Consider the following 139871-nt stretch of genomic DNA (forward strand, 5'->3'; position numbering starts at 1 on the left):
ACATTTATTTAGACCATTCTGCGATTTTGTGCCATTAGGAACATAAAAAAAAATTGCCGCATAGTGCTGCAATGATGTATCATTGGGGCCATATCAAACATCTATATTTAAAAAATCAAAAGAAACAAAAGTAAACGGAGAAGGTAAAAAAATGAGAGAGAGGCAACATGTTCGATTGATGGTGCAATCATGATCTGGGTGTCGGCACATTGTTTTTTGCCAACAAAATATTAATGCCTTCCTATTACTTTGGCATATCAACTATTTTTCAAAAGAAAATCCGATTAAAAAAAAAGTCAAAATATATCGATTAGAAAAAGAAAATGCTAACTTCGAGATATCACGTGACCATAATTGACATTTCGATGGCCCATCTTCAATTGATCTCTCAATCCGAGAAAATATTGGGTACGCCTCATGTATCAACGTGGCAAACAAAAAGGCCCTAGCAGCGCGACACGTGTCGTGCGGGACCCACGATTTCAGGCGCCATTTTGAAAATGTTTCTGCACTGTAGATAGGGTTTTCAGTTCTTTCTCTTTCGTCTCTCTCTACACTCGCTCTCTCTCCCCGAACGAACTCCCGACGAACTCTCTCTCTGTGCCCTAGCTTTTTCCGACCGGCGAACCACCGCTAGCAACCGATAAACCAGGAGTATACCGGCGAGACGACCACGAGCGACCGACCGGCGTGCGACCTTCCTCTCTGCCCTCCCTCTTTCCGGCTGGCGAACCACTCATGAGCAATCGACGAACGAGGAGGATACCGGCGAGACGACCGCGAGCAACCGATCGGCGTGCAACCTCCCTCTCTCCGCCCTCCTCGCTTTTTCCGACCGGCGAACCACCGCGCCACCCTCCGGCTCCGGATCCGCCCCGACTCGTCCGTCCCCGCTCTTCGCCGTCGCCCTCCTTCTCTTCGCGGCGGACCACCGCGTGACCAGCGAACCACCGCGCCCCCCCCCTCTAGATCCGACACCGGCTTGTCTTGTACGCCGGAACTTGGTGCCCGACCGCCTCACACCCGCCGGCTGTTGATCTCCGGTTCGCTTGCATCACGATCCCGCTCTTCTCTCGTCTGCCCTCCCTCTCTTCGCGGTGAACCACCGCGTGACCGCGAACTACCGCGCCCCCCTCCAGCCCCGCATCCGACACCGGCTTGTCTTGTACGCTGGAACGTTGGTGCCCGACCACCTCACACCCGCCGGCCTGTTGATCTCCGCCCGCTCGCATCACGATCCCGCCCGTGCTTTGGTTCTGGTAAAAGTCTCGTGTAAAAGTCACGGGAAGGAATCGGTGACATATCGATTGCGAGCTGAAGGGAGAGAGGGAGCTCGAAGGGCGCTTTGCCGTCGCGCCGTCCGCCCGAGAGCCGCCGTCCGCCGTAGCGCTCCCGTCCGAACCAGGTAGGTCATTCCCGAGTACGTCTGCCCTTTTTTGGTGGGGCGTCGGGCGGAGCTCGTGGTTGACCAGTTCGCACGATCTTCGGTCTCGGTCCTCGCCCGAAATTCCGTCGTGCTCGTGTTCATTCCTCGCACAGTGTATGTGTGCTTATTGTACTGCGTTTTGCAAATATTCGTTTGTGTTACAAATGCAGTTTGATATGCTCCTTCTCGGTCTCATTGGCCATGTATTGATGCAAAATGCTTAGACGCCTGGTATAATTGCTTTCTTCTCGGTGCATGTGAAACCTATCAACTAATGAACTAGTGGACCCAAATCGAGGTGTCCCAAGACCACTTGACACTTGTTCTGTTCCGTAAGAATGGCCTTCAAGTTAATATTTCCCATTTGATCAAGAGCGATTACCATTCAAATAGTCACTAGTATGTCAATCACTTGTTTTTAGTTTTCACTTAAAAACAGTTAAAGTGAAATCTGTTCCCGTAGAAGGGCGAATGACGTGAAATATGTATAAACCTGATGAATAAGGGATGGCATTATTCTATTTCGCTAGTATAAGCTGTTTCACTTTGAGAAAAGTGGTGAAACATTCATTGATGTCTCTGGCAACAAGAACTTTCATTGGCTGTTGACTTCAAATATGCCACACGTTCAAGGTTCTGCTCATCTCCTTGGATCTGGTGTTACCATTTTCAACGTGACCGTATATAAGTCACACCCATTTGCAGTTGTGTTTTCTGTGTCATCATTCAGGGAATCTGAACTCTCTTGTTTCCCTTGCTTTGAAAGATAAACTTAGGTGCTAGCATGATTTAAACTTGGTCCCTTTAACATGAGGCATTTTGTGTAATTTGTTCTTATATCATGAATTGGTGGGAATTTGAAAACTGAAGCAAGTGTTGTGAGCGCTTCCTTTTGTGAGAATGTACTAATGTTATTTTAAGATAAAATAGTACGGAAGCCTGGTCATTTTCGTTTAGACAGTTCTAGAATCTGCTGTTTATTCATCTGTTATTCATTGATTATTCTGTGGGGGAGGTTATGATTTATTAGCTTGGTGAATTGTTATGACTGGCTGGAAATAATTGTCTTAGTATTTTGTGCTGCATTTCAGTTTCTATGTTAGATATATACGGCGTGTCATAATAATTTTGTCTTGCCTTTGAATATATGCGAACATTAATTTGCTGATATTGTTCTCTTACATTTTTACTTTCGAAGAAAGTAGGTGGGAGATTGTTAATTGACTGATATGCTAACTATTTTTCCAGGTTAACAATGATCGGAGCAGAGACTACACAATCCCCAACACCCTGATGATGAATCCTCAACCTTCAATTCTAGGGCAGCAACCGGCTTTAGCTGTTGGTGCTTCTCCTTATCATGCTATACTACTAATTTCATAAACTAAATATAATTGTCTCTACGCTAGACTATCTAGAGCTACATGTTAGTAATTTCAGCGTAATTAGAGATTGTTTCCTCTTTTCTTTCATTTGATGACTGATCTGATGTTTAAAAAAAAAATTGCAGATAAGCAACTTTGCTAGCATGTGGTTCATTCTCCTTTTCGTCTCAATTTTCGCAACTGGTATTCTTGAGCTCCGTTGGAGTGGTTTCAGCATTGAGGATTCGTGGAGGAATGAGCAATTCTGGGTCATCGGTGGTACATCTGCTCACCTTTTGCTGTGTTCCAAGGGCTTCTTAAAGTGCTTGCGGCATTGATACCAACTTCAGTCACTTCGAAAGTAGCCGATGAGGAAGGAGACTTTGCTGAGCTTTGTGTTCAAATGACATCGCTTCTCATTCCTCCGACCACAGTTTTTATCGTGAACATCATTGGCATTGTAGCAGGTGTCATATGCGATTAACGGTGGGTATCAAATGGGGTCCATCGGTTGGCCCGAACCATTGATTCGTCTGTTGTTATTTATTGTGCAGTATTTTATTGTTTGATCACAAGAATGTAACACTTTCGAACTTAATTCAGCACTTAAAAGGTCGAATACAGAACAAGTTCATTGGTCAAGCTTAAGTCGATGCCTTTATTAATGTTCCCACAATTATCTTGTAAATTATGGCTTTATTAATGTTCCCACAATTCTCTTGTAAATTGTCAACATGTCTCTTATCAATGCAAGGCTCTACGGAAAGCATTTCCCGCACGTCAATTAATTCTCTCTCACACTACTAATAATTGAAACGTGATGTTGTGTTCTTTGTATATTGTCAAATTCAAACTCGACGGTTGAATTATTGCCACTTTTCGATTTCATACTAAGTAGCAATCCCTTGGACTCGCAGGTTTTCCAAGATTAGTAGGGCAGCGAGAGCTTTGCCTTGCAAGGTAACTAGCCACAGTTTGGATCAAAATAAAATCAACATCCGACAAGATCATTTAATACAAAGCTTTGTTCTGTCAAAGAAAGCTGAAGGTACTCAAACGTAAAATTGAAATAGCAAACTCCAAACATAAAACTGTTATTCATTCAAATCGACAATCCAGTAAGCAAAAAAGCTTTCCCTATGTTAGGTACTCCAAGAGATTTATGCACACAAAGTTGCCCTTGTGAAAAACATTGCATCTCAATCAGCATGTTATTGGACAAATTGGCCATCTTTCTTGGTTCGACTCTTGCCAACTCATCTTCTCATGAAAGGCAATACTCACATTATCAAAACATGCCGCACCTTCTTCGAAACACATTGAACCCCAAAAGAAAAGTAAACCCTCGAATATCTTTGTGAGTGCATGTAGAACCAACCTTGGTAACAAGAACTTCCTTGAAGAATTCTTTTGAAGAAATCGTATGAGCAAAAGAAAAAAACATAAACTAAACCATTCAATCACAGTATACATCTGACCAAAATAAAAAATCGTAGTATGCAAAATAGTGATCTTTATCCACTCTTTCTATAGATGACCCATAGCAAAAGACCTCGCATTTCTTCTTGTCAAATATGTGGTTACGCCTCTTCATCATCCTCAACCATAATCCTCTTGCACGCTTCGTAGCACATGAACATCAGGTAGGGAAAACCTTAATGACAATAAGATTCTTCTTCTTGCACATTAATAAGTCCGTAACTCTTTTAAACCTGTCCACATCCAGAAGTCATCGACTTCCCTCAGCAGCTCTTTTAACATGACCAGAAACAGGGGCGTCCACTAATTTTAGATCTTTTCCTTCACCTGCAATGACACATGCAGCACGAAATTTAGAATAAGAATGCTAGCAAATAAATTCTTTAGTTTATCGAATAAAACTTTTAGTTTTCTGTTTTCAACAACAAAAGTGAAACTTTTAGACCCTATTACCCCACATGCTCATTAACATGTAATGCAGCTGCATGTAGATTGTACAAAAAAGGCAAGAAACCAGCCAGGACCATCGGTTGAAATGTGCCCCTGTACCATTGGAGTGACAAGACCTCTCTAGGACACTTTGAGGTCTCGCAAGAAACCTGCCAGGACCATCCAATGCACGCTGAACTGTAGCTCTATGTCCATATTCCTGCCTTCAGCCAACTCCACTACCTCATTAGGGTGCATCAACAAATGAGCCTCTATTATTTGATCCTTATTGAAAAAGATTTCAATTTCGAAATGCTGGTAAAGGAGATATTTGTGCTCTGAAATATTTGTAGGTGATTCTTCCACCTTTCCTATATATCCCCAGATTGGCAAGTCATCACAGTACATCTGAAATATATAAACTTTGATTGTAGCTTGGATTTGAGAGACTTCTTCACTTGTCAACTTCTTTGCACACGCAACCTCTTGATCCTTCCCCTGTAGAAATTTTACTTCATATGGAGCAGTTACTAGGCGATCTCCATTCAATATCTCACCAAGAGTGTCCTGTTTCTTGTCCAAATAATCTTCATTCCTATCATCCTCATCATCAAAGAGCCCAACAGGGCCATAAATTTCTTCCTCTTTCATGCGCTGGATCCCGAACTCAGATGGGTAAACAGCCATGGAAAAAGTTGGACCACCATTGGGAAGGAAAGAGCTTACAAGGACAAATGAATCAACAACTGCAGTGGAGAAAAATCACACAATGTAAAGGCAAACCAGCAAGCCCAGTGCCGCTCCCAACATCAATAAACTATATCCGTGCTTTGGGGAAAAAATCCCAGTTGCTACAGAATAAGCACCAAAAATTCTGGTCATTAAAAGGCTTCAGAATTTTATAAAATAATAAAATACGGGCTAGTCATACAAGTGCAGAGAGAGAGATAAATGCATGCAGTTCGAACATGTTGGTCAATCTTACTTCATCTCTTTATCACACTGGTTTTCAGAATGTTCTTCCTAAACCATCTTGACTATGTAGTTCTTATCGGGAAAAGGAAAAAGAAAAAAGAACAATCAGAAGATGTAGGGGCAAGTGACACAATAGATGGAGTCATTTGGCACCTCGATGTTGACTCGTCACATCCTGGGATAATATAGATCACTTTTTGGGCTCATTATCAACTAAAAGGTCAACCCATTATCCCTCACTGCCTCAGTCTGAATCTAGACCATCAACTGCAATTACAACCTGTCAAGGAAGGCCCTTATCAAAATTAAACCAGCCACCTCGCATCCAGCAATCACTAAACGCTATCATAACGATGTTTTCATGATTTCAATTAACAAGTCAATGACAGGCCAACAGGCTTAGAGCAAGATATAGCCTGCATATCATGTCCTACGAGAGATGCCTTATTCAAATTAAAAAGTCTAAGCGACCCTCGCATGTCCTGGCTGAATAATATTAGAAACAAAGAGAACTCATGAGACATAGTAAAACAAAAAAGAAAACAAACCTCTTGTCTAAAGGAATTTATCAATTCTTCTGAATATTCTTGCATCGAGAATACCTTCACCGCCACATCCCGCAATTGGATTAAATACGAGAAAGTTAAAATCCGACCAAAAAAAAAAAAATCATCATCGGGAGATCACATAGGTCTATACCATAAGCATCGCAAACACACGGAAACAAATATGACCAAATGATCTCGAGGCAATAAAAATCTACACCGCATGACAATAATCAATTGAGACTGGATGCATTTGCCGTGCATCTCAGCAAAGTTATTGATACATATAAACATCAATATGGAAGAACAACAGATCTGGCTTTTCAAGGACTATCCATGATTTGCAACAATAGCACTCATTTTAGAGCCGAGTATGTCCTACTGGCATGATGAATAGCCAAACCCAAGATTAAAGAAAAACTACAGGCGAAAAGCATACTACTAATGACATTTCAGGCATCGAACTCCTATAAAATCCCTTCCGTCACCCCCGTCGTACGAGAGAAAGAGAGAAAAGAGAAAGCGAGGAATTACTGGACAAGCCGGTGCGGATCTGGAGCTAGAGGGGGCGCGGTGGTTCGCCGGTCCCGCGGTGGTTCGCCGTGTCGAAGAGAGGGAGGGCGACAGAGACGCGAGTAGAGAGAAAGAGTAAGGACGGACGAGTTGGGGCCGGAACCGGAGCCGAGGTGCGGCGCGGTGGTTCGCCGGTCGGAAAGAGGGAGGGCGAGAGAGAGGAAGGTCGCACGCCGGTCGGTCGAAAAGAGGGTGGTCGCACGCCGGAAGGCGAGAGAGAGGGGGAGGTCGCACGCCGGTCGGTTGCTCGCGGTCGTCTCGCCGGTATCCTCCCGGTTCGCCGGTTGCTCGCGGTGCTTCTACGGCGGTCGGAAAAAGCGAGGGCGAGAGAGAGGGAGTTCGTCGGGGAGAGAGAGCGAGGGTAGAGAGAGAGGCGCAAAGAAAGAACCCGACGACTGTAAACCCTCTCTCCAGAAGCTACAGTACCGGAAATTTTCAAAATGAGCGCCTGAAATTGTGGGTCCCACGAGGACACGTGTCGCGCTGCGAGGGCCTTTTTGTTTGCCACGTTGATACATGAGGCGTACCCAATATTTTCTCCTCTCAATCCAATGACCATCAACGGAACTTACTCACCAACCCTAGCCTCTCTAATCCCTACTTTCCACGGTTGCAAAATTTGATTTGCCATTATTAAAATAAAACAGAAATCGAGTCAACTTTTATCTTACCTAGATAGAATCCCATGTTCCAAAAGAAACTGGCATACTTGTGAACCCGTCTAGGTGATTTGAAAAAGAGACGCTGTCTTTTTCTAAGGAAAAAAAGTTGTTGCCCCATTGACTTTTAAAATAGCAAAAGGAAAAAGAAAAATTGAAAAATAAAATTTGATGCCAGCATGAAACGATGTATTGTGACTTGTCAATTGGCATCCATCTAACTCAACTGTGCTCGCGCTCGTTGAGAAGCAGAAGGAAAAAGTCAGAGCGCCCACTTACTCCTTTAACATCTTGTGTAATCATCTTCATCTTTTATGATTCCTTTATCTAGGACCCTCTTTTCCTTTTTTTCTTTTTTTATTTACATAATCACGCCAAAAGTTACACGAATATTTATAATTGTAATTTGTATTCTTCTCCCTTAAGAAATCGAAGAGAAAGTTGAAGTGTACCAATTTTAGAAATTTACACCCGTCATCTGACTTCAATGCAAAAAAAAAAAGCTTATTCGGTCGAAATGCCTGTCGCAATGAGCACCCACCTACCGCATGAGAGCACATCACTGAAATTCCAATGAGAACTCGTCAGGTCAACTTCTAAAGGTACAGTTGTGCGAACTTGAAAAGAGAAAAACACACGAGACAAATTGAATCATTTAAAATCTATCCGTGATAATATGAAAATTTGAGGGGCAAAAATGTAATCCCATTCTCAATTTTTTTTTTTTTTTTTTTTTTGGGGATGTCCCTCTCTCAAAATTTCATTTTCAAGAATTAAAAGAGTGGTGGATTCAATGTGGAAGGACTATGACACTATGGCTGATTAATGTTCTAGTAGGTTTTGGCTTGAAAAAGACGCACTAATTATTTATCTCGTGGTATGGAATGAGAAAAGCATAAATCCTAACTGGATTACATAGATTATACAAATTCACCCAACATCATCTACATCATATTCAAAGGAGAGGCAGAGCACCTGACACTTACCTATATACATTACTACATGCTAAGACAATTGAACAAGACACAAATCAAAACATAAAAATACGAAAATAAGATGAAAATATATCATACCATCGATACGCTGAACTCATAGTTGATGATTAGTAATTTCTTCACGACCTGATTGCTTTTCATGTTAACATGACAGCACAAATTATTTAATAATTACAGATGTGATCATGATTTCCCTCGAATAGTCAAACGAGCATCCGGAGATGACAGGCTGACTCTCTTAGGAAGACAAAAACCTGCGAGATCGGCCCACGTTTATAATATCCGGAAAACCCAACGACTTCCGCAGTCTTTTCTGTTCACAAGACCAACTAATCTCATCTGCCTTTCCATCATTTTCTCACCATCTTTTTATGTATTTTTTCTCTTGCAAGTCCAAGGGGTACTGTATCCCATCCGGGCCTTTCCCAAATTCAATTCTTTTTCCCGTTAATATAAGCTTCTCCCTCTCTTTTCTCTGAATCTGGCTCTTGGGTTCAGTGAATATGTATGTGTCTGTGTTGGTGGGTGAGAGAAAGAGAGAGAGAGAGAGAGAGAGGGGGAAGGAGGGGAGTGAGTGGTTGAGCTGAAAGTATAGCATGGAGATCTGCGCCTGGGCAGCGACTTGGAGCTTGCTTCAGGGAGAAGCATGTTGAGCCAGAGCTTGGAGTAATGAGTGTTAGCTCGATCCAACGTTGAAAAACCTTTTCGTGGCTCTCTGCAAGAATCTTTGGAGTTAACAATGAGGTGAACTTTTGAGCCCCCGCGATGGCTTCCAATCTTCTTCTTGAAGATTGAATCTTCCCGTTTCAGTCGCACCAAGAAAAGGCGAAAAGGAGGATGCCCATTTGGTTCCCTCACTCGCATTCCTTCTTCAGCTCGAGATTTCGGCAGCTATTGCTGCTGTAGTTCTGGTGCCAGCTTTCCACATTCTTGAAGGGAAAGAAAAAATTTGAGGTCCTCTCTCTCTCTCTCTCTCTCTCTCTCGCCCCAATTTTGAGAAATTTGTTGGGATTGTGGAAAAGGGTGCTGGATATTCAAGCAAGATTTGGGATTCAAGCTGCATTGGGCTCGCTCATTGAATTGTTTTGGGTCTAATGCAGAGGAGGCTCTTGGGGGAGTGAGGATTGTAAAGACCAAGAATTGGGGGAATGGATCTATTTTTGCACTGATTTCAAAGGTAGCTGCTTGCTTTCTTGATTTCATCTCAGCTTCGCTGTTAGAGAATGACTCCCAGTTTTTCTCAGCGTGTTCAAAGTTAGTTTTGTTAAGCCTGGGCGTAATTTAGAACTGAATTTGTTGTTCTCCTGATAGTTCGTTCATTTGTATGCAGTTTCGTTTTTTCTTGAGATTTTCGCATGCAGAGAAATGAACTTCTTGTCCAGAATGCTGGTTTGTTTTTGGAATTACAAAAGCTTAGTATTTGAGGATTTGATGTATCGAAGATGTGTTGTGTTATTCCCTATTTTTATGGACCTTAAAAATGGGCACTGAACTGAAATCATTATCCTCCAAATAACTCTTACACTGGCCTTGTAGGTGTTAGTTCAAGTACGACTGAACTGCATCATATGTCACTACAAGCCTGTGAAATCGTGAAATTACTGTGTTTGCTTATCCTTCCATATGCTTATAAATGCTTTTGTTCTCGATAATTCAGGCCATTGCTTTGTCTGAAACATATTGAAGATTGTGATTCTTTGGTGTGAAGGTTTAGAGGGCCATTCTCCCCTACTTTTGCAATGCTGCTTTTCTCTATGTATTTTTCAGCGGATCCAAAGTTGAACATGCTTTGAATACTAAAGAGATAATCGCTTCAAGGAGGGATTTTATCCTTAATGTGGTCCTGTATGCTCCAGTGCTTCGGCTTTTCTTTGAAGGAACAGGAATCTTTAAAGTGTCTTCTCTTTTCTTTTGGGTAATGTTGATTGGGTTAGAGACTCTTTAGTCCTATAAGGATATCCCAGAAGACCTTTTTTTCAGGATAAGTCCCTGGGCTAATGTCATGCTGATAAACAACTATACACTAGATGCCTGTGTGATTTTGAGATGACGAACAAAAGAAAACTAACACATTGCTATTAACTAAAGTTAGCCTGAGGATAACGTAGCTTCATTCCCCTCACCTATTCAATTTTATGCTTTTTGGTAAGTGTTTGCAGGGTATCTTTCTCAACCCTTTGCTAGTTCCTGCTCTGTGGGGATTCTGCTTGAAGTGACTAGGTTCTGGATCAACTGATCCCCCACTGTGGGCATTTCTTACGTTTCCCAGTTGTCCACGGACTACTGTTTAGCTATTGTTCATGTGCTTCACTTATGTGTGATTAGGGCAGTTGCTTAGTTAACATCTACTGATTTTCCTCAGTGAATGATACCCTTTTTAACTATTAAAAGACAACCCATTGAATTATAAATCTGAACAAGTACATTCCTTTTGCCTTTTGTTGCTTCCATGCGGGACCTGCTTTATTCATAGTTGTACTTTTTCTAGCTTTTCATCTTAAGAAGTCTCCATTGTTTACAGAGGTTGTTATGACTGGACATATTCCTTAATTATATTTGAGCATTTCTTTGTGTGGGTTTACCATACTCGTCATTTCACTCTTTTCCTAGCAAAAGAAAATTAACCGTCTTCTTTTACTGATGAAGGCTCCATGAAGTTGATTATTCTTAACCTTTACTACTTGGCCAGGGAATAGGAGGCAACTGCTGATATTCCAATTATCACATTGCAATATTTTACTATAGAAGATTATGAAGCAACACTTCTTCAGAGCATTGCCTTTTCTGTTGCTCTTGTTCATACTTCTCCAAGCAAATGCTGATTTGGATTCGGATAAGCAGGCACTCCTGCAATTTGCAAATGCCATCCCTCATGGAAGGAAACTGAACTGGACTGCTAGTTCTCCTATCTGTACTTCTTGGGTAGGTATCACCTGCTCCAAAAATCCAACTCGTGTAATTGCCCTTCGGCTCCCGGGAACCGGACTTTTTGGTCCTATTCCGGCCAACACTTTGGGGAAGCTTGATGCACTCACGGCTCTTAGCCTTAGATCCAATCGCCTAAGTGGAAATTTGCCATCTGATGTGCTCATTCTTCCTTCCCTCCACACCATCAACCTACAAAGTAACAATCTTTCAGGTGACCTACCCTCTTCCCTCTCTCCCCAGCTCAGTGTGGTTGATCTCTCCTTCAATGCCTTCACTGGAGAAATCCCACCTGAAATTACAAACTTGACCCATCTTACCATTTTGAACCTCCAAAATAATTCATTTCTGGGGTCGATCCCCGATCTCAGACAAACTAGGCTGAAGCAGTTAAACTTGAGCTATAACCACCTAAACGGTTCAATTCCATCTGGGATCCAAAATTTCTCAGTCTCTTCCTTTTTAGGGAACCCTTTGCTATGTGGCAAGCCTCTGAATTTGTGTTCTTCGATCAGTCCATCACCTCCTCCCTCACCTTCTATCTTACCACCCTCACCAAGGGAAAAATCCAAGAAGAAACTAAGTCTTGGAATTATAATTGCCATTGCAGTCGGAGGCACTCTAATGCTATCTATTCTCTTGCTGGCATTAATATTATGTTGCTTTAAGAAAAAACAGAGTGAAGATGGCAGTCCCTCGGTGAAAGGTAAAGGAGTCCGGACTGATAAGCCTGAAGACTTTAGCAGTGGGGTCCAATCGGCAGAGAAAAACCGGCTTGTGTACTTTGAAGGTTGTTCTCACAGCTTTGACCTCGAAGATCTACTGAAAGCTTCAGCAGAAGTTCTAGGCAAGGGAAGTTGTGGGACCACATATAAAGCCATCATGGAGGATGGGACCACCGTGGTGGTGAAAAGGCTGAAGGAAGTGGTGGCAGAGAAACGAGAGTTTGAGCAGCAGATGGAGAACGTGCAGAGGGTAGGACAGCATCCGAATGTCATTCCACTTCGTGCATATTACTACTCAAAAGATGAGAAGCTCCTTATACATGACTATATAACAGGAGGCAACTTCTCCTTGCTGCTGCACGGTATGCTTCACCTAGTCAATTTTGTATATTATTTAGACAATTTTCCTGACCAAGGAATCCTAATTTCGCCAATCATTTATGTAGATGTGTACCGTGTTCATATACAATAGAAAGCAATGACCTAAAAATATCATGATTAGGTGATCTCGATTATCTAGTAATTGGTCTTTTGAAAAAGCTCAGTCTTGTGTTGGTAGCCTGTGAGTGGCCTGGAGAGCAGACTATAAAAGTCAATTTTTTTGGCTATGAGGTAGGTAAAAACCAAAGTTATGAAAATTGTAAGAAACAAGCTTTTCCCCATAACCAGTATCATGCTCCAGTATGGCATTGATCAATTGATGACCAAGTAAAGTCCTATCTCGTTATGCTCCAATTAATGTTAATGTCCAAGCACAATTTAGACAATGTCTTTGTTATTATATGAGAGCAATTAGAATGAAGACCAGGCAATTGGTATGCATTCTGCACTGGTGCATGAGACATAGAACTTGAGATAATTGATATAGACGTGTACTATCAGTAGAAAGTGTCTAACTGTGAGGGTCAATGTCTTGTAGGGACAGAAACAATGCTAATGTCCTTGCATGAATATTGTCATGTTACCTAGAAACATCTTTTGTAGGTTGTCTCCTATTTGCTGCATTGTTGACAGTTACCTTCGATAATGATTTGCAGAAGGTGGGAGGCAGGCATTGGACTGGGCATCACGGGTGAAGATTTCTCTAGGAGTGGCTAAAGGCATTGCTCACATCCATTCGGCTGGAGGCGGGAGGTTTATCCATGGCAACATCAAGTCCTCCAACGTCCTCCTCACTCAGGACCTTCAAGGTTGCATCTCGGAGTTTGGCCTGACTCCTCTGATCCGCACTCCTGCAGTGCCTCCTAGAAGTGCAGGTTATCGAGCTCCCGAAGTCATGAAAACTCGGAAACCCACACAAAAATCAGACATCTACAGTTTTGGAGTACTGCTCCTTGAGATGTTAACAGGCAAGTCACCCATCCAATCTCCTAGACGTGAGGATGTCTTCGATCTGCCAAGGTGGGTCCAGTCCGTTGTTAGAGAGGAGTGGACAGCTGAGGTGTTCGACGAAGAGCTACTAAGGGACGGAAACATCGAAGAGGAGTTGGTTGAAATGCTAAAAATAGCATTGGCTTGCGTAGACCGTATGCCTGATGGAAGACCTACGATGGACGAAGTCGTTAGGATGATTGAAGAAGTTCGGCCGTCTGACTCAGAAAATCCTCCATCTTCATAGAATAAGTCAGAAAGCTTGCTTACACCTTAATCCCATTCATTTGGCTTAGCATTCGTGTCATGAATATAGATTCAGATTCTGGGGACTGGAAATGTACAAAATCTGAAACACCGGGAAGATTGCAAGAGTGATTTTTCTTGTTTCATTTTGTCTAGGAACTAATTTGAGAGTCATAGTGTTGTTTGGCTTAGCATTCGTGTCATGAATATAGATTCAGATTCTGGGGACCGGAAATGTACAAAATCCGAAACCCCAGGAAGATTGCTAGAGTGATTCTTCTTGTTTCATTTTGTCTAGGAGCTAATTTGGGAGTTACAGTGTTGTTTGGTTTAGCATTTGTGTCATGAATAAAGATTCAGATTCTGAGGACTGGAAATGTACAATATCTGAAACGGCAGGAAGATTGCAAGAGTGATTTTTTTTTTTTTGTTTGCTTTTTGCCTAGGAACTAATCTGAGAGTTCCAGAGTCACAGTTCTTACGTTATCTTTCAATGAACTGACCAGGATGAAGTGCTTTCCATCCTATCTAGTCGTGCTCCATTCTAAATTTGCCCACTAGTTTCTAAATTTTTTGTCATTTTATCCAGTGAACTTTGTCAGATTAAACTCCTTATCCATTGGCAATTGAATAACAGTATGTTACTGAAAGGAGTGAGAACAAATCAATTCTTATAAATTCTTATAAAGAAAAAAAAATGACACCAAGTCAATGTTAGACCAGATTCAATGACTGTCAACAGTCATCAAAATAGTAGCCTATAACTCTCCTCGCTCATGGCGTAACTACTAATTTAAGGATACAAAATCATGTAGTTGAACCATTTCAAGACACTAACGAATCGCATATACAAAATTGCTGCTTGCTTGCTTGCTTCGACGCAAAAAAATTCTAAACGACCAAGAATGGTTGTAACACTATGCTAATGACTGGATTTCACGTCCTTGTCGACTAGATCGGCTCCGCTCACATAGCTTGCGAAGAATGATATTAATCTCAAAGGAGCACCAATCAGTGGGGCATCCGAGAGTGGTACCACATTCTTTTCTTCACTCTCAAAAGCTTGCGACTCCAGATCCTGGACTTCATTATCATCAAGAGGAATCTGGACTATTTCTCCAGTATCTTCGGGCTTGGCAGAGCTAGATATTAGAAGACTCTGTTCTCCGTTTATTTTATCCTCACTGGTTATGTCATCATGCATCTGAATATCTTTTGAAGACTCTGGTCTCTCATCTAATACAAGTATATCTGCATTTGATGCGGAGCTGCGATCCACAATGCTGGTGCTTTCAGCAATTTCTACAGTAGAACCACTCTGAAAGGGTGACGTAAGCCCAGGTGCTGCCTTTTGTTGATCGAGTTGGAGATATAACTGATTCACCTGATAAAACATGTGATTGACTGAGCATGGAATCCTAATCAAAAGTTAATGGTCTAGGAAATTACAAATGAAGAGTCTTTTCATTGCTCTTCCAATTTAATTGGCCCAATGGTGCGTAAGGCTAGTGGCTCGTACAACAACCTTTGAGAGGTATATTGTTCTTATTACTTTGTGATTCTTTTTGGCGCACGGGGGGTGAGGGCGCAGGGAGTACAGAGAGGCCTCCCCTCAGGACCCAGGCAACGCACTTTCAAATTAGAGTATTGCCTTTGGCCTTCTGGAGCAAGCCTCGCTGATTAAGAAGAACATAAACAATAGCTGAAAAGAACGGAGCTAGCTTACCTTCTCAACAAGGTCTGCATTGTCGGCAATCAATTTCTCTACCAGAGCACATGCTGCTTCCATCTGGGAGTTTAACTCCTCATATTCTGAAAAACGCTACATCATAGAAAAAAGTAGTAAGAATCCCGTAATGCATTCCTTGGGGTACACTGGCAGAAAAGTTCTTTGTCAGTTTAGCATTGCCAAGGCCTGGCTGATCCCTTAAAATAAAAAAAGAAAAAGAAAATCAAAGCACAAACCAAGTAACTTTCCATCCAACATAACAATGCTTTACACAATCAAAATTGCACTACTAAATTGCAACTATTTTGAGGGACATCACTTGAACAAGCCAAAGGCATGATGACATTGCAGAGGAAGCAAACCTTTCTTTTTTCATCTGAGTGATTAACTGAGGAAGCATTCTCCAGGAGATGAATCTGACCTTGCAGCTCCAAAACATTATCTTTTAATCTTCGGTTTTCTTGCAAGTAACCAATCTTGGATTCTTCCAACTTTGACACCTGCCAGACTTTGTTTTTACTTTCCATATCAGGACAAATACAGAGTTTGCAGCTCAATGGTGAAACCCAGATTTCATGATATTGTGGTGGTGAATTAACTTCTCTGGTTAGGAAGACTGGAAATCATGAATAGAAACAAGATAGAGAAGCCAAGTTACTAGATACATGAATGACTGGCATCTAACAGATACTTGATATGGGGAACTCAATTTTAGTCACAGATATGGACTGGTAAACAAGGGAAAAATGGTTTCCCCTTTTGGATCCTAACTATGCTTTCAAGCAATCAATCAGATCATCTATTTAACCAACAGAATGAAAACAGTTGCTTAAATTTAACCATTTGAAGGGGAAAAAAATTTCCTATGTAGCTGCTCCTGAGTGCATACTCACACTGCATTCTTTAGAAGTTATAAACTTTAGAAATCAGTTACGGTCCAGCAGCCGCTCCTATTACCAAAGAACCTAACATAGAACCATGTTGATTGATTCCTCAAATGCAGTCCACTCTCCCTTTCATTTTTTTTATCCATCCCTTTCTTTCTCTCTTCTTTTAGTTTACCTTCTCTAAAGACCTTTGCAGTCCATCCAAAATAATATTTGTCATGAGATCTCATTTTTCAATACATATTTTTTATTTCCTTCATTTCGCTTTTAGAGTATTTTCTTGTTTCTGTCAGTCCATGTTTTTCTTCTCTCTTTTCTTCAACTTTGTGGACAAACCTTCTCAAATATTTTCAACCTCATTTGGACAATGCCAACATTTTAGACATGTATAATCCTTCTTTAAATCTAGGTTCAGAATCTAGTGATTACATATTCCACCTCTTCCTCCTCAAACTCACAAGGCACAAGTCTTAGTCAGATGCACTTATTTTCAGGATTCATGTGTCTGAACTCAGGTATTCTAGAAGAAGAAACATCCCTACCTTTAGAAAAATACAAACATGCTTAGACTACGATAGAAAAACATGCTCCACGAGAAAAAAAGAACAAAATCGCCACATCATGGTGGTCAGAAGCGGCAATCAAACAGAAGCCAATTAATATTTTTCTCTGGTTAAATTCATCGCTATGGTTGGAATTGGGCTAAAAGCTTGATTGATGAATCATGACATTCAGCACTAGTTTCCTCTCTCCAATTAGTGCGGGACCTTATTTTGCCTATCACTTTGCATGCAAAGATGAATGTTAAACTTGTTCCTTAATGGTATTCTTCATTAATGCCACCAAGTAAAGGCCAATGTTTATGACATTAAAAAAGTGACAACGAGATATTCAAACCTTAATGTATTGAAATGTCAATAAAATGAGCTTTCCATCACACAAATGTAGCATAATTTTTATACACATCTCTACTCATTAATTTCCCATAATTTCAAAATTTCAGGTTCTTTTTCAGATTGTATTACTTTTACTTCTACTTTAGCCTAATTTATGTTCGTTATGTCTGCCATCTTTTCCCCTGACAATCTTTGTACAACTTGGAACCAATGGTACCAAGTAGGTGAATAGCTATGGCAATTCAGTCAGTAAAATTAAATATACTTAAGAAGAAAACAGAAATCCCTTGCTTAACAGCCACCCTAGATAGGAGAAGCTGTAGCAATCATCACAACTGCAGTTTTGCAATAATCATGTCCCAGATAAAGGGATGCTACAGCAATCATTGCAACTGTAGTGTTATTAGAATCATGTTGAAAAAGTTTTCCAGGTTCTGTATGGCATAGCATGAACTTGACATCTAAATTTAGTCCCAAAAGGCAACAGTTGATGTCCACCATTTCGATTGAAAAAGTCAGCACAGTATATACCTGTAACTGTAGTCCTGAAATGTTAGTCTCCATTTTGGCAAGGATTTCTTTACTTGAGCTCTGTGAATTAGAGGTATTTATCAGAGTTGAAATTCACAACTTGATTTGAAATGTTTTTAAGATAAAAATACAGAAAAACTAATGGATATCAGGGACGCTACTGGCAACAAACCCACCAGCAAGTCAGACACGGCAGAAAGTTCCCTCATACACATTTAAAATAGAAAAACACAAATCACAAATCACATATCTCATATCTAATATTAAGAGCCAACCATGAACTTCAAACTTTTTATGAAGAACCAAAAGGTGAAAGGTTTTAGTCATTTAAAATTTTAGACTTCCTTTTGTGATGGGCATATGTAGTAGCAGTTTCATTAAATGATAGAATTTTTTCTCATTGAAATTTGACTAACAAGAACAAGGATATCACAGACAGTTTCTCACCTCCTTTAAAAGCCAGGACTCATGATCTTTTTCTAGTTGTCTTATTTTTTCCTCCAAGCTTACCTGTAAATCATTTCCAAAGTCTGTCACCTCTATATGTCATTGGTTGAAAATGCTTCTGACCAAAAGCTCATTGAATCAAAGAACTTTTTCTCAATGAAGTTTAAACAAGAACAAGCTATCAAGCGTAGTACATAAAGTACCTCCTTTAAAACCCAGGAATCATGATCCCTTTCTAGTTCTTGTATTTTTTCCACTAAATGTTCCTGTCAATCATTTTCAAAGTCTGTCAGCTCCACCAGTCATGGCTTATAAAAGTTTGCCCGAAAGAATAGACCAAAATGATAGAACTTTTCCCAGTGAAATTTGACTAGCAAGAATGAGAATGGTACAGAAAGTTGCTTACCTCCTTTGAGACCCAGGAATCATGATCTCTTTCTAGTTGTCTTATTTTTTCCTCTAAACTTTCCTGTGAATCATTTTCGGAAATAGCCACAGTCAACTTCATAAATATGGGTTATAACGAAGACTTAAAGAAAAATGGATCATGCAGAAAGAATGGTGGATCCTTAACACCAACAAAGAGGATATTTGATTTTTCATAATGTGAGGAACTTGAAAGATACCTGTTTCAATTCCAGATTGGCTTTCTCGTCTAAGATCTGGCTAATCTTCTCCTTAAAGCTAGCCTACGAATAGAATGGGATTCGATCAACAAAACATGAAACAAAATTCACAAAGGACTAAAGATTAGGAGATAAACCTGCTTCAGTTCCAAAATAGCTTTCTCATCTGATAACTTAGCTTTCTCGTCTGATAACTGGCCAATCTTCTCCTTAAAGCTAACCTAAATGCAGAGTGGTAAATCAACAACCGACAGCATAAGTTTCAAATGCAGAAAATTTACAACAGCTGCGTATCATTATTCATTCTTATGTGGAGGAGAAGATCCACAGTTCTCAAATAAGCAAACTCAACATTAGACTGAAATGGATGTTACAAGATATCTTAAAGCCTCGTAGAAGCATCCTTAATGATAATTACCTCTTTCTGAAGCCAGATTGCCTTCTCAGATTCCAACTGTGCAAGGTTTGTGGCTAAAACAGCCTGTAACAAGTCCAATGCATTATGTCAGCCAATAAAAGAGAACGGAAGCAACTCTCTGGAGACTGCCAAGCACAAAACAAAAAGAAACAATCTGACAAACTGATCTCTATACCCATTTATCATGTTGGATTACCTCTTTTTCCTTGTGTAAGTCATTCTCATTCCGTAAATGCTTAATATTTTCTTCCAAACTAGCCTGCAAAATTGCATTCTGTTCTCATGACCATAGGCCAGAAATAGCTGTGAAGAATCAAAGATGAAGCAACAACTTATTTGGCAGAAGCTGGGCACAAGTTTCTAAGCCCATTAGCCACACCTTGATTTCCAACCGGTTTTGTTCCACAGCTCCACCTAAACTGGACTGTATGTCAACATGCTGTACAGTACATTAGCAAAGAAAGAAGATATTAGCCTCATTTCTACACAAAGATTCATCATTGTGTCTAAAAAAGTCAACAAAATTAATGAAAGTGGCAACAGTGATGGTTATGGGCAACAGGGGAAAAAACCATAGCAGCAGAGCTGCCCCAAAGAAAGCAACTGAGATTATCAGCTACAGAGTATGATTAAAGGTGTATAATAAAGCACATTCACAAATGTTTTTCCAAGAGGGTCGAGGGAAAAGAAATGAAGATATATTCTAGTTTTTTCACTTATAGTCAAATTATAAACCACATAGATAGTAAAAAGAGGATAAAGAGTCCATTCATAGGTCTACTCGTCTTAAGCTATCGATGTTTCAATTACTGCATATTTCACTTTGGCATAAAATTACCATTAAAAAGTTAAGGTAATCGAGTACATTGCATATATAGAACAACAAAACAAGTTCTTCCCGATAAAACATGATGCTCTCTGAATAAAATTGCAGTATTTTCCAAAAATCTGTCTAAAATTTCTAAATCCAAACCCAGCTACTTTTCAGACATGCTGCAGATAATCAGCTAAAACATTGAATGTAATTAAGAGAAAAGAGAGGCAACATATATCTTCATTCAAGATATCAGGTGTCATTTAAATCATTACTCTTCTCAGCAGCAGAGAGTACAAATTCAGATATAAAAAATCATCGCCATCTCGCATTTCTGGTGCAACATGGAGGAGGAAAAAGTGAAAGGTTTTGACAGATGCATTAGACTGGCAAGTATGTCATTCATTTTTGTGCACCAGATAGCAAAATCACATACTTCTTTCTTGTTCAAATTATGTCGCTTTTCCCAAGATTACATGTGTTGTGGATCGCTCAGTTATATGGAACAAAAATGGGATCGCTAGAGGCCATCCAGAACGAGGTCCTCTTAGGGTAGGCATCCATGGATCTGTGGTAGGAACAAGAACTTTCATTTAAGGAAAACATACACCATAGGCTGTTTGATCCAGACCAGAAGGTCTCTCTTAGAAACTTAAACAACGGATCTTTTTCTAAAGATCTTTTCAAGCAGAGATAACACGCCACACTAACTAGCAACTACATCGATCCTTTCCAAATTGAAATACCGAGTGTGTAATGCTCCTGAATGCAGATGTACAACAACATGTGATTTGAATTGCGGATCGGCCAAATCCTATCATACTATGAAATCCACATCCCATTCTGGGGGGTGATTTGCGGCCCACTCATCGAGTCAAAACAACATCTCATAACATCATTCTCCAGCATTCGAATTTAAAAAGGAGACACCTCTAGCTTCGACGCCATTAGAATTCAAAATCTAAAACACTCACATCTTCGGCGCCATTCGGCAGAGGTTCGACCTGATCCGCCACCTCCGCATCGTCCTGCCCAGCACCGGACTCCTCCTCATTCCCATGAGCGCCCCCATTGCTCAGCCGGCTCCTCTCCTCCACCGCAACAGTCTCCCCATCGCCGGCCGCGACGGCCGCGGCACCGCCGCCTTCCGCCGCCCTGCCGCTCTGCTTGCTCTTCTTCTTCTTGTTCCTCTTCCTCCTCTTCTCCTCGTCCATTCCCCCAGCTCAAACCAGCCAACCCGAATCGAATCACACCGCGCCCCCCAAAATCACCGTCCGCGCCACCAAAACAGAAGGCGAAGACCTCAATCGAGAAACGTCCAAACGAAACGCCCCGATCCGGCGCCGGAAGCCCAATCCTTCCGTCACTGCGAAACCCTAGGCTGCGAATCGAATCGGAACGCGTGAGGAAAGAAGCTCGGAAACGAGATTTGACGGATTGAAAGGCAGATGGGAGAATGAAGAGACGTCACCGAGGGGATCGAATCGGGGGGGAAATCTCGAGGCGAGAGCTTCGTTGTTCTTCGGGGAGACGTCGATGGAGTTCGAGGCGGAAAAGATCGAAGGAAGGGCGTTGAATGTTCGCGGTTTCGCAGCGGCGGATTGAGTCGACGACACGCGTCCGTCGAGGGAATCGGTAACGACGGTGGGGAGAGCCGCTAACGGTTCTTCAGTCGTCGGTTTTTTTTTTTTTTTGTTTTTTTTTTTTTTTTTGGGGGGAGGATCGTGTCCGAAACGACATTTTTTCCGCCTGACAAAAAGAGTTGAGGGCAAAAGAAAATAAGCTAAGTATATTTGAGGTCGTAAAATTTATTAAAGATGTAATTAAATTCTAAAACTTTTAAAAGTATAATCAAGTTCTACAACTTTTAAAAAATATAATAAAGTTATAAAACTTATCGTAAAAGTACAATCAAGTCATAAAATTTTCAAAAATATAATTAAGACTTAGAATATGTCGTAAAAATACAATTAAGTTATAAAATTTTCAAAAGTTGTAGTCAAGAACTTGATTGAACCCATTTAATGAGTTTTGGGATTTGATTTGACATTTTAAAAATCTTAATACAAAATTTTAGAATTTAATGCACCTATACAAAATCCACATGAAGTTTACCTCAATGGCCACTTTTTCAATATGAAAGTGAGAGGTGAATGTTCGGAGGTTCGCATTCTCAAGAGAGTTAGGGTGAGGATGATTTAATTTTCAGGAGTGAGTTTCGACTCTCATGCCCTGCCTCCTTGCAGAGTAATGAATTTGCAATGGAGGAAATCTCGATGGCTGGCTCAATTTGCAATGGAGGAAATCTCGATGGCTAGTCCTAAGGCTACATTTAATCATTTAAATTTTTAATCATGATACATTTAGATATGATAGGATATGAAATTCAGGTTATATTTGATCATCTAAATTTCTAACCAAATTAGGATTGGATGTGATAAAATATAACATCTAAGGATTTTACTATATTATCTTCACTATTAGATAAGTATATTCACATTATATCATATACATAATTTAGTATAAATAGTGCATCAATGTAAATAAAGTTAAAAATTCACAAATAGAGATGGTAAAAGTCACTCAAGATGCTCTTGCTTACTTTAATTTTATTTGATTTTTTAAATTATTTTCTATATTTATATTTGTATATTAAATTTAGGGAAAATTCTAAAAGGAGACTCAGAGTGCTTTCATTTTCTCAAATAAGAGTTTGAAATAGATTTTGTTTCAAATAAAGACTTGAAGTGCCATCACTTTCTTATAAAATGGGGTCTAAAGTGGATATTGTTTCAAAGAAAAGTATGAAGTAATTATGTCTATTTTAAATAAAAGCATGAAGTGACTATATCCATTTAAAATAAAAGCTTGACTTTCCGACGATTAAGGTTATTTTTCTCATTTGCCATTTTCCCTTTTTTCTTTTGTTTTTTTCTTTTTTCTTTCCTTTTTTTCCCTATTTCTTCTTCTTCATGGCTATTAGCAAGGCCCACAAAAGGCTGGGCAAGGATCGCCCTCATCAACGAGGGCCACCCACGTTGGCCATAGGTGAGTGATGGCCTTGCCTAGGCGAGCCTACCCTCACCCTAGGGAAGGCTACCCCCGTGACCATCCACAAGGTTGACCCTCACCAGATCTAATGAGGGTGGCCTTGCCTACGGCCAGTGAGGGCTTACAACCTCTCGCCCGCTGTCGACAAATGCTTGCAGGCCTTTGCCAGCCCTTCTTAGCGGCTAATGAGGGTTGCCGATCCCTTGCCAAGTTTAGCTAGTGGCTACTAGTCGACATCAAAAAAACAAAACAAAAAAAAAAAAAAAAAGTTTTAAAAAATGGACTAAAATGCCCTTGACGATCAAAAAATTTAGCTAGCCCACGATCTACGATGTTGGGCCCTTATTTAAAACAACCAACGCACTACAGGTACTTATTTGAAATATTTAAAGTCATTTCAAATCTTTATTTAAAACAAAATCCACTACGGATCCTTATTTAAGAAAATGAAAGCACTTCCAATCTTTTTTTTTTTGAATTTCCCTTCAATTTATATTAATAGATAGAATTAAATTCAAATATATAAATATAAATAAGATTAAATTGTTATTTTGTAATTTTGAATTTCTTATATTAAAATTCAAATATATTATTATATTGAAATATAGAATTGTTAATTTAAGAAGTTTTTATTCAATAAATATAACTTTCTTATTATAAATATTGAAAATCCCATCTACCTTTATTACACTTCGTACATGGGATAATTTATCTAATGTATATTCTTCTATATCTAACTTTATCTTATTTTGAGTAGGCATTAAACTTAAGATATGATAAATTTTATTCAATCCTGAATTTTATTCAAACTGTCAAACGTAACATAATACCTACCCTAACCCTTAAACTAGGGATGCCACAATTTCTCAAGTCCCAATGCTCCAACTTGTGAAGTGGACCCCGGAGCTCATGATCTGATAGACATATTGAAAGATCGGGATAACATCGGGATAACTCATTTAATAGTACCACCCATAGCGTAAAAACCACGTTGAGCAAAGTTTAGGTCGGGTCACATATAGCGTGGCCTGACTTTTCAGCCTTTCAAGAACAGTTGCTCAGGACGGACATACCGAAAGATCTAGATAACTCATTTCATAATACCACCCATAGCGTAAAAACCACGTTGAGCAAAGTTTAGGTCGGGTCACATATAGCGTGGCCCATAGATCTAGATAACTCATTTCATAGTACCAAAAATCACGTTGAGCAAAGTTTAGGTCGGGTCAAGTATCGCGTGGCCGGACTTTTCAGCCCTTCAAGAACAATTGCTCAGGACACTCCAATTTGTCCTCCGGGCCCTAGTCGAGTGCCTGAAAACTTTTTTTTTTTTTGGGTCGAAAAAGTACCTGAAAACTGAAAACGTCAATCCGCTTCTCTTTTTCCTACCCAACAGCAAGAATTCATCGCCTGCCCCAGGCCCGTTAAGAGCTAAAGCGCCGATTTTTCCGACCGCAGCGTGACAACCACCTCCTCAAATCCTATTTGACCGGTTCTCGAGATCGTTGGGTTGAGTTTGACTCGATGGGTTGATGGGTGATCTTGACGTTCTTGCGAATCCCCCCATCATTCGAACGTTTGCAAATCTAGAATGTCTTTGGTATTGATCTGGCATTGTCACCTCGACACCCGATCATCGTGTCGTTTTAGCGAGGGAGGGAGAGAGAGAGAGGAAGACCAAATTTGAAAATCATCTCGCCCTGCGAAAATTCAAGGCACGCACACATACAGCTAGTGAGGGCTTACAAGCTCTCATTCGTGTCGACAAGTTCTTGCAAGCCCTTGCCAGCCCTTCTTAGCAACCGACGAGGGTCGCCGATCCCTCGCCAGGTTTAGCTAGTGGCTGCTAATAGACATCGAAAAAAAAAAAAGAGAAAAAATGTTTTAAAAAATTGGACTAAATGCCCTTGATGGTCAAAAAATTTAGCCGGCCCGCAATCTGTAATGTTGGGCCCTTATTTGAAACAACCAACCCACTTTAGGTACTTATTTGAAATAATTAAAGTCATTCAGATCCTTATTTAAAATAAAATCCATTCAAGGTCCTTATTTGAGAAAATGAAGACACTTTGGATCTTTTTTTTTTCCTTCAATTTATATTAATAGATAGAATTAAATTAGAATATATAAATATAAATAAGATTAAATTGTTATTTTTGTAATTTTGAATTTCTTATATTAAAATTCAAATATATTATTATATTGAAATATATAATTGTTAATTTAAGAAGTTTGTTATTCAATAAATATAACTTTCTTATTATAGATATTGAAAATCTTATCTATCTTTATCACACCTCTTACATGTGATAATTTATCTGATATATATTCTTTTATATCTGACTTTATCTTATTTTATGTAGGCATTAAACCTAAGATAGAATAAATCTTATTCAATCCTGAATTTTATCAAAACTGTCAAATGTAGCATAATACCTCGGTGACAAGACACATGACCCACTAGAGCTAGGAGACCCTGCCCTAGCCTCAAGATCTCGACCCTAACCCTTAGACTAGGGACGCCACAATTGCTCATGTCCCAACGCTCCAACTTGTGAAGTGGACCCTGGAGCTCATGATCTGGACAAACATACCGATAGATCGGGATAACTCATTTCATAGTACCACCCATAGCATAAAAACCACGTTGAGCAAAGTTTAGGTCGGGTCAAGTATAGCGTGGCCAGACTTTTCAGCCTTTCAAGAGCAATTGCTCAAGACAGACATACCGAAAGATCGAGATAACTCATTTCATAGTACCACCCATAGCGTAAAAACCACGTTGAGCGAAGTTTAGGTCGGGTCAAGTATAGCGTGGCCGGACTTTTCAGCCTTTCAAGAGCAATTGCTCAGGACAGACATACCGAAAGATCGAGATAACTCATTTCATAGTACCACCCATAGCGTAAAAACCACGTTGAGCGAAGTTTAGGCCGGGTCAAGTATAGTGTGGCCGACTTTTCAGCCTTTCAAGAGCAATTGCTCAGGACAGACATACCGAAAGATCGAGATAACTCATTTCATAGTACCACCCATAGCGTAAAAACCACGTTGAGCAAAGTTTAGGTTGGGTCAAGTATGGCGGGCCGGACTTTTCAGCCTTTCAAGAACAATTGCTCAGGACACGGCAATTTGTCCTCCGGGCCCTTGTCGAGTACCTGAAAACTGAAAACGTCGATCTGCTTCTCTTTTTCCTACCCAACAACAAGAATTCATCGCCTGCCCCAGGCCCGTTAAGAGCTAAAGCGCCGATTTTTACGACCGCAGCGTGACAGCCACCTCCTCAAATCCTATTTGACCGGTTCTCGAGATCGTTGGGTTGAGTTTGACTCGATGGGTTGATGGGTGATCTTGACGTTCTTGCGAATCCCCCCATCATTCGAACGTTTGCAAATCTAGAATGTCTTTGGTGTTGATCTGGCATTGTCACCTCGACACCCGGTCATTGTGTCGTTTTCGCGAGGGAGGGAGAGAGAGAGAGGAAGACCAAATTTGGAAATCATCTCGGCCTGCAAAAATTCGAGGCACGCACGCATACGCATACGCATACGCGCACGCCCACAAGAGAAACTTTCAACTGGGTCCTCTCTCTCTCTCTCTCTCTCTCTCTCTCTCTCTTTCTCGAATCGTCTTGATCTCGAGCCAATACTTTTTCTTGGCAAATTTCGCCTCGCGCGGAGACGACCTCGCGTGGAGGGTCAACCGGAATTCGATCGCGGTACGTGTTGCATGGCGTTCTTGGGTTCCTTTTGAATTGATGGTATTGTAGACGCGTGCATTGGGTTTGATGCATGGCCCTTTGGGTTTCCTCTTGTTGTTCTTGATGTTCTTGTTTTCTAGTGAGATGATTCAATTAGAAACTTTTATATCTGCGCGCGCTCAAATTGGTTGGAGGAATGAGGTTCTGGAATTCCGTCGTCTTTTCTCGGTTAGATTGATGTGGGATATAAATTTGGTCGAGAGCATTGGGAAATAACATGATGGCAGCTTCTGGTTGTGGGATTTGATTAGAGGTTTATTGGGTGGCATGAAATGAGAGTTGTTTTAAGCATTACTATTTTGCTAGCGGAGCTACTCATTGGAAATCCTGGAGAAATCCTTGATGTCGGTTGGATTGTCCTTCCATGGCGGCGACACGGACTGAAAAGCTGTATGTGGAGAAAGTTATTTTCTGAATTTTTCTCTGGTGCAACCTGTTGTGGCAGGGAGACGCTGCAGAAGTTCTACATGTTCATCGGATGACATTTGATCTAGTTTATCCATTGGATTGTTGTGTTGTCATCAAGGAATAATTTTTGTTGAAGTGGCACCAATGCGAACCCGACTTGTACCGAAATGATAGACAAGATACGAGCTTGACTATAACTGGCTTATCCCGTGATTCTAGATATAGAAAGAGTTAATGGTGTGGAACCAAGAGTCCTGTATTTTCCAATTTACTCTCTACACACCCTTGGATGCTCTTCATCCGTCCCTCCCATCATTTTGTCCTCCATGCATTTTATGGTTTGCGCATCTGATACCACTCAAGCCAAAAATCATGTTCCAATATGCAAAGACCACACGTTCAGCCCCAGCATATGAACAAATCCCTTGCTGTTTTTGCAGCCACCTTACGTAGAGGGCCCAAGGTTATTCCCCCTTTGCAAATGACTTGCTGTTATAACGTTTGGCCGGGATGCATTCTGCATAAATAAGGAAATCTTGGTAGGAAGAGCCAAGTTCTTGCCAATCCTTAAAGGGTTTTAGTTTTTCTTCTCCTTGTCGTCACAGTTAATGTTGTTTGTGGTACATTTGACTTTGAGACATCCATTCTTGCTATTCTGCTATCTTCCTCATTCCTTTTCAGTATTACCTCCTATAGCACATCATGAAACTTACCACAATATTCCAATACCCAATCATTGAAGTTTCTGACAATATCTGCTGGGACATGTAAAGTTGAAACAGGAAAGATTTTTGTAACACTTGCCCTTTAATTCTTAGCAAGTCTAACTAATTGAACCAATCGACCTTTAAGTGGAGTTGAGCCACACTTTATCCTGCCAGAAGAAAACAGAATCTCCTCTGCCAACAATGTGATCTATGGTAGAGTAGGAGGATCCACCTAACTTTTGTTAGTCCATCTCCAAGGGATCACTCTGAAAGTGCACCAACATTGTTAACCTGGCCAACATGGTTACATTTTTCTTATCGATGAATTCCCTCTGGAGGATTTTTTTTTTTTTTTTTTTGTCATAATTTTCCAAGCCACTTGGCACACAGAGCTTCGTGGAAATGTAATAAAGACCGATACCCAAAGGCAAAGCCACTTTCACATGGGAAGTTTAATGATGCCTCACCTACCAAGGCTGAAATTATAAGCCTTTTGCTTACCTCCTATAGAAACTCTCTCTCAATGTTATCGAGTATTCTAGCTGCCACACTTGAAGAGGGAAAAGCAGGGAAAGGAAAGCTGGCAGAGTTGTATGAGTCTCTCTACTGAAGTTAATCTGCCGCCATAGGAAGAATAACCTCTTTGAACTAATCAATTTTCTCTGTGTCTTGCAAAAAGCCAGGTCCTTCCAGTTTAATTCCTTGAGGTGGGTCCAAATAAGTGATAGGAAGACTACCTAGCTTACAGCCTATTACTCAACTGCAATGTCCTGGATTTTTCTTCAAACAAGAGAACAAAATGCTGTCATCAGCAAATAATAGATTGGAAAGTTTTAGGTTAGAATTACTTCTAGATACACGAAAGGATTATATCAAGTGTTTCGTATTGCTGCTCTGCCAATGGATTTCCTCATGCTTTTCCTGGGCTCCACTTGTTATGTGATCTATGTGCCTATTTAGAATACCCTTTTGACTATACTTCAATATCATGCAGTAATCCTTATCTATATTGACCTTCAGGTTCTTCGTGCTTTCTTCTGCTGAATCTTGGAATTTGCATTCCGACCATCATTATGGGGCAATGCGTAACCAAGGTAATACATCTGGGCCATTTTTTGCCGGAATCTGTTGTGCAGATCTTTTACTTACTATCATGAAGATGTACACATTTTTGTAGTTCTATCATACAATCACTTCTTGACCACTTCTCTCATGATATTTTGCTCTGTTGTTTGGGTAAGATTTCTGTCGTTTATAAAATATATGTATTACTCTCTACATATGGTGACTCTACTAAGTAAACTTCTCCTACTCTATTAAACCATGTGTTCCCTACAACAGTTGTTCTCTGACATTTGAAGGCTGCCTCCATTTATTTGCTGTTCCATGCTGTTCCATGTCTTCTGAGTTTTGGCTTGAAATATTTCAATGAAACACTGTCAATTCTTTTTGTCAAAAGATTCTATGTTGTTCATGGTGCTTCCAGCAAGAAATAAAAGACGATGAGTCCAACCAACACATTGATTTTGCTAGCGGCAACGTGCATCTCATCACCACTAAAGAGAGCTGGGATGAAAAGTTATCACAAGCTATTAAGGACGGAAAGATCGTAAGTTTTCAAAATTAGTTCTTTGCAGTTTAGATTTCTCGCTCTTGCTATGATCCATAACAAGATAGCCTTTTTCTTCTCTCGGTAATGGACTGAGTTTGTGGTTTATGCTTTAAGTATTTGCTTGATATTTGACAAATTGTATCTCCATCTGTTTTCTCTTTTTGCGTATGTATATTCAGCATAGGGATGATTCTTAGAGTTCATTTCAGTTTTTGAGAATCCAGAATAGACAGTTGCATGCACTCTGTATTGTGTCAAGTTCTGGCAAACTGTAATAATTCCAAGGTGTTTATGTGGGGAAGAAGGCTGAGAAAATCCTGTTATGTCAACTCTTATTTTATGTCAATTATAACCTTTTCTTCGCATGAAAATTTGGCTGCCCACTGTGACGTATGAATGCTTAACAGGTTATAGCAAACTTTAGCGCGACTTGGTGTGGTCCTTGTAGAGTGATTGCGCCTTTCTACTCTGAGTTATCTGAGAAGCACCCTTCCCTCATGTTTCTTCTTGTCGATGTGGATGAACTAACTGTAAGTATGACTTTCATCTCTCGGACCTTGCAACCCGCGGCTCGGATGAGAAATTTGCCTAGTTATGTGCCGAATGTACCGACCGTGGCTCTTGTTTATTTCACAGGAGTTCAGCACATCTTGGGACATTAAAGCAACCCCTACCTTCTTCTTTCTTAAAGACGGGAACCAAGTCGACAAGCTCGTGGGCGCCAACAAGCCAGAGCTTCAGAAGAAGATAACCGCGATTCTAGACTCGATCGATCAAAGTCAGAAATGACGACGGGTTGCTAGAGGTGGGGGAGAACAAAGCTAAGCCATTTTGAAATTTTGTCGAACCACGTACATGCAGGTCTCCATGTTGTAAAATGCTTGCACGGCACTCGTTCTTGAATGTAAATAGAGATGCTTGAGGGTGTCGAATAGTGAAAATATTGGAATGGTAATCGCCGTTCTCTTTATCGTGTCCTCGATGCCCATGCCGGGTGTAGAATGTCCATCGGTTTTGATTGGATTTCGAAAGTCTTTCTCACTAATCGGAGCAGCAAAGCTTAGTTTGTTGCAGACCTTGTTAAGTTTCGTGTCTTTTGAACCAATTTGACTCCTGTTCATCTCTTAGGAGATTCAAGGCTGAGCTATGGTGATCCCCATTGAGATATTTGAGTATGAAGGGAAATGTCATCTAGACAACGGGACGGCCGAGAAAGATTGGCGAATGCTAGATGGTCATCTGGAACAATCATATAGTCACATCATATATTGTCAAAAGGTGACGAGAAACGGTGAATGAACTTATTGCCTATTTGATTCGCGGAATATGAATTATTTAAAAGATACTTTCTTGAATATGATCGCTTCTATCGCTTAAAATAACTAATCAATGGAAATTGTAATGGATATAAATGATCTTTTAGAAAAGTTTTTTTTTCAAATAATTTATTTTATTTTTTTGCGAAATAAACAGTCTTCTAATGCATTATCTTTATGAAAACTTGGTAAAGGAAAAAAAGAGGGTTAATACTACGAAATACTTTAAACTGTACACATATAACAAATCTATCTCGAATTAATTTTTTTAGTATAAAAAATTATAAATTTATATATTTATGATAAATTCACTCTCCGTTAGTTTCCATTAAATTGGATTCATATTATGAAAAACTACAAATTGATACACTTGTGACAAATGTAAAGATAAAACCAAAAACCGATATATCCATAAATTATTACATGTCATTCAACTCAACAATTTAATAGTAAAATTTAATGAAAATTAACAAAAAATAAATTTGTTATAAATGTACTTATTCAAAAATTTTAATGATCAAAACATTATTTTAGATTAAAATTACCATAAGTATATTAATTTAGAGTTCCAAAAAAGAGAATTGTAATCTACAGCTCCAATTGTGACCTATTTGTCTGTAATGTGTGTAGGGATGGACAACCATCGAGCCCGAAGACCCTGTCAAAGTTCCACCGCCACAAATCTGATGTGACGAAGAAGTGACAATGTGTCGTTCCTTGTACATTATGACTTCAGGGTCTTTCCCATTTTCACATCATTTTCTGGATCGTCGCTTGTGGGGACTTATTCAGGCGTAATTGAGATCGAGAAACGATCGAGCTAACGCGCAATTCGAGCAACAGCATTATCTTTCGCCTCGACAGCAGTGGGCATCTCATCAGTCTAGTCAATATGCTCGTCCGAACCACCTAAATCCCCCGTGTTATATCTAGGGTGCGTTTGTTTGGATTCTTTTTTTTTATCACGAACATAATTTTTATTTTTTTGTTCTAAAAAATAAAAAAGAATATAAACACATTTATTTACGTTTTTGTTCTGGGACTTATTTCTGTTTTAGAGAATAAATTTAAAAAGAAATAAGAAATAAGAAAAATTTATTTTTTTGTTCTCGGAACACTTCCGAAAAACAATTTTTCTCTCTCCTATTTTTTTTTCTTTTTCTTTTCTTCTTCTTTTTTTCTTTGACCGATCGTCAGCCATGGCCGAGCTCGAATTTGCCCAACCACCGATGAGGCGACGCCGACCTGGTGATGGCCTGGCGAGGCCAAGTGGCTAGGCGAGGCCGCTAACCCTTGTCAGCCGGTCGCTAGCCATGGTCGAGGCCCAGAACCTACCAAAAGGAAGAAAAAATAAAAATAAAATAAAATAATTAAAAATTAAAAAAAAAAAAAAAAAATTATACAAGTTTATCAAACGTGTTTTTACATTTTTTTTTATTCCGAAATAGAAATTTTGTGCAATTACCAAACGCATTCTTATGTAGTCTCCACATTTATTTCTGACTCGAATGGTGTGACTAACATTTTCATGCCGACCCAAACTCGAGAAACGCCACGTGGCGACGTCTCCATCGCTCGGTCATCAAGACACGAGTAGGTGGGACGGACCGTTGGTCTCAAAAAGATGAAAATTTAGGACAGCGAGATGAGGGGGCTATACATGGGCGAGAAAAGCAGTGGGAAAGGGGACCCGGAAGGGGAATCAAATGGGGAGAGAGATCTGGAGACCGAGTCTCTCGCCTGTCGCTGTTGGAAAAGGTCTCCCCCCATTTGGTCCCATCTTTTTACTTTCAGATTTCCGCTCTTGAAAGTTGCTTTTCAACCATCAACCTAACTTACATAGAATACTCGTTTTCGTGTTCTTCGGATCTAAATTGATGACCCAATGGGGAACGTAGTGCAATTCACACGTTGGTTTCACATCATCGATGATTATGATAAACCTGTCAAAATGAGTCTTCTTAATCCATATTTGATTAATCATTACGGATTGCTCTACTGACCACCCTTCTTGGCAAGAATTGAGGTTAGAGACGTTTAATTTCACACACTCTACAAAGAAATAAGTTAAAAGTCTAAAAATAAATTGAGAGTTAAAATAAGACAAAAAAAAATCCATATTTAATGAGCCTAATTATTAAATGAGCTAGTTCTATTTGTTAAATGTGTTATAGACTTACATAATATATATGCTAAATGGATTTAGACCCAACCCATCTCTCTCTAATGGTAGTCTTTTAACAAGTGTCGAGTAAGGTATAAGTTACCAAACAAGTCAAAATAGGTTAAGTGGATCAACTTGGGTTGAACCATTTTCGATCCGGCCCAAACCGATCCGATCCGTCCATTTAACAGGTCTAAATATTCCTGGACGCAAGCAACGATTCCCGACACGAATAGAAGACCGGACGAACTTCACCACTCACCATACAGCTGCGAAAGATGCCGCCCCCACGATATGCCAAGCTGGTCCAGCCCATCTTTCGTCAACTTGGAAGATGGAAACGTCAAAGTCGCTGTCCTACACCCAGAAAAGATAGAAAAGAAAGCGGGCAGCAGATTGTATAATGCGCGAAACGTCGTCAGGACCCACCCATGTGTCCGGAGGCAAGAAATCAATGGGGTTCACGACACCATCCTTACCCACAAAAGTCAACAGGACAGAAACTAAAGAAAGATGGCTGAACTGACAAAAGAATGTTCAAGAAAACAATAACATGCTTTGTTCCAAGGATAGAACTTAAAGGAGATATTTAGCAAAAGTTACATATTATTATCTTACACTCCTCGTGACCATATATAAAATTTACTAAACAAATTACAACTGCCTTGGAGAATATAGGATTATATCAGAAGCCAGAAAAAAGATGGGAAAAAGATGGAATTTTGACAGCAAGTTAAATGAATAAGAAAAGATCGAGGAAAACCCAAAACGTGTCGTGAATGCTCGACAATTTTGCAGTGGCAAGTGTCTCCTTAGAGATTTTGCGGAGGCGGATGGGAGGCAGTGTCCTAGTTTTTTCACCGCCCTTTGGGGTTCATGATCTGAGAGAACACAGCACTCGGGGTCAGCCCATCCGAGTCTTCACTGGCGAGGCTCCGGCCGCCAATGCTCATGCTCATCCCGCTGCTCCTTGAGTCGGACACGTTGCTGTCGAAGCCAGGGGATACGTCGGGATCCTTCTTCCCTTTGCAGGCCGCAGCATCAAAAGCCCCGTCGTCCATGCCCACTCCCCCGAAGCCCTTGCCGCTCTCCTCTGCACTCTCTTGCAGCTGGAGGGCAACTCGAGGTTCCACAGGACGTCGCCCATTGATGGCCTCTCGATGCCCTGATCGTTGACGCACTTCATTGCGGTCTCGGCAAACTTTTTGAAGCACTCCGGCGAGATTTTCCCCTTCAGATGAGGATCCATAATGTGCTCGAGAATGCCTTTCTTGTGGCAATGAGCAGCCCATTCTGCTAGACTGACTTGCTCTTTCGGCAGTGTGGGGTTCAATGCAGGGCGTGCACAGAGGATCTCGAACAGCACAACTCCGAAGGAGTACACATCAGATTTGTCGGTTAATTGCTGGCGTCTGAAGTATTCAGGATCCAGATATCCAAAGCTACCCTTCACAACAGTACTGACATGCGTGTGATCCAACGTTGGACCGGTCTTTGACAAACCAAAATCGGAGACCTTTGCCACCCACTTCTCATCCAAAAGAATGTTGGTAGTTTTCACATCACGGTGAATGATCGTGTGCTTAGCCCCAGTGTGGAGATAGTGCAACCCCCGAGCAGCTCCAATGCAAATCTCAAGTCTTTGCTTCCACGGGAGAGGGGGTCTCTGGGTCTTGTACAAGTGCTCACGGAGAGTTCCGTAGGCCATGTAATCATAGACAAGGATCATCTCACAATTATCTTCACAATACCCGATCAACGAAACAAGATGACGATGGCGTAGCTTTGAAAGCATTTCAATCTCAGTTTGGAATTCATGCACACCTTGCTCAGAGAGGGGATTTCCACGCTTGATTGCCACTTTGGTCGCTCCACCATCGATTTCTCCTTGGTACACTTTGCCAAAGCCTCCCACTCCAAGGACGAGAGACTCATCGAAGTTCTTGGTGGCAGATTTGATCTCAGCAAAAGAGAAATGGCGGCAAAGGTTCGACGGCAGGGATGATGCATAACTACCAGTAGTGTTCGTCTTTGCAGAACCCGCAGAGTGCGAGTTTCCATAAAGAGAGAGAGGAAGCCAGCCGGATGGTCCATCACTTGCGCTTGAATCCTTCCCCTGCCTACGGCGACGTGAAGCAAAAACAGCTACAAGACCGATGATTATGGCTAAAACAACTCCACCACTAACCCCTCCTGCAATAATTGCCGTTTGATTAGTTGATTTACCAGAGCCTGATGGTGGTCTAGCTCGTGAGGGATCGATTACATCCTGCTTCGGCGCAGGAATAGGGTTAGGCCCCGCAAGATTCCCAGACGCATCACTGAGCTTGAAAATCTCCACCCCATTCAATATCGCATCGTAATACTGAGGTTTCAAAGCCGTATTTGGATGAAGGGCAAGCCACAAATCCTGCTGCGAACCTCCATCTGTTACAAGTACCACATAATCCCTATAAGTAGGGATTCCATTGCCTTTTGTCCATCCAGCTACATCAGCCTGATTGTCAGCAGTTTGATTGCCGATGAAGATCTCAAACATTCTCTGATTTAGTTTTGTTATGACATCAGCTACCTCACAGAAATGCAGCCTTATCAGGTAATTGAACCCAGAGTCAACAGAGAAGATCCAAGTGAGGTTGTATTGCAGATTGACGCTTGCATTGGGTCCCATCGATCTAGCAGTGGAGTATACATTAACAGGAGCGACATAAGTAGGCATGGATGAAGGATAATGAATCGTCATATTCGGGCCAGCAGTCTCAGTGACCCCAATACCAGCACCATATATGTAAGCAGTATCATCATACCAGGACCTGAACAGTCCTGTGTCACCAGACGGAGAGATGTCTTGACCTCCCACATTTAATCGATAAGCAGTCTCAAGAGCTGTGGTGTTATCGATGGTGAGGGGAGCATTCAGACCAACAATCATCGTACTTCCATCAGTTGCGCTATAGATGTCAGGCATTGACTGTACCTCGATCCCGTTAACAAAAGCAAATGCACCTGCATAGTTTTTAGACGGACTGAAAGTAATATTCAGTGTCTCCCCCTCGACATTGACCGAGTATTCCTTCAAAACATATGCAAAGTTCAAAGCTTCTGTGGTTTGGGCCACGCTGAAGTTCTTCAGAAGAGTATAACCCTCAGCAGATACAGAGAAGATGGCATTGGACGCGTTATACGTATTGTACACAGATGGATAAAAGTACAGCCGGACAAACTTCCGACCTGATGCCACGGGGAAGCTGTAAGTAAAATTAGACTGGAAAATCCTCGCAGTCATGTACGGGACCTGGGGCACCGAAGGGTCCTGCGTGGCGGCTGTGGCCATGATGGCGTTGGCAGTAGAAGCCGGGATCTTGGAACCAATCTCCGAGGTCCACACCTGGCCATCGGCATCTGTAGTCTGCGAAGCCGCCCCACAATCCAGCAGGATTCGATCGGCGGGCTTATAGTCATCCCCCAAAACCACCAACAAAAACGACGCAGACAAGCACAAGAACACTAGAGCCCTCCCACCGGAGCTAATCGCCGCCGTAATCCTCATCGACTCGAAAAGACCAACAGATTCAGCTCAAATTCGGAACGAACTTACTCTCAGCTCCAAGATCCCGCGATCCTCCGGCCAGGAACGCCCCCAACAGCAAGACGCAAAACCCAACTCGATCTCAGCTCATGACAGAACCTGAACAACAATCAATGGAAGCTTAGAAAAAGAACAAGACCCATCAGCCCCAACCTCCGAAATTTCCGAACTTTCACAAGCGGAGAGACTACAAGCAAGCAAGCAGACAGACCCATCTCAAAAAACCCACCAAAACTCGACGAGCATAGTGACCGGTAGAAAGCCAAATGCGACATCCGGAAGCCAAGAAAAAACCAAGAACAGCTAAAGAAACCAAGGCATCCCGAGCTGAATCTTGAAAATGCTAAAGGATCTACCTACCTGAGGTGGAGCAGCCAACAGTGAAGAGAACTCGGTGAGTCGACCCGGATGGGTTGGCGGAGAACTCGCCCGAGCTCCAAGATCGATCGATCGAGAGAGAGAGAGAGAGAGAGAGCAGGTAGAAGAAGAAGAAGAAGAAGAAGAAGAATAAGCTGAGAGAAAATCGGCGAAAGGCTTTTTCTTCACTTGCTCGGTTAGTCAAAAATCGTCCCTTTCTTTATTTAATTTTTTCCAATTAATATAAAAAAAAAAACCAGGCTTAATTAAATGGAAGCAAGTAAGTGCTGCCTTAAAAATTAGTGGGGGGGCAGTTCGTGGAGGCGGAATGACAGATATGCCCTCGGGATGGCGACGGAATAGCGGATACCGCCACGACTTGATGATTGATTTGAAGCTGGACGCGTCGAACCGCATTTACGCGTCCGCGTCGGGCTGGCAAGACACGCTAACATGAAAACGGCGGATTTTTAATTGTCGTTTTCGTGCCGGTGGCAAAGCTGGTGCCGCGCTGCTCGTCACGAGCTGTCACCGACTCCCGCTCTTTCCTTCCTTTTTTCTTTAAATTTCCCTGCCAACTTCTTCGAAATGTTGTGCCCAGTTCGCAGTGCGTTTGATTGATTGGTTGATGCGGTTTGATGGGTTGTCCGGGGGTAATGTCGTGTGTGGAAACGATGGTTTTCGCACTTCAAATTGGCGTGGTGGCTTGCGCGGGTGTCATCGCGACCAAAGCCGACTAGGTGCCGTGAGCTTGACACGGGTTGATCGAGAGCCGCCCATGCGTGGCCCAGTCGAGCTGGACTCATAGGCACCTATGTATGATCAAAGTGCATTGCCCAGGCTAGACGTGGAAGATCAGAGTGCAAGTAAAACCCAAGTGCATTTATCTTGAAGGATGTGATCGGCTCGTGTGGTGCAGCCGGTAGGAAATTTTCCCAGTCGAGTCTTGAATTTATCATATATATATCAATTGAATATTAAATTTTTCAATTTTATCCATTTAATTATAAACTCGAAAACTATTGATGTAGTGATTCCATTGTCGCCAATCTTTATATGTGACATATTACCACATCATCAATTTCCAACAAAAATTGGGCGGGGATTATATTGACAAAATTGAAAAATCTAAAATCGAACTAGTATTTGTATAATAGGTTTATGATTTATGGCATAATTTCTCCAAAAATAATCCAATATGTATTCAAGGGAGGGGATGGACCTTGATGAATGTAAGACTTTCGTGTTAGGAAGCATCCAGTGGGGCGAGTACCTAGTTCTGACATTGGTTTATTTATTAGGAGTAGCATTGACATTATATAAATAGGTGCAGTAGTGGAGTCATTTGTAATCATCCTTTGAATTCTTTTTATTATCGGCGTTGGTATATTCCTCTGAAACGCGAGCGAGAGGGTGCGCAACATGACAAGAAAGCATAAACACGCCAAAGATCTCGTTGACGTGCGAATCTGAACGTTGTGTTCGTAACAAGTGATATCAAAATGTGTTTTTTTTTACCAAAAAAAGAAACTTGTGTGTCAAGAGAGGCTGTTGATACGAGAGACGAGGCCGAGCAATCGGTGCCAATGGATTGGCTCTTCCTTTTTCTTACGATGCACGTTGTAAACTTTGGGTTAAAATTAGCATATCTCGAAAGGTCGAATGTGGAGTTGATCAGTTGCAGCACACGGGGGGTGATCGGGGGCCAAGCTCCGGGATGAATCGGCTCGATCGACGCGGATGACCTCATGAATTCCGATTGATTAAGGGATCTCGTTAGCAACGGAGGAGCGGCGGGGCTAGGAGTTTGGGCCGCGGCAAATGATGGCGTCACAGCCGGTGTCGGACGAGATCCCTGACGACATAAGGCATGCGAACCTACACCATACGAGGGTGCTCGCCCCCGACCATAGAGGCGGTTCCTTTTCATTTGGCCTGTGGAGGAGTATTTTTCGAGCAATTGGTGTCTCGGAGGAGATGCTCGAAGTTGATTAAATGAACTACTTTTCATAATAAGGGATATTCGAACCATGTAGCTAGATTAATCCATATAAATACACACAAACTACTATGTCCACGTGTATCAAATAAGACTTTAGGTGTGGCCTCAAAGATTAATATGATTGAGTGGTCCTGTAATTTGAATACGAATTCAAGCTTTCATGACAAGATCGACTCATTGAATGAACTACTCATTCATTTTCAATAAAGGCTATATACCACATCAAACACATGAATTAATTGTGCGACAAAATTTATTTCCCTTTTGTGGATTCTTGTTGATATGATCTACGTCAGATAAGCTTTTGAACTCCTACTTGAAGTATTGCTTACCTCCTGTATCAAATCAAATGCTAAGGATGGTAAGTCTCATTTGAGATAGGGTTTACTTGGTGCATAAAAATTGTTAAATTAATTTTTAAAATTTTATATCCATATCGACTTTCCATCCTTATCTTTATGTCAGATGCGTCTGAATTTATATGGTGCGGAGAACGTCAGCAAGCACCGGATAGGAGATATGAGAAGCCAATCCAGACCATTTTAGGCTTGAGCTTCTCAAGCCTGAAGGCTGCAGGCCTCGGATTGGCCCAACCAAAAAAAAAAAAAAGATCGAGAGCCCTGCCCAGATTTATCCATGCCCAAAACAGCTTATCCAAACTGGACGGGCGGAATTGGGCTCTCGAGCTAGTTGGTCCATGTATCTAAACCCTAATTTCTAATCCATTATGCTGTAAGTGACTTTTGCCCATTGGATGCATCATATTTTAGGGGCAAATGACCTAGGAGATCGCTTAACCTTTTTCAATTCATACGATGTCGTCTGCAAACTTTTTTGTTTTTATGCATAATTTGGGCAGCATTAGTCCTTTCGTCAAATGCTTGGATAGATATTGTTGATGTGACATCTATATTGATCACGTCAATGTGTCACCTCATATAATTATCGTTGTAAACAAAAAGAACATGAAGAAAATATCACAAATTTTTTTTTAAGACAATTAGAGCGCATTGCCATGGTCTTTCTATTACATGGAATTATAGTTATAACTGCATTTAGATGAGTACCTAGGTAACATGTTTACAGAAAATATCTACTTTTGTAACTACATTTAGATTATGTGGAGAGAAAATTTGATCTTGCCACTTACAATAGAATGCATGACAGAGAGTGGAATTACTATGATTCCAACCAATACAACACGAAGTAAAACACCATGATAGAGTCAATGTTACTGGAAAAGGACAACAATTACTCAAAAAGAGATGATCGAAAGATTGAGTGGGCAAATTCAGATTTTACGAAATATGACTTTTTGATGTTTTGTAATTATACATAAGATGAATGAATGTATCATATTGTGACCATTATAATTATGAAAATTATTATTTTCATACATGCACGCAAGTTTAATAAACACAATTTTTTCAAAAATAATTATGTATAAATATAAATATATTTGTCAAGAAGCTAAGAGTACATGATGAAATTTGTAAAAAAATAAAATAAAAAATACAACACAAAAAATAAAATTAAAAAAATAAAGAAGAAGAAAAAGAGAGAAAAAAAAAAAAAAACTCTTAATGCGTCCGCGGTTGGGCAAGCCCAGCCCATTTTCACGACGTCAAAACCCTAGCAACCTCCTCCTTCCTTAACCCTCCTCCGACTGCTCGCTCCAGCCTCCCTCCCGTCCCCTCCTCCGCGCGACGATCCGCAGCCTCTTCCTTCCTCCTCCTCCGCCGCCGCCGGCGACCTCCTCCGTCAGTAAGTCCCGCCTCCTCCTTAGTTCCGTCTCGCTGCAGTCGCTGCTCGCTCGGCGCTTGAGCCCCGGCGGCTGCGGTGGCTCCGAAACCCTTCGGTCCTGATCCCCGCCGCATCGCTCGTTATAGAATCGAGAAGTCGAGACGCTCCGACGCGGCGCTAGACCGCGTCGTCAGCGTTCGAGCGGCGACGCGATCGAGCGTCCGAATCCGGAATCGGCGTTCTCGCGGAGCTGCTCATGCTTCTTTTTTACTGCGTTACGTGCTTTGATTACGCGTCGTGTCGGCTTAGTATCTTGTGTTTGTCTGATCTGGTTGGCTAAGGGCGAGACGAAAGCTTCGTCTTTCGACGTTGTTAGTTTTTCGAAGTTCGTGAATTGAGGTTTAGCGTTTGGGTTAATGAAGTGTACGTGTGTCAAATGACGGCCTTAGCACATGTTTCGACTCCTAGATACAGAAGCGTAACTCTTTCGTTTTCATGCTGCTTCTTTGCGATTGAAGTGTCGATGCAATGTGATGACTGCTGAAAGGCGATATCGCTTTGCGTGGGGCTTTTGCAATTTGGAATTGGAGTGAAGTTGCTTGACTTTTGCGGTTATGAACGGGGAAAGATATTAGTTGAAAGGTTGATGCTTGTGTGGATTTATGTGTGTTATCGACTGTGATTGATGGGTTTAGTTCAATCGATGTTACATCCATAAGGATACGGTTTTGTACTTCGTGTTCTGTTTTCACTCTGTTCCAGGACGCGCAGAGTTGTTGAGGGAACTGTCGTTTGGGATTCATATTTTTCCTGTAGTGGCAAAATCTGTGTAACTATATTCTGATATGTAATGTCCTTTTTGCATCAGGAAGGCAATATCTCGCCTAAGCACCAAGTGGAAGAATGTCAGGGTATGTAAATTTGAGCTGTTTTTCTCTTTTTCTTCTCCGTGATTTTTTTTTTTCTTTTTCAGAGTAATGTAATGTTTCATTGCGAACAGTGAGATGGGGAAGATTTATGTACCTCATAATGTTTCAGATCATCCAATGGGGCCTTATTTAGTAGTTTCTTTTTTCCCTCAAAGAGAGAAATTAATCAAGAATTAGGCTAACCTACTCTCATTTTGCAACTTTTCTTGCTATAATTAAGTACTTAACTCAGTTGTTAAGATTTTTTTTTGGTCCATTGCATGAATCTTTGCTTACTTTTGACTGTATTGCTTTCAGAGAAGAAGATGTTGCTTAATCTATTCTCATTTTGCTTTTGTCTTGCTATAATTAAGTACTTAACTCGATTGTTAAAATATTTTTGGTCCATTGTATGAATCTTTGCTTATTTTTTAATTGTATTGCTTTCAGAGAGGAAGATGTTCCGGCACCTGAGGTTGCGGTTGCGGTTGCGGCTCCAGCTTTGGGTGAGCCCATGGATCTCAATACAGCTTTACAACTTGTGCTGAGGAAGTCCCTGGCCCATGGTGGTCTTGTACGCGGTCTCCACGAAGGTGCCAAGGCCATTGAAAAGCATGCTGGACTGCTTTGCCTACTAGCGGAGGACTGCAACCAGCCTGATTATATCAAGTTGGTGAAGGCGCTATGCAATGAGCATAATGTCAGCCTGATCAATGTCCCTAGCGCTAAGACTCTTGGAGAGTGGGCTGGTGTAAGTTAGCTCCCCTGTTCAATTTTTATTTGTGCAACTTTTTTTATTACCTGTGCAGCAATGACAATCCGTATGTTTATCTCAGTGAAGCCTGGTTTGTTAGTTGAAATTTCATTGTCGTCTTGATGCTTAGTAATATTTTCCATTTGATCTGTACAGTTGTGTAAAATTGATTCTGAGGGGAAAGCAAGGAAGGTTGTTGGTTGTTCTTGCGTGGTTGTAAAGGTAATTTGTTGTACAGTAGTCTTATATTATTCAAAATAGCTTACTCCTGCTTTATATGGTTTTGGTATTGGTCTTCCTTTTGTGACTCCCAAAAAGGGGTAGACTGTAGCTGGCAAAACTGGAACTAGCTTTAAAATGTTTTGTTGGGCTTTATTTTGATTTGCATTGTCAGGAGATTATACAAGCTAACTAGTTTCAGTCCTTTAAAGATTTTCTTAATGATCATTATCAGTGGCTTAGGTACTATTTTGAAACTCTTAAGTGCAGATTAAAACAGACATAATGTTCTTTTATCATGCTTGCTTATGATTTTCTATATTGATGCAATCTCTGTTATTATTGCCATTTCTATCCCCTCAAAGAAAGCTGATCAATTTGCAGGATTTTGGGGAGGAGACCGAGGCACGTCATGTTGTTATGGAGTATGTCAAGTCTCACTGAGATTAGAAAGCTTTGAGGCATCTGGAGAGAGGCTTTTCTTAGATAGTGATGAGATTTTTCTAATTATTTTTTAAGGAGACGGTAAACCAGTGGACATTTTTATCTTATGCATCTCTTCATCATCTTCCTGAGCTGATCGAGCAACTTAGAGCGTTCAAATGTCTTAAGGGCTTGTCGTCTTGTTTTCTTCCTATCAATATTTGCAACATTTTGACATGTTCGATTATTAGCATTTCCGAGTTTCTCTCAGAACTAATGGTTGATTGTTTTTGTGCGTGATCATTATATCTGTACACGATCTTCCAACATTCCAACTTTAGACTTTTTGGTCAATTCAATTGTCCAAGAGAATAAGGTCCACTGTGAAACTAATGGTGGTGCTTCTGCTTGTAGTTTATTTATGTGCCTGCCGAGGCTGTGGCTGTTCGCATGTGATCGTCCTTCGCAATGGGGCTGTGTTGTTCGCATGTGATGGTCCTTCGCAATAGTCATCCTTTTATAGACGATGATTCAAGTGATTGTTTGTTGGGCAATATTATTTGAATAGAAATGTGATAAAGTGTATTATAATTCGCAAGTTGCTAAGTGTGATAAAGAACAGAGAAAATGATGATTAATGAAGGGAACCTTAAGTAGAAAAAAAGTAATGGATAGTGGAATAAACAAATAAGTATCAAGTTTTACAGTGAACGTGGAGTCACCGACGATTGAATCTCCTTATGCACTGTTTGTTTTTATACCTCGCTACCTAGCAGGTGTTTAGTAGCTACTAAAGGTTCTTGCGCTATTTGTGAGGGTTGATTCCTTGCGGATGAGGGAAAAAGATACTGAATCATCGATAAAGATATTTAGAAATTAGAACTTGAAATGGCATTGACGAATGAAATTGAAAGTACTAATAGGTTCTGTTTAGTTGCTTAGATGTGATCTTTTATGTCAAGCTTCAGTATAGATATCGATGTTTCTCTTCACCGAAAGACGTTCGCTTTTTAAGTGCATCGCGAAAAAAAAACAGGAACGTTGGAGGATCTGTTGCTAACGGAGGTCCATATCAGAGAACCAAAACCGGAACCTGTATTTCCGAACGGTATGCGTAGGTGTACTGCCTGTTCCATTATTCATTCCATCCACTTCGTACCCTGCTGGACGGCCTGTTAGATTGGTACAATTCATGTGGCAGGGCCTTTTAGTTGACGTCTGCATATACAAAGGCCTAAACAACCAGAGATGGAACTAAACTTCTCAGAAAACAAAGGTCGAGTGAGCTAACCTCACTGCTGGTAGCCAGCTGAGAAATGATAATTTGAGAGTACCTCGGCAGCCATTCGCAAAATAAGGATTGCCTTGCAAAACCTTGCAAACGATGGCAATCATGTCCGGTTCCATTTTCGGCGTGGATACAATGCGAAACTCTTCGCATTTGTAGCTTGTCTTGCTTTTCTCGGCGTTCTCGCATGTTTAGTTCCCAGTTGCCCAGTAAAAGAACTAGGGGGACCTCCGTGAATCTGAGTTTCGAGAGATTGCCCACACAGAAGTTGGAAAAGCCATGGTCTGCTAAGAAAGAATAGCTGCAGGGACTGAAAGCCTTCGAATCCTTGTGGCTGTGATGGCTCCTGAAACTTAAATCTGTAATTGAATGATTCTTTCAGGATGCGTATCTTGCAGCAGCCGATACTGGAACATGAGCTGTTATTCACGTCCATTAGGTATTTGCAGAGGGCCATGCATCCGAAAACACATTCCCCCATCTCGATCATTGAAGAATGCCGAAGTATCATAAGGATAGCAATGAACCTGCTCTTGGTGTTGGATATAGGAATATGGCAAGCTTAAGCCAGGGGCTAAAACTTAAACAGCAGTAGTCACCAGAGGAGTTACATCCAATCACCTCAAGAAATGTTGTCTATTCAGATTTCGCTGCTTCTTCTATACCAGTGTGGTACTGGAGGATCGGTAGTCTTACCGCAGAAGACGTGAAATGACCCGGAAGGAATGGCCAAGTAACAGCCGTTGCTATCAGCGGTAACATGACATGGGATGGTGAGGTTTCCACAACTACTTTGGCATTTTGGCATCTGGGATTCGTTAACGGCGGTGCTTCTGCAATATCAATTCAGTTACCATTACTGCTGCTGTTGCTACAACTCTCGGGAGAGGTTTATGGCGGCCCATGAGGGTCTTCACCTCTTGAACCGAACGACATTGCCTAAGTTGGTGAAGTCAATTTATAGATATTCGGCTTTCTGAGGTATTATCATACACAGGTTTCGACCAAGCCACACATATGAATGGACAGTCCATCCATCCAGAAGAAGGCCAAGTTGGTGTTGTGATCATATGTGCTTATTTGACAACAGAACCAGTGAAGTTTTAGCAATCATATGGTTGGAGAATATGTAATAATCTGCACTCATGGCAAAAAAAGGCCAATTCAAAGTATTTTATCAAGTTGCTGATGGCCTTCGATTATTTAGTCATCTATAAAGAGCTTTGCTACTATTTTACAGGAATTCTTAGATCACGTCATCCAAGCATTTACTTTTCCACTCAAATCTTTATCAGGCTACAGATCATCGTGGTACAGGAACGCATCCAAGATGTTGTCCTTCTTCTTACAACCCCAGCGGCAATGCCAAGAACACACGGAGTTGAAGATTGCCAGTCTTGTGGAATGGAGGGACATGATGTTTGACGTGGAAGGAGACTTCGAAAGAACAACAGCATACCCGTCGTCCATATAGTCTGTCCCTTCAGGGAACAGCTGCCACAAAAGGCTTCCAGCCCCGGCTCCACCTTTCTTGGTTGAGTTCAAGAGTGTCTTGTACACCAAGCTGATAAGCGTGTCCCGGAATGACGAATTGTAGCCAGGGTCATTAGCAGACACTCCAAATTCAGAAAACAAAACAGGCATGCCGAGATACATCTCAGCATCTTCAACGTGAGCTTCCATCCATGATTTTGTGAACGTGAGATGTGCATCCGTGATTGACGGCGATATCCTTCATCAAAGAATTAGGCCGTTCAATTAGTAGGAGACACCCACTTTAAAGCTCTTTTATGAACATAACGAGCACACGTGTGCAATCCTACATATGCAGAAAGAATGCGCTGCGCATTTTTTTCTAGTTTGTCAGATAATTAAGAAAAACATGGTCTATATCTTCTTAATGCCAAATTGAGTTACTAAAAATAAATACATCAGTAGTAGGTTTATAAGTTTCTAATATCAAGCCAAAGAGGCAACAAATCCAAATTGATTTCTTCCCATGACAGCGGAACGTTTTTCCGCAACCAGTGCCTAGTGCTTACCAAGAGTCTGCATAGATATGAACAGAGGCAAAATCAATCCCCAGAACCAGATGGTTCCTAATGAAGTCAGTACCAACTTGCTGTGCATATGTGTTTGGATTATACTGAACTCTGTTAGGAGTAGAGAGACCATAAAATCCTTCCATTCCAATCTCTACCAAATGCTTTGGGTCAATGCTCTTCACAAACACTGCCATTTCTTCTATCCATGCCTGGAAAGTCCCCACATGTTAGTACATATGCAACAACGAAATATTTTACTTCCTACAAAGAACTTGAGCCTTTCAGAAAATGCTAGTGCAATCTATCATTCATTTTGCCTCAGGTGACTAATTTTTAATAAAAATGGACCTGCAAGGTATCGCCAGATGGATCCAAGGTGCATCGTGGCTCATTCATCAGTTCCCACGCGAAGATTGTAGGGTCATCCTTGTAAGTTATGTTTGTGAACGTATTGACTCTATTAAGCACAGTCTGCATAAATCACCTATCAGTAAGCACAAACATATCCGGACCAACAAATGACACACATCTCATGTACTAAATTGAGAGGATGGAGAAAGGGAAAAAAAAAAGCAGCGACTGGCTTGCCTTGACATGAGCCTTGTAGTAGCTCTTAAGAGTTGGATGAGAGAAGAATTGGTCATCCGATGTCAAGTTCAGGCCAGCTGCTTTGCCCCATTTGACATATTGTGCTTTGCCACCATAAGCTTCCCAATTATTAATTAACGATAAAATGAGCCTGATTTTGTACTTCTTCGCTTCACTCACCACAAAATCCAATGCCTGAAATTCAGAAAAAAGTGGGATAAACTTTGAAAATCCACTAATTTCCATATTCAAACGTGCTGTCCATCTATCTCTCTTGGAGAACTGAGCGATTAGCAGGGAGGCCACAGAATCACACTTTTACCTAGGTAAAAAATTAGTAGGTCAGTCGGTACCTTGAAAACAACTTCATCATAAACCGATGGAGATTTCTGAAGAGCTCGCCATTGGCCATCATTGAAAGCCCAAGTCCTACAGACGGTTAGTCCCACAGCAGATGCTTGTTGGAAAACCTCACTGACCTTCCCTCTCGTGGACTCATCCGCAGCAAACACCATCAACCAGTAGGTGTTGAACCCATTGACATAGAAAGGGTGGTCATTAACCACAAACTGGTTGCCCTTCTTCTGGACCATTGGCCACGCATCATCTTCCGTGTCACCTGGATAAGCACTGAACATCGTGGAAATACAATAAATCCAAGATGCTACATACCCAGAAAAGGGCTGCACGGGTCATCTGCAAATACTTCAAATCATCATCAATGACAGGACGATACTGTGAATTAACACCTAACAAGCACAACAGTATGGAAGTGGCCTCATATCAAGCAAATAGCGCAATAAAACAACACAATTGACCTCACAACCGTGCACCATTCCATTTAACATGAACAAAGAACAAAGAACAATACCCCCCATTCCCGCTCCCGCTAAAGGAGGGGCATTGATTTTCAGCTCCGTCCACCACCATCTCCAATGGCTCCATTGCCTCGCCGCCACAAACAGCCGGGCCGTCATTCACAAACACCACGAAAACAACAACCACGCAAGAGAACAGGAGCTTCAGCGCGACATCCATGGCGTCGACTCACAACACCACCACAGATACCCCTTTCCTCTCGAGCCACCGCTTTCTTTATAACCATCATCCATAGGCAAAGTTTCCTCCCTGTAGGGAAAAGGAAAACTGTGAAGTTCAAGAAGAGTGAAGTGGAGGGGATTAGCCCCCCTCCATAGCTTTTAAGCCAAGACAAAAGATTGTTGTTATCATAGCACATCACTGGTAAGACAAGTTTTTCCCATCAAAGGGTCCTACCAGAACTGCAGTAATCTGACTGCCCACAAGAAGATCATCAAGATTCAAGACAACCCGGGTCGCTTTCAGCAGCGCTTGTTGCTAAAAATTTGAAGTGAAGAGATCACATAAAACGACTGATTATCGAAAGAGCTCGCGTGAACGGGGTCCGAAGCAAACGTACCGGTGGGCAGAGCTTTCCGAGGTGAACGTGAAAGACACCGCGGTGGGGTCACGTGTAAGAACGGGGAAGAGAGAGAGAGAGAGAGAGAGAGATGGCATGCAGAAGAAGGCGAACAGCAATGGCGGACGCATTGATGGGAAGGGTTGGCCAAGGCCTTTTCTGTTGTCGGTCGCCGATTGTCGGCTCTTCATTACCAAAAAAAAAAAAAGATTCTTCTCTCTTTTTTTCTTTTTATAGAATTTTTGTATATTTGAAGGTATAATTACCAAAGATTTATTTGATAATTGTTGGGATAAAACATCAACTGGAAAAAAAAGGGGCCAAGTAACGTTTAGAAATTAACTCATGGAACACATAGAGTTTTGGTAGAAAGTGCTTACTTTTATTCACTAAATTACATAGAGACCGCCCATTTGGAATTATATTAGAGAAGATGGCGAAAAATAGAATTATATTAGATTTTGAGGCGACTCAATCTCTAAATCGGATTTGCTTAACAAGGATTGACATCCCCCAGCTTGGTTAGAGCCAATCTTTGCCATCAGATTGTGATGAGAATCAATATCCTCCACCCTTAGGTCAAGTACATTTTTACCGTTGGATTAATTAGATAATAATTGATCTTCCATTTTTAGATCGTGGAGAAGGTTAATGGTTGTCAATAAAAGAACTTCTTATAAATAAGAGAGACATTCCTCTCATTTGGATCATCCAAATCATTTGAGCAAAACAAACAATTTTTAGAGTTAATATCACGAAAAACCCCAAACTGATATATTCATGATAAATTTACTCAAAATTAATTTTTTGATCACTAAAAATCTTAAACCAGTACATTTTTAACAAATTTACTTTTTGTTAATTTCTATCAAATTTTACTGTCAAATTACTAAATTGGATGACATGTGACGGTTGACTAATATACCAATTTGAAATTTTATTTTCCATTTGTCATAGCTATACTAATTTTATGGTTTTTTGTGACATTAATCTAATTTAACGAAGGGTATATACCCATTTGAGATTTTTGGAAGTCAAAAAAATTAATTTGAGATAAATTTATTGTAAGTATACAAATTTAGAATTTTTGTAGTTATTTGGGGTAAATTTGTTATATATTTACCGGTTTGGAGTTTTCGATAATAAAAAAATTAATTTTGAATAAATTTATCACATATATACTAATTTAAGATTTTTCATAATATTAATCCTATTTTTTAAAGATTCTCTCTCCTTACTCCCTCTCTAGAAATTTCTGTCCTTTAATATGAGAGTGTGAGTAAGAGTAAAGCTTACTTAGGCTCGATTTGAGCAATTCAAAGAATGTCCCGTGACATTAAGACATGGACGCCTCCTCATTTCTTATTCTCGCTCTATCAATGAACAAAATGAGAATAAATCAATTGAAAAGACAATCGGCCCTTCATTATTTATCATTGAACAAAATGAGGGAATAAACTATCGAAACTGAGTCCAAATCAACTGATTACGCAGAGCCAAAAAATCAATGCAGCACATGAATTACATGGTCTAAACTCTAAATGGTGTCTCTTCACCGCCTCAAAAGAAACTTTGTATAACTACGTTGACAATCAGTGCAATGTCAGCAAAAAGAAAACAAATAATCAAGCGCAAATGCATAATAGGATTTATATAGCCGATCCTATAACTCAGTGGGATCAACCTCTTCAAATTTCAAGACTCACCGATGCATTTCAAGCCTCTCTAAAAAGGCCTCATCATTTTAAAATTTATGATTGACAAGACCCAATCGATAACTCATTATAACCTATCAAAACATATCCAACCTTACGATTCAAAACCTTAAACCCAATTTCATGTGAAGACAAGACAAGCTATTATTATAGACTTTTAAGTTTTGCCGGGCTTTGCAATAAAAATGACATTTTAGGTTATGATAGCTGTACCATCCATCGATGACACATAAGAACATCATGGAAAATAGCTTTTAGAATTGTACCACAAAGTTGACTATGGTACATATCACATGACAACATGATTTACTATAATAGTTTTCAGTCACAACCCGAAAGCCATCGGCCAGCGTCACATAATCAACATAAAATACTTCATCCGTCAAGTTGGAGTGGAAGATTGCACTGGCAGTGAGTTCAACTTAAAACATAGCTATCCACCAGCCACTCCAAAGGCATAACATACAAATTTCAAGCACGCAAAACACCCACGAAAAGGCATGCAAGACGGAGGCATAAATTGAACAACCATACTTTGAAGCAAACTCAATGTGTCCAAAAGTCATAACAAGCCACAAGGCACGCACTCATGCCTTGAGGTTAAACTGATCATAGATCATGTCTTCATCAACTTGCCAGCAGGAAAGAACATAGTAAACAATCTAAACACCAGCAGCATCCTTCGATAAACAAGCTTAAACAGAACAAGAGACTTAACAAGTTTCACACATGAGAACTATTTATTTTGTTGAAGGAAAGAAGCCGGTGGCCTCACATAAGTAAAGCCTGTGAAGGGATTTCCTGCGGCAGTGGGACTGGCAGCAGGGGAATCTGCGATTGGCATGTCGGTCCATTTTTTTTCGAAATTGGCGATGCAATGCTTTCCAGCAACTTCTGGAAGAAAACTGGGCTTGATCTCCCGCGCCTCTAGTTTCTTCCAGTTGATCATCTTGAACCATTTGTGGTTCTTTATGTCCACACTCCCATTAGGCCCACTGCCTAGGCGCTTGCTGGGATCTTTCTGTAGCAGCTGCAGCATGTCAGATCATCTTTAGTTCTCTTATGGATTGTAAGATTGAATATGTTGCAGAAAAAGCGATATATTTCCATTATCCGGGTAGCTCACATCATACTTTTTCATGCAAAACAGAGGGTACTTGCAGGGGCTAACAAGTCAACGAAAGACCGATTGATTACTATACTCAATAGATAAGAGATGATTCAGAAAAAGAGAGACAAATATCAGATAATGATGAGCTGACTAGGGAACTTTTATGCAGATGTTCCCAATGCAATACCAATTGCATAGATCCATGCTCTCAGGATATGTTGTCAATTATATCGCCAATGCCTTTGTATCAAATCCGACGATCATCAGAGATCGAGGCCATTTGCTGGTTGTGAACTTAGGCATACCCAGAAATTAAGGTATTAGTGCCAGGTGAATTTGACCAATCCAGTTAGTTCACACTAACTTATGTTTCTGAATATCCATCCCTAATAAAGCTGTGCCTGAACTTGCCTGCCTGTCCATTAACTTAACAATGTATGATAGCTGTTTGCTAAAACAGGCAGTTCCAACCACACCTAATATTCTGTCTTAACATTTGTGTGATTAAGAAACACTGCATGAGCTTTTAACAATGCATAAGAAGGGGCTATCTCACTATGTAGATGGAGAAGAAACATCGGCACAAATTTAAACAGAAGATAGTTAATAGTTACAAAGACTAAAACAGTGCATGATTGTCCACCAAGTCAACATAATACTGTTAAACGCAGAAATAGAAGGAATGCACATAATATACACATGCAATGCTGATAAGCAGGAAAACATAACAGGAATTCCTGCAGACTTACTCCTTTCAACAGAGAATGAGCTTCACTGGAAAGAAAATTTGGTAGCTTTATTTTGTCCTTGACTATCTTCTCTTGAATCTTATTCCGGTTTCCACCAATAAAAGGAGGCTGCATAAATGAATTGAAACGGAACAGACAAGACATTAGCTTGATAGTTTTGTATGTGTATTCTGCATATAACTACATATTCAAGTATTCCATCAAATAAAGAGACTGCTAACCTCATAAATAACACTAGAGCTATATAGTAAGTACATAAATCTTCCATTGCAAGTAACTAACAAGACAATGGCAAAACTTAGGTTGCTGTGACCAAGTAAATAACAGATATCTCGTCATAAACAAATTTAGCTATTTTCAATAAGAGATGAAAACTGGATGAATATAAGATAATCGACTGTCATCACTCCTAAACATGTAAACAAACTAGCGATGCTTTAGTCTTCACCAACCATATTGCATTCATTATGTAGCCAAAATAACAGCTTAGCTATTATGATGGGCAACCATCAAAGCAAATTCATATAGAAAAACAACTAAGACAAATGGCAGGAATGCCAACCTTTGCAGTAAGCATCTCAAATAACAGCACACCCACACTCCACCAGTCTGCTGCTTTATCATGCCCCTTTCCAAGTACAATTTCTGGTGCCATATATTCTACTGTTCCACACAAAGAATTAGATCTTTCGTTCTCTTCAAATTGCTTTGCTAGGCCAAAATCAGTTAAGACAACCTAATCACAAAAAATCATATATCAAGTCTCATGAAATTCTAAACAAGGAGGGGTGGGATGTGCCTGACTATGACCAGAAACAGAAAACAATCTGAAGTCCCCCAGAGAGAGAGAGAGAGAGAGAGAGAGAGAGAGAGAGAGAGAGTACATGGCCTTCGGCATCCAGGAGGATATTTTCTGGTTTGAGATCCCTATGCATTATGCCATTTGCATGAAGATGAGCCACTGCAGAAACAATTTCAGCAGTGTAGATACGTGCCAAATCCTCTCTGAAACAATTTCAAATATAAAGTCAACCAGATATATCACACAAAACTTTGGAAGGCAAACCTGAAAAGGCCAAAGTCAACCCAATTACACACACTTTATATGTAACACAAAACTTTGGAAGGCAAACCTGAAAAGGCCCTGATGATAGAGCTGAAAAAAGAGATGGCCCCCATTTATAAAGTCCAGCACGAGATAGAGCCTGTATTTGGTCTGCAAGTGCACGTGAAGAGCAATTTCAGTTACAAGACTGAGAAGGGTATTATGGACATGGCAAAAACATTTAAAGCATCAGTGGAACTACGACCAATTTTTATCACAAAGGCAGGACAGTGGAAATACCTGGAAAGAATACCTAAGCTGGACAATGAATGGGTGATCAATTTTGGTTAAAATGTCTCTCTCTGCTTTCATGTACTCAGCATGATTCTTCTCCATGATTTTGTCCTTTCTCATTACCTTCATTGCATATATATCAGAAGTGCCCTTTTTCCTCACTTGCAAGACTTTTGCAAATGCACCACAGCCTACAACCTTTAAAGGCTCAAAATCTTCAAGACATACACTCTCAACTTCCAAGGGATCTCCTTCAACGGTGTCAAGTTTCTTATTGCCTCCAGCATCATTCATGGACTCTTGATTTTCCTTGACAGTCTCTCCATTAAAACACTCCACAAAATCCAATGACTCATCACTTTCACTTAGAGTGAGCATACTCAACCTCAATGTTTGATTGACACAAGAGGAAGGACCAACCAGAGAATGTGACCTGCTACATATGACAACTGGATTGTCATAGATGAGTTCATTCGCATCTGCACCAGACACAGAGTTTCCATCGACAGTCACCTCCAAGCAGGGTTGGACTGGTGCAGGACCAAACACATCAGAGAAATCAAATTCGAGGTGATCCGTGACAACGGCATCCTGAGAATTCATAGGAAAAAGTAGCTTGTTCGGGAATGGTATGCATCTCTGGCTGTTGGTCGAACCAGATGACTGAGAAACCATACTGTCGCTTGTATACTCCCAACTGTGGAAGGCCAAACCAATAATCAGCCAGAGATGTTTCCAAAGCAGCTACACGTCGGTCTTTCCAATTATCTTAAGGTTATAAAGTGCAGAGGGGCTCCTGTCAATGGCCTTAATCAAAAGGAAATTCACGTATGCAAAAGCAGTTCCGAGAAATTTAGGCAGCAAGCTGAGCAAAATCCACAGGTAGAGGCTGTTCTTGTTTCCCGAATCACAGGAAACCACAGATCCCACAGTAACTCTTGAACTCATGAAGATCTGGAAAGCTAATCTGCAGTTCAATGAAAGACAAAGGGAAATTAGTGAAGCTGAACCAAACAGTGAAATCCATTTATTAATATAAGTCTCCACAAGAGACCATCTGATGAAATGCATGATAGTCTTAGGAATTCGGGTTCTTCCTCCTCTTTAATCGCAAATTGTAAAGATGACCAATCAAATACAATAACAATCTGGTGTTTTTATTTTGCTTTATTCTTTGCTAAGCTGATACAATTATTCAGCAGGAGGAAAAAATTTCTTGGTCATAAGCATATTTAACAAGAAATGTCTTAATCTTTGGAGCACTAACAGCAGTGTATTGAAATTGCAAACTTCACTCGTTCGGTTCCTTAAGTAGTGCCCGGGACTTGCTAACAAAATCTAGAATTAATCACGCAATCGTATTAGAATTCGCATTCACGACATGCAATCATCGCCCTTCGTCAGACAACGATCCGAAATTCAAGACTTTGGACATCCAACCGCAGCAAAATCAACGACAGCAAAAACGTCTGGAGAATTCCCAAAAAGGAAAGAGCTTTATACCATGATCTAAACCCAAAATCTAAAACTCAAGCAGGAAAAAACAAAGAAAAAACAGAAAGACCAAACCCTCCAAGATAGAGCCCGAAACACAGATCCGGAAAAAAAAAAAAAAAAAAAACCAGAACCTCAAATCACCCTCAACCGAGCTACAAAATCCTCGAACGACCAGAAACAAACGACAGATCGAACAACGAGAAGTTGCCCACAATTTTAACCTCCAACCCAGAAAAACTAGAGAGACAAGCACATCATTGAACACAAACAGGCGGCGTCGTCGTCCAATTAACAAGCGCCAAGACTCGAAATTTCCCTCCTTTTCCTCGGAACTCGCCGGACGACGCGAATCGAAGCGGAATTCAACCCAAAGAAACCGACCCAGATGAGGAATTCGAACGCAGAGACGCGAGAGATATCGTACCAGAGGAGATTGCAGAGAGAGAGAGAGAGATGGGCAGCGAGATGGAGCGTGCTGGGAAGAACGTCTTTGGAAAAGCTAGTCCGCGAAGGCACGAAGGCTAAATCGCGTCGCCACATATATAAAAAAGACGACGTACCGGAGCTTCCCGACACGTGGCACGACGTGAGTGGTGGGCCCTCGCCGAGGAATGGAATAGGAATATTTATCATGAGGTTTAATTTTGGAATATGCCTATTCCGATAAGATGTCCTTCGAATCTAATGAATAATGATATATGTTATTTTCGAAAAACAAATTTGGCTGGACAAATTTTGATTGTTTTCTTTTTCTGATCAAGTATGATGGGTATGACGAAGGCATCTATTAATAACATCTCTTTTGATTTTGTTATGGTCAATGCATAAAATTATTTTAACTAAATGATGTGACGGATTGTTATTGAGTATTTAAATTTACTCACTTAATTAAATATCATTTTATACTCAAGAGAGTGCCACACAAAAATTTAAAATTATGCCCATCGTCACACTAAGATCCTCAAATATATACTAACCTAATGAAGATACCCTCCTCTCTCTATCTACCATAAAAAATTCTCGATATCCCAATTTTTTTTCTCTCTCATCTCTAATACCCCCGAACTAGTACCAATGCTACAAAATTTGAAGATACCGATGTCACATTGGACATAGTTCAACAATGTTAACTATATTAAATTAAAAAAGTTTAGGCGTCATCGACATAATTTAGAATTCTTTGTGATAAAAATAGAGAGTTTCTGGCGTCGGCGTCACGGTAAAAATAGTTTAATTTTTTCTTTTAAATTTAGTAAATGAATCTTTCTAAAAGGGTCTTAAATTATACCAGGATTGCAAATAATGGCATTGGTTGGTCACGCTATCTCAATCGCTCACGCAACATCATAAAAATATGTAACTTTTATTCGATGTGGAGTGGACGGCGTCCTGAGCTGGCGAACGTGTGGAGTCCACCGCGGCGTGCGCGCCCACGGCACGCTCTCTCGACCACTTGGACGAGAGAAGAAGCACGCCTCCTTTGGAGCCGCCGATTGAACGGTGGTGGCCCAAGGAAGGAATTCTTTTTTGTCTTTTTGACTCTTTGGGATATGATTCTTTTTGAATGTTTATCTTGGACGGTTGGCCAATTAGGGATTCTTGTTTTCATGGACGGTAGCTTAGCCTCTAAGCACTTACAGTCGATAGTCTAATTATTGGGGTTCGTTAATATTTTGTATTCCAAAAATATTTGCTCTGTATTAGATCGATTTGACCGTTCGGGGAAAAAGAATGCAGGAAAGCAAACGATAAGCTTGCTTTTGGGTTATAACTCCATCACAAAGGGATTGGAATTTCTATAAGATGGGTTTTCCAAAAGATGGATTTGATAAGATAAATTCACTCGTGTTAGATCGATTTGATTGTCATGGAAAAGAACATAGGAAAAAAAACAATGAGCTTGCTTTCGGGTTATAACTCCATCATAAAGGGATGAAGGAATTTGACTTTATGTAAAACAGGTTTTCGAAGAGATGGTTTTGATGGTATCAATTTGCTTTTGGGGTTCGTTAATTTTTTATGTTCCAAAAATATGTGCTCCATGTTAGATTGATTTGACCATTCCGGGAAAAAGAATGCAGGAAAGCAAACGATAAGCTTGCTTTCGAGTTATAACTCCATCACAAAGGGATTGGACATTCTATAAGACAGGTTTTCAAAAAGATGGATTTGATGACATAAATTCATTCTTGTGTTAGATCGATTTGATTGTTCGGGGAAAAGAATGTAGGAAAACAAACGATGAGCTTGCTTTCAAGTTATAACTCCATCACAAAGGGATTCAACTTTTTGTAAAATAGGTTTTCAAAAAGATGGTTTTGATGGTATCAATTTGCTCTTGTGTCAGATGGATTTGGCTGTTCAGGGAAAAAAATGTGGGAAACAAACATAAGCTTGCTCTCGCGTTATAACTCCACCGCAAAGGGATTGGACTTTTTGTGAGATGGGTTTTCGAAAAAGATGGGTTTGATGGTATGCACATGTGCGAAGGCACGCCAGCTCTTGCCTGGACGGGTTTGATGGAGATCAATGCAAATGGTTTGATGGAGATCAATCCAAATGACCCCCTAAATAAAAAGAAAATCGCCTTGAATTTTAGATTATGATATATTCCTCTTTTCTATGTACATGTATGTGTGGTGTTTTATGGGGTTCAAACCTCAAAATTTAAAGGAAAACACTAGATAAGATTACTGGAAGACAAATGTTGTTGAAATTAAAATTGAAGATAGTTTGTACAAACTTCGCTTGGAGGGAAACATTGATGCGAACTTTGCATCGATACTAACAAGTTTGACGCGAAAAGGGAAATTAAGATTGTATTTGTTTGAATGAAAGAATTTTCCACAAATTAATTTTTTAGACTTTCACGCGTTTGGTTTGCCAAGAATGATCAATCAAAGGAAAACTCAAAACAAATATGCATACCTAAAGTTAGGAAAATGAGTCCCTTAACTTGAAAAGGGGAAAATATTATCTTGAAAAATTGATCTCTCGAAAAGCATCTTTTTGTTAATCATAAAGTGTTTTTTCCAAAACAAACACACCATAAAATTGAAAGTAAATGCGTTGAACACAGGAATATTCAAACACAATTTTGGCAAAGTTTTGATATAGGCTACGCATGCCTTCTTTCTCTATGTTTCCTCTATTTATAGATCTCAAGTTCCCTTTCTTTAATTGCTATCACGCCTTCATGATTTCCTCCATCTTAAGCATTTCCCATTAACTGTTCTTTCTATCTTTGGATCTTACTCCGGCTCATAACTGTCCCGCTACTTTGTGGTTGTTTTTTTTTTTTTGAGAAAATATTATAGCCCATCCAGCCTTTAAAGCTTCTAGCAAAAGGAAAGGAGGAGATAAGTTCTAGTCTTGGGCTGCATGGCCGAACGAGGCTAAAGTGCCTCACGCTTGCGTAACGTTCGAGTTAGGGAAAAGAGGGAGAAAAGATGCCGAGTAATCCTCCCTCAGTGCACAAATATTTTCCGACCAAATGAGCCCGATGAAGCCCCGATGTAGCAGATGTGAAGAGCAAAGGTTAGAGCACAAACTCCGCTATAAGAGGCGAAGCGGCTGGAAACGAAACGAGCGAGTATATATCCGCTTAGTCGGCCATAGTGATCTCTTACAAATCGATGCCATAGATCCATCTCGTGTCTCTGGTTTGAACGAAGCATCAATATTGCATTTTAAGGTGCCCGGATCCGGTGGTTTCCGGGCCGATGTGGGTACTGTTGTCTTGCCGTAGGTCGGGACGGAGAGGGAGATCCGGGAAACCCGAAAAGCTGCGTCTGCGATAAGGCATTCTCCACTCTAAAGAATGGTCCGGACGTTGGCCACGGAAGATAAAACCGTTTCGCATTTTCCCCAGTTGCCATAGAACATTGGCAACAAGGTCCGACCGGGTAAGCAATTCGGCAATACAAACCGCTTCGTTAACCAAACTTGAATCGAGTAATCGATGTAGAACTTACTGTATATTGATTTGATGATGGTCCCATATGTCTTTAGTCCACGAACAAGATAGAAATAAGTGTTCTCTTGTCTGCGGATGTTTTGTTTGCAAATGCAAAATGGTTCGGCAATGATGTGTCTTCAATGCAGTTGTCGGAAGTGGCGAGTGCATTTTGACAAACTGACCATAGAAAGACACGCGATTTAGGAGCAGCCGTTCGCATAGCCCATACTTTCTTCCACAATAGCTTAGGATGCTGATAAGAAGTTGATGCGATACTATTGTGTGTATTCCCGTCCATAGAAGACAGAGCATGATAATTGCTTTTCACCGTATGGCTACCATCCTTTGTGGTCATCCGGACAATTTTATCGCAATGTTCGGTCTAACTTTGGAATGGTTAGGGCCTGCGATTATACCGTCATCTAGAAAATTATTCATCACAGAAGTATTCCATCTATTGTGGATTGGATCAATGAGATCACCACCAATTTTGGTTCTTCTCTTGTCGCGTCCACCAAGAATGCCTCTTGGTAACCATCTATCCTCTCGAATTGATATTCCTTCCATTCCCCACCGACCATCTAACGTTTGGCAAAATTGCATCCCTACCCACAAGAATACTTCCGCCATCCCCAAGAAGGTCGATGTCCTCTCGCCGCCACTTGGAAATCTGTAGAATGATAGTATAGCCCCTTAAAAATCTGACTCCATAAAGCTTGAGGTTGTTGCATCAATCTCCACAATTATGCCGAGTAATAAGTGCACAAATATACAGTAAAACCACCCATACAAGTGTGCCACCCAGCGACTAGCTACTAATTATTGTTCGATGCCAAATTAATGGGAGATTGTCTTTCTCGATATGAACATTTGATCAAGATAAACTCGATTTAACTTCACTTGTCTTTACTTTGACCAAATGGCGATAAATATACTTCTTTTTATCATTTTACTTTAGTTAATATCACGAAAAATCTCAAATTATGTCAACTGTTACACAAATAACTTGATTTTTTTTTGTGTCACTAAAAACTCTAAACTCCCTCATATGACACAAATATCCCAAACTTTTTTTTTCGTAAAATAGAAAGTATAATTTAGGGGTATTAGAACCGAACAGGAAAATCGAATTAAATTGAACCAAAATTTCGTTCCTTTTTGGCTCAATTCAGGTTTCGATTCAAATAATGGAAAAGCAAAAGCTTTTTTTATTCCGGTTCGGACCAAACTAGACCGAAAATCGTCTCTCTTCTCAACATTACAATTTATACCATCTCTCTCATTTGTCACTAAACATAACGAAAATCGAAAAGTGGGCCCCACATTGGCCACATGAATAGAATATAGCATGGATGACGTGGCATCAGAGCTGTCCCTAATATTTTCGCTGTTAGTATTGTAAATCCTGCTGTCTTGCCGCATGTCTTTGGGTTTGAAGGCCCATAAGCGGGCCGAACGAATCGGCAAGCCCAGTGAAATCAGAATCGGTCCATCGCCCTTCTCATCGTCGCAATCACAGGCCGCGGACAAGACCAAATCCTGACCGACCTCGGACCCCGTCCCAGGAGCGACACGGCACCGAGGGTCGTTCCTCTGGTTTCGAAGGCGCCTGGACTTTTTCGTCCCTCGCAGATGAAGTGTTCGACGAAATGCCGGTGAAGGCTCTGCCCGGTTCGCAAGATGCTTTTCTCCAGAGCTGCTCGCCGCCTCCTTCTCAATTCCAATGACCAACTCCCAGTCTCTCCGTTTCGTCGCCTGAAGACCCTCCCTTCGGCTTCCTCCCTGGACGAATCTCCTCTGCAAACCCGCAAGAAAGATGACTACTTCGCAGTCGTCCAGCACGTCTCCAACATCGTCCGCCACGACTACTACCTGGAGCGGACCCTCAACAAGATGCGCGTTTCCCTGACCTCCGACCTCGTCTACCGCGTCCTTCGCGCCTGCTCCCGCTCCGGCACCGAGTCGTTGCGGTTCTTCAACTGGGCTTGCACCTGCCAGCCTGCTTCCTACGCCCCGACTTCGGTGGAATATGAAGAGATTGTCAAGATCCTGGCTCAGACCAAGAAGTACGAGTCCATGTGGAAGATCATCCACCAGATGAGAAGCCAGCATCTGGGTCTTTCTCCGAACACCGCGTGTTTCGTCATCGAGGAGTTTGGTAAGCACGGGCTTATTGATCAGGCGGTCGAGATCTTCAACAAGTTGAAGCACTTTGATTGTAAGCAGAATGTGGACACCCACAATTCTTTGCTGTTCGCTCTTTGCGAAGTTAAGATGTTTCACGGGGCGTATGCCCTGATCAGGCGGATGATCAGAAAAGGAGAGGCTCCGGATAAGAGAACCTTCGCGATCCTTGTTAATGGCTGGTGCTCTGCTGGCAAAATGAGGGAGGCACAGGAATTTTTGGAGGAGATGAGTAGAAAAGGGTTTAATCCTCCGGTGAGGGGTCGTGATCTTTTGATTGAAGGGCTGTTGAACGCGGGTTATTTGGAGTCTGCTAAGGGAATGGTGAGGAAGATGACTAAGGAAGGGTTTGTGCCTGATGTTGGGACCTTTAATTCTTTGATGGAAGCCATTGTGAAATCTGGGGAGCTTGATTTTGGTCTTAGTCTTTATCATAGCGTTTGCAAACTAGGACTATGTCCCGACATTGTTACTTACAAACTTTTGATACCAGCTGTTTCTAAGGCAGGAATGATTGATGAGGCTTTCAGGCTTCTGCATAGATTGATTGAGGATGGACATAAGCCTTTTCCTAGTCTATATGCGCCTATAATAAAAGGGATGTTTAGGATGGGACAGTTTGATGATGCATTTAGTTTCTTCAGCGAAATGAAACTTAAGGGTCATCCACCTAATCGGCCAGTTTATACAATGTTGATAACCATGTGTGGACGTGGAGGTAGATATGTAGAGGCTGCTAACTATCTGGCTGAGATGACAGAGTTTGGCTTTACGCCCATTTCCCGGTGCTTTGACATGGTTACTGATGGATTGAGGAGTTGCGGGAAGCATGATCTAGCTGAAAAGATGATGCAGTTGGAGGTCTCCCTGCAGTGATTGATGATGGCTATTTGAATTCTGAAAGGTATCGTCTTTGTCATTTAAGACGTGATGTTGGCTGTATCTATCATATATTTATTTGGATTGAAGCTTCAACCTGACAGAATTTGCAGATTCTTGTCCTGATGTTATATCCATCAATGTTTCTCCTTAACTTTTCTTTTCCACACATTTGCCGGCTTGACGATCTGGGTGCCCTCGAATCAAGCAGGGACTGCTGAAGGAGGATCTTTGAGGCTTTGTCCCACTTTAAGACATCCGGTTCGTTGTGCAGTGGCTCTCACTTGGGAATAATTTATGAACAAGTTCAAGAACAGAAAGCCCATTGGAGAAGCTTGAATTGGATATGCTGAAACAAGCAAAATTGGATGAACATAGTTTGGCAAGCGCAGTATGACTTGCTTCTTTTGGAGTTTCATTCTAGTTGTTGTTGGACACCTGGTAACTATTTTATTTTTGCCTCAGTGGATTTGATCATTAAGTCTTTCTGCTTTGTCTCAGTGGAGTCACTGTTGACAGAGCCTCTGGATTTTGGTGATAAGACCTCGGAGTAGCCATCATGAATCTATGATGCTAGGGTTTCTATTTTTTGGGTTGAAGCTGCAAAGGAAAACGAAAGTGCTATAAGAGATTTGTTGAAGGATTTGTTGCTTTGGGTTGAACTTTTTAAGGAAGATAGCCCTCATGGTCGTTTCATGTGGTGATCAATGGAAGGTGACCATCGTCGATGATTACGTAATTGAGAAGAGTAATCTCAGCAGACAGTTCCTGTTTTGAATTGGGATATTAAACAGGCTAATTCTACCCTGTTTCCTGCTTGTTCTGCACTAGCGTTATTGAATATTCATCTTAATGTGGAAGCTCTGCAAAATCCCGTTGGGATCACAAATGGGAAACGTTTTGTGTACAGTTGCCAGGAATATCTCAGTTTTGTAGTTAATGCACTGCAAAATGTCAATGCTCGGCTATATGCTTGCTTTTCGAAGGTCTTATATTTTCAGAAACTATTGTCGAGTCAGGAATGCTGCCTGAGAGACATGGCCTACTAGCAAAACAAAACAGGGAAGAAAATCTTCGAGGTTTATGTTCAGATTTGAAAACAGGAAAGAACAAATGCATAGGATGAACTTTCACCTACATCACGATATTAAGAAGCGGGATACAGTATTATACATTCAGAAAGAAGCATTCCAGCATGGGGACCGGATTTATACGACGTAACCGATATTGCAAACAAGAAGACCAGAGACTTCATCTGAAGAATCCAGACACATAGTAAACTCAAATCTCAGATAGACCTAACTAGATTGCCAAAGATAGAGGTTGCCCTAAATGATGACCCTTGGCATTGTGCGTCACCCTGCCTTCTCATCATGGCCATCATCACAAGTGGGCATCTTTGCCTTCTGATCATCTCCTGACCCATCGGGACCTGGCGTCCAAACCCCTGATGAATCAAGCTCTGATCCAAGCTGACCAAGAGAAGTTTCTCTTGGTCTGCTTAGAAAGTGAAGGAATTGAAGGGCTTGTGAGTGCCTTTTTGTAGGTGTCTGCAGTGGCAGGATCTTCTCAGCATATGCTTTAAAGGAACAACTTTTTGTCCTCCACTTTGTATAAGTCACCAAACATCCTAGAAATCCCAAGGAATCTTCTGTGACTTCAGCTTCACTCTCTCTCTCTCTCTCTCTCTCTACTTGGGCCTGAAATGGTACACAAGTAGTTGCTGCACACATCAGACTGGTGATTACATCGGCAAGCAAATCAAGGGCACGGAAATATCTTATATTCTACTCCTAGACGATAAAGCGTTGGGTTCTTCAATATATCTGATCTACGCAAAAGGAGCATAAGGGCATATTCCGAATTAGAGGATTCTAATTTAGACTTCATTCCTTGTAGTGAATGGTCAAAAATTTGGTGCATCTACACGCATAGAGCATGGGAAGTCTTCTCTAGGCAAGCAAGGTATATCCACAAATGAGGAGTCTCTCTTTTTCAGCTGACACCAAACGAGAAACTGCTCAGTTTCCCATCAGTCCTCCATCGCATGATGATCAGATCGAATCCAAACATGAGCAGTAAAGCTTTGACAGCATGCACCACTCGCGCAAAGGAACGTGCCAATAACTTTACGATAAAGTGATTGCACGTGGCACGATTGGCTCGCTTCTCATGTGACCCGTAGTACACCAAATGTGTGACAGTTTTTCTCATGGTCGCCACAACAAAAGATGGAATTTGACTACCTGGTGAAGAGATTCCGAGCAAATTTGTGATGAAACGGAAATTAACCACATGATTCGGTACGAATGGTCGATAAAATCAGATACTACTATGTCGGTTCCTCCTGTTCGATCCCTAGCACAAGTGATTTCCTTTTAGCTAAACATTATTTACTACTGACCATACTTACTGAAACTTCCACATATTTTAACAATTTCATTTCGTGAAATTATTATGACGTAACATTCACAATCAATCGTATCGGACAACTAGTGTACACTTTAAGAGACTTATGAGGCTATTTTTATTCCTCATTTATGTTGTTATTTATAATCTGACATTTCAATCTCTTCGTTCTACTTGATCAAATGATGCCCTAGCCCATTTCGGGGTCAAAACCATATTACCTTTTGGGCCAAAAAATGAAGAGGAAGAACTGACAACTTGATGACCTAACAATTATGAGAGATCTTTATGTGCTCTGAAAGGACCTTTTCATCTGTCCATCTCAGGAACAGAGCTCCAACTATACTTCTCACTCTGTCATTTTCCAAAATGAAATAATTACATATTCAGAAGATACAATTATCGATAACGTGATTTTTCCTGGAGAACTTGCCATGTACTTGGCTAATAGGAAATTTCTTTTTCATATTTGAGTGTATCTGAATCTTAGATAATGTAGATCCCATCATGCGCTTGGGCGACGATTCTTGTTATCAATGGTAGTGATGAAGTCATATGATAGGATTGGCTTGCTTCTCACATGTTGGCAACGAACGGTACACCCATTGTATGATTGTTTTTCTCATGGTCACAACAAGAAAGATGGAACTTGACTATCTAGTAAAGAGATTTCAAGTAAATTTGAGATAAAGACGGAAAATTAATCGGATGATTCAGTACATTAACGAATATGATTAATAAAATTAGATAGACTATCATGATGGTTTTTCATGTCCAAGCCCTACAAGAAATGATTTCCCTTGAGCTGACTACCAACCATACTTATTGAAACTTCCACATATTTTAACCATTTCATTTGTGAAATTATTATGACATAACATCCGCATTCAATTTTATTGAACAACTAATATACACTTAAAGAGGCTTATGAGACTATTTTGATTCCTCAACTTCCTTTATTATTTATAATTCGACATTTCAGTCGCTTCATTTTACTTGATCAAATGACCCCACACATAACCCTGTTTCAAAATCAGAACCGTGTTATCTTTTGGGCCCATAACAAATTAAGAGGAAAATGGGATATGACAACTTTGTGACATAGCAATTAAGAGAGATTTTTAGGTGCTTTGGAAGGATCATTTCAATCCCATCGAATGAACAAAGCTCCAAAATTCTTTACATTCCGTCATTTCCATAAAGAAATTATTACATTATCGAGAAACACAATTATTGATGACAGAGGACCTACATAAGATTAGTCGATAAATAGGAAATTTCATTTCCATATCCGTGTCCATCTAAACCGTCGATGATGTAGATCTCATCGTCGTTATCAACGGCGGTGATGGATCCATTGTGATGGACGCAGGTCCAGGTAAAATATTACCCAAGATAAAACGGAGCAACTGACTCTTGCTGCCGGAGAAACTACGCTTTAAAAGCAATTCCGGTTTCTTTTTTCTTTTTCTTTTTTGGGTGATCCAGGAAACGCCGTACAATGTAAACGGCGTGAAACCTAGGCGACCGCAGGACCACCTCCGTGGGCCGCGTGTAAGTCGCGCAAATGATGAGGTGGGGAGTTGAACTCTGGCCACGCGAGTGGTCAACGTGCAACTCCACCATCTCTGCCACCAACGGGGTGGGTTTCTTTTTTTTTCCCACTTCCTTCCGAAAAGAAAGAAAGCCCTGAAGACAGAACTCCTCACCGTCGTAGCTTGAGCTCCCGCATTTTCCCTCCTGTACGTCCTCTCGACGAATCGTCTTTCCACTTTCATCTCCATTATCTTTACGTATGTATGCTGTTCCGTCAGCTTCATCCGGGACGAGCCTTCGACGTCCTCTTCTGATGAATTGCACGTTTTTCGTACGTCGCCGGACGGTTCGGTCACTTGCTAGCAGTATGCACCGGCTGCCGGCTGACGGCCACGGTGCCGGATGAGTCCCCGTGTCTTTTGCCTGGTAAACGAGACGAAAGAAAACGACGATGGAGTGGCTCTGGACTTGGAAAGCGTTGTCCGCGTGTGATTGATTTTGGTAGGAGCACGGCGTTCGCTTCGACATTGTCGGTTGCAGAAACGCCTGCGGGAACGCCTGAAATGATGATCCGTGATGGATTGCACTTGTGTGACTCGGATTCCATTTCGATCTTTTGATGTTTGTGTGCGTTCATACATCTGGTTTGAGTACTCTACTTGCCAGGGGTTTATAGGAGTGTGATATTGATATAGAGACACGTCTGGCTTTATGGCGTTGGTTGTCCGGCACACATCTGGTTGAGTACTCTATTTTTGACTTTGAAGCTCATAGCAACATAGTGATTATGGCTTGTTTACTTTGACCAAATGATTTCCAAGGGAGGCCTAAATGGCTTTCTATCATCCTCTACTCATCAGTTGAAATCGGGTGCTGGTGATAATCTGTCCCGCTGTTTTTGATGTGAGTTCTGTTTCAGAGGTTATGTTTGTTTACCTGTTATTGGACTTGTTGCGAAGAATATTGCTGAGAAACCCGATACTTCAGGTAGATGGCTAGTCATTTGGGGACTCAAAAGGGGCTGGTGAGGCAATTGGTGCCGATTGCTGCTCTGAGGAAACACGGATTCTGGTTGCTGCTTGTGGATGTGCGGGAAGCTGCAAAATTTGGGCAAATCTGCTGCTCTTTTACTGTATGGGCAAAGAAGATAGCAGTTGCCACAAGGGCTGGTCTGTTTTTCATCGATAGAACAATAATTCCTCAGTTCTACACTGAATTGTCAAGTTGGTGTAAACTAGGCGATACCATCCTCCACATTGAACTCCTTTGATGGGCCGACATAGCTGCACTTTCAGCAAATACTTTGGCCAGGTATCGTATTGAAGTATTCTGAACGTGGTGATGGAATTTTATGCGGAGAGTAATTGGTTTTGTTCAAAATAGTGCTTGTTGCTTTTTCATCCCTCCCTTTGGTTTTAGATTAGACAATCTGGAGTTGATAGTTTTGTCTAATCTTGGCCCTAGTTAGACAGAAAGAAGAGTTTATTTTAAACTTTGTACCTGAGAAGCGAGGGCAAAACTTAGTCCTTAATAGTTGATTTAGTACATCTTCCTTTGGCCCAGTGGAGTCTCAGGAGCATGTACATCTGGTGTGCTGCATTTCAGGTCTCAATATGAATTATTGCGGAGAACTTCATGATGGAAATCATCTTCATCTTGCTGTTGAAGCTTTCAAAAGAAATATATTCCAAACTTATGAAATTTTCGAAATATCATCATTGTCATCTTTGTGATGCTTCACGAGCTCATGGTGGAGGACTCTCGTTAAATGTCCTTTAGAACCAAAATATTCTGCCTGCTCTTTACGGCCACGCTACTCTTTGGTCAGTGATGGCTGATTGAAGTCATTCGGTCATCTTGCTTGAGTTTTTATGCAGCCACTAGGGCGCGTTTGGTTGTGTTTTTTTTTAAAAATTGTTAGAGGAATGAAATAGAAAAAGTATTTACATTCCTGGGAACAATTTTTGAACAAAATACGCGTTTGGTAAACTTGTTCCGGGAATAAAAAATAAACAGAAACATGTTTGGTAAATTTTGATAATTTTTATTTCTTTTATTTTTTTCTATTTTTTCTTATTTTTCCTTTTTTTTTTTTTTTCTTTTTCATTTTTTTCTTCTTTTGGCCGGTCGCCGGCCAAGGCCTTGGCCGCGACCGGGCGGCGAGGGCCGAGCTCGCCCGGCGGGCGGGCGGCCTCGCGGCCACCGCCAGCGAGGCCCGAGGCTCGTCGGGCCACCGCCCGGCGCGGCCGAGGCTCGCCGACCGTTGGGCGAGCTCGGCCTCGCCGGCTGGGCGAGCTCGAGGCCGGATCTGGCGAGATCGGGCTCGCTGGGCCGGCGCGAGGTCGGCCTCGCCTTGATCCGGCGAGGCCGAGCTCGCCCAGTGGCGGGCGAGGCCCGCCTCGCGGATCTGGCGAGATCGAGGCTCGCCCGGGCCGGCGCGAGGTCGGCCTCGCCATGGGCGGGCGAGCTCGAGCTGCGGATCCGTGAGCCGACCTCGCCCGGCCGGCGAGCCTCGGCCTCGCCGAGCCACCGCCGGAGTCGCTCGCCTGGGCGGCGCGGGTCGGCCTCGCCCGGCTACGGCGAGCCTCGGCCTCGCCGGTGGGCGGGAACCCGCCGGCCCTCGTCGATCGGCCATTGTAGGCCATGGCCGAGGGGCGGCGACCGGCCAAAAAGAAAGAAGAACAAGAAAATAAGAGAAAAAGAAAAAGAAAAAAAGTGTTTCTCATTTGTGTTCCGAAACGAAAACACAAAATTGGTGTTTCGTTTTGTTTCTTTTTGTTTCCTGGGAACAAAAGAAAAAAAAAAACGCACACAAACGCGTTTGTTCCTTTTTGTTCCCGGAACAAAAAAACAGAAATTTTCCTGGGAAGTAAGTGCAACCATGCATCGAGCCCTAAGTGCGTTTGTTTGTATTTTTTTTTTTTTTTTTTAAACACTTTTTCTGTTTTTGTTTAAAGAACAAAAAAAGCAAAACGTCCACCTTTCTTCCTGAGAACAAAAAAAAAAACAAACAAGAAACACAAATTTTGTGTTTCTTGTTTGAAACATTTTTGAGAAACACTTTTTTTTTTTTTTTCTCTTATTTTCTTGTTCTTTTTCTTTTGGCCGGTGCCGGCCTCGGCCATGGCCGGCGGCCGGCCGACGAGGGCCGCGGCTCGCCTTGCCACGGCGGGCCGAGGCTCGCCGTAGCCGGCGAGGTCTCGCGCCGGCTTGGGCGACCTCGATCTCGCCAGATCCGGCGAGGCCGACCTCGCCCAACGGCGGCGAGCCTCGGCCTCGCCGGATCAAGCGAGCCGACCTCGCGTCGGCCTGGGCGAGCTCGATCTCGCCCGGATCCGGCGAGGCCGAGCTCGCCCGGCGGCGGCGAGCCTCGGCCTCGCCGAATGCTGGGCGAGTCGGCGTCGCGGGCGGGTGGCCGGCGAGGCGCCTCGCCCGCCGGCTGGCGAGCTCGACCTCGCCGGATCAAGGCGGGCCGACCCTCGCCGGCCAAAAGAAGAAAAAAAAATGAAAAAGAAAAAAAAAGGAAAAAAAGGAAAAAATAGAAAAAAAAAAAAAAATAAAAAATTATCCAAATTTACCAAACATGTTTCTGTTTATTTTTATTCCCTAACAAGTTTACCAAACGCGTTGTTTTGTTCAAAAATTGTTTCCCGGAACAAACACTTTTTTCTATTTCTTCCTAGAACAATTTTTAAACAAAACGCAAACAAACGCACCCTAAGAGCTCTTATTTATGTGTTTCTGTTCTGTTCCCTGCAAATTTTTTATCTAGAAAAAGGCCATTCTTCTTGCGGCAGCAAAACAGAATACACAGTGTATGTCCATAACAAGATTTTGCTTTAATCTATGATAAGAATGAGTTTGTATTTACCAGGTAGTGTTTGATTCATGTTCCTGTATATTTATTTTCGGTAGGCACTCTGGTTTTGCAGATCTGTAATTTGCACCGTTCTTTAATCTACAAGTTATATAACAAATTGGTCTGAAGCTAATGAAAGGCTGTTCTAACTTCACTTTGCTTTTGCTTTTCTAATTTATTTCTGATATCCACTTCGTTGTAGATTGCTGGGGGTTTGTGCGACAATTTGCTGACCTGCATAATCCGAGCGTGGGATTACACCAAACCGTCTTTTGTTTCACCTTCCATGAATGCCTTCCTGTGGAGAAATCCTTTCACAGAACTTCATCTAATGTCACTCAATGAGCTTGGGATTGCTCTTATTCCACCGATCCCAACGAGTCATACGGGAGATCATCAAGACAGCACTATGGCTCTACTCTATACAATCGAGTCAGCTATCAAAGTTTACTACGAGACTCGGTTGCTGCTCGGCGGCGGTAATGCCAAGCTGGAAGTGTGAATATCCCAGAAACATTTGGAGACTTGACTACTGTGGCCATTATGCTCATCGTTGCCTCTGTTCTTTCTGGGACCAGACTGTTCTTTTCGTACATAAAATGGTTCCACTGGCGTGTCGATGCTAAACCATACCTTCATAAATCCCTCTTCACTGCAAACGAATGCTTGAATGTGTACTTCCAGGTCAATGTCAATGACCCTAGAATCTCAGTCAAATGGCGATTCCTTTACCGCAATGCTGGAGGAAGTCAACAGTACAGTTCCTCTACTGCTTCTGTAATTCCATCTGGCTGTTGGATGGTGAGCAATTTGAGGGTTCCGTTCATATCGATGAAGACAGCAGATGAAGAACTCGAGAAGCCTTGTAACTAGACCTGGCTAGAAAACTCGTCGCTCGACTCCATCTGATCGAGTTCTTCATTTCATTTTTGAGCTCTGTTTGCCAGAATGCTGATCTTTGATCCCTGACTTCTCTGAAATGCCGATAATGCCTCAAATTCATGTCGTGTTTGAGTTTGAACTTGAGCTGCTTCGACTCGTGCTTGACCCAATCGAACCCTAGAGTGTCTCACAGCAGGGACGGCATGGGACACACGGCTGCACCGTCGACGACGCCGCCAATGTGCTTCCGTGCGCCACCACTCGAGCTTACTACTAAAATATCTTTTAAACCTATGGCAAGAATCAAATTTGCCTCCTCAAGGGGTACTAGTTCCCCAAAATTCAGGATGAAATTCATGATCTATGGCTGACGTAGATTCCAATCCCGCACTCAAACAAAGACAAAAGAACACAAAAAAAAGGAGATTCTCTCAAAAAATGTGCTTCGAAGAAAAGAAAAAGTTATGCCTCGGAAGTCGCGTATAATCATCCAATAGCCGCTCCGCAAAGAATTAAATTAAAGCACTGAAATTTGTACAATACTTTTCTAGCCGTTGGCCGCCTCAGCCTGTTCAAATTCAAAAACCAGCTCGCCCCTCTTCTCCAATTCTTCATCGTCTCGCTTCAAGCTCGCTTTCTTTCTCTCTCTCTCTCTCTCTCTCGAATTCCTCTCCGGCGTCGGCGCTCCATTCGCGGCGAGACTCCATGGGCGTGAAGATGCAAGAAGCGCTCCAGACTCCGCCGCCGGAGGAGCCGGAGCCGGAGACGACAACGACAGCAAGCTCCGGCACAAGCCCGGCCGGAAGCCTCTCCAGCCGCGGAACTCCCCCGCCGCTCTTCCCCCCGCCGACCGGCCGAAGCCGAAGTCCGAGAGGATTGGGGTCGGGATCTCGCCGATGCTGGCCGAGTCGGACAAGAGAACCGCCCCTACCTGCCGCCGGCGTCGCCCCTCGCCGCCGCGGCTACTACTCCGCCACAGCCGCCGCCGCCGCCGGCGAAGGTGGAGCAGCTGGACGCGTCGCTCGCGGAGGAGCTGGTGGCGGTGAGGAAGAAGCTGGAGAGGCTGAGGGCGGACAGGGAGAGGACGGAGGCGATGCTGAAGGAGAGGGACGGGGTCCTGGCGGCCAGGATGCGGGACGTGGAGGAGAGGGGGGAGGCTCAGAAGCTGCTCGAGATCGAGGTGGATCGGCTGTACCGGCTGAAGCAGCTCAAGCTTTCGCTCGAGGTAAGCCGCGCTCGGCACCGATGGCGTCGTCGGCGACCGATTCCGAGCTCGAATTTTTTATTTTTTTTTGGTGGAGATTCGCCGGCTGACAAAGTCTAGGGTTTTTCCTGTGTTCTTCTTTTGTGTTGAATCAGAGGGTGTCGCCGATCCGATCGCTGAGAGAGAGGTCTCACATCAATCAGGTACGCATGATCCACCATTTTCCTCCGATCGCAGTCGCGGTCCGGCGAAATAAGAACCGTGATTAGGGGGCGAGCGACGGTCTGAATCGAATCCAAAGTTTTGTTCGAATCGAATCGAATCGAACCGATCTGAATCTTGTTCAGCGGCTCGGTTGATTGAACCGTTTTGGACTCGTGCCTAATTGCATTATCTCTTCTATTGATCTGATTGATGCTTTTTGTTTTCGACAGTACGATTACTGATTCTTTTTTTTTCGATGATTTCTTTTCAGGAATCGAAATCGGAGAACAAGGAGGAATCGATTGGGGAATGTGAAGCGCTGAGTCCGAGTCCGAGCTCCGTTTCTTCAAAATTGAGTGCAGATGTGGATTGATTCGACAAGGGTTTTCTTGTACTTGGGTTTTGATTCGGAATTTGTTTGTAACTTCACTTTGCTCGTTGAAGTACATAGGAAAAGAGATTTGGCAAAAGCATTGCGTGATAAGCGAGTACCATGGGAATCCGGCGTGTCCCACGGTGTCCGACATGTGGGCCGATCGCGAACTTGGAGTAGGGCATTCTAGGAGGACCTGGTCCCGTGTCGTTGGGGCGCCTGATGGTGCGTTCCTAGAGCTGCTTCTCATATGGAGGGGATCCGTTCGACTCTATCGTGTCGTTTAAGTTCTGTTTCGCCGCCATGGCTTGTGAATTCGATCCATCCTTTTGAAGGAATTATTTTACATTGAATCCTTAAAATGGCTCTGTACAAGTTGAGAGTTCCTTACAAGTGATTTTGATTTGCCTCTCTTGTCTCAGTGAGCCATGTTCAATTGGTTTTTCCTCCAGTGAGAAACAGGAAAACTCAAGACAACAGTCCATCCTAGTTGGTGCTAAAATCATGGCCAAGTCTTAGAGCTTTGAACATCTTCTCTAACTTTGTTCTTCAGATGATCAACAGGCAGGGCAGGTTCATGTAGCAAATCCGAGTTAAAGTCTTAATGCTGCGAGCATTGAGCAAGTTTGTCGTGCTCCTTTCCCGGCTTTCATCGTTTGCACCATGTTCCGATTACCCAAAGATTTTTTACCATGAATCGCGACAATTTGCAAAGCGGGTACTGGAATTGTATAGGTACCGACCACGGTTGTAGCTTTAAAGCGCGCCGTGCAATATGCAGCAAGCATCTTCACTGCAATAGGTTGTAAGTTGGATGGTGTCGCACTGCTCGGGCTATTGCTCGCTCTTTTGCTGGCAAAGCAGCAAGCAGGGTGCACAAACGGTTCGTGGTAACGCTTGGGATAAGCAGAGTACCCAGATGGAATCAAGGAGTGAAATAACGTGGTACCGGTTAGCGATCCACACATAGCTGCCCGCCCCTAAACTCGCGACGGCAAAGATGAATCTTCTCCAAGAGGCAAATGGGGAGAGACCATTTTGAGATTTAAGTAGCTACTTAATCTTCATTTCGATAATCGAAACAGGCGGAGCATTACACTGCCCTTATCTCCGACTTGTACAGCGGATCGGCAGCAGAGGATTAGCTTAGCATTAACAAGACAAACTCTGATGAACGACAACATACATCCCAATAAAGCTAACAATTTTACCATGCCAAATAACAAACACAAGCTACTTAAATTCCCTCAACTGCACCGGTACAAAACAGACCACATTCTTTAAAATCCTCACATTACCTTTTTGAAGCAGTCAACTTATTTTAAAAATCTAACATGCAAAAGAGCAATTTCCACAACAGCCACGACCATACATACGTGGTGATTGTGACAGAGAAAGAGAAGTAATGCACTGCAAGCAGTAGGATTTACCTCAGAAACTCGTATGCAGGGCAAGCAAGCGTGCTGATTGATTTTACCCCAGAGAGCATGTTTAACAACAACCAGTACCAAGGTATTCATATCAAAAGACTTCCAAGAGAAATTGATGAACAGAGTTATTTAAGATACAAACCAAGAAAAGCAGTTCGATGAAATATAGATTGAAAGTCATTTAGAGAGTCTGAGGAGAATTTGTTCTGGCTACTACTTCTAATCAAAACAGAAAACTCTTATCACTCAAGGTAGGCCATATCACCCTCACTACTCTCAGCCAATGCGGTTGAGATCCTGAACAAGAATTAAGGCCTCTTAAGGAGCACACTGCACCTATTGTTGAGCTATGAAAGCCTATATTAAACATGATCTATGAATTCTGCAAAGCCTGCATCCGCAGACAACTATATTCTACAGAAGACATGTGTTGGTGGTTGTCGTCAGGACCTAAGCCACAGCTGTCGATAATGCCCATGTCTAATCTTCCAGCAACAAACGAGCAAGCGAGGACAGTCTCCTGAAATTAAAGATGATTTCATTGAACAACTGATGACAACCCATACAGCAAATAATCAGCAGCTGTTCCATCTGAATGGCTGGATTGCGCAGATCAGCAGAACTTCCAGTGGTTATTACAATTTACACAAGTCACAAAAGTCGTCATAGGCTCATCTGCACTCCTAGTTTGCAACTGATAATAAGTAGTCTTTCGCTGGCCACAGCGACCACACTTGAACTGGTCAGTTGTGGCTTTTGGTGGGCCACCACGTTCACAGTCGAACAAAGCTCTCTCTTTAATTTGGTGATTCTCACGCTGCCTTTGATCACTGGCCATTTCATCTGGGGTCATTGTGATGAGCCTCTCTGGTTTGACCTCCCCAAGAAGAACTTTCCTTCTTAGGTCCGGATTGTTTGGGTCCTTGATGTTGAACATGATGGATCGATATTTGAATTTTTGGGTTCCATTGGACCGACCCATCTTCTCAAACATAATGGATTCAACAATGACAGCGACTCGGATTGGATCACATGCATTTACTTCATCCTTCATATCATCGTCAACCTCGCTAGCAACCTTAGACAGTGCCTCAACAAGTAGTTCCCTAACTTTGTCACGAAGGGAATCATCGCACTTGACCAGTGCTGTCAACTTCGGAGGAGCATTCCTTCCTGATGGTTTCTTAATATTCAGTGGCTGTTTCTCCTCTTTGAATATACGCTCAACTTTAATACCTTCTTCTCTGCCATTATTCTCAGACATTAGAGCATTTGTGTCAACAACATTTTTCTCAACTTTGGTGGTCTGAGAACTTGAAACCCTACCCAACTTGGTCGAATCACCTCTGTAAGTTTTCTCAACTTTCACTGTTTCTACATGTGAAAATTTATCGACCTTTACTGCATCTGCCTTCTGCCCCTTCTCAACTTTGATACCATCTGGTTTCTCATTTTTCTGCAACAATTTATCATCATTGCCGGACTTCTTTTTATTTTTGGCTGTCTCATCAATGATTATCTTCTTCCAAATCTCAAGCACATCTGCAGCCATTGTTTTGATTGTTTCCATAGGATGTTTTGTTAGGTGCCTAAGCCGTTTCCCAACCTGAAAGGTATTGCCATCAAAGAAATCATGTGAGGATGACAAGAGAATATATGCAAGTTTCTCAAATAAGTGAAAACAAACTAGGAATCAAGTTCACCAGTGGATTCCTCCACCACGAATGCATAAAACAACTAAGTAATAGGTTTTGGAATCATTATAAAGCAGGAAAGAACAGGTAAGTGGGACAAGGACAACAAACTGAAAGCAAGTCCAGCACTAAGATTAGAAACCTGTGATACCAATTTCTCATGATCTTTTCAAAGGTATTTTACATGTGAAATTATCGCATTCAATAGTCTCTTCAAGCCTATTATTCCCCCCCAAGGCAGAAGTAAATTTTGTTTCTTCTGTATAACGAATATGCCACAATTCATCCTCTATAGAGCCTATATATTCCCAAAAGAACGGTGTAAAACCACCGAAAACCTGAAATTTCATTGCAGAGAACTATCATCACTAAAACCCCCCAAAGAAAACAATTAATACAAAGGATATGCGAATCGTATCAAGGAGGATTACCACATCCTAGAAAGCACAGCTATAACTAGCTTTTACTCTAAACCAACACAAGATTTATAAATATGTGCACTGTGGCGGCATCAGCCATCACGTGACAGCTTCATGCCTTGGCTGTGAAGGCTTTAATTATGGTCTAGAAAGCTGTTACAGCTTGTTCACCATCCCCCACCCCCCCAAAAGAAAAAAGAAAAAGAAAAAGAAAAATATGCAGAGTCATTGCACACCCTATCAAATGACCTCACATGGCTTTAAAATTTTACACTCATGGTACCAAGCCAAGGTTTCTATGGATTCAGTCCTGTGGAAAAATGCATATATTAGGTCAATTGAAATAGTAACGTCAGTTGAGGTCCATCTTACACAACCATCTCTTGTTTGGCACTCCCATAAGCAGATACAAAAGGAATTCAAGTACAAACTGCAGTGGCTAAAGTTCTAACAATCAAGACGAAATCATATTTCTTATAGTATTGAATCCTTGACCTCAGCATAGTATCTTAATCACTGCCAGAATATTTCCTTTGTTTGACAACAACAAAGTTCTATCCACCTATCTGGACTCTGGACAGATGGCTATACCACATACTAGAGCATGTACTCCAATACGTTTGGTGGGGAAAGACTTCTCTACTTTAGGTGCCTCATGCACGCATATAATTTTCAGAGGTCGTTTCCTTCTCTTGCCAACCATGACCATCCGCATGTAAAAGCACCAAAAAAGTCCAGCATTCTAGTAAAAAGTACCGTCAACCAGGTGGTAGCCACTGAATATGGAAGAAATAGTCAACTGCTCACAATTGCTACGGCATTGCTAGAATTACTTAACCAACAACAAATACCCACACTGAATACTCACATATAAAAAGCAATGTCTTTAGAACAAGCTAAATAGAGAGGCCAATAGAAGGAGCAAAATAGGGTTTTTCTTGCTCTGCCTTATTCATAAGAATAGCAAAATTAGCAAAGAACTCAATTCCGAAATCGATTGATCAACGCCAGCACTCAACTGCATCACTCAAATTAAGCAGGTCGTCCCCTACTAATTCTACTGTTCACCAAGTAAAAACCACAACTCTGTAATTCCTCAAAATTGCATTCCCAAAGACTCAAAATCCTACATTTCTCCACTCTAATCTCCCACCGTAGTCCTGCCCTTCAAAGAAAAATTTACCTGGGTGGCAACAAGGGCGTCATACGACACCGGGAAGCTCTTGAGCCGCTTCAGCGAGTCCACGCACCGCGAAACCTCGGGGCCACTCGACGACACCCCGTCGCCGGCCGCGGCATCGGCTGCCTTCTTGGCCCGCTCGAAGAGCTCCACCAGCTCCTTGTCCATCGGGTTTCGGACTCCGGCGACTTCCCCTAGAAACCCATCACGACCCAGAAATTGATCAGACAAAAAGACGAACGGGCGCACGTCAATTACCAACCGCAAACTCAAACAAGCGAGCAAGAAAACCAAGAAAATCGGACCACGGAAGGGCGAGAAATGAAGGGTCGGAGAGAGATCTGGCGAAATTACCGGAGGTGGGTCGGATGAGGGCGGAGCACCGCGGGGAGCGGCGGCGTCGGCGGAGGCTTTAGTCGCGCTTCGGAATTCCCTTCAAGATTTGCTGTGCCTTGTCCGCCGAGCAAGATTGCCAATATAAGAGGAGAGAGAAAGAGAGAGAGAAAGGAGAGGGGAATTGACCTGGGGCGACCTGACGGGGATCGACGGTGGATATCGGGTTCCTAAGATCCTGTTCCGAGAACGGACGGCTGGTGATCTGTCCACGGCACATAGTCGACTTTCCTGTTTTGGGGGAAGATTTTCTATTACGAATGAAGTTCCCAATTGTGGAATCACGATCTTTCGGATTCTAGCTTCCAATAGGATTGTGATTTTGATTAATTTATTTTTATTTTAGTGATTGTTGGAGAATCTTTTGTGGATGGTGGATGCGGGACGGCCGGCCGGACGTGTCGCTCGGCTACGGTTCGGGATGGGTAAAGGTCGAGGTCCGAGCTGAAGTTCATGGGTGAACTCTCCGACGCTCGACCCATGTATGGGCCTTGCGAGAATTCACATACCTTTCCGACATGTGGAGCTCGCTATTTCTAGATACCATCGGTGCCGGATGCCTGAGGCCGATTCTCGGGACCACGGTCCCATCTGTTTGTACGAGATTGTGGTGCGATGGAAGGCGACTGGTCGGAGGCGACTAGTCGGAGTCAGCCGGCGACCATAAATACCGGGTCACACTCATCAATGTGATGGATCACTCACGGTCCTTCTTGTGGGCCGAGCTTGTGGTAACATGGGCTTGTGTGAGTTCAGTCTGGTCAGTGGATGCACTTACTCCCGTGGGCCCTCCTCATCAAATTTGGGCCCAAATCATGGGCCGACGAAATCCGGTCAAGATTTTTTTCCCCATCTCGACGCGGTATTAAAGACTCGTCAGGAGCAGTTTCAGTACTTTTCCGGTTGATGTTGGTAGTATTTCCACAACTATCTTTTCACACGGTCTCCATCGAGAAAAGTCTCTACCCCGCCGGATTCCGGCACGTGTCCAACTCGCAATGGTCTTCACGGATAGGTAATTTCACTGCCAATTTCAAGGCCCCGCCGTCTCTTCCCTATTTTCCCCTTTGCTCAAACCTCGACCCCCACCCCCCAGCCACCTCCGTAGCACCCCCGGCGCAACCTCAACGGTGGCGACCACCGCAAGCACCGCCCCGGCATCGATGCCGTCTGTCTCTCCAGTTGATTTTGATGAACATATGAGTTCTAGAGCACATCAAGGAACAAATGAAATCACTGAAAGAGGCAGGTCAGAGAGGTACCTTTTCTTCTAGAGGTCTTCTTTAAGCCAACCACCAATTAGGTGTGTCTGTTTGGATAAGAAGTTTATCTTGACTCTATAGCAATCTGAATGAATCTGCACCCATTCATTTAAGACACATTGCTCGTCTCCTCGTTCACACTCTCTCTATCACAAGTCAAAGTCACCGGTTTCACCCCGAGCTCGACGGTCACGGCAGAGCTCCGCGTGAGGTATCGGGGCCCACTCGTCTCGATCGATGAGCCTCTGGATTTGGAGGGCCCGAGCTATCCTCTATATTTGATGGCTTGATGCCACTCCTGTGGCCTTCAAGGACATTGAGGTGACGCCAAGCTCTCACATGACATCAAAGTTTATGCTAGCATCTATCTCTAATTATTTCCATAAGAATTCTATACTCGCTACAGAATATTCGATTTAAATCATAATTACTCTATATCACCCGCAACCCGAAGGTTCAAGATTGACAAGTTCATCACCGCAGCCCTATCAAAAAATCAGTGATTGTAAAATCTCTCTCATAGAATGTGTGACACATCTAGGTCATGCCATACGAACTGTCTATAATTACGCTCGCAATGTGAACAGAATCGTGAACTTGAAAGAGACAAGTGATCCTTTGCCGCTCAGTCAACTACCGTGGCGATACTACGAACTTGCGTGGAATTTACTCCAAGGCCAATCCCCATCAAGAGTATTAAATAGTCAAGTCTTCTCGACAAGATAATATTGTAAAACGTACAAGAATAACAACAAACTTATATGACTATTCGATGCCCCAATCGCCAGTCACAATTGAAGTCATCTAGAAATCCGACGTGAGGATGACCATAAGCACGATGACTCCGAAAATGGGCTCCTCAGTGGAAATTATTTGCTAACCTTAAAAAAGTCTGCCATTGATGTCGACACTAAGGTTTAGATATTAATTTCGTGTTATAAAATGCTTTATGCATATGGTCATTAGGTCACTCTATCTTTTGACTAGTCAAACTACGTTCAAAACCCTAATTATTTCTTGGATCTTTCGCTCTTTGGCGGTGTTAAGTTTGGAAGTTTGTATCTTCCGATTTCTTTTCTGAAAGAGATGAGTCTCACGTCTCTATCGAGCCTGTGTCTGATGGGAACACAATAGCAAAAAATAATATTCTACAAGATACGTAGCAGTGGAATCGCAATTTGTCCTAAAATATAGGAAATATGTCGTACATTCGAACAAGATTCGAAAATGAGGTTTTCATTAGCTTGCCTCGAGCATGTCGTAATTCTGAATTACTTGTATAGATTTAACTTATCTAGTGAGAATAAAAATAGTTATGAGGAACGTTGGTATCTAAAGATTGAGTATTGTTCCGACATTTTATTATTGGAAAAAGAAATCAAGAGAAATCTAAAGAACAAATATGAAATGGAATTAAGTTGAAGTACTATTATGCGAGTATAACTCAACGCATATTATATGCATGTACATTCTCGTACTCAAAATAAAAGAATATTTTTTCATAACCTTAAAGAAACACGAAATATAAAAATTTATATTAAAAGAACTATTATAAGACTCAGCTCATGGCAAGTAAATATCAAACCATTTAATGAACCACACTTAAAATATAGGGTTAATATTACGAAAAACTCCAAACCGATACACTTATGACAAATTTATTCAAAATTAACTTTTTGACCACAAAAAACCTGAAACTAGTATAACTATAATAAATCTATGCTAAACTAATTTTTTGGCTACTACATTTATGATAGATTTATCCTATGTTAGTTTCCATTAAATTGAATAAATACTATGAAAATCACAAATTAATATACCTGTAACAAACGGTAAGTAAAACACCAAACATGTACACTTGTCAAATGTTATGCACATTCACCTTAGCAATTTGACGATACAATTTACAAAAACTAAAGGGGGTAAATTTAATTTGAAATTTTTAGTAGTCAAAAAATTAATTTATGGTAAACTTGTCATAAACGTGTCACTTTTAATTTTTTTTGTGGTATTGATTCTAAAATACAAAATCAACCTCCATCATTAAGATCTTCAATTTCTCTCTTTCCACTTAAAGTAAAGCCCAGATGTACGAAACACCCCCACAACTTCATGCATCACGTAAAACAAGAATTGAAAATTCAGACAAATGACTCTAATCTAGAATAGCTCCCATTTGGTCACTCGTAGAATATAACAGCAACCTTTGTTGATTTGATGCCATTCATTAAAGTTCTTTTCGTTGTCCTACGCAATTGCCCAGGTGCATCAATCCATTTCCGCACCAAACAACATCTTCGACCGACCTTTGAACTTTCACGAAACCCGAAAGATTAGTTTATCGTGGGTGTCGTCATCCAATCATATTTTAATCATATATATTCCGAGCGCTGTCGTGCTGTCTCCTTGTGAAAAACAAAAGGACAGGCAAAAGCGGTGGGGACGGGGCCCGACCTAATTTTTCCAGGACGCAATAAATTTCTGTTGGGGACCGATGGGATCGGTGACTCCAAAGGGCTAGCTACAACGTAGGAAAGCAGATGCATGGTGAGATTCGGAATGATTGGGAACACCACAATGATCACACGACCCCGTGGACGTCGAGGGCAGCATTGCACCGAGCTGAACTCCTCCCCAATGGAAAGAGAGATTCGTGTTGGGAAGGCATCCCCAAATTATCTTTGTTTATGTATAAAGAATTGGAGACTGCTTTTGAAGAAGATTTAGTTGGCAATCAAGATCTAAATTCATGGAGGGATGAAGGGGTTATAAGTTCTGGAAAATGTGTTAGCTTAATGTGGAAGTAAGTTTAGAGCAATGGGACGACAAATCATATTGACTCGGAACTTTTTTCGTCTAAATAATTTATGATCATTGGATCGTCAAATCAGAAAATTTGGCTCATAGACAAAAACTATATACATCTTGGTCCACTGTTGTGGATTAATTGCATTGGTGACTATTGGAGGATCCAATAATTACTTAATCTATAGCAAGGTTGTAGTGGAATAAGTTAAGTTATTGTGATGCGACGGTTAATACATTTACAACGAGGCGGTGTTTGCACTTTTTTGTTGAGCCAGTGGATTTCGACCTAATTGGACTGTTATAGCTAAAAAAGAAGAGTCGGCATATTGGAAACTTTGCAAATCTCGCTTACAATTTCTCTTTTTCCGAACTCTTTAAAATCTGTTGTTAATATAGCTAGTTCATTTGTGCATAGAGGCAAGGTTTTCAAAAAAGCGTTGATTCTACGTGTTTCACTTTATTTGTTCAAAATACCAAATCACCCCTCTCTCTTGGTTGCTTATTCAAACCTAACAATTGGCGTAAAAGATTTTTTTGAATTGAAATTGATTATATGACGAAAGATCATACCATGATGTTCAAATTGGTACCCATTAACACATTGTTTATGTAAACCCAATTCCTCCCTAAAGCCTGACCATGAAATTTCAAGCGAACTAAATTTCAAATCGCTTCATACTGTATCGGTAATCTGATTGAAGCTTTATCCCGGTAACACCCTTAGACGTGCACCTCATAGCATATTTTTGCTATCCATACCTTTAAAAGTGATTTGATCATCAATTTGGGCATTACTACAGCTCTTTGTTTTACCCTTTTACGAGCTAACTTTCTATCGTGTTGGTTTGTCGCTTTTCCATTTTGGTCCCTCGGCTTCACATTTTCCCACTAAGTAGAGGATTAAATTGGCTTGAGTTTGATGGGAAAACAGTTTGTGGGGCGTAGGAATGAAAAAAAGGCATATACTGTAGGGACGAATCCAAAGGCAACCCACATATCCCTAGTAGGACCGAAAGCGTACTTTCTCATTAAAATATTTGCCTTCTTTTTATATTATCACTCATAAGAATAATACTAGACGTGTCAGACGAACTTACATAATTCAGATGGATGTGCAAACAAGTGGACTTGAAATACAAGATCATTGATTTGTTTATCTATTTAATAAGTAAAGCAAATCACGTAGCACATCAATCCTAATAAACTATCAAAACCTAGCCAATGCCATTTTGGTACCTAGAGGTCATCGTGACGAGTTTGCTCTCTGGCCACGTGGGCCTGTATAGATTAGCTTCCACTTTTCAATCTTGCTTCTTCCGAACTTTGCGGTTGGCACGTGACCTATTTAAAATTCGAAATCTCCTAAAACTTACATAGAAATCAGATAATTTGACACTTAAATACCTATCTAAATTTTTTCAACAATTTTCTGAAATTCGAGGTCCGTAAAATTCGCGACCAATCATCGAGCGAGGACGCATGTGGGAAATTAGCCAATCCGGACATAATTAAAGTTAAGAGTATTATTCGATTGGTCCAAGAAAAAAATAGAATAATCATGGTGTGAACGGGGCTGGGTTTTCTCAACACGCACAACTACTCTGATCTTGTCCTTTAGCATAGATGCGGGAAGGGCTATTATCGTCAAATCATGAGCATTAATTATCATCGCTAGATGTGAAAATTTATTTTTTTTCGGAAGCATTGCGAATATAGTAACCCACGCGCGTCTCGGTGAACTCGGCGCAGACGCATATGACGTCATGGACGTGACGTACGGGCCGTGAGATCACTCGCTGTTCGTAACGGGCGTGACGGAGCGTCCCACCACTCAAACAATCGCTTCCCCACGCGCGTGGGCGGCACCCTCCACCTAACAGTCTCCAGGGTCTAACACCTGGCGATGTCCCTTATTTTCTGTCGGGATAATTTCATATCCGATGCTTAAATTATGGCCTATCGTCCTTGATTTTTTTAATTTATTCAGTATGATTTTTAAAGTGCCCATTAAACTTATTTTAATTGAAAATTGATGACGTGAATAACAATCATCTTACATAACATAACCAATGTTGATATTGATATTTTCTAATTTTCTTGAATTTTCCTCTCTCTCTCTCTCTCTCTCTCTTCTTTTACTATTAAGGGTGGCGTAGGTCGCTGGCCACTGGCCAAGGATCAACAGTCCTCATGATCCCTGTTGGCCATTGGGCGAGGGCGCACAGGGTCTCAGTTGGAGGCTAGTGGCCCTCTACTAAGCCTTAACAAAGAAAAAAGAAAAACATAATGAAAAATTAAAAAAGTAAATAAATTTTTAAAAAAGCTTCTGTGTTAACGTTGGTTATTTTAAGTAGGATAGTCAATATTTATATCATCAATTTCCGGTCAAAATTGACCGGATGAACTAAAATGCCAAATTGTTAAAAATTTAGGACTAAATTGGCCAAATTAAAATATTTAGTATTGAATTGACATAATTATAATATGTTTATAACTTTTTGGTAATTTTCCTTGTAAAAGCTTTATCATGCAAAGGTGACACTTAAAAAAGCATGTCCATAAGAGAGGAACCTTTTCGAAATTAAACACAAGTGGTAATTAACTTCACACTGGTATTGTTATAGGGGATGGCACCCTCACTCAAAGGATATCTAAGACCCACGATAATAGATGAAGAGGTTTTGATTTCCAGTTAGTCCATCCCTATATTTGCCATTCTATCGACATGATGATTATCTACGTTGTTATAAGATATGACAATAGGTGAATTAAGTTCGTTGCCCAGTTTTCATTATAGTTACATGTAAGAAAATCAATTTTAAAATACAAGGGCGTCACATTTTAAATAAAAATCTTCGTCGAAACAACAATCAATATACCAAACAAACATGTATAACCACGGGTGCACGATTGAGAGCACATAATTCATTCACATGAAAGATATGTCCAACCCATTAATATATTTCACTTATATTTATCAATTCCTTGGCTCGATGCTCTTTTTGTTAAAAAATTGTCAAAAAAGTCTCAATATATTATAATTTTACCAATTCAGTTCCCAACCTTATAATAATGCCATTTGAGTCCTAAAATTTTCACATTTTGTCAATTTTGGTTGGAAATCACTGAGATAAATGTTGAGAATCCTACATGGTACTACCGACATTGATGTGAATGATTTTTAATAATATTTTAATTTTACATTAATTTTTTTCTTCTATTTTTCATAGTTTCTTTCTTCTCTCTGTGCCGGCGAGGATTGTTGGCCCTTGCCGACCACTAGGCAAGGGACACGGTGCCTCACTAGTTGTAAGGTTGCCTCGCCTAGATCCAGGCAAGGCAGCCTCGCCCGTTGTTGCAATGGTGTGGGCGAGTGGTAGTAGCGCCCTCGTCAACTGTGGGTTGAACATCAAATGAATTCCACAACTAAGGTCCAGTTAAGTGTCTTTAGAACTGAACTCGTTGGCCATAAGGAAGCCTCGATGTGGCTGAACTCCTTAAAGGTCTTAGGAGTCGGCTTCAATGGTTTTCAGCTTCACCACCCCATAATGCCTATGCTCGCTCCACTTGGTTTGCTTCAATGTGGAGAGAGAGAGAGAGAGAGAGAGAGAGAGAGAGAGAGAGAGAGAGAGAGAGAGAGAGAGAGAGAGAGAGAGAGAGAGAGAGAGAGAGAGGCAAATAGAGTGCAACCTCGGCTTTGGTCTAGATCTAGCTCGCCTAAGTTCACAAGCCAAGGCAACCATTACGGTGGTGTTCCTCTAGCTACTTTGAACAGTTCTAGCAACTTCCTTCACAAATCATAGATCTGTAAATCAAGTGTTAGCAAGAGAGAGAGAGAGAGAGAGAGAGAGAGAGAGAGAGAGAGAGAGAGAGAGAGAGAGAGAGAGAGAGAGAGAGAGAGAGGTCGCTATTATGCTAGTGTTCCTCCAGCTACTTTGACAGTTCCAACCACTTCCTTCACAAATTATAAATTTGTAAGTCAAGCATTAGCCAACCTAGGCAAGTGTCGCTAATTTTGCTCAACCCTTGGTGAGTGTTGTTGAAGCAATGAGAACTATCTTAGGCTTTGGAGGAAGGGGACAATGAATTAGGGATAAGCATTGTTCCAGGATAGAACCTATAACCTAAGAACCGAGGGAAATCTATCTATTTCCAATTTCAAAGATATGCATGACAAATTCCAGGTTTCAAAAATTAGGTAACTTGTTTCGATGGGTATGTTTTAGATTCTAAGTTAGTGGAACCTGGAATCTAAAATCTAGGATAAGTTTTTATGTTGTTCTTTGTCTATATCTTCATGTGATTCTGTGATATTCCATGTTGTTCAATGATAAGTGTATAATCTGAAACCATTAGTTTGAGCTTCTATTTTATGATTGAGATTTTTACTTTGTTAATGTTTCATAACTGAATTGTAGCAGCAATTGATGATAATTAAATGTGATAATTTATTGCAATCGTTTAATTAATAATATAGGTAGAACCTACATAAATTCTGGAATCTACCTTAGAATTTATAACATGATAGATTTCAAGTTTTAAGATATGCATGGTAGATTTCAAGCTATAGGTTATGTAGAGTAAGTTTCAAGTTTCAGAGTATGCAAGGTAAATTTTAAACTCAAAAAAATGAACTTATTCCAATAGAAAGGTTTCAAGTTCCAAGTGAAACTTGTATGAAACCTAGAACTACTTACTTTTATGATGAATAGTGCTAAGAGGTAAAAGAAAAATACAAAAACTTAAAAAGGGTTGCGATGCCCTTGCTTGTGGTTGGTGAAGCTGGCGTTGGCTAGACCATCATAGTTGCGAGCAAGGGCTCCACAACCCCTGCCGGCCATAGTAAAGAAAATAAGAAAAGATGGAAAAGAGAAGAAAAGAACAAGTAATAAAATAATGAAACTCGAAAAAGTATTAAAGTGTTATTAAAATTTATCTACGTTATCAGTGGCTAGCCATACAATGTAGGATGGTTATTGATTACGTTAATAATTTCCAGTCAAAATTGATCAAATAGACTTAATTGGCAAAATGAAAATTTTTAATACTCAATTAATACAATTTAAAAGTTTGTGAGTGAATTGACAAATGTATAATAGATTTATGATTCTTTAAGCAATTTTCTTTTTTTATTGTGGAATTTTCCTTATAATTTGTATTGTTATGCTCAATTTAATATTGACAAAAAGAAACGACAAATACGAAAAAAACAACAATGTTGATAAAAAGATATCCCGATCTACCTCGGGCTTCTCGATAATAGTTTTGAGTCACATGCACAATGTGGCGTTTGAGACAATCAAATCATCGCTCCCATCCACGCAGGAGAACAGCAGCAGCAATAATGCCATCCAGATAAGATTATTCCCTTTCGAGAAAAAGAAGGAAATTGGCTAATGGCAATGGCATCACGACACGTCGACACCCCACGCGCGTCGGCGCGCGTGGGGGGCGGTCCAGATCCCACGAGTCGTGGAATTTTCCCACCAAGCTTCCTCTTTCTTATCTTCCTTCCTTCCCCCTGTCACATGACGTCTCTCCTCTCTCTCTCTCTCTCTCTCTTCTTTCTCTCTCTTCTTTCTCTCTCTGGCCCTTCTTCCATTTAAGGCTCTCTCTCTTCCTTTGTTCACTCCCACTGCTTCCTCGCCAAGCAAAGCACAGGACCCCTCTCTCCTCTCCTCTCGTCTCATCAATGGAGCGCTCCTCTCGGCCCGAGAACCTCCCCTCCGCCCGCAAGCACGCCGTCGAGGAGCTCCTCCGCGGCCAGGAGTCCGCCAAGCAGCTCCGGGATCTCTTCATGAAGGTCTTCTCTCAAGCCGCCGCCGCCGCCGGCGGGGACGACGGCGGTGATGGAGACGGCGGCGCGCGGCACCCGGCGTCGGCTGAGGATCTGGTGGTCAAGGTCCTCCGGTCGTTCGACAACACCCTGTCGCTGCTGAGCCGCGCCGAGCCCGACGAGGTGTCGCAGGTGCCGGTCAGGGCCTGCGCCGTCAAGTCCGAGGACTCCGAGGAGAGCAGCAAGACCTCGGTCCCCAGAGACCGCCGCGGATGCTACAAGAGAAGGTAATCGAGGGCCGGAATTCGTTTTTTTCTTTTTCTTTTTTTTTTTTGTTTGTCTCGTGAAAGTGAACAGATCTCTTGCAGCTTAGCAAAGATGATTTTTTTGTTTTGGTTTTGAGCAAAGATGATTTTGCTGTTCATAAATTGGACACATCTTAACAGCTCGTGATTGAAATATAACGAGTTTGTCCAACTTGCAAAGATTAAAAAAAGCTTTCTTTTGTCATTTCATCTGTTTTTTTGTTAAATAATGTATATGGATCTGTATATAGTTCTAACATGAATTGCGAATTATTCATTTTTCTACAGAAAGACTTCGGATACACAGATAAGGATGGATCATAATTTGATTGACGACGGGCACCAGTGGAGGAAATATGGCCAGAAAGCGATTCTTAACTCGGAGTTCCCAAGGTACTTTGCAAATGATATATTCAGTTTGGTTGATCTCTCTTATATAGGAGAAAAATTATTGTATCAATTAGAGTGGAATCAACTATTGCTTGATGTCTAAAACAAATATTATGCGGGAATCTTTTACAAGGTAAAGAAACTCACCCATTTCATCAACTTGGCTAATCTGTATTTATTCTCCTCTCATGATGAACAATTAAACAAAAGATTAGATGGTCTCTCGGCCCACCACGTGCTAATAAATTAGGGCCAACTTAATTTTCTCTTAATTTCACTAAATTCTAATTTGGCTCTCTACCAAGACATGACATGACATGACATGGTTTGGAATCTAATTGAGATGAGCGCACTATAGCGCTTTTCATCATCTGTTGTCACATGTGAATTTTTTGGAATTATTCTTTGGATTCAAAGCATCTGAACCCCCGAATCTCGAATTGAGGGTGTTAATTTTCTTACATGTTTGTTAGCAAAATGATTAAAGCTGTGTTTGGGGGGAATTTGCAGGAACTACTTCAGGTGTACTCACAAGATCGACCAAGGTTGTCTAGCGACCAAACAGGTCCAAAAGGTACAGGACGCTCCGCCCCTCTATAGGACCATATACCAGGGCCAACACACCTGCAAGAACCTCATCCTGAAATCCCCCTCCCTCATCCTGGACTCGCCGAGCCCTGGGGACTCCTCCATCCTCGTCAGCTTCAACACCAGCCTCCCTCCCAAGCAAGACGACAACAACAACAGCAGCAGCAACCCCTTCTCCTCTTCGACTTTCCCGTCGGTGAAGCACGAGCCGAAGCTGCCCGGCGAGGATGATCTGAAACCCCGGGGCGGCGGTGGCGGCTGCCAGGACGATGAGAGCTACTACAACAACAACAACAACAACAACAACCACCAGTCCGAGTCATCGGACTACTACGCAGTGTTCGAATCGGCCGGGGAGATCTCGGCCCTGTCGTCAGATCAAGGGGATGTGATGTCCAGTTCTCATAGCTTCGACATGATTGTGGGTTCTGAATTTGATAGTCTGCTGGAATTTGTTCAATGTTAATCTTGGTTTAGCTTTTTCTTTTTCCAAAATTTGAGGGGTGCTTGCTTAGTTTAGTTTCCTTGTACAGTACATGTCCGATGTAGCAGTCTGTTTAGGAAAGGCACAAGGAGCCAAATAATTGCTAGTGTAATGATATCTATGTTGTGGAACATATTTTGTGACTAAACGCATGGGGTTTTTGTCTATCTCGATGCCAAAGATTCTCTCACTTTGAGGAACGCAGAAAAGACACGGTCCCACTCACCATCACATTTCTTGTCCTGGCGCAGAAACTGGCCTCTCTTCGGTGACAGAGATAGTGGAAAACTTTCTCCTGACTTTGGCAATTTTGGCGAAACATCCATTGAATTCATGGTGTCCATCCGACATCAGGGTCGGGCTTTAGTACATATACAGCGATCGACTTCACTTTAGGCACGGAAAAAACCATGAATGGTTGCAGATGATCGCCGATCCAAGAAAATACCAACTCATCTGATTCCAAGAACATCTGATCCCAAATGGGCAAATCCAAAATTCTCGTTTGAAAAAGTGACTGTGTATGCTGCCGGCAAAATGGAAGAAGACTCAATTCCTCCAACAGCAAGGTCCCCGCGGAGAATGCATGAACGGGCTGGTCAAGTCGTGGTGACTGAAGGAATATTTGTTTTTAGACCTTATCAGATGCAGACCACATGATGTCTTCTTGGACGATTGTTGAATTTGACGACAGATACCACGATTACGATGTAGTACACTGAGAGGATAGCCCTCCATCAAAGGAAAACAGCTGTGCAGATGTAAAAGGCCGTCTTAGAGAAAGAGCGACCCCACTTCTCTCTGCTCTTGAAGGGAACAATTCGTCTTTCTATCTCGCGGTGGGACACGTTTTGTGGCTTAAAACATCTCAGATAATGCGAGTCATTTTACGTCAAGCTGATTCGGATCGTCTCATGCATTGACCCAAGATTCTATCTTTGATTGAACCGCGTTGGCAGATGGACTCGCCATAGGGACGTAAGTGCCGGATCGAGAGGATCTGGTTTTCTGAAGAAAGTGGAACGGAGAGAATCAGGAAAGGGGTTTTCTTCTAAGTATTGCACTCGGTCCAAGTGAAGCTTGAATCGTATAAAACCTATCTTTGGCAAAATTAATTTTGAGAGGGAAATTACGTTGAAAGTTCTAAAGGTTTGGCCAATGTCCAATCAGGTGGTAACTCTTGTCAATTTTTATAATCAAGTCTTAAATGTTTTGAACTTGATGTAATCAAGTCTTTCCGATGTTCGTTTAGGCAAATTTGCTGTTGTGGTGCACTGAAATACAATATGGCATTTTTTGAAAAACTTTGAGCATATATGGTGCTAACATGGTGTTGAAGGCTAGGGGCGATTGGCCTTCAAGGTGGGTAGGTCGAGGCTTGCAAGCCCTCACATTGTGATGACCCCATAGCTAGCTACCACTGCGCAAGTGCCGATTGACCCTTGTTGATGACATGGGGGAGGCAATATCAGCCAAACCCACCCTCACTTTGATTTTTTTTTTAAATGGCTTAATTGGTTTTTCTTTAATTTATTATTACTTTATTTGACGTTGCATCACTTTAGCGACACATATACAAGAATAAATCAAAAAACGTCATACTAGAGTTTAATGTGCTCCATTGGCAAATTTGGCCGACAGCTCGCCCAAAATACTAAATTGTACTTGATAAAAAAAAAACGTTTTTGAAGACTCGATTACATGAGCAAGCCAAACGTGTATAATTTCCCTATAGATGTACTGGTTATATGTATCACGTGTACATCGGATATTGATGCTTACGGAACTTTTTTTAAAACAAAATGCATTGCACAAGATTATATCTGAATTTTTATTGTGTCCATCATCAGTTTAAAAGAATTTAAACATCAATCGATGGATAACGACATGTGTTATGTTTACACATGAAAATTTTACAAAGAAGTGCACCAAACCAATCGCTTGCTGTCAGCCCTAATTTTAATAGGTAGCCAATCGAGCTAATCATGTCCTGACGTGCAAGTGTGAACGGGGATGCGTTTCCACGCTCGGAAAGAGCCTTTTCAAAGCCTCGTGGGCGACAAGAAACAAGTCATAAAAGAGACACTAAAACCCTAATTTTATCAACTTCCCCTTTCATTTTTTTATTTAATTGACCACTGAGGTTGTCTGCTTTAACAACATGGTCCTCTCGTACGAGGACACGAGGACCAATCGAATCGAAAAGCGGAATGATTTTTCAGGTCTAGGGCTTTGAACTTTTCCCTTTCGTTCCCACTTGTGTGCATAGACGTGTATCACGAGTTGTTATCGTTTAAAATTGAAGATAAGCAAATAATGTAGCGAACCCAATTTATATATTTTTTTTCACTCTGTCTTTTTTCTAAGAATATACCCACTTTATCTAGAAAAGAAAATTTAGAACGAGGGATAAGGACAAGCTCGGTCATCGAAATTACTTGGAAAAAGGGGTAATGAATGATGCAAGCACGTGGCTGTCGAGAGCCAAGATGGTGATCTTTGTAGACCTTAATAATGTAGGACAAGAAATGGACCTACCAATTAGATGGTCAGATTCTATTCTAGAGCCATCTCTAACCAGGGCTCTTTAGATCGGTACAATGAATCAGAAAATCATCCCGCATGAAAAGAATAGTCACACACGTCACATCAGGAAAAAAAACTACTAAATCTCGTTAGCCTGAATAATATCGTGTTAAGGTGCACTAGGATACCCCAATTCTTGACTAGAGGGGACACCAAATGTCTCTGCCCTTCCATCCCTTAGGTGAGAGTACTGAGCAAAAAAAAGTCTCATATCAACGGTACAATGTAATATAGATCAATAAATATATCTTAATTAGTCAATAATTTATCAATTAAGTTTTTGAATGAATATGAGTTTTATTGATATTTTAAAAGTTTCAATTTGGAATTCGAACTCTCTCTCCGTGATCTCCATGAATGAAATTATCATATGATTCTATTGTGTGTTTTGACACACATATAAAAAAAGAAAAAGAAAAAGAAACATAACATTTGTAATAACTCGGTCAACTTGAAAAGACATATTCTCGCGTGTCACCAAACCTTGGCTCCTTCCTGATATGGTAAATTGATGCATTCTTTATTAGCTTTAAAAGTTTGGTCTTTAAACTCTCGAATCTTCATAGCTAGAAATAAACTCTCCCCCACATTCGCCTGTAGACCTTTCTTACTTATAAAGGGAAAGATTTCATGGAATGGTCTAAAAAGGACAATTGAGTCCTAATCAAACCTTTTTTCACTCTTATCAACTTATCTTTTAAAGCTTTTTTCAAAAAGTATAATCAAGTCCTTTATACCCTTACGGCTGTTGCAAATTGCCTTTGTGATAACGAGGAACTATTTACATTGTGATTTTTGGGAAAATTGCCCAAAAAATGCCTGATCTATTGCACTTTAATAATTTTCAATTATAAACCTTTTAATTTTACCGAGTTATAAACCTTTTTACAAGTTCCCAATCAAGCCCATATGATCAATTTTAGCTAGAAATGACTTGCATGGATGCCGATTGTCTTATTTAGCATGATCGGCGTTGACGTGGAAGTTTTTGAAATTATTTTATTCTTCTTTTTTCTTTTTCTATTTTTTCCCTAACTTACTTGGCAAGGGCCGCTGCTAACCATTGCCGATTACAGGTGGGGCCCAACCATGCCAATTGTGGGCTAAGGCTTCATGACCCTCATCAGACTTGGTAGGGAAAAAATAAAAGAAAGAAATAAAAATAAAAAGAGAAACAAAATAAAAAATTGTAAAAACATTATTTATTTTTTTAAAAGTTATAAATTTGTTTTTCACATTAGTTGCCCATTCTATGTGACATTATTGGCATTCGCATCAACGATTTCTAGTTAAAATTGGCTGAATGAGCTTGATTGCCAAAATATAAAAATAATTAGGATTCAACTGACTAATTTTTTTTTGAAAACTTTAGAATTAAGTTGTTCAAAATACAATAAATTTAAGACTTTTTGAATACTTTTCTTGCGATTTTAAGTTGTTCTTCTTGATAAAATATTGGGACGCGATTAAAATTTCTTGCCACGATTTCTTTATTTATTCAATCATACCGAAAGATGATGCTCGCTTGATCCACCTCTTGAAACCTAAGGACTAATACATGCCATCTCTTATTATTGGTGTTATCTGCCTAGACTTCTGTGTTTAGGTACTAATTTCATTTTTGTTTTGTGATATGATAAAAGATTTGTTGGTTTTTTTCTAGTACCGACTAGTATTTCCTTAGAAGGGTCATGTTCTTCCTTTATTTCTGATTTCTTCCAACCACATTTTTTATTGATGAATGTTAAAGATTAACATCATTGGTTTTCAAATTTAGTTAAACTTGCAGATTTGAATCTTCATAACTTATAATCCACCAATTAAAAATAGTAGGGAGAAATCTGATCCAACCAAGAAAGGAGGAAAATACTGACCTCCTTCCAAAACTATGACACTTAGACAAGAGAATCATAAATGACAAAAACCAGTCTCAACAATGGAGAAGCGAAAAGTATGATTAAAAAAAAACCTTTGAATAGATTAAGACATCCATATGAGAGAGAATTTAGTTCCTTTCTCTCGCTACTAAGTTGAGTTTATGTTCACAAGTAAATGTGGATAATTTCACCAACCTCATGCAGTTTATAGGTGAATGTCACCAAGTTTGATTCGATTAAACTAAACTCTGTAGTATCACGTTGTTTCACCTTTTTTTTTTTTTGGTAAAGTTTGTTTCACCTTTTTTATGCTTACAAGTTACAACAATGTGTTCAGAGTTCTTTGAACATCTAACTAATTCAAATTATGATGCTAATTCCGGTCCCACAAACATTAAATTGAAGGAACGGGCAAGTTAGTGATATCTAAGTTGTTGTTGACTTGTTATGACTGAAATATCAAAACTAGAAGTTAAAATACAACAAGGGCTAAGCTATGTTTGCTTGTCGTACGTGGATCTGTAGTAAACAGCCCATTGTTGAGTTAGTTCGAGGGCTTCCACTCAAAGGCAAGTAGAGAACAAGATCACAAGAGCGTACATGTACCAAAGTCCCAGTTAGGCAATCATCAAAACCAATAAAAAGTATTTCACATCCTATCTAGTTTAATAACAAGTTTCGACATAATTAATACCTTAATTAACTAGGCTTATAATGTACTTTGAAGAGTTAAATTGAGATTGTAAACCCGTGTCAATTCATATTCATCATCGTAATTATTACGTTTCTTTTATTAAGCTAAAAAATGATGTGTTTTGAATCCATATCTTTTCTTACCGAAATTGGGATTTGTCGGAAATCTACTTTCATAAACTTGCCAGAAAAGACCACTATCGTTTGGGGAAAAACTTTTGTGACCTTCAATACAAAACTCTCAATTCCAACGTGGCATTATATACATATCTATTTAAGGTCCCCTCTATGCGGCCCCTTAAGAGAAACATGACACCGAATCCTGCCAAATTAATTGTTATCTTCATTTGAAATTCGTAGTTTTTCTCATCATTAGTAATTTCATTGCTACATGTCATTAGTGTCCTGTAGATCTGAGTTGAGGGCTTGTAGCGATCGCCTAGTGGTGCTATGAGGGCAAGGTGAGGGCGTCATGACCCTCGCATAAATTTAACAAGGGTGGAGGAGCAACAATAAAAAAGACAAAAATGAAAGTAAAGGAAAAAAAATTAAGATAAAATTGCAAAAATAGTCAACTTAGTGATTTCAGCTTGAAATTGCCGAACAAACTATATGGAAATTTTTTCAAAAGATCTATGATTAAATTGGCAAAATGAGAAAGTTTAAAATTGAATTGACCATTGTACTATAGATTTAAGACTTTCTTTTAAATAGTTATCCCAAAATTAAAAACAGAAACCATTCACATAATTAATTCAATCTTTCATTGTCACGAACGAAGGTATTGACACTCAAGCATTAAAGAAGAAAATAACTTTTAATTTAATCATCAAACCACAAACAAGAAACTTCAACATCCAATAAGAGCCATCTCTAAAATAAATGTCTCATCAAGATAAATAAAAAAGGGAAAATTCAAAGTAAGAGCTTGAAGTGCTATCATAAATGTTTGAAGTGAATGTTTGAAATAAAGACCCAAAGAGCCCTCATCTTCTCAAATAAAGGCTTGAAGTAAACATTATTTCAAATTAGAGTTTGAAGTAACCATATTAATCTCAAATAAGGGCTTGAACTTACTAGATGTGAAGCGTAATTTCATCTTTTTAATTTTTTTCCTTTTTCTTCATTCTTTCTATTTTTTTTTTTGTAAAAAAAAATTAAACAAGACTAAATTTAAAAAAAAAAAAAGGAAATCACAAGTGGGAGCCACCCATCACCAGTGGGGTAGCGGCGATGACTCATGAGGTCACCGGCACCTGGCAAGGGTCGACGACCCTTGCCGACCAGAGGCGAGGGCTTATTGGCTCGGTGGCAACCCTCTCCTAAATCTAGGTGAGGGTCGATGGCCCTCACGTTGGCTTGGTGGTCCTCGCTAGGAGAGGGTCACCATCCTCTCCCGTCCCTAACGAGGGCCAGCACACCCTTGCCTCTCATTGGTGGGGTCATCTGCCCTCGCTCAAATGCCAGTGACCTTACTAGCCATAGCTACTGCCCCATTGGTTTTCCTCTCATTTTTCTTTTTCTTTTTTCAATTTTTATTTTTAAAGTTTTAATATAATTAAATTTAAATTTAAATTGTGTTTGAATAAAAATATTCCTGAATCACCCAGAATTTTTTTGCCAATCGGCGAGCCGGCGAGGTTAGGCCCTTTTATTTGAAACAATTATAACCACTTTAGGTCATTTTTTGATATTGATATAGTTACTTCAAGCCATTATTAGAAATAAAGTCAACTTTAAGCTTTTATTTGAGAATATGAGGGCACTTCAAGTCTTTATTTGAAATTTTCCCTAAAGAAAATCAACTCCAAAAGAAGATTCAGAGTTCATTAGGACAGAATAAACCTCCCTGAACCAAAAAGCAATAATAAAATAACCCTCTTAAATCACACATTGAAAATAATTTTGATCCTCCTTAGCCGATGCATTTTGAGAAAGAAAAAAAAAACACATTGTTGAATTACATTATGAATATGATTTTCCTAAAAAACAAAGTCCTACTAAAGCTGGGCCAGCACAAATGGATCAAGAAGTTTTACAATTTTGCCAGGAATAGATTGAAGATCTCTTAGATAATAAACTTACCAAAAAAAGAAAAATAAAAAACCAATCACCTCGGAGATGTTCTAATCTCACTTTCAAGCATGCGGTTGTTGCACTCTTTCAGGGATCCTTAGAACCATTATATCGTATTGTGATGCAAATGATTCTCCTTGATCTTTCGTTGGCAACAATTGGCAAATTTATTTTCATGCAACCTTGGGGAAAATTCTCCAAATTGTCCTAAACCTATTATATGTTTACTAATTCATTTATAAACCTTTTAATTGTGCTAATTAAGTCATAAGCCTTTTCATGTTTTACTAATTGAGTTATTCAACTATTTTTCACTAGAAATAGCTAATGTTGACGCTGCCATCCTACATGGCATGATTGTCATTTATGTGACAATTTTTAATAATGGTTTAATATATTTTCCATTTTAATTATTATTTTTTCTTTTTTTTTCTTTTTTGTCTTTTCCCTTTTTTTCTCTCCACCGGTTTCTCTCAGGCTAGGGCTGCCCTTGTTGGCCTCTCGTACGACAAATTTAGTCCTAAACTTTTAAAATTGTTTAATTTAATCATAAACTTTTTGACGATTTTATAGTCATTTCGATTAATTTTGAATAGAAATTGCTAACATGGCTGTCCATTCAGTACCATGATTTACGTAGCATGATCAATATTGACATAGACGGTTTTTACAATTTTTAAAAAAAAATTTCCCTAAACTTGTTCCTCCTTTTTTCTTTTTTCCTTCCTATTTCCTTTTGCTTCACTTGTTTTCTTATTATTTGATTTGACCTTTATTTGTTTGAATATCCATGCATGATAACTTAGATTTTCATGTTTTAAGGGAAAAAAAGGGAAAGATTGTATGCAAACCGCTTCCTAAAAGAGAAAAAGTTACTGACAATAGGCATTGGACAATTTTTGCATAATTAAGTTTCAGGGCTCATGAATCTTTGGTCTATGGAAGTAAGGTGGGCTCCCATGTTTTAGTTGATCTCTAATCGGCCCATACGAAGTTTGTGACAACTCCTAAGTAAAACCAAATAGCATACTTAATGAGAAAATCAAATTATGATTGATAGGATTTATAAGGGTTTGTGCTCGATAAAAGTGTCACTTCTCACAAGAGAGTAATTCACACCCACTTAGTATTTGTCAAATTTCCTTGGAATTTGCCTCACGAGAATCGCGTCAAATATACAATAGCTTCTTGACAAGATCTACAATTAATGGGTGTCGGAATCCCTTTACAATTATTGTATTGGACCGTGGCAAAAGTGCGTTCACGAAAAGCTGTGTCAAAAATGCCATAACTAATAGCTTGTTTTCTGAAAATCTCAGCTAATTTTTTTTTTCCTAAGCTTTCCCTCCTCTCTTCTCCATATATGCTTATGGATTTGGAAGGTATTCTCTTGTAGCATTTGTTTCATATTTTGAACTCGTCTTTTCTCCTTGTGTATGTGTTTGTCAAGTATTTAGGCATTGATAGGGCAAATACTTCTAGACTAAATTATGACTTCAAACTTTTAGTGGCGATTGGTTTCCAAATGGGTGATAATATTGACAGACTAAAATGTTAATTGAGTAAGTGATAATCTTGACTAAAACTTTAATTTGAATAAGTGATGATCTTGACTAAAAGCTAAGGGGAAAAATCAACATATGTCCGAATAAATTATTGGATTATATAGAACTTGTTGGTCGGGAATTTATAGATGTGACACTATAAAAGTGATGGAAAAGGTTAAAAATTAATAATGTAAAGAGAGATTTAAGTGATTAGGATGAAAGCGGTGATGACTAAGGCAATCTTTAGGCTGATGTGACATGAAAAAGTCTAGTTTGGGAAATTGTCTTGAGGGAAATCTATTTCGGGAGTTATTTTCTAGAAAATTATGTTTTGAAAGATAAGGTCAATTGTGAATCGAGAGTATTAAATTATCCTTGAATATCTTAATAAAGTGTCTTGACTCATGTAAATTAGGAGCATCGATATTGATCGTTGGTCTTTCTTCCTCTTTGGTCTAAAATGGTCCACTTTCACTTATAGTTTGAGCACAAGGCAATTAGGAATTGCTAACATAGGGACAATATATTAAAAGTCCTAAATCTATTACTTTTTTACTAATTTTGTCATAAACATTTTAATTTTACTAATTGAGTCCTAAACCTATTTATCTTTTTTCAATTGAGTCTATTCAACTAATTTTGGCAAGAATATGCTAATATGGATATCAACCGTCTTATATGACACGGTTGGCGTTGATGTAAACATTTTTAGTAACATTTTGAAATTTTTTATGATTTTTTTCCTTTTTTTGTTTTTGTTGGTTTGTTTGTTTGTTTGTTTTTTCTCAGTTTTAGAGTTAAGGTTGGCTAGCCATCGTCGGCCAAAGCAAGGGTGCACGAGCTCTTGCCCAAAATCGGTGAGGGGCGCAACACCTCACTAAATTTGGCCAAGTGAGGGCTTGCCGTCCCTCGCTGGAGGCCAACGAGAGTCGCAGCCCTCGCCTAGAGCCAACAAGGGTCGATTGGGCCTCACTTATGGCTAGTGAGGGTCGCCGGCACTAACTCCAAAAATTGAAAAAAGCAAAGGGAAAAAAAGAAAATAACCTTAAAAAATTAAAGAAATTATTAGAATATTATTAAAAATATACACATCGACATTGGCCATCCATGTTTATAATTTCCTAAAAATTAACCGAATTGACTCAATTGACAAAAATGTTTAAGATTCAATTGACAAAATCAAAAAAGTTTATGACTCAATTGATAATAGCGCAATAGGCCTAGGATTTTTCAGATAATTTTCCTGAACATAATAGATACCATAAAAAAAGGCGATTTGCATGTTGAGAAAGCTGCTTCTCGATGCTGCTTTCCATTTGCCTTGATCTAAAGCCCTCGGAGGTTACTTGAAAATGCGAGCATTTCCCAAATGGGCTCCAAAAATTTTTTACACTAGCCTCGAGTTGACGGGCTTTTACAAACTAATCTGCTAATTAGTTGGCCTCTATTAGAGAGTGGGATTACCTGAAATTTCTTGACATTGGGCCAGATGAAGAGAGTCCACATCCCGTCCTGGCTTCATCATGATCTGCGAGAAAGCTTATCAAAAGGCAAGCCATCGGATTCCATAGTGAAGCTTTCCCTCGGTTCGTGCGCTGAAGTAAAGTTGACCGTCTCCTAGTCTCCCTGGAACGTTCGCCGGCGAGTCCGTCGGTGATATTCCCCTGAAAAATCACGGCGCTCGCGACGCTGTAGCGCCGGCGCTGTACCCATGTGGACGGTGAGTTTTCTGGCTTCAAATCCTGGGTGTTTTGTCCGTTTTGTTCCGTCTGATATGGCTTCCATGCATCGCCATCTCTGCTTCCACGACCGATCTCAAGCCCCGGATCGGGGCTCTGTTTCTTCAGGACGAAATTATCGCGAGCTTCTGCAAATTGCAGAGTACTCTTAAAGGAAGCTCTGTTGGTTTTGTTTTCTGTTTTCTTATTAACGGGAAAAGCAAAGTCAAGTCAAAGTCGTGCTCGCTTTCGATCAGAGCCCCTTGCGTAGGTTCTGCGCTTCTTCTGACTAATGCCGCGGAAATTATTTGTGCAGTAATTGCCGTCCCTGCAGTATGCGTCGCAGTGGTTTGCTTAGCATGAAGGGTCTTGGACCGTTTGACGGCAAGAACTCAGCATCGTTCGAGCACGCACGGTAGAGAGCGTTGTGTGTTGGTAATCCATCGTTGAAGAAGGGTGAGAATCGGTGGAGAGCACTGCAGTGGGTGGATTCTCTTGTTTGAGCACTCCTTCGGTAATCAATGACTCCCTGCTCCTCTTCTCTTCTCTGTTTCCTGTTCAGATTGCTCCATTTTCTTCTGATGAGTTGTATGGGAGTTTTTATTTTTGTTCAAATGTAGCTCCGAATTGAGTTTTGAGAGACATTTCTGCAGTTCCCAGGTCTGGGATTTCATATTCCTCTTTCTTTGGAGGCTCTGCTCGATCAATCTCTCTTATTGCCTTTGTATTAGTACAATTCTCTTGAGATGAAAAGAAGAGAACCCACTCATCCAGAAGATCCGATGTATGGGGCGTCTTCCTCATCGACCTCTCCACATGTTGGTGATTGTGAATGCGGAACCAAAAAGCCAAAAGGAAATAACTACGAAGTATTCTTGAGCTTTAGAGGGGAAGACACTCGCAAAGGCTTCACCGATCATCTCTATATTGGCCTTTTGAATGCAGGAATTTGTGTGTTCAGAGACAACAATGAGCTCCCCGTTGGTGAGGAGATTGGTCAGGAGATTCTCTGCAGTATTACGCAGTCTAAGATCTCCATCCCGATTATCTCAGAGAACTACGCTTCCAGCAAATGGTGCCTTCGTGAGCTGGCTCAGATGTTGAAGTGCAAGAAAAGCGAAGAGCAATTAGTGTTACCCATATTTTACAAAGTGGAACCCTCGAAGTTACGACATCTTACAGGGAGTTTTGGAGCTGCTATCAATGAACATAAAGAGAATTTGGATGAAGTGGTTGTGAAGGAATGGGAAGAAGCGCTTGAAGAAGTCAGTTACTTGAAAGGATGGGAATCGGACAAAGTTAATGATGGGTACATTATTCTCCACCAAAACTTCATTTAGTTTCTCATAACTAGATCTTACTTGAAAAAGAATATTAATATTGCCATTCTATACTAAAACTCATTGTTATTTGACAGGCGTGAAGGAGAATTGGTTACAATTGTCGTGAGTAAAGTTGCGAGTGAGTTGAAAAGATATTTTCTGCTAAATATTCCCCAACAGTTGGTGGGAATTGATGATCGTGTGGAACAGGTAATGAGCTTGATAGATGCTAAATTCAATGATACAAGGATTATTGGAATTTATGGACTCGGTGGCATTGGTAAGACAACTCTTGCAAAGGTGTTATACAACAAACTCTCCCGTCATTTTCAGTTTCTGAGCTTTGTGGCAAATATTCGAGAAGCATCTCGTCACAAGGGTATTAAATGCCTACAAGAGCAGCTCATTTCTGATATACTAAGAAGTCCATATCATGTGTCTAATGTTGACAACGGAATTGGTGTCATCAAATCTCGATTTACAAGTAAGAAAGTCCTTATTCTTCTTGATGATATTGATGACAAGAATCAGTTGAATGCTTTGGCCGGAGATGGTAGTTGGTTTCAAGCAGGAAGTATAGTCATTGTCACAACTAGAAACAAGAGCATTATTGATGAGACTGGTGTAGGCTACACGTACCAAGTCAACGAGTTGTCTCTAACTCAATCATTGATTTTATTTAGTAGACATGCATTTCGGAAGGATTTTCCTCAAAGTGATTATTGGATTCTCTCTCGTGATGTCGTATCTACTGCCGGGGGGCATCCATTAGCTCTTGAAGTGATTGGTTCATTCTTACATAATATGCGAAAAGAAGTATGGGAAGATACATGGAAGAAATTAAAGAAAGTGCCTGATAAGAAAGTCCAAGAGACTTTTAAGATAAGTTATGAAGCATTAGATCATAAGGTGCAACAGATATTTTTGGACATTGCATGTTTTTTTATTGGATCATCTAAACAAAATCCAACTTACATGTGGGATGCCTGTGATTTTTTCCCAAAGAATGGGGTTGAAGTGTTATATCTTATGTCCCTAGTTGAATTTGATAAAGACGGCAACCTAATGATGCATGATCAATTGAGAGATTTTGGAAGGGAAATTGTTTGTCAAGAAAATCAAAAGGAGCCTCAAGACCGTAGCAGATTATGGGATTATAAGGAAGCAATCGACGTGCTTCACAACAAGGTAAGCATTTTCTCTACCTGTCTTAGTCATTGAATAGGAGACCATCTTCTCACTCTTGTTTGAGATAAAATTATCGTCAGTCCTGAATCTCCAAAACTTGCCGCTTTTACCAACAAAAAAGCTCCTTCATTTAATTGCCATTCTTGCCTGATTATGGGACATGATGATGATTGACAGAGCACTTTCAGAGAAAACATGACATCTATAAATTGTTGGGGCCCTGTTCCACGTATCTGCATGATGCACATGTTTGATGTTTGGATTCTTCTTTTGATTTCGTGTGAGGTCTTTTCTTTCTTTTTCCTTTTACCAATTATTAACTTCTCTCGTGAGTTGTTTTCTATAATCAATGAGATCTCTGTTCATTTGTGACCATTAGCTATCATGGTTCTGAATTTTTCAAGTTGCGCCCCTTATATTTTTAGCTCAATGTAGCCCTTTATCTTTCACAGATTGTGCAATCAAGTCCTTTGTTGTCAAGCCTCAGTTAACAACATCAATTTGTTGATGTCTTTTGTATTTGTTTATGATATATGCGCAACTGTGTAATATAACCCTCTAAATGTTCATTTCATTCTATAGGCTCTTCACAATCAGGGATAAATTTCTTTCTATGAATTTGCCAACTTTTATTTTACTATTTTTGTGATGATGTAAAATTTTGCTATTAATCCCTTGATAACATTTAGATGTCAAAAATAGGCTATTGTGTCAACTGTAAAAGGATGTCTATGAAGTCATTGACCAAAATACAATAATTATACAAGATGCATTTGACGGAAAAATTCGAACCACCAAGCGAATCCATATTATGACTCTTATGATTTGTGGTCAATGGACAATTTACCACCTAAAAGAAAAAATGAATTTGAGTTCCTAAAATATTTTATTGCAACGAAAGAAAAATGTAAAAGGCTTGATTTCCTTCGTAACCTAATTTGATCACTCTTCATGTCCAATCTGTGCGTAAACGAGATCTCATTAATTTATCAGCAAATTGATAAAAAAATTTAGATTTGACTGTGACAAAATCAACACGACAATGAAAAGATAGCATCAAATGTCTGTTGATAAGAGGAGTAAAAATCATCGATATCACATTTGATATATGACCAAATTTTGTTCCATAAAGAATGAAAAAATTTATTCAAGATACACATGATAAGAAATGGATGTAAAACACATATGTACATTTATGGATTACATTCTCGTTTTCATTTTACTATTGAGAATTGCAGACTAGGTACACCAAAAAAGGAGGGGATTTCTACAATTAGGATTTTCTCTTTTTCATTTTGATACATGTTTCGATGGGAAGTTTGATGGTTGCATTTGGGCTGTAAGAGTGATGTTGTTTCACATATAGAGACTATGAGTTAGGGGTGTGTTGTTTCACATATAAAGGGCATGAATTTTGTGAGATATATTTGATATGGTGTGTGCATAAAGAGAGGCCTCTATTGTAATCTTGAAAGGATGTAGATTCTGGGAAATCAAAAGGTGCAAATTGCGATGGTTATCGGTGGAAGAGAAGTTCAGAAACTCCCTTGCGAGCTTCACCTTCTTACATAAATTAGATATATATTTTTCAAGCACAACGTGCATTTCAGGAGGTTGAAAGTGAGAAGCCTACACTATTATAGTATCTCAACAAATTGAAATTAGTCCAACTTTTCTTAAATGCAGTTGGTGTCATCTTATCATTCAAAACTTACATTACACAATGTTTTCTAATTGCAGGGCACTAGTAAGATTGAGGGCCTTTGTCTGAACATACATGATGATACAGAAAGCTACAGTGGCGAACAATTTAAAGAATTGACCAATTTGAGGTTCCTTCAAGTGAATAGTGTGAATCTCATTGGAGATTTCCTCAACGTGCTTCCTCAATTAAGATGGCTTCAATGGAAGAATTGTCCCTTGGAATTCACAGCGGCCAACTTTTATCCGAAGAAATTAGTCGTGTTTGATCTGTCGTGGAGTGAGATTTCGGAGGACTGGAGAGGATGGGATTTACTCAAGGTAAGATGTAGAGAAGGTATATTTCTTGTGGATAATCACGTGTTGTTGAAGGTCTGATCTCACCAGGTTCTCCTTTTCTCCTTTCTTTTTTTCTCGAGAGGTATAATATCCTTCCTCATATTAGGAATTTTTCCCTAAATGTAACAGGAATTTGTAGGCATTTAAATATACAATAAGCATGTGTCCTTAATAGCTTGAATTAATAATATCTGAACAAACAGTCATGCTTAACGCAAGACATACTGAAAAAAAAAAGTTTCACTTGTTTTAACTGTATTGATCAAAATCTATAAAAAAAAAATTTACAATATTTGTGCTTATCTTAAGGTTTTTTTAATTTGAATGGTTTATGGCTTCTAAGTGAATCTCTCCTAATGTATGTCATTTTAGCAATTCTTGTTACGTATCTAAGTCAATCTTCTTTGACTAAAAATGAAAAGTTACAATTATTTAGGTATTGTTTGGTATGTTCAAAGAAACACTTCAAACTGTTTTTGACATGAAATACAATATGAATGGTTATATACAGAATTGATTATTTTAGAAACAAAAGTGAAAACTAATACTTGAAAATAAGTGCATTGCTTCATAATGGTTTTCGTTAGGGCGAATTATATGTTAGTTTTGTGAGTGCTAGCCAGTGGATATTTATTTTAGCCAAATTGGAAGATATGCCTACTGCTCCCCAACATTCTTTTGCAATAGATATGCTCAAAAATTATTTCTATGTTGGTGACGTAGCCAAACGCTACTAAGGAATGTTTAAATAAAACAAAAGTGATGTAGTAGAGTATTATAGCAATGATAGCATGGAAATTGAGCTATGAAACATTTATGTAGTGTTTTAAAAAGTTTAAATTAAAGGAGTAGTGGTACATTGGTATTTTTTTTGGAATTTTAAAATGTTCAAAAAAGAATGAGGAGTATTGGAAAAGCAGTCCAATCTCATTGAAATTTCCTCTCTCTCTCTCTCTCTCTCTCTCTCTCTCTCTCTCTCTCTCTCTCTCTCTATATATATATATATATATATATTTCTTTTGTCTTTTTTTTTTTTATTTATTTATTTATTTTTTCAGATGGCAACCAAGCTCAAAGTTCTCAACCTCTTGAATTGTGGATCTATGAGAAAAACTCCTGACTTGTCTGCTTTCAAAAGCTTGGAGATTTTTTTGTTTGAAGGATGTTCCAATTTGGAAGAGATTCATCCTTCTATTGGTGACATCAAGACCCTCGTCTCCTTGAATGTCAGGAATTGTGAGAGACTGGAGGAGCTACCGGTTGGAGTAGGTAGAATGGAAGAATTGAGTGAGCTTATCTTAGATCATACTAATATACAAGAGATTCCTATTTCGAGTGGTTGCTTGATGAAGCTGGAGAAACTAAGTGCCTCATCTTGTAGACGACTAGCTCAACTTCCAGAATCCATGGGCTCTCTTGTGTCGTTAACTCTGTTGGACATATCTAGGACACGGATTGAAGCCTTACCCAAATCCATTGGTTCTTTGAAGAAGCTCAAGACTCTTGATGCCTCTAATTGTGCATCCTTAGCCTGCATACCCAGCTCCATAGGCCATCTAGCATCTTTGCAATGCTTATTATTATGGGGATGCTCCTCGCTGAGAGAAATTCCCGATTCTATCGGAAAGTTGGAATCATTGGCCAAACTACATTTAGCAAGGACGGCAATTGCGGAATTACCTAAAAGCATTGGGAATCTGCGGAAGTTAAGGTTCTTGGACATTTGTCGAACTCACATAACAGAATTGCCTGGTGGCATCGGAATATTGGCAAACCTCCAAGAGTTGAGGGCTTCGGGATGCAAAAATCTGGAAAGACTACCAAGCAATATGGGAGAACTGGTTTCGCTAAACAAGCTTAAATTATGCAAGTCCGGCATTATAGGCTTGCCAGAAAGCATTTCTAAGCTGTCTTCTGTCCAAAACCTGAGTGTTCAATATTGCCAAAAGCTTCGAGAACTACCAGAGCTGCCCTCTAACATAAAAGCTCTACGTATTACTTGCCAGAGTCCGTCGTTGCCCGATCTTTTCCAACTGACCCTTCTCAAGAAACTCACTCTTTCTGATTGCCCTGGGCTTGAATATCTTCCAAAGCTTCCCATTGGGCTATCGATGCTTTCAATTACACGTTGTGGAAAATTGAAAGCGGTGACGGATTTATCAAACTTGAAGCACTTATCTGAATTGTATCTTGAAGAGTGCTATGAGTTAACAGAAGTTGCCGGCGTGGAAGATGTACAATCTCTTTATAACTTTCGTGTACGGGAATGCCCTAATATGTCTTGGCTTGATGATGTCGAATCCTGTGGTTCTTGGAAAGATACCGAGAACTAGACTTTTAGATTGATTATCATTTTGCAAGCTTTGTATTTGAAGGTTGTGGTTGCTTGCAGGTCATCTGCTAACATGTTTGTTTTATTACATGGCGTGTTAAACTTTTATCTTCTGTTTCATTCTTGTAATACCAGGGATTCTGGTTTATTGTTGATAAGGTGGAAATTACAAGACGTTGTAAGAACAAGCAGTTCTTTAAGAAAATTCCTTTGACCCCAGTCATCTCAGTTTCTTAACGTGGACGGTTGAGGTCCTACACATCCATCAATGACATTAATTTGCTTGCTTTTCCTGATTGCTTGAATTTCTTCTTCTTTTTATATATATTTTATTTTTCGGTTCTGGGATTGATTAAACAGTATGTCTCTCCTTTTTATGTTCTCATATGACTGCTCAAGGTAATTTAATGATTCGCGTGTGGATTATTAAAGCTTCTGGAGGCAAATTTGTTCAACCGCTCTTTAATAATCCCTGCAATCCTCAGGTTCTTCAAGCTACTTTCAGAGGGTGTGAATTTGATAGGATGCAAGCCTATAAGAGTGAGTTCATAGTTTCTTTGTCACTTTAGGGTGCGAATGGTAACGTTTCATTATTTTTTGTTCCGGGAATAGAAACAAAAAAGTGTTTACGTCTCGGAACAATTTTTGAACAAAAGAACGCGTTTGGAACAATTTGTTCGGGAATAAAAAATGAATAGAAACACGTTTGGTAAATTTTATTCTTTTTTGTTTCTTTTAATTTTTTAAACATTTTTATTTTATTTTTCATTTTTTCCTTTCTTTTTTATTTTTTATTTTTTCGGCCGGTCACCGGTCTCCGGCGACCGCCGACGGGGCCGGCAACCTTGCTGGCCACGGCGAGGCTCGCCGTGGTTGGGCGAGGCTCGGCCCGCCTTGGCCAGGTGAGCTCGGCCTCGCCGAGATCCGGCGAGGCCGAGCGTCGCCGGCCCGGCGAGGCCGAGCCTCGCCATGGTTGGGCGAGCTCGAGCTCGCCTGATCCAAAGTGAGGCCGAGCTCGCCCAGCCAATGCGAGGCTCGGCCCGCCCGCGCCGCCTTGGCCGGGCGAGCTTGGGCTTGCCCGATCCGGCGAGGCCGAGCCTCGACGGCCGGCCGCCGGCCATGGCGAGGCCGGCGACGCGAAAGAAAAAAGAAGAAAAAAAGAAGAAGAAAAGAAGAAGAGAAGAAGAAGAGAGAGAAGAAACGTTTCTTCATTTTTGTTTTCGAACAAAGAAACAACAAATTGTTGTTTCTTTTTTTGTTCTTATTTTGTTCCGAAAACAAAAAAAAAAAAGAACAGAAACGCAACTAAACGCGTTTCTGTTCTTTTTTTTTTGTTCTCGGGAACAAAATCCGTACAGAAGTGTTCCGAAACGTTTCCATGCACGCCCTTAAATTCTTTATGAATTGTCAATCTGTGAGCTCGATACTAACAAGATTCACAGCGTTAATGCTGTCACCACGCGATTTATTTTCTGCTCGTTAGTCATTCTAATGTTTGCTGTGCCAATGAGGATTTTGTTCTGGTGCTGCTCTGTTTTGACTTTCCAGCATGCTAGTTTGTCTCCTGCTCTCTAATTTTCTAATGATCTTGGTCTTCATGATGTTGGAACTGTGAATAGAGCTGAATTTTAGAATCTCGGATGAGAACCATATATTTTTTCCAAAGAAACTTATGAACCATTACAAGTTTGAGCAATGTTATATACTGGAGTCATGCTGGAATTGTGAGAATCCTTTTGGCGAGTTTATTCAATTTATGACGGGTAGCAACATCTAACAATCTATCAGTACTCCACTTATATCTTAGTAGAAATAATGATCCTTGTGTATTATGAACCAAATGACATATGTCATGTGGGAAGATCTTCAGATTAAAATCAGATATTAGGAAAAAAAAGTTTTAAATTTTGCATAGACGGGACTAATAAAGCCATAAGTATTTTACTTAGATTTTTAATGCTTAAATTACTTTTAGCTCTGCTATGCAGACCAATCTCTAAAAGTGCTACTACGAACACCTAGAGGGGGGTGAATAAGTGTGAAGAAAATTTTTTGCGAAACGTAGTAAAATATTTTGCTTTTGAATCCAAGTTTGAAGAACAATAGATTTTGAATGAGTTTGAACCTTAACAATTAAATAGAACTACAAACAAAGTAAATGAGTTTAGGGAAGAGAATAAGAAAATAGAATTTATAGTGGTTCGGCTTAGATTAAGCGTACATCTACTCTCCCATGTTGATAGCTTTGTGGCTGATTTTCATTATGAATCAAAAGAGAATTTACAATATTGTGATCTCAACTTCACAGTGAAGAGTTTCTACTGCTCTCTCACAAAGTCACACTATAAGTCTCTTTCTTTTGAGTACAAGTTTAAGCACTGTCTATCGAATGACTGGAAAAGTTTCATTAATTACTTCTTCATGCCTTCTCGACTGTTGGCACTTTCTAAAGGAATTATTCCAATTAACCAGTTGGACGAAATCAATCAAGGAGATCTTCGAGCCGTTTGAATATTGTGATGAAAGCCGTTCGCCCATACAATTAAAATCTTGGTTTTCATAAGTAGATTCTTTTCAAAATTACTTACCTTCCTAAAAGATTTGATGTATCTAAATTGATTTCAATAAAGATAACCAATCTCGTAAGTGTTATTCTTAATTAGGAAGCCATATATATCTTGTAATAAACCGAAGGAATGAAGATAATCTTAAGCCTGATTCCGTCTTCGTTCTTCATGGTGTTTAGTCCGGGAATTCGGCCAGTGTAGGCAGAGACTTCCGATGTAGGACAGATTTTGATACTAAAGTTTGACGGTCTTCGGACTTTGACACGTGTCTAGAAAACTTCAGAATAAACTTTAAATAAGTTTTGTCAGCTTCAAAACATCAATAGAATTTTCTCCAACGATCTCAAGATCTCGATCTTCCTTATTCTTCTCTATTTTTCTCAAATTTGACCATTTTATAAGAATTAGAGAGGTTTGAGAAATGAACTGGACACGTGTCAAATGGTTATTGTAATAATTGGTGACTAAAGAGAGATGCCCACGACATGCTCATGCAACTCACCATTTTACATTCTTCTTCTGATCCATGCGTTCTTTTCTTTTTTCTTATTTCTTTTAAAGCTTCTCCGCAAAAGATAGTCTAATCAGATTGAGTAAATCGTATATCTACATTCTAATTAATCTTTACAAATTACAAGATATTTGCATAGCCCAAGATTTCTACCACTATTAGGTCTTGAAATTAGGGAATCCAAGGATTCTGTCCATCCAATATGGAGAAGTAGAGGTTATATAAGGAAGTTGTCACCAAGGAAAGGAAAGCGAAAGAAGTCAACAGAAAGAAGTATGTGTTATGAATGAAAATAAAGAAGTGGAATGACAAATGGAAGTAACTAAAGAATATTAATAAATAGTTAAATTATGTCATATGCGGAAAGTCATTCAATTTTAAGAATAAATAAGGGAAGGTTGTTCAAGGTGGATGTAAAATAAAAAAATTTCTAAATTTCACTGGTAAAGATTACACGAGCCTTGCATGTTAATAGAGGGAATTCTCCATTTTCTTTGGAAGCCAAAAAGAGGAAATTTCTAGATGGTAGGATTTTTTTGTACATGCAAGTTGAGTCTATTGAAATTTGCTATGGTCGTGTGATGTCTTCAGTTGGAGAAAGAAGAGGAATTGCCCAAAAAATAATAACAACAAATATACTTTTTCGAAAACAAACACCTTTTATGTCACTTAAAATTACAAAGAAATGTGTCTACTAGACTTACTCTTTCAAAATGAAGTGCCTATTAATATAAACATAGAAGAAGTAGATAATATTGGTTGATATCACTAAGGCTATGTTTGGTTGTTTGGATTTTTAATCATGATAGAAATGAATATGATATGATTAAAATATAGGGGATTTTGCTATATCATATTTATTATCTAGTGATTGCAATAATAAAGTTGGATATTTATATAATATTTCATATATTTTTTGGTAGAAACACTTATATGAATCGCAAATTTTACAAATGGAGATGGTAAAAATCTCTTGCAACACTCTTGTCTATTTTATTTTTATTTTCCTCTATTTTTTAATTAATTTATTTTTTATTTCTTTCTTCCCCTTCCATCATTCTCTACTGAAATTTTATTAAATAGAAAATTGTACTATTGTACCTAAGATACTAAAACACCTAACTATGCAATAAATATATTTATATATTGAATTTATATTATAAGATATAATTAAATTTGAATATATAACTAAAAATAACATTAAATTATTTTTTTTTATTTTTGATTATTTTGAATTTCTTATATTATAATTCAAATATTATTTATATTGAAATATAATTTAAATTGTTAATTTAAGAAATTTGTTATTTGAGAAATTTTTTTTTTTTTATTATGAATATTGGAAATTCTATCTGCCTTTATCTTACCTCCCTTATAAGATAATTTTATCTGGTCTATATTCCCTTTATACCCGATTTTATCTTATCTTGAGCAAGTATCAAATGCAGGATATGATAAATTCTTGAATTTATCTTGTCCGTTAAGTGTAATCTAAGAGTGAAGAAAGAAATGTTAAAATGATATTTGTATTGTAAAAAGAGTCATCTAGAAAGTACGCCACTCAAAATGCAAAGAGGAGTGTCTGGTCCTAGCATACCATTTCTTAAATGTATGTCTTTTCGTGCAATAAGAAAGTAAATAACACTAATTTATGGGGAATTTCTGTCTACAAATCGAGAAAAAAAAGAAAAGAATCGTAAGTATGCTTGTGAATGTTTTTTCTGTCGGAATAATTATGCTTCTTTAAAAATGTGAAAAGTGATGCTTATTTAAACGCCACTATTTTGAATAATATGGATAGAAGCTCCATTTATCTACGTTATTTAAAACAAACATACTAATTTGATTAAGGATAAATTACATTGACAAGATATTATATTGAAGATCTTATTTTAACATTAAAAGAAAAAGTTTTGCTCAAGAATGAAGACCATGAAACTAAATAACTTTCTTTAAAAAAATGATGCAAATTTCCCAAAGATATTCATAACCACCAATATATATTTATATAGATACATTTGGAAGTTTATTTTAGCTCACGATTTTCGTAGAAAGTGAATACAAGAAAGTTTTAGTGGTGAAATTATATATTAATTTACAATGTTACACTATATTTTTTTTTATAGGAATGTATATTTCAAATAAATGATAAGTGTATTAGAAGTCCTAAAATTTATCGTAAAAGTGCAGTTGAGTACTAAAATTTTCAAAAAATTCAATTAAGTCCTAAAACTTTCGAAAAGTGCAATCAATGGAAAGAATTGATTAGAATGCTTAATGAATTTTAGGTCTTCATTACACATTTATGATAAATTTTAGCTCTTGATTATATTTTTTCAAAGTTTTAAGATTTAATTGTATTCTCGTGATAAGTTTTAGAACTTCTGATGCACTTGTTCCTTAAAATAATGTGATTTCAAAAAGATTTTATGATTTAATTTGAGAATGATGTAATTTAGAAACATATATTAACAAAACATACATCTTCGATCACATAACTACTAACTTAGTGTTGAATATTATCAAATCTAGAATTGTTAAAATGATGCTTATTCAAATTGGAATTAAAACATTTAAATAATGTAGACTTTTTATTATTATTAGAGAATCATTAAAGTTTAGAGTTTAGTGACCAAATAACCTTACATTTACATTTTTTAAATAATTAGTAATAAAATAAAAAAATTCTCAACTATATGCATACATAGAAGTAATATTATCATAATATATTTCCATTTTATTATTTAATTCAATCATCAATTTAGGATAAAAAATAATGTTGATTCTATTTTTTTATATTAAAGAAATGATCATGGCATTAGTTTTAGGACCATATATTCACATAATAACAATAAATAACATCCTTACTAGAATGCGTATTAGAGATAGCTCTTATCACTTAGCAATTGTTATATTTAGGTCAATATATATATATATATATATATATATATATATATATATATTTTTTTTTTTATGATTAGATCTAAATGTGAAGGTTATCCACCATTGCATTAATTATGCAAGGATTGCACTTCATCTTCCTCAAAGTGCCGTGCGCTTGGGCAAAAGGAGAGGGGAAAAAAGAAACCAGAGAGCACGTTTTGAGATATTAGAGTGAAAAAAAGAGAGACCCGTGAGTTGAGGTGAGTGCATCGCGAGTGAGATCAGAAGAGCAGAGGAGGTCATTTGCCTTCACTGTTCATTCAAGGTAGGAGTTGCGCTTCATTTATCAATTTATTTTGGCTCCTTTATTGAGCAACCGAGCATGAAGCCCGAGTTTGAAGTCGGGGTTCACAAGTTTGTCTCACCCTTTCGGGTCTTGCAAACTTGAAAGTCTAGTTTGCCGGTTCATTCGAGCCGGTTGTGATGATTGGTGCATCTTTGATGCTACACATATATGCTCAATGAGGCCGGCCTCTTGTTTCAAATTCGAACTTTTCCTTACTAGGCGGAGAGCTTCTTAATGTTATGTCAAGATATTTGCCTTGATATCGCACTTGTGTCCATGTATACGTTCATCACCCCATGGGTAGTATTAGGCTCACTTTTGTTGCTCGCTCATGCCTATGCTCGCTTCGATGTTTTTATGAGCTCAGCAAGGTCCTCATTAGACTCATTTTGTTCTCTCGCTTGGGGCCTGTTTGGCAACTTGCCAAATATTGCTTCTGTTCTTTTGTTCTCGGGAGTAGATTTGGAATATAAATGCGTTTGGTAAAATTTTTGTTTTCGAGAACAAATTTATATTTTTTGTTCCCGAAGTAGATTTGAAATAGAATTGATAATTAAAAAAGTTGATTCTTTGTTCCTAAACAATTTTAGAATCAAGTTAACCTATTTTTTTTCTTTTTCCTCTTCTTTCTTCTTTTTCTTCTTCCCTCTCCCTTGTTCTTCAAGTGTTGCCATTGCCGCCATTGCCGTTCGCCACCGCCGCCACCCCTTGCTGTCCACCACCGTCTGCCGCCACTGGTCGCCGGCGAGCTCACCAGGCCGGGCGAGGTTCGGCGAGGCCCGGCGAGCTCGTGGAGGCTCGCCCAACCAAGGCTCAATTGAGCCTTGTCTAGTTGCTAGTGAGGCTCGGTCGACGAGGCATGGCCTTGTTGAGGCCTCGACGACGCTTCGGTGAGGTCGTTGGCCCTCCGTCCGGCCGGTCACCAGTCATCCTAAGGCTGGCGACCAACCACCTTGAAGAAGAAGAAGAAGGTGAGAAAGAAAGGAAAAAAAGAAAAGAAGAAAAAATAAATAAAATAAAAAAGAATAAAATTATTGAAAAAATAAAAAAAATGATTTGAAGTAGGAATTGAAATTTTGCTAAATATGAATACATATTTAATTTTGTATTTTAATTTATTATTTAGTATTTATATTTATAGTTTATACTATAGTTTATTATTTACTATTTAATAAAATTTTTATTAGTTAATATTTTTATTACTTAGTATAAATATAATTAATCAATAGAATTTCTATGATTTGATATGATGTGATAGAATTTTAGAATGGAATAGAATTCTAAAGTCGAATTCTTTTGAAATTGAAAATATAATAAAATATAATATGATTTCTTCACTCATAAGAAGGCAATTATATTGGTGAGTGATTCATAAGAATTTAATATCAAATTTACACTCATCTAATAAGGTAATTGAAAAAGAATTAGAATAAAAAATTTATATAGTTATCAAACGCATTTATGTTTTTTTTTTCTATTCTAGAATAAAATTTTTATACAAGCTACCAATGCGTTCTTTCGTCGTAAATTAGTTTCGGGAACAGAATCAAAAAGAATAATTTCTAATCAGAAATTGCTTATGGAAATGTAATTGTTGTAACAAACGCATTCTTACTCTTACTCATGTTGTTGCCGATAGAATTTTGAACGAATCTGAAACCTGAGGAGGGCTAGAAAGCCGATGATAAGGGAGGGACTTTAGTCGATGGGCTTTTACGACCTAAATCTGCTACTTGGTTGGCCTCTATTAAAGAGTGGATTATTAGAAATTTCTTGATATTGGGCCTGGTAAAGAGGGTCCACATCCCATCCTGGCTTAATCACGATCTGCGCTCAAGCTCATCGAAGACGAGGCATCAGCCCAAGAGGAGCTTTTCACTCAAGTTCGTGCGCTGAAGCAAGATGACCGTCTCGGCGAAAGCGAAGCCGAGGTAACAAGCCTCGCTGATCTCGCGAATCCGTCGACGATTTTCCCCAGCAAAAATCACGGCGCACGCAACGCTGTAGCGCCGCCGGTGTACCCATTTGGGCGGTGAGTTTTCTGGCTTCAATCCTTTTTTCTTTTTTTTTCCATTTTGTTCCATCTGATATGGCTTCCACGCATCGGCATCTCCGCTTCCTCGACCGACCTCGGGCCTCGGGTCGGGGCTCTGTCTCCTCAAGACGAAATTATCCGAGCTTTCTGCAAATCCCAGAGTACTCCTGAAGGACACTCTTGTTGGTTTTCTTCTCTGTTTTCTTATTAATGGGAAAAGCAAAGTCAAGTCAAAGTCGTGCTCGCTTTCGATCAAAACCCCTGCGCTGGTTAGGTTCTGCGCATCTTCTGACTGATGCCGCGGAAATTACATGTGCACTAATTGCCGTCCGTGCAGCATGTGTTGCAGCTGTTTGATTAGCATGAAGGGTCTTGCATTGTTTCCTGTTTTGATTGTTCCATTTTCTTCTGATTAGTTGTATGAGAGTTTTTATTTTCGTTCGAATGTAGCTCCGAGTTGAGTTTTGAGAGACATTTCTGCAGTTGCCGGATCTGGGATTTCTTATTCCTCTTCTTTTGAGGCTCTGCCCCGAGTTGAGTTTTGAGAGACATTACTGCCTGGGTATTAGTACAATCCTCTTGAGATGAAAAAAAGAGAACCCACTGATCCAGAAGATCCGGTGTATGGGGCGTCTTCCTCATCGACCTCTCCACATGTAGGTGATCATGAATGCATAACCAAAAAGCCAAAAGGAAATGACTACGAAGTATTCTTGAGCTTCAGGGGGGAAGACACTCGCAAGGGCTTCACAGATCATCTCTATATTGGCCTTGTCAATGCAGGAATTCATGTATTCAAAGATGAAAATGAGCTCTATGGTGGTGAGGAGATTGGTCCTGAGCTTCTCTGCAGTATTAAGCAGTGTAAGATCTCAATCCCGATTATCTCAGAGAACTATGCTTCTAGCAGATGGTGCCTTTGCGAGCTGGCTCAAATGTTGAAGTGCAAGAGACGCAGAGGACAAATGGTGTTGCCCATATTTTACAAAGTGGAACCCTCACAATTGCGACATCTTATAGGAAGTTTGGGAGATGCTATCGATGCACATAAAGAGAATTTGGATGTAAAGGTTGTGAAGGAATGGGAAGAAGCGCTCGAAGAAGTTAGTTCCTTGAAGGGATGGGAATCAGACAAAGTTAATAGAGGGTACATTATTCTCCACCAAAACTTTGTTTAGTTTCTCATAACTAGATCTTACTTGAAAAGAATATTAATATTGCCATCCTATACTGAAACTTATTATTATTTGACAGGCATGAAGGAGAATTGGTCAAAATTGTTGTCAGAAAAGTTATGAGTGAGTTAAAAATTCAGCTAACTATTCCTGAACAGTTGGTGGGAATTGATGATTGTGTGCAACAGGTAATGAGCTTAATAGATGCTAAATTCTATGATACAAGGATTATCGGAATTTATGGATTTGGCGGCATCGGTAAAACAACTCTTGCAAAGGTGTTATACAACAAACTCTCCGGTCATTTTGAGTATCTTAGCTTTGTGGCGAATATTCGAGAAACATCTCGGCACAAGGGTATTGAATGCCTACAAAAGCATCTCATTTACGATATACTAAGATATCCACATGACGTGTCTAATGTTGACGACGGAATTGGTGTCATCAAATCTCGATTTACAAGTAAGAAAGTCCTTATTCTTCTTGATGATATTGATGACAAGAATCAGTTGAATGCTTTGGCCGGAGATGGTAGTTGGTTTCAAGCAGGAAGTATAGTCATTGTCACAACTAGAAACAAGAGCATTCTTGATGAGACTGGTGTAGGCTACACGTACCAACTCAACGAGTTGTCTCTAAATCAATCATTGGTTTTATTTAGTAGACATGCATTTCGGAAGGATTTTCCCCAAAGTGATTATCGGATTCTCTCTCGTGATGTCGTATCTACTGCCGGGGGGCATCCATTAGCTCTTGAAGTGATTGGTTCATTCTTATGCGGAAAGTCAAAAAAAGTATGGAAAGATACATCGAAGAAATTAAAGAAAGTGCCTGATAAGAAAGTCCTAGAGACTTTGAGTATAAGTTATGAAGCATTAGATCATCAGGTGCAACAGATATTTTTGGATATTGCATGTTTTTTTATTGGATCATCTAAACAAAGTCCAACTTACATGTGGGATGCCTGTGATTTTTTCCCAGAGAATGGGATTGAAGTATTGTGTCTTATGTCCTTAATTAAAATTGATAAAGACGGCAAGCTACTGATGCATAATCAAATGAGAGATTTTGGAAGGGAAATTGTTCGTCTAGAAAATCAAAAGGAGCCTCAAGGCCGTAGCAGATTATGGATTTATGAGGAAGCCATCAAGGTGCTTGACAACAACAAGGTAAGCGTTTTCTCTACTTGGCTTAGTCATTGAATGTGAGTCCATCTGAATCTCCGAAACTTGCTGCTTTTACCAACAAAAGAGCTCCTTCAGTTGATTGTTGTTCTTGCCTGATTCTGGGACATAATCAGAGGAGCAGTTTCTTGGTTATTAATGATATATACCTCATAATAATAATAATGTGATGAGAACACTCTTTTGGTAACTTCAATGCCACAACAAAACTACGAAAATGTAATGATTGACAGAGTACTATCAGAGAAAACATGACATCTATAAATTGTTGGGGCCCATGTTCCACGTATCTGTATGATGCACGTGTTTGATGTTTGGATCCTTCTTTTGATTTCTCATGAGGTCTTTTCTTTCTTTTTTCTTTTATTGAGTATGAACTTCTCTCCTGAGTTGTTTTCTATAATTAATGAGATCTCTCTTCATTTGTAACCATTAGCTATCATGGTTCTGTATTTTTCAAGTTGCGCCCCTTATATTTTTAGCTCAATGTAGCCCTTTATCTTTCACAGTTTATGCAATCAAGTCCTTTGTCGTCAAGCATTAGTTAACAATGTCAATTTGTTGGTGGCTTTCATATTTGTTTATGATATATGTGCAACTGTGTAATATAACCCTCCAAATGTATATTATATCACTCTATAGGATTTTCATAATTGGGGATAAATTTCTTTCTATAAATTTGCTAGCTTTTCATTTTTTATTTTTTATTTTTGTGATGATGGACAATTTTGCTATTAATCCCCTGATAACATGTATATGTCAAATATAGGCTATCATTTCAACTTCAAAGGGTATCTATGAAGTCATTGACCAAAATACAATAAGTTTACAAGATGCATTTGAAGAAAGAATTCGAACCACCAAACAAATCCATATTATGACTCTTATGATTTGTGCTCACTCATGATTTCTGCTCAATGAGAAATCTTCCACCTAAAACAAAAAATGAATTTGAGTTGCTAAAATATTTTATTGCAACAATAGAAAATGTAAAAGGCTCGATTTCCTTCAAAATCCAATTTGATCACTCTTCATGTCCAGTCTGTCTGTAAACAAGATCTCATTAATTTATCAGCAAATTAATTTAGATTTGACTGTGAGAAAATCAACACAACAATGAAAAGATAGCATCAAACGGCTGTACACAAGAGGAGTAAGAATCATTGATATAACATTTGATATATGTAAGAATCATTGATATAACATTTGATATATGACCAAATTTTCTTCCATAAAGAATGAAAAACAGTTATTCAAAATACACATGATAAGAAATGAAAGTAAAACACGTATGTACATCTATGGATTACATTTGCATTTTCATTTTGCTATTGAGAATTACAAACTAGGTACACCAAAAAAAGAGGGGGATTCTACAATTGGGATTTTTTTCATTTTGATATTTGCTTTGATGGCAAGTTTGATGGTTGTATTTGTACGGTAAGAGTGATGTTGTTGCACATATAAAAGACATGAGTCAAGGTTGTGTTGTTTCACATAAAGGGCATGAATTTTTCTAGATATATTTAAAATGGCGTGTGCATAAAGAGAGGCCTCTATTGTATATTTGAAAGGTGCAATTTCTGGGAATTCATAAGGTGCATATTGCAAAGGGCACAGTTGGAAATTAGAAGTTTGGAAACACCCTTGTGACCTTCACGTTTTCACATAAATTAGATGAATTATTTTCAAGCAAAACCTGCATTTCAGGAAGTTGAAAGTCAGAAGGCTACACTGTTATAGTATGGCAACTTATTGAAATTAGTCTGGCTTTTCTTAAATACAATTGGTTTCTTTCATCATTTCAAACTTACAATCCACAATGTTTCTAATTGCAGGGCACTGGTAAGATTGAAGCCCTTCGTCTGGACAAATTTGGTTGTAGAAGAAGCTACGCAGGTGAACTATTTAAAGAACTGACCCATTTGAGGTTCCTTCATGAACACTGCGAATCTTGTTGGAGATTTCCTGAACTTGCTTCCTCAATTAAGATGGCTTCAATGGGAGGATTGTCCTTTGAATTTCACAGCGCCAACTTTCATCTGAAGAAATTAGTTGTGCTGGATCTGTCGGGGAGTGAGATTTCTCGGAGGACTGGGGAGGATGGGGTCCACTCAAGGTAAGATGTGTAGAAGGCATATCTCTTGTGGACAATCGCATGTTGAAGATCCAATCTCACCAAGTTTCCTTGCTCCTTTCTTTCTTTCTTTTTTTTTTTTTTTTTTTTTGGGAGAGTTTTAATATCCTTCCTCAGAATAAGGATTTTTCTCTTAATATAAGAGGAATTTTTGTAGGCATCTAAATATGTTATAAGCTTCTGTCCTATATATCTTTAATTAGTATTATCTTAACAAAAAATCATGGTTAACACTAGACATACTGAAAAAAGAAAACTTGTTTTAACTGCATTAATTAAGATCTATTAGAAACATAATTACAATATATTTGCCTATCTTGAGTTTTTCTAGTCTAAATGGTTTGTGGCTTCTAAGTGATTCTCTCCTGTGCATCCCTTTTTAGCAATTCTTGTTACGTATCTATGTCAATCTTCTTTCATGAAAAATGAAAAGTTATGTTTTGGTATAGTTTGGTATGTTCAAAGAAACACTCTTTACTGTTTTTGACCTGAAATACTATATGAATGGTCATATACAGAATCAATTGTTTTAGAAACAAAAGTAAAACTAATGCTTAAAAATAAGTGCATTGCTTCATAATGGTTTTTGTGAGGGCGAATTATATGTTAGTTTTGTGAGTGCTAGCTAGTTGATATTTATTTTTGCCAAATTGGAAGATATGCCTACTGCAGTAAGAAAATAAAGTTAAACACTGGTATGTCCCTACCATTCTTTCAACCCCCAATGGGCTCAAATGCCACAAATATTTTCTAAGTTCAAGCCTCTTACTTGAATTTCATATATATTTGAGGATCCCGTTAGAACACCAACTCCACACACACACTTAACTATCAGCAAGGATTTTTCAACTCAACATCCTCAACCATGAATAAAAGCAAAACATTATTGCCTTATACCTATTGGGAGACCAAATACATACCTTGTTAATATTAGTAGTTAGAACAACATTGGCTCTATAGTATCCACCTCGCTATAAGCATCTTATATTGATTACTTTGCTAGTATCCGCTACCTTAGGAGTTTATGGCTGCAACTCCATCTCAATTCCGTATAAAAACTATTATAATTAGTCCAGCTAGAAGTATTGAAGACTCATCAAATGTAACTTCTCTACGATAATAGGTTAATCTAATTTTTGACACCACACCGATAGCCTCGCTCACCTTGTGCATAATCTAGGAACATGCACTTTCTACCTCCTCATCCACCGTACCATCGCTCACTCAAGCATAACATGGGCAACCAAATATCTTAAAAATAGAATAATTGACAACGTTACCTAACCATACTTCTTGGGAGTCGACATCCAATTACAATTGATGTAAATCTATTCATCAAGTAGCTCGTCGTACTAAGTACATCTGCTAGAAGTTTAATCATACTAGCACTAGAGAGCATTTTATGCATTATCTCTAGTATTATTCTGCTCATCAATTTTGCAACATGTTGTGGTTCACTAGCACTAATGCGGTGTTTTATTATGCTTTATTTCATACAAAATTTGTTTAACAGTTTTAAGCAAAACTCCATGTTAGTGTAAGTCTACACATGTTCAATCATTTACTAATTTCATTTTCGATTGCTAATAACTGCCTAATCCTGACAATAGTATCAAACTTGTGCCCAAACATAGACACCAAAAGCTTCCACAAATAGTCATTGACAACTATTAGCATTGGCATTTTCTCTGAAGGAAATTACAATTTGCAAAATATTTAAATGAATTGACTCTACTATTTTTTGGTTTCTTTGACAACCATACTGAATTACACTTTTGTCATTGATCTATATCACAGCACTTGCATACATTCAATTCATTAGCAACATAACCATATAACAAATTTCTTTCACTTAAAATCTTCAACCTCTCTCGCCAATGTGCCCCAAATGCCTATGCCACAATTTAGACTTTCAAACAAATGCTTTCAACTTCTTTCAACAACAAAATTTGTTATTGTCTCACCTCAAAGTTCATATAGGCCGCTATTTGATTCATCTCATTATTATCAAAGCATCTCAAATAACTTTTAGAACTCCATATTTCAAGTATATGCCTCATCAAGTCAACGTCCTCACATACCATCATGCATTCTAATGTTAACATCATCAACACCTATAATATTGACTTTGCGTTGTTCCCTAATTGAACTTTACTATTATTCATGCATTGATAATTAGTAAACTAGTTTCTATTTGACATAGCATGAACAAAACAAACAGAATCCATTATATATCAATCGAACGATGAATCATTAATGATGACAATACATAATCACTACTACCCCAATTACCATCAGTTATAGCTCCAAAATTATCTATAGACTCATTATGATTCCCTTTATACTTTTCATTTTTTAGCTTAAGGCAATTCCTTTTAAGATTCTCCTCTTACCACAACTCTAACATACATCACTACGATCCTAGACTCACCATATGTTCATGTTTATACTAATCTCGCTAACATGTGAATCAATTTTCATCTATTTTCACCTACTAAAATAGTAGATACAAGTTCACCAGATTTTTTCAGTTAGATGTCCATACTTAGAATTAAATCTCGAACCTCATGAAATGTTAAGCTTGTTGACCCATAAGTATTACAAATAGCAATAACAGTGATATTCTAACTATCAAGTAATGAAGATAATAGGATCAAAACACATACCTCATTTTCAAAGTCAATCTTAACTTAATTGAATTAACTAATAATCACATTGAATTCATTAATATAATGTGCAACTACGCATCTTCACTCATCTTCAAGTTAAAAAGACATTGTATCAAATAGACCTTATTGATCACAAAGGGCTTTTCATACATATCTGACAATGATTTCATTAAACTCGTGATGGTATTCTCTTTCATGGTGTTGAACGCAATGTTGAGCCAACGTCAGCCGAATAATGCCCAAAGCTTGTTTATCTAGCAATTCCTAATCAGATTGCTTCATCGTCTCTAGCTTCTCCCCCAATAGAGGCAAGTGCAATTTTATTTGGTAGAGATAATCCTCAATCTATATCTTTAGAAATCAAAATCATTTCCATCAATTTTGTATATTCTCACTTTTCCTTCTTCCGTCATTATCGATTCACTTCAACTCAAATAATCCACAAAGCAAGCAATCGAATAATAAAATAGATGAAAAAAATATTTGATACATGATTAGAGTAGCAATGAATTTCATTATATATCGAATGATACAAAAGAGATTATAATCATACTCAAATAACTTAACATTTTCAGTGTTTCCACGTCCTAATTACACCCAATAACTCAAGCGGTGTTTAGCCCCACAATTTTGTTAAATAATTTATCAATCTCACGAATGAATTATATATACATTCTTACCACAAAATTTAGTTGGCTTCAATACTAGCATCCGGATGTAGTGAATTTTGAAACCCCACGATGAAGTCCTCTGTACATCAACAACCACAACAAGCCCTCACACAAAAGCAGCAGTTCTTCAAGAAATCTCTAATAGCGTGCCTGCTTCTCTATGTATGGTCAAATGTATGGTCTTCAAGTCCACAGTGGACTTTCCAAATCTTGAAAGTCCCTCCCATGTAGATCAGGAAAGAATATTCGTTTCCTCCTGCAACTCCGACTCCAATATTAACTTCTTCGTCCTCTTTTTCATGATCAAAGTCTAATATCATGTTTGACTTCAATGCTGAACAGGAAACTTAGATTTGTGCAAATCTCCTTTTTGGGCTTTTCTTGTTAGCAAGAAGTCCTTTTTATTATTAATATTATTATTTCTGGAACTCAACTTTTGCTTTGAGTTTACATTCGAGACTTATTTAAACATAGAGCTTACCCACCTCCATCTAACCCTCTGTGCAAACCGGGGAAAATAAACTGTCCAAAAGCGGAATAAAATAATTATTAAATTCAAGCTATGTATTTCAAGAATACCAAAATTCCATAGTACATTCGGATCTGCCTTAGGTTGGGGCCTTTGGAAATACAATTATGTGGTTCTTGCATTTAGCCAACAGGCTTTGGAGGCCCAAGGGGCATTGGGGAAGTGTTCCCAAACACACCTAGCTTTATTTGGTGAGTTCAACTAGAATTTGTTCATGACAAGATGGCAGTGAATGGTTTAATATAGATATAATCTTAAGATGTTTATTATTCGACATTTCTTGAAAATTGCAATGTGGGTTCATAAAAGGTTCGAATTTTTTGTGCTTTTGGAAAAAGAGATATAACACAAAGTATCTCAAAAATTAGTGATTTTCCTCATTTAAAATATCCGCCGCCAGGAGAAGCCGTGGAAATGCTTGACACGAAGGATCGAATGGCAATTTATTTGAAAAGACTTCACAAACCCAGAAGCTGCTGTCGATTAATGGAGTGCGCATCGATTTTGGGCATTCCTTTGAGGTTCGTTTTCGAAGTAAAGATGACCTGTGCAGAGTTTTCAGCAGCCTTGTGCAGGTGTTGAGTCCCCGTTCAATTGTGGGGCTGTGGGACGTAGGAAGGATCATTGGCCGGAGATTCAAGCGAGGGAGGATGGTTCGACCGGATGCACCTCCGACCACGGTGCTGCTGGAAATTCAACCATTGAGAGCTGTCAGACAGTACAGAGCTCCCAACCAGAAACAAGTTTCAAATACTAGGAAACCAGAGGTCGATGGTGGGTATAGCGAATGGATGCTCGTTTCGCCCAGAAAGAGTAGAAACCTCCAAGCATTTCAATGAATGGTCGTGCAGCGAATGGATGGAGCTCGGGACCAGAGACGATGGAGGTGAACGAGGGACTAGCTGCAAACGCTGTCATAGTCTATATATCAGGTATATTGATATCATCTTAACCATTAATTACGCGGTTTCATCATTGAGCCCAAAGTGATCAACAGTTGAAACTTGAAATGAACTTGGTTTATATGATTTGTAGATTAGGTCAAATAAGTCGACTGATTTTGATAATTCTTGTCATCCAAACATCGATCATTAGACATTCATTCTTTGCCTTAGTCCAGTATACGCATTAGCTGTACTTCCAGAATGTTGCATTTATTCGGTAAGAAATATGGTAAATCATTATTAAGTTCCACTATACATGACCATGCACACATATGAGGTACGTGCCTAAAAAATAAAAAAACTACTTACGAGAACTAGAACACAAGATTGTACACCGTGAAGAGTCTTGGCAAATCGAATACACTGCACAATAGGAATAGTGCTTCTGAAATTAAAAGAAAGACAACTTGATACCTACAAGCATCACATACCTCTGGAACCAAGAATTCACAGGCCATTGTTGCATGGATCCATGGAGGCATCCATGCACATTGGCGACTGAACATCATGCGGTGATGAACTACTGCTGTAGAGGATGAAACCTGATTTGAAGTCCATGTTGAGGGCGGGTTGTCGCGAGCTGACCTGGGCAGTGGATATACGCCGGGGACAGCTTGAAGGTGTAGCGCTGGAGGATCATCGAAAGGAGGATTTTCGCTCTGCCGCCACGAAGCTCATCCCGACGCAAGATCGAGGTCCGCCGAAGGGGATGAACACGACCGCATTGTTGTTGGTAGCCTTAGCTATGCCTTCTGAGAATCGCTCCGGCTTGAATTCATGCACATCTTCCCCCCAGATTTCAGGGTCATGGTGAAGCTTAAGGGTCGGTATAAAGATCTGACTATTAGCAGGAAGAACAAGCCTCCTAACCTCAGTTTCTTGCCAACTTTTCGAGTCAAGCCGACTACAGGGGGGTACAAACGCAGAGTTTCGTTCATGATCATGCTAATCTGCACATAAAAAGGGAAAATGTTTAGTTAGTCATCATGTCTAACCTACAATTCGAGTGAATCAAAAAAGGTTGACCGGGACCAAGACTTGAGTTGTTTTCTATACCTTCTTAAGCTTTCCTAGTCCATCGGAATCAGGGTCTTTATTCCCAAATACATTGAGAACCTCCCTTCTTGCTTCCTCTTGCCATTCTGGATTAATCGCTAGGAGGAATAACATCCATGTCATCATTGAGTTGACAGTTTCTTGTCCGGCTATGTAGAATGTCTTACACTCATCCACCAAATTATCTACTGTGAATTTTTTGCTCTTGTCCGTATCGTGCAAAGCCTTCACAAGTTGTCCTAGGAAATCATCCCCAAAGCCATCTTCTTCACCGGCCATCACCTTCTTCTCTCTTCTCTTGATCATCTGTAAGATGGAATTGCGTATGCCTTTCTCAAGTTTCTCTGCTTCGACTTCATCCGCTGTCTTCCAAAGCTTTCTGCCAGCAGGATTCAGAACAAATTCCATAATTAGTTAGGCCTAATTAAAACTCTGGTTCTGAGACGTGAAATGTCCTAAGTCTTTTGAGGCTTGAAGTTTGCATTTGCACAATGAACAAAACTGTTGCCCGACCATCGTCAGAAATTAGCAGCTTGCTAAGTGTGATCTCACATCAGTAATTTTAGTGATAAAGAATGGTTATCCAAAAACGGTGTGCCTCCTTCGAATGCATTTACTCACCTGGAAAACTTGTCAGAATAATCAAGTTCAGATGTCTAAAGTTCGTTCTAAAAGTGATAATCACTTTACTTTCTAGCTTCTTCATCATAAAAATGGTCAAAATAAAATTTTCCTAGAAAAATGTGCGATACCTTATTCCCGGGAACCTTATATTGAAAGCATTTTTGGATGTTAACGTAACCAATCCTGTCAACATCTGAAAATGTTCCTCCCTCAACATAGCTGCTCCCGAAAGCAGTTCTTGAAATCACTTCGGATGTCAATAACTTAAACTCTCCGAACACCTCGATCTCTTTCCCTTCTTGATTCTTCCATTTTCCTAGCATAGTGTGAACACTCTCCACCATTGCCGGTGCCATATTCTGCAATTTCAATCCCCAAAATAATTAGTAAAACCTCAAATCATACAATTCTCTTTTTCGATTGAGTTCAACTACCTTCAAACTTTCCCCATGGAAAGCGTGATTGGCGAGTTTACGCTGGTTCGCCCATTTCTTGCCATCGACTGTACTCACGAGCCCATCTCCTAGAGTGTCGCGACCTACCCTCGGGGGGAGGGAACAGGTTTAGGGGTATTGCCTAAAGGACGGGCCTAAAGCCCATGATCAGGCGCGGGCTCTCCCAAGCTCATACCCCGCGTGACATTGGGATATTCTTTAGAAATTTTGCACAAAAGGAGTCGCCACTAGCCTATTGGGGTCGGCTAGAAACCAAGCGAGGCATGGGAGTATACCTCACTTCCTACGCAACCAGAGAATCTAGGTTCGGGGACTTGTTTACACTAATTAACCAATTAGCGCCCTTTCGGTACCTAATCTTGTTCATTTTAACAAAATGATTTTTGGCAAGCAGTTTGAATTAATTTTATACTTATCCAGTGACATACGAGGTGATCATGCGGGTGCGCAATCATTAAAGTAATAATCATAACTATCAAGATCCTAATTGACATAAAATTAAACACATGCAATCAAACATAATTAGATATGCAAATTAAACATGCAACGTAATCAAAATACGAGCACATAAAGGTCTAATTACGCTAAAATGGCAATACATGGCAAGTCCTAATCAAACCCCATCATTTTTGGATTTTCGAAAATTTTAAATTTTTAAATTTTTAAATTTTTTTTAAATTTTTAAATTTTTAAATTTTTTAAAGAAATTTTTAAATTTTTTTAATTTTTTAATTAATTTTTAAAATTTTTTTAAAATTTTTTAAAGAAAAATAACTTTTCTAATTTTTAAAATTTTTTTTTTTTTCGAAATTTTTTAATATTTTTTTAAATTTTTTTAATTTTTAATTTTAAATTTTTAATTAATTTTTTTTTTCGAAATTTTTAATTAATTTTTTTTAACTAATTTCTAAAAAAAATATTTTTCTGATTTTTAAAATTCTTTTTAGATTTTTTTTTTAAAGAAAATATTTTTAAAATTTTAAATTTAATTTAATTTAAAAGGTGAACCGGGTCGGGTTTGGTTCGACCCGACCCGTCAACGCGGATCGGGTCCGGTCGGAGACCGGACCCGGGTTCGGTCCAAATGGGGGGGCCGGCGAACCGGCCCGACTAGCCTTGGTCGGGCCTTTCTTCGGTTCGGATTGGGCCCAACCGGCGGGCCTAATCTAGTCGAATCTTTTTATTTTAGAAAATGAAGCCCACAACTCCCTAAACCCACAATCTCTAAAATCCTTAAGCCCGCAAGCAAAAATAAACCAAGTCCAAAACAAGCCCAAAATTGCTTTAAAAAAGAAAAAAGAAAAACCTACCTGTTTTGCGACCCGCGCCCGATCCGTGCGACCGGTTCGTGGCCGAAGCCCTACGGCTCCTTGGCGGCGCCGATGACGGCAGCGACGGACTTGACGGCGGCGGCGGCGCGGCGAGTGACAGCGGAGACGCGGCGGGCGATGGCGAGCTACTGCGGGCTCGCGGATTCTCGCGGGTGGAGGCGCGGCAAAGCGGGCGGAGACGCGGCGGTCCTCGAGCTTACCGACGGTGCCGGGCGAGACGTTCGGCGCTTCAGCGAAGCAACGGCGCGAAGGTGTCGGTTCGGAACGCGCGGGGGGGCGGCGGCTCGGTTTGGACGGCGTCGGGTTGAGGCTGAAGCTGCAGCGGCGTCGGGCTCTGGGCAGCGACAACGGCACGGATGGGATCGCGGCTTCGGGCTCGAGGTTAGCGTTCCGGCGCGGCAGAGCGGGTGGTGACGGCAAGAACGGCACGAACGGCGACGGCGAGTCTTCTTCCGCCCGAGCTCGCTCTCCTCTCTCGCTCTCTCGTTTGTGCCTCTCCCTCCGGTTCTCTTCGCTCACTTGGTGTCGGGAGCTGCTCGGGTACTATGGGTCAACGCTCGGAGGGCGGCGGCGCGGTGTCGCGGCTTCGGGCTGCAGCGTCGCAAGGGGTAGCGGTGGCGCGGCGAGGGCTACTACCACGACTCCTCCTCCCCGTGTTTTTTTTTTCTCGTTTTTTTCTCTCGGGTTTTTTTTTGTGTCCTCGGTCCCCCTGTTCTCTCCCGATCTTCCCCCCGTTTTCCTCTGTTTCTCCCCCCGTTTATGGTGCATCCCCCCGCTTCTCTTCGCGTGCGCGCGAATCAGCTCCGCGTGCGTCCGAATCCGCTCCCCCAACCCGTTGACCTGCCGACGAGATGATGCTGTCTCCTTCGCCTCCCCCACAGCTCGGCTTCGCCATTTCCCCACGCGAACGGCTGCACCGCTTCGGTGGTTCCCCGTGCGTGGCGGCCGAGGGAGAAGACAAGGAGGTGGGCCGGGCCGGAGGGAAAAGAGGGTTGGGCTGTGCGAAGGGGAAGAAAAGAAAAAGAAAAAGTAAATGGGAGGGTTGGGCTTAGGCCCACGCGGGAAAAATAAAAGGAAAAAAGGGGCCGGGTCGGGCCAAGGCCGGATCCGGCCCGACCCGGACCTCACAACTCTTTTTTTTTTTTTTTTTAAGGAAATTAATAGCTAAATTTTTTTGATTTTGATTTTTGATTTTTATTTGATTTTTTTTGATATACTATTTGAAAGATAAAAAACTAGGTGTCAACAACTGCCCCTCTTTGAATGTAGCCTCGAAGAGGTTGCAATCAAAGACAGACGACACCTAAATTATTTTTGGCGATAGAAAGACCCTAGGTGCATATGCACATATTAGGTCGACGAAAAGGACTCATAATTATGAAAATGTGTCTTGTCAATAAGGTGAAGAGAAACTTCGGGCTGCGAAGCCCACCGAATCATAAAAAGTGATGAAGACTCCGGGATACAAGACTCTCCGGGTCATAAGAAGTGAGAAAGACTCCGGGATACAAAGCTCTCCGAAGTGACTCCAATACAAGGGTGAAAGACTGAAAGACTCCCGGGATACAAAAGCTCTCCGAGTCATAAGAAAGTGAGGAAGACTCCAGGATACAAAGCTCTCCGGGTCATAAGAGGATACAAAGCTCTCCGGGTCATAAGAAGTGAGGAAGACTCCAGGATACAAGGCTCTCCGGGTCATAAGAAGTGATGAAGACTCCAGGATACAAAAGCTCTCCGGGTCATAAGAAAGGTGGAAGACTCCAGGATACAAAGATCTCCGGGTCATAAGAAGTGAGGAAGACTCCAGGATACAAGGCTCTCCGGGTCATAAGAAGTGAGGAAGACTCCAGGATATAAAGCTCTCCGGGTCATAAGAAATGATGAAGACTCCAGGATACAAAGCTCTCCGGGTCATAAGAAATGACGAAGACTCCAGGATACAAAGCTCTCCGGGTCATAAGAAATGACGAAGACTCCAGGATACAAAGCTCTCCGGGTCATAAGAAGTGAGGAAAATGACTCGAGGTCTCATTGTAAGTAAGCGAGTTTTGATTGGGTCATAATAAGGTCTCATACAAAAGTGTCATAAGAACGGGGAAGACTCCGAGAGGTAGGTTTCACCGGTCAACGGGTTTCGATCGAATGATAGTCTCATCGTGTAAACGGGTTTCGACTGAATGATAGTCTCACCGTGTACGAACGGGTTTTGACTAGATGCGGACAAGTATGGTTTACGGATGAACCCACCAATCTTGGAAATGACATGGTTTAAGGTTGACCATAAACCTTTGGTTTTTTTTTTTTTTAGGGAAGCACTCGCTAACCCCTTAGAAAACATCATGGCTTCACCGATGAATCTGTCAAACTCAACTTAAGCAAATGTCATTAGAGACGTCATCAAGAGATGTATTGGCAAATTGCAACAATAGTTGAACAGAATAATCAAGCTAAGTCCGCCCGCTTTAGAAAACATTCGATGTTCGTCAACCTCATGTGACGCAAAATTGTCATCTTGCTCATGGATATATCATTAATCATCAAATTCTCTAGGAGACAAGTTCTTATCAGAACGGCTACGACTCGAGAAAAATTTTCATTAAGCATGCCAAACTAAAGCTTCTTAGTCAGAAAGGGTTTCTCACGCACTCTCAATAAAATGGCTACTTGATCCCATCCATTCATGTGGGAGATAATTGGTTGTTGAAGGTATCTCACATAACCTACGTCGAAGGCTTCTAGAAACATTCGCAATGAGCACAATCTAATCGATCAAAACGGTCTTTTGAAAGGACCACAATATAGGCTCGGTTAAGGCTTACACAAAGAAATTATTGCTTTGAGGCCAACAAAGGAACATTTGTCACTATCTTCATCGGCTTTACAAGTCGAGAGCTTGGAAGATGAGACAAGATAGAATTACTTCCACTCCTTCAAGCAAGAGCCTTTTGTGGCATTCTCATTTTCACTCAAACCATCCCAATCGAAGAGACTTTGGAAAAGGGTTATAATGTTGGCTCGGGAAAGGCTTGAAAGGCTTAAAATTTCAAGAGGGTCTTTAAGAGTCAGTGATCATCATGGCATCGTGACCGGGTCACTTTTCATTTGGCTCTTGAAACACAATGCATCTCGAGAGTTCATTCACTAATCATTTCTGCATGAGAGCTTTGCTCTTTCCTCTAATTTCCTTTGTCATTTGCGATGACTTTTTTTTTTTTGCAAGCACTTGGATTTTGATAATTTTTCTTTCACATAAGATGCAACTTTTGGCTTTTTTTTGACGGGCATTGGCCTTGCTTTTACTAGGCACACTTTGCTTTTTCATGCCCCCTAGTTTGTCGAGCTTTTGCTCTTTGAACTTTGGTAGCTTATGACTTTTGAGACGCTTTTCACATTTTCCCGTGATTGTCAATTATATTTGGTCGATTCTTATGCCTTGCCCCGGTGAAGGGAGATGATCACCACTCGGGATTTAAAAATGAATAATCAGGCCCAAATTGGTTATAGCAATGGGTATCGTGTTTGGGTAGAGAATGAAATGCTCTTCTTCACCTTGGGATGAGTCAAGCTCTATGAGAATTCCTTTGAAGCTACCACAAGAAGATTGATGTAAGTGAAAGTAATAGAATCTTTCTCAACCTTTTGTTTTACAACACGACCGTAACCTCCTATATTGCCCCAATGTAGGGTCGTTCTTGATAGGGGTACTTTGAAGGATCATCTTTTTTTGCCCAAAGGGGTAGGAAGAGGTTAGTGCAATGCTTGGGATTGATGAAGGAAACGCCTTTATCATTTCGATCTTTGCGCTCAATGCGAATGAATCATTCGTCTAAGAGAATGTCGTTTTTCACTCAACTCTCAAAAGTGTTTGAAGGACGTGTTTGGAAATGGGCTTGCCTTTCTTCATCCTAAGCACTTCTTGTTTAGCATGGTTAACGTTCAATCTCACTCTATCGAGATCATCATTCTTAGATCAATCTCCATAAGGAAAATTTGGTTTTAAATGAAATACCCACAAAGCCAGAAAACAATTTTGAGATAAAAATGATGCTAAAAAAAAAAAAAAAAAAATTGAAGAATTTTTTTTTTTTCAATTTTTTTTTTTTCAATTTTTTTTTTTTTTCACCTCTCATTTAAGAAAAAGAGATATTCAACCATTTGTGCGGAGACTTGATGGGTCTTTTGAATCGACTTTTCCCTCCGCCATTTTCCTCATCGAACGGTAAGGTGCCTGAAACACAAATAGATATGCGTGTATGTGATATATGTATGATATCTATGATGCTATGCATGATGCCATGTGACTCAGATTGCGCATGAAGTGGTTCTTCGACCTTGATTTCAATCATGGAAAGTATTTCTTGACTGCATCTCGAGTTTACGGTGTCTAGGCAATTCACTACCATCCATTTCAACTAAAATCATAGCACCACCAGGCAGAATCTTTTTAATGACATACGGCCCTTCATAGTTCGGGGTGAATTTTCCACGAGGGTGCAGTATAATCGGAAGCACTTTCCTCGGCACCAGGTCATTGACTTCAAAGTATCTAGGACGCACCCTTCGATTGAAGGCTTTTGCAACTCGTCTCGATAGCATTGGCCATGACACACAGCTTGCAATCTCTTCTCATCAATCAAGTTTAATTGCTCATGCCTCTGTTGCATCCACTCAGTCTCATCGAGCATAGATTGGGAAAGGACCCTTAGAGAAGGGACCTCAACTTCAACAGGTAAGACTACCTCCATCCTATACACGAGTGAAAAAGGAGTTGCCCCTGTGGAGGTGCGGATAGAAGTTCGATACGCCATTAATGCGTAAGGGAGTCTATCGTGCCAATCACGATAATTCTCGGCAGTCTTCGATAGGATTTTCTTTATGTTCTTGTTCGCCGCCTCCACTGCTCCATTCATCTGAGGACGATACGGTGACGAGTTCAAATGCTTAATTCGAAACTCACTAAACAATCCATCTACGACTTTGTTATTCAAATTAGTGCCATTGTCGGTAATGATCGCCTCCGACACCCCGTAGCGAGCGACAATGTCGCGACGAATGAACTTTGCCACATTCTTGGCAAGTAACATTAACATATGAATTGGCCTCGATCCACTTGGTAAAATAGTCTATCGCCACCAGATAAATCGATGCCCATTTGAAGCTTTGGGGTTAATGGGCCCAATCACGTCAATTCCCCACATTGAAAAGGGCCGGGGTTGAGACATTTGGTGAAGTTCATTTGGAGGGGCATTTATCCTATCCCCATAAATCGCACCGGTGACACCGTCGTACGTGCTGAATGCGGTCGGACTCCATGGTTAGCCAATAATAACCGAGTCGCATGATTTTTCTTACCAAGAAGTGTCCGTTCATATGGGGGCCACACTCCCTTCATGTATCTCCTTCATCAAACGGTCGGCTTCTTTAGCGTCGACACACCTTAACAATGTCGAGTCGAAGGACCTTTTGTAGATGACATCTCCACTCGGCGAAGAATTTCGATGCTAACTTTATTAAATGCTTTCTATCTGCGTGCTTCACTTCCTTCGGGAAATTCACCATTCTGCAGATACTTCAGATGTCATGATACCAAGGCTGTCCGTCCGGTTCTTCTTCAATCATCATGCAATAAGCTGGGCGCCTAAAGATTTCAATTCTTAATGGTTCAATGTCCAAGCCTCCAGCTATTTGTAACATTGAAGACAAGGTAGCTAGGGCATCAGCAAACTGATTTTGAGACCTTGGCAAGTATTCAAATTCTATTTCTTGGAATTCTTTCGTCAACTTCCCCAGGAACTCATGATACGGAATCAATTTAGAATCATGTGTTTGCCATTCGCCTTTAGTCTGTAAGATTATAAGGGCTGAATCACCATAAACTTGCATCTTTCGAATCTTCATATCAATAGCAGCTTGGAGGCCAAGAATGCATGCTTCATATTCAGCAATATTATTCGTGCAAGGGAACGTCAATTTAGCGGCAACGGGGTAGTGCTGACCGTGCTGGGAGATAAGAACCGCCCGGTACCCGACCCGGCTAAATTAACTGCACCATCGAAGTACATTGTCCATTTGTCACTTGATACAAGTAAAATTTGTTCCCCTGCATCACTATCCTCATCAGATGTCCTGGACCTCTCGAGACTTTCTGCCAACATGTCTGCTATGGCGCGACCTTTAACGGATTTCTGTCCCAGGCTCTGAACATCAAACTCTGAAATTAAGATTTGCCACTTGGCCAACTTGCCAACCAGTGCCGGCTTCTCCAGGAGGTATTTGATGGGATCATTTTCGGTCACCAACAGGATTCGGTGATGGAGCGTATATTGCCGCAGCCTGTGCAACACCCAAATCAATGCCACGCAAGTTCTCTCAACTTCTGTGTAGTTCATCTCGGAAATAGTAAACTTCTTGCTCAAGTAGTATATCGCGCATTCTCTCCCGTCATTTGGTCTTTTACGTGCTAACATGGCTCCCAACGATTCATCATGTATGGTCAAGTACAAAATTAAGGGAATTTTAGGGAGAGGGGGTATTAAGACTGGTGCGTGAGTGAGATAGTGTTTTATCTTCTCGAAGGCACCCTGGCACTCGATATCCCACTCAATCTTTGCGTTCTTTTTCAAGAGCTTGAAGAATGGCCTCGCTTGTTTCGCATAACCGACGATGAACCTCGCCACATAATTGAGACGCCCCATCAAGCTGCGGACCTCCTTGGTGGTGGTCGGGGCTCGTAAATCACAAATAGCCTTAACCTTTGACGGATCAATCTCTATGCCCTTGTTACTAACCATGAACCCTAACAGCTTCCCCGATCTCGTCCCAAAAACGCATTTTGTGGGATTAAGGCGTAGCTTGAATTTCCGAAGACGCTTGAACAGCTTTTGCAAGACTCCAACATGGTCCTCACCCCGTCTTGACTTTGCAATCATATCATCCACGTATACCTCGATCTCCTTGTGCATCATGTCATGAAACAACGTGACCATGGCCCTTTGATACGTTGCCCCCGCATTCTTTAGACCAAAAGGCATCACTTTGTAGCAGAAAGTTCCCCAAGGAGTTATGAATGATGTTTTGCTCCTATCCTCCTTCTTCATATGGATTTGATTATATCCGGAAAAACCGTCCATGAAGGAGAATAACTCAAATCTTGCCGTGCTGTCAACCAAGACATCGATATGTGGGAGTGGAAAATCGTCTTTCGGGCTTGCTCGATTTAGGTCACGATAGTCAACACATACCCTGACTCGCCCATCTTTCTTCATTACAGGCACAATATTTGCTACCCAATCAGGATAACGTGTCACTTCGATAAAATCTACTTTCAGCAGCTTCATTACTTCTTCTTCGATCTTCTTGGACAATTCTGGTTTAGTTCTCCTGAGTCTTTGCTTCTTGGGTGGCATATCAGGATCTGTTGGTAGAGCATGTTCCACAATTTCGGGGTCCAATCCCGGCATATCAGCATATGTCCAGCGAACACATCTTGATATTCTTTCAAAAGATTAGTCGTCTTTTCCGCCTTTGACTCTGAGAGACATGCCCCGATCCTTACTTCCCTGACATTCTCTGCGTCACCTAAATTTATGGTGATTGTTCGCTCTTCGGTCAACGGCTTCGATCCTTCATATCGATTCCATTCGCGTTCAATCCCCTTCTGATCGTCATCGTCAGTGTCATCGGAACCTGAGAGACTTTCTTCATGCACGTCCGAGTCATATGCGTCCTTATTATGATTATGCATAATGTAATGCCTGAGATGCAATAAAATGAGTTAGAGCAATGTCGACCATAAAAATAATGCATGTCGTTCTTCGAAGAATTTTTTTTTGAAGTATATTTTTTTTTAAAAAAAAAAGTTTCAAGAACTCATCCTCATATCCTCGGATTTCCTTGTCCTTGCAAGGCAGTCAAATAAGGGAGCATGTGGAGACCTAGGCCTCAGTGACCATCATAGAACTAGTTTGATGTGCCTCCACATGTCCTTAATAAAACATGTGTCTATTTTATTGAATGAGGAAAGATAAGGCCGTATTTAAACACACACCACCCACGACCAACGGCTCAAGATCGGGGTTGACCATAGTTCACATTACAAATGACATAAACAGGAAATAAAGAAAGAAAAACTACGAGATCCCACGCAGGGAGAAGACATAAGACAAAAGACTAGGCTAGACGAGAACCGCCCTACTTTGAAGGGACAACCATGACTTTAGAGGGACTCGGCCTCCTCGCATGCCGGGATGGCACATATGACGTCTTCCTCGAATAGCTCAATCACACCATAAATGTCCCCCTCTTCCTCGAATAACATCCTTGGAGGTCCCGGAAATGTTTCTTCCAACAACGGATGAAACGGGCCTCGATCGCCCTCACCCTCCTCGGTTTGGACAATACGTTCACTCCAATCTCTATACCCACCTCGGCCTCCTCGGGCATTCCGGCCTCTCTCGCCTTCCACGGCCCCCTCGGTTGCCACGACCACCTTGCTCGCTACGACCTTCTCGCCCCTCAACATATCCTAGGCCTCTCCTCTTCGAGTTTTTATGAGCTTCAATGGGCTTTCGCACACCCTGACCGTGTGATCCAAGGCCCTCTCCAGGATTATACCCACTTGCCAACATAATCTTTCCCGCAGCTATGGTTGGCTTAGACAAATTAGGAGCCTTTGTGAAGGACCCTACAGGTACATGGACCATGGTACCAGCTCGAGGGTTTGAAAGCTGGATTCCTCGGTACACTCTGGCTCCACATAGGGGATGGCTGTCTCGTGATAGATCTTGAAGTCGGATTCTCCATGGACCGTGATAAGCCTATTGTCCACCACAAATCGTACTTTCTGATGGAGGCTGGAGGCAACCGCACCTTTCTTTGTATGGATCCACGGTCTCCTAGCAGAAAATTAAAAGCACTTGGTATATCTAATACCGGAACACGGCTTGAAAAAGTACGGGGCCAATCAGCAGCTCAAGCTCAATTTCCCTATCACATCCTTCTTCATCCCATCAAAAGCCCGCACAAATACTTGCCGCACGGATTCTCCCAAGATCAATGCCAAGACGGTGGAGAGTAGCCAACGGGCATATATTGAGCGCCGAACCGTTATCAATCAATACTCTGCAAACAAGAGTGCTTTCATGTTTCACCGAGATATGTAGCGCTTTGGTATGATTAGGACCATCGGGGGGGAGATCTTCATCAGTAAAGGAAATTTGGTCTTTTAATAGAACGGCCCCAACGAACTCCTCCAATTGGACTTCATCAATTGACTCTGGCACATGCACCTCGTTAAGGACTTTTAGCAAGATGTCCCTATGCTTCTCGGAAGATTTGAATAATTCTAGGAGGGAGATTTGAGCCGGCAACTTCCGCAGCTTGATCCACCACGTTGAACTCACTAGACTTTACTACAGCCAAAAATTGCTTTGCCTCCTCCTCGGTCACGGCCTTCTTTTCTATTCCCTTATCGGTGCGTAACGCGGCGACCGCGTGACAAAGATCTACCTCATTGGTTCCGTAACCCCAAGGTACAACTTTGGAATCGAATTTGGGAGGATACTCCAGCATTACCATTTCGTCTTCCTCCCGGGAGGCAATTCAATCGTGACCGGCATTGTGTGTCCTCCCGTGACTTCGATTGTCGACATCTCTTCGACCATAAGGTCGATCACTGTGGGTTCAGCAATTTCCAGCTCGATATCGCCTGCGAGCTCCTCATCGGACAATTCAATCACCATTGGGGTAATCATAGCTATCAACCCTTCCTCGTATAAAGTCGGGGTCTTCGAAATTCCATGCATAGCTTTCCTCGCCCGAGGCATACCAGCAAAGTTGTAGAAAGATGAGCGGAATGATGATGGCATTGTCACGGATACGACATTCTCTTCCTCTTCTCCGCGTCTGATTACTCCCATGGTTATCATCCTACGGACGCGGTTCAATCTCTCTTCTAGGGTCACATCCTCCTGGCCTTCATAGTATCCCGCTAGCACTAGGGATTCATACAACTCGGAAGCATCCAGTACTAGAGGTTGCTGACTCGCCCGTGTGTCCTCGGAAATTGAGTTCACTCACCCTACATGATTTGGTAGAGGGTTACTTTGCACATTGGGCTGAGCTTCCCGAAAGTCAATATGTTCTTGTCTAGAAGCTGTTGAACTTTGTATCTTAGCATGTGACAATTATCTACATCATGCCCCACTTTTCTCCCATGTGGTATTCACGGGTCTTGGTTATATCGAATCCGGCGAACCTTGGGGGTTATCTCTAGGCACCCTCCTTTGCGACCATCCTCTTTTCAAGAAGCATGGGTAATAACTTTGACAGCGGGCGTGGTAGTGGAGAAACCCCTTTCGAAACGGCCTCTTGCCATTATCGAATGTTTGTGATGAACTACCCGGAACCATCGTAGGCTTGTGCGCGGGTGTTGCGGTTGGCCGAGGGAAATGGGGCTCTTGCACAAGTGCTACTTCAATTGCGGCCTCCTTATCCTTTCTTGGTGGGAATTTCTTCGCGCCTCCGGTTGAAATCTTTCCCTCAACCATTGCCCATTCAACTCCTTCACCTACCTCAACTAGCTGTGAAAATGTTTGGCAACCCGAGAATACTAACCCTTGGAAGTATTCAGAGGGCAAAGTCTTGAGGAACAGCTGCTTCATCTCCCTCTCATTTAAGGCCGGCTTCACTTGTGAGGCCATGGTCCTCCACCTTTGCGCGAAGGCCTTGAATGACTCATTCCTCTTCTTCTCAACGCGAGTCAACTCTTCCCTCGTGGGGGCAAGCTCGGTGTTAAACCGGTATTGTTGTAAGAACTCATTGGCTAAGTCGTCCCAACTAGTGAATTCTTCAATGTCCAGCGCAATGAACCATGTCAAGGCAATGCCTTCCAAACTATCTTGGAATGTGTGTATGAGGAATGGCACGTTGTCAGCATAGCGAGCCATTTTTCTCATGTAATACCTAAGGTGGGTCCTTGGGCATCCCGTCCGTCATACTTTCTTGTGAACTCAGCTCCTGGAAATTCTCGGAAAGCTCGTCTTGGTGTAGGGAGATAACCTATCAGCTCCTTTCAACTCATAACCTTGCAAGACACATAGTCGCTCTTCCATCTTTGCCAAACGTTTTTCACTCTCGTCACTTAGGCGAGGTGTTGGGTTTTCCTTCGGAGGAGGATCTAAATTGACGATGATTGGCGTGGCAGAAGGAGCTTCTCCAGCAATTTCTTTCCCGGGGAGATCAGCAACGTGCGTGCCTCCCGTCGACGGGGAAGCATGTTCTGATAACGCCGGAGTGGATGTTCCAGTGACAGCTACGGCGGGGGCTCCCTAAGCTTCTGGCTTATTTCAAGCATCATTGCGGTGAGTTGGGCTAGCTGGTCCTCCATCTTGGCCATGCGCACGTTGGCGTCATCATTCTCCATTCTGACTTTTGCACGCGTGCGAATTGGGGATCTCCGCTTGGCCGTGTCGACGATCAGTAGAAGACAATCGATCGGTTAGTACCTGAAGCAAAAGTAGATAAGCATATATAAGTACAAGTAATAATTAGGCGGTCGGTCCACGACAAAGATCTAATCGCCCCAATTTGCTCGTTTCATTGAAAGCTCGGTTGCTACATAATACAAGAAAAACATGAAAGAAAACCCTTAAACAACAAAGCTATTTCAAAATGAAAAGACATTCTCCTAACTCCCAATTTTCAACATCGAGACTTGAGACAAACTCCATAACATTGTAACGCATGTGAGTATGGTCCCATTACAAATCGCACTTGACTCAATCTAACCGATGATGATGGCTTCCACTCGAGGCAGCTCCACTAACTCGGGCTAACTTCAAAGCACGCTCTTCGGCCTCCTCGAGCTCCCTTTTGAGGCGCTTGATCTCGGCTCGATGGGTGATCCTTAATGGCACTTTAGGAATCTTCGGGCGGAGGCTCTCGGAATCTTGTGTTTAAGGATGTACTCCTTCGAGGCATAATAGGTCTTCTCTTGCCCCTCCAACTCCTCCTCGGCCGATCAACTTCCGGGGTGGCACATATCCCACATCGACTTGACCAACGCAACGGAGTCTTCGTGGTCTTGGCATCCATCGGGAAGTCTATCCCGAGCGGGTCTTCCTGGATTGCCGGCGGAAGCTGTTGAATCTCTTGAAACTGACGGGTGACTCGAGTCGGGTAATATTCGGTGACTCCGGTGATTCCCAACAAAGGAATAGGTCCAGTAAGCCCACACACGAACCGCGCTTCTTGAACTCGAAGCCATTTGGCATGCCATTGGAAATCCTCAGGTCCGGGGTTGGTCATGAAAACTAG

The 139871-nt window shown here is 40.5% G+C and overlaps 14 protein-coding genes and 2 long non-coding RNA genes across 24 annotated transcripts; 10 read left to right on the plus strand and 6 right to left on the minus strand.

Moving 5' to 3' along the window:
- Positions 1-1304: 1304 nt before the first annotated feature.
- LOC120292353 lies at positions 1305-3082 on the plus strand. The gene is made up of 3 exons (XR_005550153.1): positions 1305-1405; positions 2675-2767; positions 2937-3082. It is a non-coding gene; the product is annotated as an uncharacterized LOC120292353 (long non-coding RNA).
- Positions 3083-8780: 5698 nt separating this feature from the next.
- On the plus strand, positions 8781-14138 carry LOC104432773 (probable inactive receptor kinase At5g58300). Its single transcript, XM_010045301.3, has 4 exons — positions 8781-9399; positions 9546-9622; positions 11135-12457; positions 13133-14138. The coding sequence occupies exons 3-4, from the start codon at positions 11197-11199 to the stop codon at positions 13711-13713; spliced, it is 1842 nt and encodes a 613-aa protein (XP_010043603.2). The 5' UTR covers positions 8781-9399; positions 9546-9622; positions 11135-11196; the 3' UTR covers positions 13714-14138.
- A 230-nt stretch (positions 14139-14368) lies between these two features.
- Positions 14369-21746, minus strand: LOC104432757 (intracellular protein transport protein USO1). Of its 3 annotated transcripts, XM_010045289.3 has the most exons (14): positions 21532-21745; positions 21035-21441; positions 19626-19685; positions 19443-19505; positions 19247-19309; positions 18966-19049; positions 18829-18891; positions 18609-18671; positions 18406-18468; positions 18203-18265; positions 17756-17815; positions 15804-15941; positions 15439-15534; positions 14369-15096 (listed from the first exon to the last, which is right to left on the minus strand). In XM_010045289.3, exons 2-14 carry the CDS (start codon positions 21272-21274, stop codon positions 14635-14637), a joined length of 1518 nt encoding a protein of 505 aa, XP_010043591.2. In that variant the 5' UTR covers positions 21275-21441; positions 21532-21745; the 3' UTR covers positions 14369-14634. The 3 variants fall into 3 exon arrangements, with proteins under 3 accessions (XP_010043591.2, XP_039160911.1, XP_039160884.1); XM_039304977.1 differs by lacking the exon at positions 18203-18265 and having other exon boundaries at positions 21035-21746; XM_039304950.1 differs by lacking the exon at positions 17756-17815 and having other exon boundaries at positions 21035-21746.
- A 4711-nt stretch (positions 21747-26457) lies between these two features.
- Positions 26458-30668, plus strand: LOC104432735 (thioredoxin H9). 4 transcript variants are annotated; one of them, XM_010045257.3, is made up of 5 exons: positions 26458-26829; positions 29007-29080; positions 29446-29595; positions 30006-30128; positions 30235-30668. In XM_010045257.3, exons 2-5 carry the CDS (start codon positions 29060-29062, stop codon positions 30385-30387), a joined length of 447 nt encoding a protein of 148 aa, XP_010043559.2. In that variant the 5' UTR covers positions 26458-26829; positions 29007-29059; the 3' UTR covers positions 30388-30668. The 4 variants fall into 4 exon arrangements, with proteins under 4 accessions (XP_010043559.2, XP_010043566.2, XP_010043573.2 ...); XM_010045264.3 differs by having other exon boundaries at positions 26465-26829; positions 29473-29595; XM_010045271.3 differs by lacking the exon at positions 26458-26829 and adding an exon at positions 26850-27261.
- Positions 30669-33617: 2949 nt separating this feature from the next.
- On the minus strand, positions 33618-37194 carry LOC104432722 (receptor-like protein kinase FERONIA). Its single transcript, XM_010045236.3, is given in 3 exon segments — positions 33618-34198; positions 34201-36766; positions 37028-37194. Coding segments are annotated over 2 exon segments (2691 nt in total). The 5' UTR covers positions 36629-36766; positions 37028-37194; the 3' UTR covers positions 33618-33935.
- A 3474-nt stretch (positions 37195-40668) lies between these two features.
- LOC104432715 (40S ribosomal protein S12) lies at positions 40669-43413 on the plus strand. The gene is made up of 5 exons (XM_010045226.3): positions 40669-40790; positions 41638-41680; positions 42128-42428; positions 42588-42653; positions 43035-43413. The coding sequence occupies exons 2-5, from the start codon at positions 41673-41675 to the stop codon at positions 43092-43094; spliced, it is 435 nt and encodes a 144-aa protein (XP_010043528.2). The 5' UTR covers positions 40669-40790; positions 41638-41672; the 3' UTR covers positions 43095-43413.
- A 2063-nt stretch (positions 43414-45476) lies between these two features.
- On the minus strand, positions 45477-48492 carry LOC104432699 (mannan endo-1,4-beta-mannosidase 6). Of its 2 annotated transcripts, XM_010045205.3 has the most exons (8): positions 48433-48492; positions 48270-48350; positions 47866-48122; positions 47348-47624; positions 46995-47189; positions 46755-46877; positions 46404-46615; positions 45477-46093 (listed from the first exon to the last, which is right to left on the minus strand). In XM_010045205.3, exons 3-8 carry the CDS (start codon positions 48030-48032, stop codon positions 45658-45660), a joined length of 1410 nt encoding a protein of 469 aa, XP_010043507.2. In that variant the 5' UTR covers positions 48033-48122; positions 48270-48350; positions 48433-48492; the 3' UTR covers positions 45477-45657. The 2 variants fall into 2 exon arrangements, with proteins under 2 accessions (XP_010043507.2, XP_039159361.1); XM_039303427.1 differs by lacking the exons at positions 48270-48350; positions 48433-48492 and having other exon boundaries at positions 47866-48156.
- A 2165-nt stretch (positions 48493-50657) lies between these two features.
- On the minus strand, positions 50658-55374 carry LOC104432690 (serine/threonine-protein kinase AtPK1/AtPK6). The gene is made up of 7 exons (XM_010045195.3): positions 55268-55374; positions 53353-54313; positions 53141-53223; positions 52892-53012; positions 52570-52743; positions 52008-52115; positions 50658-51177 (listed from the first exon to the last, which is right to left on the minus strand). The coding sequence occupies exons 2-7, from the start codon at positions 54019-54021 to the stop codon at positions 50884-50886; spliced, it is 1449 nt and encodes a 482-aa protein (XP_010043497.2). The 5' UTR covers positions 54022-54313; positions 55268-55374; the 3' UTR covers positions 50658-50883.
- A 4935-nt stretch (positions 55375-60309) lies between these two features.
- LOC104432679 (pentatricopeptide repeat-containing protein At5g18390, mitochondrial) lies at positions 60310-63532 on the plus strand. Of its 2 annotated transcripts, none has more exons than XM_039309099.1 (2): positions 60310-61889; positions 62044-63532. In XM_039309099.1, exon 1 carries the CDS (start codon positions 60482-60484, stop codon positions 61859-61861), a length of 1380 nt encoding a protein of 459 aa, XP_039165033.1. In that variant the 5' UTR covers positions 60310-60481; the 3' UTR covers positions 61862-61889; positions 62044-63532. The 2 variants fall into 2 exon arrangements, with proteins under 2 accessions (XP_039165033.1, XP_010043484.2); XM_010045182.3 differs by having other exon boundaries at positions 62076-63532.
- Positions 63533-66800: 3268 nt separating this feature from the next.
- LOC104432670 (actin cytoskeleton-regulatory complex protein PAN1) lies at positions 66801-72810 on the plus strand. Its single transcript, XM_010045165.3, has 6 exons — positions 66801-66941; positions 69871-70164; positions 70353-70469; positions 71266-71775; positions 71910-71957; positions 72230-72810. The coding sequence occupies exons 1-6, from the start codon at positions 66801-66803 to the stop codon at positions 72329-72331; spliced, it is 1212 nt and encodes a 403-aa protein (XP_010043467.3). The 3' UTR covers positions 72332-72810.
- Positions 72811-73873: 1063 nt separating this feature from the next.
- LOC104454050 (transcription elongation factor TFIIS) lies at positions 73874-77568 on the minus strand. Of its 2 annotated transcripts, XM_039311891.1 has the most exons (4): positions 77409-77568; positions 77058-77248; positions 75190-75367; positions 73874-75123 (listed from the first exon to the last, which is right to left on the minus strand). In XM_039311891.1, exons 2-4 carry the CDS (start codon positions 77220-77222, stop codon positions 74375-74377), a joined length of 1092 nt encoding a protein of 363 aa, XP_039167825.1. In that variant the 5' UTR covers positions 77223-77248; positions 77409-77568; the 3' UTR covers positions 73874-74374. The 2 variants fall into 2 exon arrangements, with proteins under 2 accessions (XP_039167825.1, XP_039167822.1); XM_039311888.1 differs by having other exon boundaries at positions 73874-75367.
- Positions 77569-87088: 9520 nt separating this feature from the next.
- On the plus strand, positions 87089-89227 carry LOC104432662 (probable WRKY transcription factor 70). Its single transcript, XM_010045152.3, has 3 exons — positions 87089-87580; positions 87887-87991; positions 88499-89227. Exons 1-3 carry the CDS (start codon positions 87210-87212, stop codon positions 89040-89042), a joined length of 1020 nt encoding a protein of 339 aa, XP_010043454.2. The 5' UTR covers positions 87089-87209; the 3' UTR covers positions 89043-89227.
- A 10211-nt stretch (positions 89228-99438) lies between these two features.
- LOC120291942 lies at positions 99439-100889 on the plus strand. Its single transcript, XR_005549745.1, has 3 exons — positions 99439-99559; positions 99874-100071; positions 100178-100889. It is a non-coding gene; the product is annotated as an uncharacterized LOC120291942 (long non-coding RNA).
- Positions 100890-101092: 203 nt separating this feature from the next.
- On the plus strand, positions 101093-106440 carry LOC120295577 (disease resistance protein RUN1-like). Its single transcript, XM_039316822.1, has 3 exons — positions 101093-101788; positions 103808-104089; positions 105166-106440. The coding sequence occupies exons 1-3, from the start codon at positions 101093-101095 to the stop codon at positions 106438-106440; spliced, it is 2253 nt and encodes a 750-aa protein (XP_039172756.1).
- Positions 106441-115338: 8898 nt separating this feature from the next.
- Positions 115339-119263, plus strand: LOC120295581 (disease resistance protein RUN1-like). Its single transcript, XM_039316823.1, has 3 exons — positions 115339-115928; positions 116036-117125; positions 118979-119263. The coding sequence occupies exons 1-3, from the start codon at positions 115366-115368 to the stop codon at positions 119261-119263; spliced, it is 1938 nt and encodes a 645-aa protein (XP_039172757.1). The 5' UTR covers positions 115339-115365.
- Positions 119264-124795: 5532 nt separating this feature from the next.
- LOC120288032 (cytochrome P450 CYP749A22-like) lies at positions 124796-125974 on the minus strand. Its single transcript, XM_039301289.1, has 3 exons — positions 125899-125974; positions 125147-125525; positions 124796-125040 (listed from the first exon to the last, which is right to left on the minus strand). The coding sequence occupies exons 1-3, from the start codon at positions 125961-125963 to the stop codon at positions 124834-124836; spliced, it is 651 nt and encodes a 216-aa protein (XP_039157223.1). The 5' UTR covers positions 125964-125974; the 3' UTR covers positions 124796-124833.
- Between the last annotated feature and the right edge of the window lie 13897 nt (positions 125975-139871).

This window comes from Eucalyptus grandis, chromosome 1, assembly GCF_016545825.1.
Source record: "Eucalyptus grandis isolate ANBG69807.140 chromosome 1, ASM1654582v1, whole genome shotgun sequence".
NCBI classification, from domain to species: Eukaryota; Viridiplantae; Streptophyta; class Magnoliopsida; order Myrtales; family Myrtaceae; genus Eucalyptus; species Eucalyptus grandis.

Coding starts and splice junctions, on each gene's coding strand:
- LOC104432690 (XM_010045195.3), bottom strand. CDS start 54,021: ATGGTTTCTCAGTCATCTGGTTCGACCAACAGCCAGAGATGCATACCA. Junction 53,224..53,352: donor AGCTTAGGTATTCTTTCCAG/GTATTTCCACTG, acceptor GTGCACTTGCAG/ACCAAATACAGGCTCTATCT. Junction 52,116..52,569: donor TTGAGATGCTTACTGCAAAG/GTTGGCATTCCT, acceptor TCATTTATGCAG/CCTCCTTTTATTGGTGGAAA.
- LOC120288032 (XM_039301289.1), bottom strand. CDS start 125,963: ATGTTGACAGGATTGGTTACGTTAACATCCAAAAATGCTTTCAATATA. Junction 125,526..125,898: donor ATAAGGTTCCCGGGAATAAG/GTATCGCACATT, acceptor TCCTGCTGGCAG/AAAGCTTTGGAAGACAGCGG. Junction 125,041..125,146: donor GACTAGGAAAGCTTAAGAAG/GTATAGAAAACA, acceptor TTTTATGTGCAG/ATTAGCATGATCATGAACGA.
- LOC104432670 (XM_010045165.3), top strand. CDS start 66,801: ATGGCTAGTCATTTGGGGACTCAAAAGGGGCTGGTGAGGCAATTGGTG. Junction 70,470..71,265: donor TTCCATCTGGCTGTTGGATG/GTGAGCAATTTG, acceptor CCATGGGCGTGA/AGATGCAAGAAGCGCTCCAG. Junction 71,776..71,909: donor AGCTCAAGCTTTCGCTCGAG/GTAAGCCGCGCT, acceptor GTGTTGAATCAG/AGGGTGTCGCCGATCCGATC.
- LOC104432735 (XM_010045271.3), top strand. CDS start 27,144: ATGAGAGTTGTTTTAAGCATTACTATTTTGCTAGCGGAGCTACTCATT. Junction 27,262..29,006: donor GCGACACGGACTGAAAAGCT/GTATGTGGAGAA, acceptor ATTGACCTTCAG/GTTCTTCGTGCTTTCTTCTG. Junction 29,081..29,445: donor TGGGGCAATGCGTAACCAAG/GTAATACATCTG, acceptor TTTTGTCAAAAG/ATTCTATGTTGTTCATGGTG.
- LOC104432662 (XM_010045152.3), top strand. CDS start 87,210: ATGGAGCGCTCCTCTCGGCCCGAGAACCTCCCCTCCGCCCGCAAGCAC. Junction 87,581..87,886: donor CGCGGATGCTACAAGAGAAG/GTAATCGAGGGC, acceptor ATTTTTCTACAG/AAAGACTTCGGATACACAGA. Junction 87,992..88,498: donor CTTAACTCGGAGTTCCCAAG/GTACTTTGCAAA, acceptor GGGAATTTGCAG/GAACTACTTCAGGTGTACTC.
- LOC104432679 (XM_039309099.1), top strand. CDS start 60,482: ATGCTTTTCTCCAGAGCTGCTCGCCGCCTCCTTCTCAATTCCAATGAC.
- LOC104432773 (XM_010045301.3), top strand. CDS start 11,197: ATGAAGCAACACTTCTTCAGAGCATTGCCTTTTCTGTTGCTCTTGTTC. Junction 12,458..13,132: donor CTTCTCCTTGCTGCTGCACG/GTATGCTTCACC, acceptor AATGATTTGCAG/AAGGTGGGAGGCAGGCATTG.
- LOC120295581 (XM_039316823.1), top strand. CDS start 115,366: ATGAAAAAAAGAGAACCCACTGATCCAGAAGATCCGGTGTATGGGGCG. Junction 115,929..116,035: donor TCAGACAAAGTTAATAGAGG/GTACATTATTCT, acceptor ATTATTTGACAG/GCATGAAGGAGAATTGGTCA. Junction 117,126..118,978: donor AGGTGCTTGACAACAACAAG/GTAAGCGTTTTC, acceptor TTCTAATTGCAG/GGCACTGGTAAGATTGAAGC.
- LOC120295577 (XM_039316822.1), top strand. CDS start 101,093: ATGAGCTTGATAGATGCTAAATTCAATGATACAAGGATTATTGGAATT. Junction 101,789..103,807: donor ATGAAGCATTAGATCATAAG/GTGCAACAGATA, acceptor TTCTAATTGCAG/GGCACTAGTAAGATTGAGGG. Junction 104,090..105,165: donor GAGGATGGGATTTACTCAAG/GTAAGATGTAGA, acceptor TTATTTTTTCAG/ATGGCAACCAAGCTCAAAGT.
- LOC104432757 (XM_010045289.3), bottom strand. CDS start 21,274: ATGGACGAGGAGAAGAGGAGGAAGAGGAACAAGAAGAAGAAGAGCAAG. Junction 17,816..18,202: donor AGTCCTGGCTTTTAAAGGAG/GTGAGAAACTGT, acceptor TCTAATTCACAG/AGCTCAAGTAAAGAAATCCT. Junction 15,535..15,803: donor ACTCAGATGAAAAAAGAAAG/GTTTGCTTCCTC, acceptor TCTATGATGTAG/CGTTTTTCAGAATATGAGGA.
- LOC104432715 (XM_010045226.3), top strand. Junction 42,429..42,587: donor CTCTTGGAGAGTGGGCTGGT/GTAAGTTAGCTC, acceptor TGATCTGTACAG/TTGTGTAAAATTGATTCTGA. Junction 42,654..43,034: donor GTTCTTGCGTGGTTGTAAAG/GTAATTTGTTGT, acceptor ATCAATTTGCAG/GATTTTGGGGAGGAGACCGA.
- LOC104454050 (XM_039311888.1), bottom strand. CDS start 77,222: ATGGACAAGGAGCTGGTGGAGCTCTTCGAGCGGGCCAAGAAGGCAGCC. Junction 75,368..77,057: donor ACGCCCTTGTTGCCACCCAG/GTAAATTTTTCT, acceptor AATACCTTTCAG/GTTGGGAAACGGCTTAGGCA.
- LOC104432699 (XM_010045205.3), bottom strand. CDS start 48,032: ATGGATGTCGCGCTGAAGCTCCTGTTCTCTTGCGTGGTTGTTGTTTTC. Junction 46,616..46,754: donor CATCTGGCGATACCTTGCAG/GTCCATTTTTAT, acceptor GGGACTTTCCAG/GCATGGATAGAAGAAATGGC. Junction 46,094..46,403: donor CATATCTATGCAGACTCTTG/GTAAGCACTAGG, acceptor TCTTTGATGAAG/GATATCGCCGTCAATCACGG.